The 138,547-nt window shown below is 54.8% G+C and overlaps 6 protein-coding genes across 24 annotated transcripts in view; 3 read left to right on the forward strand and 3 right to left on the reverse strand.

Moving 5' to 3' along the window:
- Positions 1-12,021: 12,021 nt before the first annotated feature.
- DYSF (dysferlin) lies at positions 12,022-82,342 on the reverse strand. Of its 6 annotated transcripts, XM_085059353.1 has the most exons (58): positions 78,793-78,901; positions 77,277-77,332; positions 76,686-76,777; positions 75,509-75,614; positions 74,983-75,097; positions 74,706-74,899; positions 73,769-73,897; positions 73,595-73,657; positions 73,439-73,489; positions 73,331-73,361; positions 72,792-72,907; positions 72,020-72,146; positions 71,328-71,431; positions 70,326-70,394; positions 70,205-70,248; positions 70,022-70,104; positions 68,211-68,252; positions 67,308-67,423; positions 66,904-67,017; positions 65,512-65,689; positions 63,876-64,000; positions 62,795-62,901; positions 61,243-61,435; positions 60,376-60,531; positions 59,101-59,232; positions 58,630-58,796; positions 58,255-58,369; positions 58,046-58,151; positions 57,207-57,349; positions 55,603-55,776; positions 54,857-54,962; positions 54,541-54,618; positions 51,959-52,140; positions 51,061-51,201; positions 50,287-50,316; positions 49,514-49,540; positions 48,608-48,649; positions 46,426-46,527; positions 45,693-45,854; positions 45,040-45,205; positions 44,445-44,518; positions 40,621-40,683; positions 37,727-37,759; positions 36,601-36,699; positions 35,924-36,052; positions 35,075-35,230; positions 33,728-33,819; positions 31,461-31,631; positions 30,816-30,958; positions 27,966-28,105; positions 27,006-27,094; positions 26,690-26,785; positions 24,516-24,657; positions 19,271-19,370; positions 18,831-19,009; positions 17,830-17,939; positions 16,993-17,140; positions 12,022-15,193 (listed from the first exon to the last, which is right to left on the reverse strand). In XM_085059353.1, the coding sequence occupies exons 1-58, from the start codon at positions 78,884-78,886 to the stop codon at positions 15,155-15,157; spliced, it is 6,381 nt and encodes a 2,126-aa protein (XP_084915479.1). In that variant the 5' UTR covers positions 78,887-78,901; the 3' UTR covers positions 12,022-15,154. The 6 variants fall into 6 exon arrangements, with proteins under 6 accessions (XP_084915479.1, XP_084915477.1, XP_084915474.1 ...); XM_085059351.1 differs by lacking the exons at positions 37,727-37,759; positions 78,793-78,901 and adding an exon at positions 82,217-82,342; XM_085059348.1 differs by lacking the exon at positions 37,727-37,759.
- A 2,577-nt stretch (positions 82,343-84,919) lies between these two features.
- LOC146438565 (transcription factor COE4-like) lies at positions 84,920-106,426 on the reverse strand. 10 transcript variants are annotated; one of them, XR_014851847.1, is made up of 18 exons: positions 106,147-106,426; positions 105,301-105,416; positions 100,229-100,385; positions 98,974-99,037; positions 98,097-98,152; positions 97,913-97,986; positions 97,051-97,119; positions 92,820-92,901; positions 90,810-90,927; positions 90,182-90,315; positions 89,976-90,102; positions 89,143-89,231; positions 88,844-88,909; positions 88,334-88,475; positions 87,749-87,928; positions 86,967-87,158; positions 85,931-86,295; positions 84,920-85,691 (listed from the first exon to the last, which is right to left on the reverse strand). XR_014851847.1 is itself a non-coding variant. In XM_085059356.1 (17 exons), exons 1-17 carry the CDS (start codon positions 106,399-106,401, stop codon positions 86,225-86,227), a joined length of 1,989 nt encoding a protein of 662 aa, XP_084915482.1. In that variant the 5' UTR covers positions 106,402-106,426; the 3' UTR covers positions 84,920-86,224. The 10 variants fall into 10 exon arrangements, 3 of the variants coding, with proteins under 3 accessions (XP_084915482.1, XP_084915480.1, XP_084915483.1); XR_014851846.1 differs by having other exon boundaries at positions 84,920-85,748; positions 85,894-86,295; XR_014851845.1 differs by having other exon boundaries at positions 84,920-85,785; positions 85,894-86,295.
- Positions 106,427-110,562: 4,136 nt separating this feature from the next.
- On the forward strand, positions 110,563-112,995 carry LOC146438566 (C-type lectin domain family 4 member F-like). Of its 2 annotated transcripts, XM_085059358.1 has the most exons (6): positions 110,563-110,975; positions 111,179-111,262; positions 111,539-111,580; positions 111,804-111,955; positions 112,554-112,666; positions 112,740-112,995. In XM_085059358.1, exons 1-6 carry the CDS (start codon positions 110,822-110,824, stop codon positions 112,927-112,929), a joined length of 735 nt encoding a protein of 244 aa, XP_084915484.1. In that variant the 5' UTR covers positions 110,563-110,821; the 3' UTR covers positions 112,930-112,995. The 2 variants fall into 2 exon arrangements, with proteins under 2 accessions (XP_084915484.1, XP_084915485.1); XM_085059359.1 differs by lacking the exon at positions 111,539-111,580.
- Positions 112,996-116,311: 3,316 nt separating this feature from the next.
- Positions 116,312-119,334, forward strand: SPEF1 (sperm flagellar and cilia associated 1). 2 transcript variants are annotated; one of them, XM_085059360.1, is made up of 7 exons: positions 116,312-116,607; positions 116,702-116,813; positions 117,004-117,154; positions 117,648-117,696; positions 117,805-117,862; positions 118,289-118,388; positions 119,095-119,334. In XM_085059360.1, exons 1-7 carry the CDS (start codon positions 116,421-116,423, stop codon positions 119,200-119,202), a joined length of 765 nt encoding a protein of 254 aa, XP_084915486.1. In that variant the 5' UTR covers positions 116,312-116,420; the 3' UTR covers positions 119,203-119,334. The 2 variants fall into 2 exon arrangements, with proteins under 2 accessions (XP_084915486.1, XP_084915487.1); XM_085059361.1 differs by having other exon boundaries at positions 116,317-116,607; positions 118,292-118,388.
- Positions 119,335-121,221: 1,887 nt separating this feature from the next.
- ADISSP (adipose secreted signaling protein) lies at positions 121,222-127,866 on the forward strand. Its single transcript, XM_085059366.1, has 6 exons — positions 121,222-121,330; positions 122,223-122,303; positions 123,740-123,912; positions 125,422-125,560; positions 126,728-126,844; positions 127,341-127,866. Exons 2-6 carry the CDS (start codon positions 122,285-122,287, stop codon positions 127,439-127,441), a joined length of 549 nt encoding a protein of 182 aa, XP_084915492.1. The 5' UTR covers positions 121,222-121,330; positions 122,223-122,284; the 3' UTR covers positions 127,442-127,866.
- HSPA12B (heat shock protein family A (Hsp70) member 12B) overlaps positions 127,797-138,547 on the reverse strand; it is a 15,265-nt gene continuing 4,514 nt past the window's right edge. The window contains exons 4-15 of one of the 3 annotated variants that reach the window (XM_085059365.1): positions 136,555-136,679; positions 135,820-136,006; positions 135,433-135,537; positions 135,013-135,129; positions 133,497-133,668; positions 132,095-132,181; positions 131,616-131,720; positions 130,671-130,929; positions 130,405-130,508; positions 128,837-129,525; positions 128,150-128,528; positions 127,797-128,107 (exon numbers count right to left, since the gene is read on the reverse strand). In XM_085059365.1, the coding sequence (XP_084915491.1) occupies positions 128,882-129,525; positions 130,405-130,508; positions 130,671-130,929; positions 131,616-131,720; positions 132,095-132,181; positions 133,497-133,668; positions 135,013-135,129; positions 135,433-135,537; positions 135,820-136,006; positions 136,555-136,679 (1,905 nt within the window). In that variant the 3' untranslated portion in view covers positions 127,797-128,107; positions 128,150-128,528; positions 128,837-128,881. Of the gene's footprint in view, positions 128,108-128,149; positions 129,526-130,404; positions 130,509-130,670; positions 130,930-131,615; positions 131,721-132,094; positions 132,182-133,496; positions 133,669-135,012; positions 135,130-135,432; positions 135,538-135,819; positions 136,007-136,554; positions 136,680-138,547 lie in introns of all 3 variants that reach the window. The other 2 variants (XM_085059364.1, XM_085059362.1) reach the window with 2 other exon arrangements.

The raw sequence follows: 138,547 nt of genomic DNA on the forward strand, positions 1-138,547 counted from the left end.
CCGAAAGGATTCCCATATCCATCGGAATCAGCTATATGGGATCGGAGTTCCCAATCCCAAAATTCCCATTGGCCGGGAAGGCTCCTGCTCCTCCAGCCTCAGGATTGATGTGGAAAATTTGGCACAATTTATGGATTTTGTGGGTAAGATCAAAAATCCATCCCCAGAATCCCATGGTTCCCTTGGCAGAGCCTCTTGTATCCCAAAAAATGTCTCCAAATTAATAATTCAGATGGGGAAATCCACCTGGATCCTCTGGACCTGAGGTGGATCGTTCCCTGGTGTATTTTGGGATTCCAAGTTAGGAAAAAATGGATTCAGGGACACAAAATTGGTTGGATTTGTTGCTCTGGGAAAGCTTTTCCAGCCTCAATGGAGTTTGATCCATGGGGAGAAACAGGAATTGGATCATTGAGGAGACAAATTCCGATGGAATCGGGGATGGTTGGAGGGAAGAGGATCCAGGCAGTGGAAAAGCAGGAAAAACAGGAAAAGCTCCATGGATTTGGAGCCATAAATATGGAATCACCATCCCAAGGATTTGAGGTGGGACATCCCTTTGGAGGTTCCATCTCCATAATTTATCCACCGGAATTTCCCAGCTCCCTGCTTGGAATTTTTTCCCTTTTCCACCCAAGGCAGTGCTTTCCCAGTGGAGTTCATCCCAAGAGGTTCTGCCATTCCTGAAAATTCCAATCCAAAAAAAAAGGGGGATTTTACATGACCAAGGCAGATCTCCCAGCAGTTTTCCCATGGAATTCCAGTGGGAGGAAAATTCCTTAAGGAATTCCTTAAGGTTCTACCATTCCTTGGTGCTTCCTGCTCTCTTAATCCAAAACTAATCCAGGAGGGAGAAATTCCCCTTTCATTCCTGCTGGAATTCCTGATGTTTGAGGATACTCCAAGCTGCTGTGATTCCCAAATTTGGGAAAAACTCATTTCTCCCAGCATTCCCTGCTGAGAAGGAGCAAATCCAGGGAGAGCAGCTGGATTTGAGGAGGAATCATGGGATCATTGAGGCTGGAAAAGGCCTGGAAAAGGAAGGGAAAACATGGGATACAGGGAATGGCTGGGAAGGGAATGGGAAATGGACATGGAAATGAGGAATTGGTGATTTTGGGAACATTGGGGATTTTGGGATTTTGGGATTTTTGGGTGATTTTGGGATGAGCCAAGGGTGGGAGAGCAGATCTTGGGATGTCTTGGGATGAAGGGAATTGGATAAATCCCAGGAAAAATATTCTCTGGATGGATCCACAATTGTATAAACTTTTGGGAAGGCTCAGAATATTGGGAATACAGAGCAGAGATTCCAGAGGGAATGGGAATGAGAATGGGCAGGGATCCCCCATCCTCCCTTCCCAAGGAAATTCTTTAGAAAACACTTGAAAAAAATCCCATGGAATGATCCCGAATATTTGAGCCTGTGGGAAAATGGACTTGATCCCACTTTTTTTCCAGGTGCCAAAGGAGAAGAGGAATCTTCTTTCTTTTTTTAGATTCCTTCTTCCCTTTAATTCCATGGAAAGAGAAAAGGGAAAATATTGGGATGTCTCCGCAATGGGACCTGGAAAGGGAATCCCTGGAAAAGCTCTGAGGGATCAAAGGACTCTGCATTCCCAAAATCCTCCAGTCCCTTGCTGTTCCCGGATATTGGACCTTCATCCATGATCTGACATTCCAGCCTCAGAAGGAAATGGGAATTTCTGCTCGGATCCCTCTTAGCTCCAGTTCTCCCATCCAGAATAAATTTTCCAGGGTTTTCCAGGATTCCCCGGAGGGGATGTTTTCACCCCTCAGCCTCGGAGCTTTTTTCCAGCCTGGCAAAAAAAAAATTGGAATGTTCTTGGAGTGGGAATTTTCAAGGGAATATAGAGAGGAGATCCTTGAAGGGGCTGAGGGATTTTCCAGGTGGGATTTTGGGATATATCTCGTTTTTTCGGGAGGCTCAGGTGACAGGGACAGGGAAAGGGCTCTGCCGGTTCCAGGGGGATCTGTCACATCCTGAAAAAACCTGGAATGGGAGATTAAGGATGAGTCTGCAGCTCTGCCTCATCCGCAATGGAAGGGCTCCCTCTGCTGCCGCCAGGGATTCAGGAATTCTCGCTTTTCCCGTTTTTCCTCCTTCCTCCCCCCGCCCCCCCACCCCTTTCTCAGGAAAATCACCTTTGCTGCTGTTCGTTCAGAGGGAAGGACAAAGCTCATCCCGACATTTTTCCAGAGGTGGGAAAAGCCCAATTCCACTTTCCCCCGTGGCTGGAATATCCTGCGTTTCCATGGACACCCCAAGAGAGGCCAAAATCCTGGGAAAAACTCTCTGGGAGAGCAGGGTGGTGATTCCCACCTCAAAGATTGCTGTGGAATTCCATGCTTGGAATCCATCCAGGGAATTTCATTTGTGTCCAGCAGGATGGGACTCCAAGTTGGGAATGTCCCAGTGCCTGGGGACCAAGTCTAGTATCCCAATTTTTTTCATCCCAGCTGGACATGAAGTCTTTCCCTCTGTGTAAAATGAAGGAAAAGCTCGGGAGAGGATATTTGGGATGGGGAAGACCCAGAGCCACTTCCATGGAATCTTCTCCAAGGGAAACCTGGGGGTTGAGGAGATTTCCACCCTCAGAACGAGGAGTTATCCAAGGTTTTTGCAGGATTCAGGAATGAGAGAAGTGTCTAGCAAAAGGTCATCCACTAAAAGTGTCCCTGGAGAAGATTCCAGAGAAAACTTGGAGCCCCTGGCAGGGCCTAAAGGGGCTCCAGGAGAGCTGCAGAGGGACTGGGGACAAGGCATGGAGGGACAGGAGACAGGGAATGGCTTCCCAGTGGGAAAGGGGAGCTTGGGCTGGGATGTTGGGAATGAGGGATTGCTGGCTGGGAGGGTGGGGAGGGGCTGGGCTGGAATTGCCAGAGCAGCTGTGGTGCCCCTGGATCCCTGCAGTGTCCAAGGGCAGCTTGGATCCACCTGGGACAGTGGGAATTGTCCCTGAACATGGAATGGGATGGGATTTAAGATCCCTTCCAGCCCAAACCATTCCATGAGGGATATGCAAAATTCTCCTCAGGCAGTGCACCCTGGGAATCCTGGAATTCCTACACCAAGCTGGAGCTGGGAGCACAGCCTGTCTATCCCAGTCCATCCTGAGCCAGGATGGACAGGGAAAATCTCACCATGGGACAATCCTGAGGATCCTCCTGCCCCAAAAAGCTGGATCCATCCCTGGGAAGCTTTGGAGCAAGAAACACTCCAAGCGGTTTCCAACGAGCTGCCCTCATTCCTTCAGCTAAAAATAAATCCATGGAGCACAAAAAGGCTCTCAGGGACTCGCAGGTGCTCAGAGACTGTTGAAATTTTCTGGGAATTGCTTCTTTTCCATGAAAACGAAATAAAAATCCATCCAGGGCATGGAAGAGCCCTTGAAAAACTCACACGGAGCAGAGACATCCTGCCCGGAGCTTTGATGGGAAGGCATTGATTGGAGGTTTCTTCCCGTTTTCCCTCTTGATCCGTAGAAATAGCAGCTCCTTTGACGTGTTCATCAATGCCTCGGGAAGCGGGAATGAGCGCAATTAGCTCGGGAATTGTTTGGGAATAAAGGTCAGCTCGTTAGTGTGCGGAATTAATTCCCAAGTGGCTTCTTCTCCAGGTGAGTCAGGGGAAGGAGGGATTATAGCCTCTCCGGTGTCTCCGGCACGAATCAGATCCGGAATTGTCCTCTCAGAGCAGCTGCACCAGGCAACACCAAGGGCAGCTGGGGGTGCAAAAATATCTGCATTTTCATGGAAACATGGGAAGTTTTGGGTTGGGATGGATCTAAAGTTCAGCCAGTGCCATGGCAGGGACAATTCCCATTATCCCAGGTGGATCCAGCCTGCCCTTGGACACTGCAGGGATCCAGAGGCACCACAGCTGCTCTGGCAATTCCAGCCCAGCCCCTCCCCACCCTCCCAGCCAGCAATCCCTCATTCCCAACATCCCAGCCCAAGCTCCCCTTTCCCACTGGGAAGCCATTCCCTGTCTCCTGTCCCTCCATGCCTTGTCCCCAGTCCCTCTGCAGCTCTCCTGGAGCCCCTTTAGGCCCTGCCAGGGGCTCTGAGCTCTCCCTGGCTCCTTCCCTTCTCCAGGGAAACATTCCCAACTCTCCCAATCTCCATTGGATTGGAATGGACCTTAAATCCCATCCATTCTCATCCCATTCCATTTTCCTGTACACCTCCCACTATCCCAGGTTGCTCCAAGCCCTTTCCAACCTGGCCTTGGACACTTCCAAGGATGACACATCCACAACTTCTCTGGGAATGGCCAACCACAAACCCTGCAAAAGCATTTTTTCCCCAAAATCCCTTTTTCCCCCTCATTCCAAACCCGAACCTTATCCACCAACAAAGCAGGGATCCAAAATATTCCAGCATCGCCATCCATCCCACATGGCCACGGGATATGAGACAAACAGAAGCCAGACTCAGAATAAATGGGAAAAACAAGGGGGGAATGCGGATTTTAGGGCAACAAATGTTATTTGTTTACCTTCCCCGCCAATAAAATTCCCAACATGGAAATAATGAAGGGAGCCGGGAAATTCAATCACTCGGAATCACCGAACTCGTAAAAAATTATGAGCCCAGAAACAGAAGGATTGGAGGGAGGGGAAGCAAAAAAAAAGGTGGAAAAAGCCAGAGGAGTTTTTGTCTTGAGCCGGTTTTTTATTTGGGAATTAATGGGGGTCGCGTCAGGGCATGGAAATCCCATAAACCGGAGCAGAGACGGGAAAACTCTTCCTGAGGAGGCCGAGATGAAGCAGAGCTGGATTGGGGTTAAAAAAAAAAAAAAGCAGGAAAAAGTTGTTGGGAAAGCTGGGGATTCAGCTGAAAAAAAAAAATGGAATTCCAGAGGGAAGCAGGGAGAGAAAGAGGGCCTGGATTTTTAAATCCCAAATCCAGCAGGAACAGACAACGCCCGACCGCGGCTAAAAATAACTTTTTGTTCCACACGGATTTTGTCCCGCTGATTCCGAGTTTTCCTAAGCGTTGCAAGACTCCTATCTGTCTCTCCAAGAGATTTTGGGATGAAATCTGGATTTTCCAGAAGAATTCCCACACTCTGAAGGGCAGGAATGAGGATTGGGTGCTATTAGGACTTCCCTTCTCAGGTCCTAAAATGGGATGTGGATCCATAACTCCTGGAGGGAAAGCTGGAATGGTGGGAGAGGTGGAAAATCCTTTTGTTTCCAGCATTTCCGTTTAATTTTTGTCCAGGATTTTGGATTTTGGGGGTTTTTCGGTTGGGATTTTTTCATGCAGGAACACGGAGACCCCAAATCCATCCCAAGTTCCATCAGCACTCCCAAAAAACCAATCCCAGAGCTCAGCTTTCCCCAAGCTCCTGTTCCCAAAATATTGCTCCGGATGCTCTGGATCTGATGAGTTCCAGGTGATTCTTCCCAACCCCATCCAGGTGAATCCCCTCTCCCGGGGCTGGAGGAAATCCCATGGAATTCATTCCAGAGTGGATCTGACCTGTGGATGTGGGAAAACTCTGGGAAACCGCCTGGGGTTTGGTGTTGTTTTGGGAGAAACATCCCAAAATTCCTTCCCAAAATTCCTTCCTGACATCCCACCCAACCCTGCCCTCTGGCTGCGGGAAGCCTTTCCTGATTGTCCTGTCGTTCCCTGGTTGCAATCCCATAAATCAGCTCTTTTCCCATAAAGTGCACATTCCGCCTGAATCCGAACATAAAGATCCTTTCCTGCCTCAGGATCATATCCCTCCTTTCCAAAAATCTGCTTTTGGGATAAAAAACCTTGCCGGGTTTTTATACCAAGGGAGCACCCTGGAATTCCAGGGGATTTTCATGGATAAATCCGGCATTGTTAAACAAATCCCATCACGGATTCTTCCATCAGCAAGCCCTGCAACACCATTTTTCCAAGGAAAAAATCCTGGATTTCATCTCACTCCCAGGATGGAACCTCACTTCAGGTGAGTCCCAACTAAAGCCAGGAATGGGAGCTGTGGGAATTTTGGGAATGACAGAGCTCAGGGTCATCTCCTGCAGGGATTTCTCCCTTTCCCCACTCCGAGGAGCACAGAATTCCCTCCTTTCCCTCCAGCCAGGCCTCTGGAAGAGCTGCGCCTCTCCTTTTCCAGCACGTCTATTTTTAAGGAATAAAAGCCCAGCTGGAAAACCGGGAGAGAAGGAGCCAAGCCGACTTCGGGCTCCAATTTAGGCAGGGGGAAAAAAACTCTTGGAAATTGGTTCCAGACCCGGAGCGAGCGACCGGGATGAGGGAACAGCTGCCACCAGCCCGGCTCCGAGTGCATCCAGATGTGCCACCCAACCCCCCCTTCCCTCACACTTCCCACCCTCCCTGTGTTCCCGGAGCCAGAAAAAACCTGGGATTAGCCGTGCTGACAGGATGGATGGGTTGCCGCCGCTTCCCAGCCTCTGGAGAAGGGATATTTTTGGGTGTCGGGAATGTCCTGACGGCTCGGGGTTGTGATGTCACCGTCAGCTGATGGCTCCGGGTTTCCAGGAGTTTGGGAGGGATGGAAAAGGCTTGGAGCAATCTGGGATAGCAGGAGGTGTCCTTGACTATGGAATGGGATGGGATTTAGGGTCCCGTCTGACCCAAAGCATTCCGGGATTTTAGGGTTCTTTGATTTTCCCAAATTTCCCTGCGGACGGTGCTGAAGGATCCCTGGGAAGCCTGGGAAGTGGATCCCATCTTCCCTCTGGGAGCACCTGCAGCTGCTTCCAGGTCTGGAATTCTGCACCTGGGAGAGCTTGGACTTGGAATCCTGGAATTGGAAGGGATCTAGAAGATGATCCTGTTCCACCCCATCCATGGGCAGGGTGGAAAAATTCCCACTGTCCCAGGTGGATCCAGGCTGCCCTTGGACACTGCAGGGATCCAGGGGCACCACAGCTGCTCTGGCAATTCCAGCCCAGCCCCTCCCCACCCTCCCAGCCAGCAATCCCTCATTCCCAACATCCCAGCCCAAGCTCCCCTTTCCCACTGGGAAGCCATTCCCTGTCTCCTGTTGCTCCCTGTAAATGGCATGGTGGGGCAGGGAGACAAAGGTGCTCCACAGGGGCCTGGATTTAACACATTCCCGATGTCCAGGTGGGAGAACAATTCCCTGGAGCAGGAGCCATAAAAGGTTACGAGCTCTGCCTTCCCACCTGCCCGGGAGAGCTCCTTTGATGTTAATCCATGGATTTCCCATAAAGCATTATTGGAAAAGCGGCTGCCGGCTTTTGCTCCGGCGCCGTGGGGTGCGGAGAAGCAGAGCTGTCCCAGTTCCTGGCTGCTGGGGGAATCCTTGGAGCTGGAAAATGCTGGATTTGGTCCACTGGAGAAGCACCTGATCCGAGGGATTGGTTTGGGAATGTGTTGGGAGCTGCACGGAGCTGGTGAAGGAGGTGGCACCAAATCCCATCCAACCCGGCCTTGGACACTTCCAGGGATGGGAAATCCACAACTTCTTTGGGAATTCCATTCCAGTGCCTCACCCCCGCAACCAAGAACTCCTTCCTAAATGTTGGAGTTTGCACCATTTTGGTTCGTTCCATCCCAATTTTTCCCAGTTTTGAGGTCTCACCAATGGCACCATTGGAAGAGGAATCTCCATCCCTATTCCCAACCATGCTCCAGGCAATCCATTCCAGAAAAATTAAAAACCACATTTCCCTGTACAAATTATGGATATTTCAATCCCCGAATTCCGGATTCTCCATTACCTCTGGGTGATGAAGGAGCAAATATTTCCAAAAGGGCTTTTCCATGCTCCAGGTGTCAGAACAGGGAATTTTTGATATTCCTATGGTTTTTTTCCCATCCCAAATCCCATCATCCATTTTTTTTCCTCGCTTTTATTCCATTTTCATCATCCATCGCTTAGCTCCTGTGTATAAAAATAAACAGCTGGAATCAAGGCCCATTCCCAAAAAGTGGCATTTAACGGAGTCCAGAGCCTCAGCTGCTCTCCGGCACTTTAATGGGAAGCAGAACTCTTGGAATTAGCCGACCTGGAACGTCTCATCCACCCACTGGCACACCAGGAGTGGAATTCCTGCTCCAGACCCTCTCCAGCCTCTGCTTCTCCTTGGCATGGGGAGGACTTAGACACAAGGGTTTGGGATTTCTCCAAGGAGCCTCAAGGTTGTCCAAGGGAAATTTTCCCAACGATAAGGAGAGGATGGAAAATTATCCTCACCGGAAGAGCTCTGAACCATTGGGATTTGGTTATTCCGGAGCTTGTGAGCCTCTGGATCCCGGGAAGTGTCCAAGGCCAGGCTGACCTGGGCTTGGAGCAACCTGGGATAGTGGAAGTTGTCCCACCCCATGGAATGGGATTAGTCCAGAGGTCCCTTCCTTGGACCATTCCATGATTCCATGATTCCGTGATTCCATGATCCCATGATTCCATGATTCCATGATTCCATGATTCCATGATCTTGTGCCTTGGGAAGACGAAGGATCATGGAAGAGGTTCCAACCTCGAGGGAAGGTCCAGGCCCAACCCAACCTCAGCTGCTGCTCCCACTGGAATAAAATCCTGGATTCATCCACAGCCTTTGCCTCTCTGTTTTTATCCCAACATTTCCTTCTGGTTTTCCTCCTTGGCTGGGATTTATTCCCGGCTGTTTTCCGGTTCCCGATGGGTTGAACAAGCCTGGGAATTCCAATCTCATCCCACGTGGAGTCTCCCTTCTCCCAGATATCCCATCTCTCTTCCCTTTTTTCCAGCTCCTTGTCTAAATCCCTCCCATCCAGTTTTGTGGGAATGGTGAAATTCCCCAGAATTTTGTATTTGGGACAAATCCCTGTTTTTTTGCTAATTCCCCCAATCACCTGGAGGTGGCAGAGGTGGGAAAGAGGGAATGATCCTCCCCATGTTCATTTTTAGGAGCCAATTGAGAAATGATTAATGAATAATAAATTGATTTATAAATAATTAATTGTAACTTAATTATTATTAATGAATTAATAAAGGTCTCCAGCACCTCTGGGTATTCCAGAGCTCTCTCTGCCAGGGAGATAATCCCAGATGTCTCCATCACCCACAAAATTTGGGATTTCTGGTATTCCTTCAAAAAACAGTGTTGGAGTTGAAGGAAAATTCCTTCTGGGAATAGGGGTATTTTTGGGGGATTTTTTTTCCTATGCAAAGGAAATAATGGAATTTCAAATCCCCGATTATTCAGACAACTGGAAAACAGAAATAAAATCCAACCTGCCTTTGTGTTATTGTTCTATTTTCTTTCCCTCGGATTGCATAATTCCTAAAAAAATAAAAACCAGGAATGTTTGGAGGCGCCTGACTGATTGCTCCCAGCCCCCTGGGTGAAAAGAGGGATGATCTCTTCCCAACATTCCAGCACGGAGCAGAGAGACCTCCAAACCTCTCTGATGACCTCCCTGTCCCTCTCTGGAGTCACCAGAAATCTCCAAGGCCATTCCCACCCCTTGGAATGATTCATCCCAATTGTTCCCTGCTGTCCATAGAGGGAGACAATGAATCTAGGCTTTGTTTTCCAGCCATGGATTTGCCAGCGGATGATTCTTCCCACTGTTTTCCTTGGCAAAGTGTGACTGGAAATGGCTGGTTCATCCTGGGATTTATTTTTCCCACTTTTCCATATCCACCAAATCCTGTTTGCCTTTATTTGCTTCGGGCAGAACAACCTTTGGAATCTGCTCCAAAGGGTGGGAAAAACAGGGATAGAGAAGATTCTCCCTCCTCCAGCCGTCCCTGGAATTCCATCCGGTTTAACTGCCCTGGCTCCATGACTTTCATAAACATGGGATTAGGCGTTTTCCGGGGAAAACCTCCAGGAGATCCCAACACTGATCAGGTGGATTTCATTCCCAAGAGTTCTGGGAAGAAGAGCAAAGAGGGGGGGAAAGGCCGGATTTGGGAGAGCTGAAACTTTCCCAATTCATGAGGTTGTAATTCCCATCTCTTCCCGGGATGGTGGACTTGGATGAGGTTTGGATACAAATCACAAGTGGAAAAGGAGGAGAGAATGGAGGGAAAAGGGGGAAAAGAACAAAAAAAGGAGGGAAAAGGGAAAAAAAAACAAACCAAAAAAAAAAAAAAGAAGGGAAAAGCAAAGGGAAGGGAAAGGAAACACAATGGGCTCTAAGGTCCATCCCATCCCAAACCATTCCATGATTTCCACGACTCAACCCAATATCCCAAACATCCACCAAACCTTCCCCAAAGGTAAGAATTCCATGGCCTGAGCTGGCTTGAAGGATCACAGATCCCATGGAGCAGGATGAGCTTTAAGGCCCCTTCCTTCAACCATTCCATGATTCCATGATTGGGGGACAGCCTGAGGCTTGGGAAAATGAAGGATCATGGACAAGGTTCCAACCTTGAGGGAAGATCCAGGCTGGATTCGGCCTCAGCTGCTGCTCCAGCTGGAATAAAACCCTGGATGCATCCACAGCCTTTTCCTCTCTTTTTTTCCTAAGAAAGGGATAAAAATACTCGGCCCATTTCTTTGGGAAGGCTGGGATGGGAATGGGAAAAGCAGACGGGACAAATAAAGCTCATTTTCTTCTGGAAGCAGATTTGGGATGGAGACAAACCCGGAGCAGTTTCACAGTCCATTTCTTGGGAATGTCCTCCCAAATCCCCACAAATCATCCCTCAATCCCAGGGTTTGGCTTTTCTGGGATGAATCCTGACTGCAGCAGCACAGCTGAGGCTGGTGGCTGTCCCACGGCATGAGGTTATCCTTGGAAAAAGCCTACAGGAATTCCAGGTTATCCACCCACCTTTAAAATCACCACCACCTTCTCCATGGCTGCCTTTTCCAAAAGCGACATTCCAGCACCAGGAATCGCCATCCTGGGAAAGCTCGAAGGGATCAGGCCTTAAGTCAAGGCTGAAACAAGTCACGGCACTGAAATCCAGGGAAATCTCCACCTTGCCATCGGAAAATTGATGGATTTGGGAGCCAGCAGGCCGCGATGGTCTCCTTCAGGGAGCATCCCGTTGGATCAGCACTTCCAGGCTCCGTGTTCCAGGGAATGAGTGGAATTAGTCCCTCAGGGGTTAAACCAACAAATCAAACTGCCAACGGCTCCTAAAAAACCTTTTCATGGAAACACCTTGACCTCGATCCCACCTCTCATCCGCCTCTCCCTGAGCTGCCTCCCTCCTTTCCAACGGCTCCGGCACAATCCGCGTTTGTGGGTGGAAAACTCTCCCTTCGGAGAGAATAAAACCAGGCACCGACTCAGGAATTGTTATTTCTGGGGGGGAAAACCAATCCAGATCATTCCCAGGATTTTTTTGGGACATGCCGGGGAGGCTACTGGAGATTTCGGGAGTTCAGCCCCAGTGTGGGATGGAAGTTTTCCAGCTCCTCTGGCTCATGGGGCTGAGCCCAGGGAATGGGAACACAACGGGGCTGTTGTGTCCAGATGGTCCTGAAGGAGCTGCCACATTCCACAATTCCAGGCTGGAATTACCCCTGGCATCAGGCTGAGGAAATGTGGGATCAGGGAAGTGCTTGAGCAGCAGAACGTTTGGGAATTGACTTCTGCACCCACTCATGCATGGGCAGAGATTCATGGAATCATGGAATGGGGTGGGATGGAAAGGGCTTTAGGATCATTGCATTCCCACCCCATCCATGGATAGGGACAATTCCCATTATCCCAGGTGGATCCAAGCTGCCCTGGGACACTGCAGGGATCCAGGGGCACCACAGCTGCTCTGGCAATTCCAGCCCAGCCCCTCCCCACCCTCCCAGCCAGCAATCCCTCATTCCCAACATCCCAGCCCAAGCTCCCCTTTCCCACTGGGAAGCCATTCCCTGTCTCCTGTCCCTCCATGCCTTGTCCCCAGTCCCTTTGCAGCTCTCCTGGAGCTCCTTTAGGCACTGCCAGGGGCTCTGAGCTCTCCCTGGCTCCTTCCCTTCTCCAGGGAACATTCCCAATTTTCCCACTCCCACTCCTGAGAGGGGCAGCAATTCCATCCCCACAATCAAACACACCGGGAATGGGAAGGTTTCAGAGCATTTCATTGGGAATCACAGTGCTTTTGGCATCATCACGGATAAGGCAGGCACAGGTGAGCCAGAACGAATCCCAGCTAATTCCCTGGATAACCAGAAGCCAAAGGGAATTCTTCATACAGGTCCTGCCTGGATTTGGAGGAGACACAACCAGGCCCAGAGCTGGATGTGGCTGTTCAGGGAAAAGAAATGGGATGGAGATGTTTTTTCCGGATGCTCCGACCTGAATTTACCCACGGAATCCCATGGAATCCTCCCAGCATGGAAACTCCAGGTCCATGGAAGGTTTTGATGTTTGCCCTATGGATATCCCCATTTTTATGGAATTGGATGCCCTGGATCCTTCTCTTCCATCACCCGGGTTTGCCAGGGGAATGCTGGGAATGAAACTGGATTTCCCACTGGAAGCGTCTCTGGGAGAGAATTCCAGACTGAGAATCCCAGGACATTCCAGCCTGTCCCATTCCAGGCAGGGACACTTTCCATTATCCCAGGTGGCTCCAATCCTTTTCCAACCTGGCCCTGGACACTTCCAAAGGTCACCCATGGATGGATTTTGGTTCCTTGTCTCTCCTGGGATAGCCAGCAATGTTCCTGATGGGATGGGGGATGAACATCCCACCTTTGGCATTCCCACATGGATCACTCATCCATCTGGGGCTCTCGGCTCTGAGATTTTGGTTCAGGATAATGGGGAATTCCACTGAGATAGGGAATCCCAGAGTCCCTGCAAATCCAATGGATAACAGACCTGATTTCCCACTGTGAATTCCAGGAGAGCACTCAGGGAATGCCCAGATCTGCCTGGCACAGCTGGATCCTGGCTGGAAAGGCGCAGGAACCAACATTCCCAAAAAATCCAAACTCCCAAACCCACCAAGGGCCAAAGAGAAGCAACTTTTGTCCTCGACTCCTCGGCTCCTCCAGGATAATAAGACCTCTGGAAAACTGGAGCGAGTCCTGGTAGTTTGATAGTGGCTATAAACCAGGATGGGGGTGGGAATGAGGTTGGGAGGATTTCAGGGAAAAACTGCAGGAAAACGAAGCGTTTAATGGTGGAAAATGAAACCTCCACCCTGGGATGTGCAAATCCGGAGTTGATTTCTCCACTCCAACTTTTGGGAAAAGGGCCATGGATCAGCCAAAGCTCAGCAGCAGGGATGAGGCTCTAATTCCCTATAAATCCGCGTGTTTCCATGTGGAAAACATGGAAAAGGAGCTGCCCTGTGCAATCCGGGAGCTGTTACAACACTGAGTATCCTGGGATTTAATCCCCCATGGATTACACCCCAGTTTGGCTGTTTTTTCCTATTTTTTAAGCACGGGCTTAAAATCCTGGCCGGAGCAGGTCAGGAGGTGCCATGGGAACAGTTTGTCCCAGGAAACTGATCCCTCGGGATCACTTTTCCTGGCTCCTTGCTCGTTTGGAGCAGCCACAGCTCCAAGGAAAATGTGAAATCAAGGATAAGTGTCTTCCTGCTGCAGGGCAGGTGGGAAGATCCCGAACTGGCAAAGGTGCAGCCGGATCTCAACAGGATTTTGGCAGTGGAAAAACGGGAGACTCCTTGCAGGATGGGAATTTGAGGCTGTGTGGATCAACATCCTTCCAGAGCTAAAAACCACTGGGATTCATGGAATTATGGAACAATCCAGGGTGGGAAAGACCTCTGAGCTCAAGTCCAACCACCACCCCAGCCCTGCCAAGGCCACAATTCCCCAAATGCCACATCCCATGAGATTATCCTGCTCCAGGGACAGGAGCAGGGAACAGCAAACAGCGGGAATGTCCCAGAGTTGCCATCAGATCCATGGGAGGCTGCGAGTGATCCGCAGGTTGTGGCTCATGGATTTGTTTGGAAAACAAATCCCATCCTGGGACAGGTTTTTCGCTCCACTAGTGCCCAGCAGTGGTTAGTCCAGTTTGGGCTGTTTTCCTTAAGAATCTTTGGGAATACAGGGAAAAACAGTGGATTCCAAAGGAATATTAGGGGGGGCTCAGCCTGGAGAAAAGGGGGATCAGGAGGGACCTTCCGGCTCTCCACAATTCCCTGAAAATTTGGAGCCAGGTGGGAATCAGCATCTGGGAACAGGGAAAAACAGGAAAAGAGGGAACAGCCTCAGGTAGCCCCAGGGGAATACAGGTTGGACAGCAGCAGGAATTTCTTCATGGAAAGGGTGGTCAGGCCTTGGAAGCGCCCAGGGAGGTTTGCAGAATTCCCCGGAGGTGTCCACGGAATTCCTGGATGTGGCACTCAGGGACAAGGTGGAGATCAGGCACAGCTTGGACTCGATGATCCCAAAGGGCTTTTCCAACCTCAGTGATCCTGGAATTCTGCAAACACCGCTATTAACACACCAAGAATTCCCAAAAATGTGGCTGGGGAGTTGCTGACAGCGGAAGAGGAGGAAATCAAAGCCCACCTCCTCCTGGGATTTCTGTCCCAGTTGGAATGGGAGACCTGTGGGATTGTGGAGCAGCTCCAAGGAGAAACCAGCTCCAAAATTCCACCAGCTCCAAAATTCCACCAGCGGGAATGGAAAAGCCTCAAAATCCAAGAGGAGTTGGGATTTTGCTGAGTACTGACTCCAAATCCCAGGTTTTGTGCTGCAGACTTTCCCATTCCGCTGGTTTGGGCTTTGGGAATGCGATGGGTCATCCCAGGGATTCCACTTTTCCAACACATTTTCCATAGGTTTACAATATATAAATGGGATTAATACAGGGAAAAGGAAACTGAGGCTGGATCAGAGAGCAAAAGGTGCTCAGAATCCGTGGGATTTTGACTGCTCAGGCCAGCAAATCCCAAATCCTTCCCTGAGGATCCCCTGCACATTCCCAGCTCATGGATGGAAAGATCCTTTCCCCTCTTTCCCCTTGGCTTTGTGCTGGAATTCGGGATTTACCAACCAGAGCAGCGGGAAAACGCAAATAAAACAGAAAAGGATGGAAAACCGGGAATATTTCAGTGGAGGCTTTGGTTATGCCATGCTTCCCAGGCGGAATTCCGCAGCAGGGAAGTTGAGTCTTTGGCAGCAGCTGGCGGCTGGGATGAGATTGTTCCTTCTCCACTTCCAGAGGCACAGCTCCTTCCCAAAATTCCCAGGCAGGCACAGGAGCAGCTTCAGTTGAAAGGTTTCACCAGCTTCATAGCAGCGTAGTTCTGGAAGGAGGGAAAAATAAGGGAATTGTTGGAAAAACATGGGAATCGTTGGGAAAATATGGGAATCATTGGAAAAATAAGGGAATCACTGGAAAAACGAGAGAATCATTGGAAAAAATAAGGGAATCACTGGAAAAATAAGGGAATCCTTGGAAAAACACGGGAATCATTTGAAAAATGTGGAAATCATTGGGAAAACAAAGGAATCCTTGGAAAAGTAAAGGAATCATTGGAAAAACAAGGGAATCATTGGAAAAATAAGGGAATCCTTGGAAAAACACAGGAATCATTTGAAAAATGTGGAAATCATTGGGCAAACAAAGGAATCATTGGAAAAACAAGGGAATCATTGGAAAAACAAGGGAATCATTGGAAAAACAAGGGAATCATTAGAAAAACAAGGGAACCATTGGAAAAATAAGGGAATCATTGGAAGCTGACACATTTTTAGGGACACAGGTGACTCCAGGGATGACCAAGTTCCTAATCCAACCTGCAGGGACAAGGAATTAAAAACCACATTCCCACAAAAAAGGGCAGGAGAAACCCCAAGATTTGTGGAAAAAACACGGATTTTCCCTTTTCCCAATAAAAGCTGCTGGTCACAGGATGGTCTCTAAGGTCCCATCCCAGAATTCAACAAGCACCGGGAATCACTCCTGGATTTTAGTTGCTCTTCCCAACAGTTTTTAAGAGAAATTCCCAATTCTTCAAACCCTTGGATGAAATTTGGCCCCTCCCCCCAGCATTATCCCGGTGTCCTACCAGTGGGAAGCATTCCCAGTTTTCCCTGAGTTGCTGGAGCATCCTCCTCTCCTCTGGATCCCATTGCTCTTTCCCCTCCGCCGCTTCCAACAAATCTGCTGGATTCACCACCCAACCCCTGGCTTTGTGTCCTTCTTCCCATGATCCCACAAAATCAGGGACATCCTCTTCAGCCAGACCCTTTGGAAAGGGGTTCTGGAGCATTCCCAAAACTGTGCCAGGATTTTTCTGGGATGCAGAGCTTTCCAGATGTCCAGCACCAGTCTGGCTTCTCCAGCCCTGCCCCATCCTCATTTATTCCGAGGACAAGTCCAGCCGGCTGCTCCATGGAATTTCTCCAAAGGCAATCAAGGCAGGCAAAGCTAGTCTGGATTCTTTTCCCTCTGCATCCCAGAAAACCTCAGGATTTGTTCCAGTGCCAGCACTTTGCGTTGCTGAGGACACCCCAAGAATGACCTTCCCATGATTTTTTGGGATCTCCACCATTCCTGATACCATGGAATGGTTTGGGGTTGGAAAAGAGCACCATCATTAAGTTCATCATTATCCATGTCCTCAAATGCCACATCCAGATGTATTTGGAATAATTTCATGGATGAGGACTCCATTGCTGCCCTGGCCAGCTGTGCCAAGGGTGGACATCCTTTTCCATGAGGAGTTTTCCTTAATATCCAACCTAAACCTCACTTGGAAAACTCGACGCTGTTCCCTCTGGTCCTGTTGTTCCCTGGGAGCAGATCCCAAATCCCACCTGGCTCCGAACTTTCAGGAAGTTGTGGAGATCCCAAAGCTTCCTCCAATCCCCCTCTCTTCCAGGATGAGCTCCCTCCTGGTGCTCCAGCCCCTTCCCAATTCCATTCCCATCCCTGGACACTCTTCATCCCCATCCATGCCTTTCTCCCCAGGGTCCCAAATCCCTATTTAACCCATCGTGATCCACATCATTATTCCTCAGATTGGGATTCTCAATTGCCCTGGAACCACCACCCCCAGAGACACCTCAACCCTCAGCCAATCCCTGTCCTCTTCCATACCGGGAAGGCGTAGACGAAGATTCCCAGGAAGAGCAGCAGGATGAAGAGGAGGAGGAGCAGGATCAGCATCCATTTGTGGCGACGCCACAGGATGAACTTCAGGGTCTTGTAGGGGGATGTGAACCACAGGAAGGAGGTCTCGGGACGCCTGGAGCCAAGGAATGTCAAGGTCACCAAGGAATTTCACTCTTCTGGATCCCCAATCCCATCCACCTTGGTGGGCCAGACCACCTTTCTAATCCCACTGGATTGGTGGTCCAGACCAGCTTCCCATTCCCACTGGATTGGTTGTTCAGACCAGCTTCCCCAATCCCACTGGATTGGTTGTTCAGACCAGCCTCCCAAATCCCACTGGATTGGTTGCTCAGACCAGCCTCCCAATCCCACTGGATTGGTTGTTCAGACCAGCCTCCCAAATCCCACTGGATTGGTGGTGCAGATCATCTTCCCAATCCCACTGCATTGTCTCAGCTCCTCCCTCCCTCTAGGTATGTCCCACCAATGTCCTCCTTGGTGATCCAATCCCACCAGATTGGTGATCCAGACCAGTTTCCCAAATCCCAGTGGATTGGTAGTCCAGACTAACCTCCCAAATCCCACTGGATCTGTGGTCCAGACCACCCTCCAAATCCCACTAGATTCACAGTCCAGACCAGTTTCCCAATCCCACTGGAATGCTGGTCCAGACCACTCTTCCAGTCCCCACCAGTTCAGAGTGGATCCCAACTGGTGCAAACCCAGTTCAGCCCCATTCCCTCCAACTGGGAACCCAGAATTCCCATTTCTCCTCAAGAACTCCATGCCCTGGCGGTTGTTTTCCATCCAGGATGTTCTTACTTGGGATCCTCCAGCCTTGGGTTCATGTTTGGCTCATCCCGTCCTATCCCGGCCGGACGCTCCTCGTGCTCCTGTTCCGCCACGATTTCCAAAGTCATCTCCAGTTTGCCCTGGGGGGGTTAAACAAAAGCTGATTTATTATCCAAAAAAATTAAAAAAAAAAAAATTTACAAAAGGGAAGAGGTGAGGAATGAGCGTGAGATGGAAAACAGGAAAGAAAATATCCTTTGAGCACAACACAAACACACGAGGATCCCAGGATTCCAGAAATCCTTCACCTCACACCAGAACTACTCCAGGAGATCCCAAATGTCACTGACACCCAAATTTGGGCAACCACAGAATCCCAGGATCATTGAGGTTGGAAAACCCTCTGAGATCAAGTCCAGCCTGTGACCAATCATTGGTGAGCGCCGCATCCAGTCTTTCCTTATTCCCTGATTTCCCTGGAATCCACTCAGGATTTTTTGGTTCAATGACTCAATTCCCTGCCTGGATTCCCTCACCTGGATGGAACAGCCACCAAAAACTGGAATAGAAGCCTATTCACCTTTAAATCTATCACTGGGACAGCTGGAATTTTTTCCTGGTGCATGGGATGCGAGATCATTGGGAATAGCTGTGATATGGAACCAAATTTGGTGGCACATTCCGAAAACCATGGTGAAAAATCCCACAAAACCAATCATTCCTCTGTGCAGTGCCGGAAAACTTCCAGCCAACCTCAGATGGTCCAGCTGGATCCACAAAATCTGCGGTTGGAAATGGAATTTCTTGCCCTGTCCGTGGTATCCTGGCTTTCAAAGATTTCAGGGAATCATGGAACATTTTGTGTTGGAAGGAAGCTTAAAGATCATCCATTTCCAACTCCCACCCATGGGCAGGGACACCTTCAACTACCCCAGGGTGCTCCAATCCTCATCCAGCCTGGCCTTGGACACTTCCAGGGATGGGAATTTGGAGTGAAAGATCCAAGGAAAAACATGGAAAAGCCACTTTACCGCCAGGATCTTCTTCTGGTCCTGCTCGGCCACACAGGGCCACCAGCCCTTGACAGTTTTCTGCTCGAAGAGGGACACAGAGCGGCCCGAGGACAGGGAATCATCCAGAAGGTCCAAGGAACACTTCTCTGCTGTCTTGGCTGGCTTGGGCATCCTGTTGAGATCCATCTGGATGGATCCTGCAAGGAACAACATTCCGGATGAGGCATCTCAGCTGGACAGCCCTTAAAATATGGGATATTCCTGTGATCTCATGGAGCTTGGGCCACCTGGACCATCCCATTCCAAACTCCCAAATTCCACTATCCCAGGCTGCTCCAAGCTCTGTCCAACCATGCCTTGGACACTTCCATAGATTGGACATCTGCAGCTTATCCGGACAACCTGTGCTGGTAATTTTTTCCTTTTTTTGGGATGGATCCCAAAAATTCCCAACTCACCCAAATAGTCATCAAAGGAGAACTTGTCGTTGTCCCAGATCTGGAAGATCAGCTGGGGTGGAATCTTGTTTTCCGTCTTGTCCAAGCTCCAGAAGTGTTCCTAAAATCACGTGGGAAAGAAATGACAAGAAAATGAAAATTTCATTGGGAGAATTGGGCTCCTCCCATCTCCTGGAAACCCTGGAATTCCTGGAGTGTCCTGCTCTGGATCTGCAGGATCACTGTCTCTGGAAAACTCCTGGACAAGGATAACCAGCCGAAAATCCAAGAAGATTCTGGAAGGTGTTGGAAACTATTTATGTCTTAATTTCATTATTTAAATTAATTTTATTTTATTTATTTAATTTATTTTAGGAAAAGGCTCCACGAGCTCCCAGCCAGGATCCAAAAGAACGACAGAAATTCCCACAATTCCAACAAGGACAACTCTCCAAGGCAAAGAGAGCAACAAGTGTTGAGTGCCAGTGCTTCCAAACTTCCGCTTCCTCTTAATTCATGGAAAAATATCGGGTTGACCCTTAAATCAGAACTTCTGGCAGAGAATTCCCACAGATCCCTTCCCTCCCAGATCCACCACAGCTCTGATCTGCTCCCAGGTCTGTCACCAGCAGTGGGACAACCTGAGGCCACCAGCCCCACCTTCAGGTCACCTGTGGCTCCTGAATTTATTCCCTGAACATGGATATGGAAAGGAAAATTCCAGGAAATCTGCTGGTATCACCCTGGTTGCTCCAAGTCCCAGTGTCCAACCTGACCTTGGACACTTCCAGGGATCCAGGGGCAGCCAGAGCTGCTCTGGGAATTCCAGGCCAGGAAATTCCTGCTGACACCCAGAAGAAATGGCAGGAAAAAGGAGAAGGACAAAATCCCACACAAAGCCGAGGGATTGTTGGGATTGTTATTCCTGGCTCCAGCAAAGAGGAGGAAAATCCCAGCAAGATTCCTGACACCCCTCTGAGGGTGTCCTGGTGGCAATTCCTCCTGGAAGTGTCAGAAATGACAGGATTTAATTAAAACCAGGAAACTCCGGCGCTATTCATCCATTGCTCCATAAATTCACCGCGAGGCTCGGATTCGTTATTTCATCCAATATTAATAAAAAAAGGGGGGAAAAATGTGTCACACTCCACAAGAACATAAATATTCCAGCCGGGAGTCTGTGGGCACTCCAATCCCATTGGATTCTCTTTAAGAGATCCCCCTGGATAGTTGTGTTCCAATTCCGCTCCGTTCCCTGCCCGGCTTTGGGAAAACGCGCCAGGAATTTTGCATTGGAGCGTTTTATGGATGCATTTGAGATATTGGATAATCCAGAAATCCGAACCGAAGTCTGTGGAAGGTTCCCTCTCTCCCCTCCGCTGGTTGCAGCGGATTGGGATGGATGTTTATCCAGGGGGATGTTTATCCAGTGGGATTTTTCCAGCTTTTCCAGTTGTTTTTAATTAAAACTGCTAAAAAAGGGGAAGAGTTGATGGCGATTCTTCCCTTTGCCAGATACTGGGGAAAGAAGGGATTCACAGGGATCCAGGAGCCATGGATCCATGGATAATAACACCAGGATGACTTCAGAAGGGACTGGAAAGTTTCCAAGGTGGTGGAAAATCCATCTCCATGGAGAAAAAAACACCAGGATCTCCTTCTGATTGTCCCTTCCCAGAGCAATCCAAAGGATTGCTTGGCTTGGAAAAGGGAGAAATATATGGAATTCCAGACTGGTTTGGGCTGGAAGGGCCACCTCATTTCCCAGCTGGAATCTCCCCTGGAAGGGAAAATTCCGTGAGCTCTGTGCCCTGCAGGTGCCTCCTTTTCCCAGGGAATCCCCAGCTCTGAGGCTGATCCCTCCACTCTGACATTCCATGGATGTGTCCATGCTCCAAGAAAATCCCAATCTCCTGCCTGGGTTGATGCAACTTCCCAGAAATTCATTGGAATTTCTCTTTGTGCCATCTGGAGCCAAACTTGAGGAAAACCTTGCACTTGGGATCATCTCCCACCCATCCTGATTGGATAAGTGTCCCTCGGGATAATGGCCTGAAGCTGAAGGAAAGGTTGGATGGGATATTGGGGAGGAATTTCTGGCTGGGATGGAATTCCCACAGAAGCCGTGGCTGCCCCTGGATCCCTGGGAATGTCCAAGGCCAGGTTGGACACTGGGGTTTGGATCCACCTGGGATAGTGGGAATTGTCTCTGAGTGGAGCTGGATGGGCTTTAAAGCCACTCCCATCCCAAACCATTCCATGATTCCATGGAACTGCTGGTAAACCCAGCAGACTCCAGGATTCCACTTTCCCTCCTTCCCACCACAATATCCAAGGAAAAAGGGAACAAAAGCTCAGCTCTGTTGGAATCTCCCTGCACCCTCCACATCCCAACCCCTCAGAACATCCCAGCATTCCAGGGATAACTCAGGTGGGGCTCGGCCCTTTCCAGGTGGGGATCCAGACCACATTCCACACTCCATCTCTCCATCTTTCCCCTTTTTTTAGTGGAAAAACACCATAAAATATAATTTGTCTGGAGACAAAACCTCCCTGCTCCGAGCCCTGTCGAGCTGGGGACACCCAGAGCTCCACTGGAAAAGCAGGAAAAGGGAAAGGTGGGATTTGGAAAGGGGGAATTCGATGCCAAGTGAAGTTTATGGGTTCTTTTCAAGGCAGCATGAAATTTGCTTCCATGATTAAATCGAGCTCTGAACATTCCCTATAAAAACAACCCAGAGCACAGAATTTATATCCCAGCCTTGACCAAGCCATGGGGAAAAAGGACGGGAAGATAAATTCCTTCTTTAGAAAGAGAAGAAAACATTTGTAGCATTAATCCAGCAAGGGAAATCATGGAAAAGCATCCAGAAATGGGTGAAAGGTTCAGAGAACCAGGAATAAGAGTGGCACCTGGTTTTCCCTGGGTTTCCCCGGGTTCCAGGCTCCCAACACCTCCAGGCATTCACATCAGACCGGAATATCATGGACACCCTCTTATCCAGGAGCATCGTTGGTTTTTTTAGGAGAATATTACCAGTCTGGCTTGGGATGATCCACTGAGACCTGCAGAGCTGCCTCCAGCTCTGGAATTTCCAGCACAGGAAGGATGTGGAGCTGTTGGAGAGAGCCAGAGATCCCTGCCCTGACATGGAATTCCCAGAGCAGCTGTGGTGTCCCTGGATCCCTGGAGTGTCCAAGGCCAGGTTGGACATTGGGAATTGGATCCATCTGGGATGGCGGGAATTGTCCCTGGATGGAACCAGATGATCTTTCAGGTCTCTTCCCACCCAAACCATTCCATAATTCTGTGACTCTCAATCCACCTGGGAGCTCCAGCACGGAGCAAACAAAGGACAATCATTGGAAAACTCTCTCCCCGCAGGCCTGGTTGGGCACAGGTGGTTTTGAGCAGCTCCCAATTCCCCACAGCCACTCCCAACTTCTGATTGAAATTCCACCTTCCCGCGCCTGCTTTTCCAGCCGGGATTTTTACGGCCGCGGGAACGAAGCCGGAGTTCAAACAGCACATGGCGAGATCAAAAAATTCCCGGAGCCGGAATGCGGCCCCCAAATCCAACGCCGGCCTTTTCCTTCATTATTGGGGCCTTTACGGAGAGCTTTTACAAGGTGTTTATTTTCGGATCCAGCATTGGCAGCCATGTGGCGGGAAGAGATTCCAGATTGGAACAGCGGGATGGATTTGCTCAAAGGGGTTTATAGGGAGGGGGGTCTCGGATTTTTCCGAGAGGGATAATTGGATGTAGTACACCCTGTACTTGGGATTTGCTGGATATGGAGCGTGAAATGGGATTGAATCCCGGCTGGGATTCTGTCAGTCATCGGAAGTGCCTGGGGATGGCTCTGGAAATTTGGGACTGTCTGGGATGGGGGATTCACTTGGATTCTTCCTGGTCAAGGAGCTGGTTCCATGGGAAATAAGGTGGATTGGGGTTCCTGGCAGGTTTTGGGGATCTCGATGGGTTTTGGTCATCCCTGGGGATTTTGGGGACAGTCCCACTGCAAGCAGGAATCTTTGGGCACCTCATATTCCATGAATTCTGAGGCTGAGCTAAGGCAGGAAGCAGGGATTGTGGGATCATGGAATCACTGAGGTTGGAAAAGACCTCCAGGATGACCAAATCCAGCCCATGACTGATCCCACTTCACCACTGAGTGCCACATCCAGGAATTCCTTGGACACCTCCCAGGATGGGGACTCCAAACCTCCCTGAGCAATTCTCCAACTTTGCCATTGAGAAATTCCTTCTGATATCCAAAATCAAGGGATGAAGGCTTGGGATTAGGCGGATGAAGGACTTAGAGCCTCCAAGGAGGTGTCACAAGAAGCTGGGATTTTCCCTGCTGTCCACAGACCAAAAAGACCCAAAAATCATGGAATCATGGAATCGTTTAGGTTGGAAGAGACCTTGAAGATGATCCAGTTCCACACCCTGCCATGGACAGGGAATCTTCCATTGCATTATTCCTCTTAATCCTTTTAAACCTCTTCATCTCCAGATGACGGAAATTTAAATTAATGGATCTCCCTCCTCTATTGTCCAATGTCCAATTTTCCCAAATTTCCATCATTTCCATTGCCTCATTTTCTCCAGCGTTATTCCACACACCCACCCCAACCCCACTGCTGTTTCCTTCCCTCCCTGCAAATCCCACATCCCGCTGCACAAACTGATCCAAGGAACACCAGGAGCAAGTGGAGGAATGACGGGATCAAAATCCCATCCCAAAAATCCCATCCACTTCAACTCCAATCCAATCCTCCCCCTGAATCCAAAGCTTTTCTTCCTGGCACATCCCAACCCTTGTGTCCTTCAGGAATTTGGAGGCAGCTCCTTCCTTTCCCCGTTTTTAGCCATTCTGGGAAGTTTTTGCATGGCACGAGGCCCACTATTCCATGTGGGAAATCAGAGGTTCCCACCAAACCATCCCCATGGAATTGCCACCCCCAGCTTTGGAATAACCTTGTGGTCCAAGAGCACTTGGACATTTGTTCCAATATTTTTCCTGCTCCCGCCTGGAGGAATCTTTCCCAGAGGGATCAGTTTCTCCAAAACACCATTTCTAATTCTGACACCATTTTTCTTCCAAATGTGGATTTTTGAATGAAATACCCAAAATTTAACAGTCAAAAAACACCACAGAAAGGCCAAGCCTCGCAGGACTCTGTTTCTGAAGGTCTAAAATTTCCATTTCACCCCAGAATTCCCATGAGGACACAGAAACTCCATCCAGGATCACTCACCTTCTTGGCCACGTGACACATCTGCTCCGCCGGGAGATAATCAAAGGGAAAGACGAATCTCCAGTTGAAATTCCCTTCCCCTCCCATGGATCTGTAGTGAACATCTGTCTTCTGCTTGTTCTCCTCGTGCCCCACCAGCCACCTGCCAGGGACAAAGAGAGAGCATGGAAAAGCAGGATCACGGCAAGGATTTGGGATCACGGCAAGGATTTGGGATCATGGCAGGGATTTGGGATCTTGGTCAATGTTGCAATGGCTACAAGCAGGAAATGGAATGTTCCTGGTCCCTGTGGGTGTAGGGATAACCTGGAGATGGGAGAGGGAATGCGGCAGTGCCAGTGTTGGGAGGTGAATGGTTTGGGTGGGAAGGGATCCTAAAATCCCTTATATCCCATCCATTCCCACCTAGGGACAATTCCCACTATCCCAGGTGGATCCAGCCTGCCCTTGGACACTGCAGGGATCCAGGGACACCACAGCTGCTCTGGCAATTCCAGCCCAGCCCCTCCCCACCCTCCCAGCCAGCAATCCCTCATTCCCAACATCCCAGACCAAGCTCCCCTTTCCCACTGGGAAGCCATTCCCTGTCTCCTGCCCCTCCATGCCTTGTCCCCAGTCCCTCTGCAGCTCTCCTGGAGCCCCTTTAGGCCCTGCCAGGGGCTCTGAGCTCTCCCTGGCTCCTTCCCTTCTCCAGGGAACATTCCCAGCTCTCCCTGCCTGGCTCCATCATTGCCTTGGGAATCCCATTCCACTGCTTGAAAAACTTTTCCAGGAGGAATTTTTCCCTAATGTCCAATCTAGGATAGGTTCCAGCCCCTGCTCAGGAGGCAGCAGTGGATGGAAGGAACAGTGTCCCCTGGATTCCCGATCCATAGGGCAGATCCCATGGGATCATTTCATCTCTTCCCAATAGGATTTTTCAAGATGTCTTTCCTTTGGGTAGAAAGATCTGGAAGCTGAGCAAGCTTTGAACTCATTTCAAGCCCTGCAAGAAGATTTGCTTGGATGCTGAAAATCGGGATAGGGATCTCAGCAACCCCTGGATGCTCCCACTTTTCCAGCAGCACGACTTTTTAGGGGCCCCAAAAGGCATGGAACAGCTTAACCAGAGCCGATAGCAACGCGCTTGATGGGAATACCAGGAAAGCATCACAGCATTCTGGATTTACAGGGGGAAAATTGGGATTGTAAAACAGAGATTTACAGTCTGTTCCCAAATCCCACCTCTTCCTGCCCATAAATCCCAAGAAGGCACAAAATAAGGAACTCCCTCTGCTGGGATTGCAGCGTTTGATACAAGGGAAATCCTAAATGGAGCTGGGCAGGGAAGGGAATGTGCCAGAGGAGTTGTTTCCAGGAATAAAGGGAATTCCAAAGAAAGCAGCCATGCAAATAATCCAATCTATGAGCATGGAAAAAGTCTCGGAGAGGAGACGGGAATGAGCAGACAACGAGCTCCTCTTTCCATGGCCAGGCTGCTCCCACCGCTTATCTCCCTATGGGAATATCCAAGTGATCCAAGGAAAAATTTTGCCGTGAGAGCATCCTGGAGATCCAAAGAAAAAGGTTGTGAGCTCAGCAGAGACATGTCTTCCAAAAAGCTGGATCCATGGCTTGAGAGGTGTGGATCCATAGCTGGAGAGGTGTGGATCCATAGTTGGAGAGGTGTGGATCCATGGCTGAAAATGTGTGGATCCATGGCTGGAAAAGTGTGGATCCATGGCTGGAAAAGTGTGGATCCATGGCTGGAAATGTGTGGATCCACGGCTGGAGAAGTGTGGATCCATAGCTGGAAAGGTGTGGATCCATGGCTGGAGAGGTGTGGATCCACAGCTGGAGAAGTGTGGATCCACAGCTGGAGAAGTGTGGATCCGTGGCTGGAAAGGTGTGGATCCATGGCTAGAGAGGGGTGGATCCATAGTTGGAAAGGTGTGGATCCATAGTTGGAGAGATGTGGACTCATGGCGGGAGAAGTGTGGATCCATTGCTAGAGAGGTGTGGATCCAGTTGGAAAGCCACGGATCCATAACTGGAGAGCCATGATGATCCCTCCATCCCATCTGGATCCACATCTATCCCACAAATGCTGATCCAAGGACCACCTTAGTTCCTTCCCTGCTCCTCCTGCACCTCCAGGCTCTGGAATCCGGGATGCTCCGGAGTGGGACACTCACCCTTTGACGTAGATGTCGCTCATCTTCTCCCCGGTGATGCTGAGGTCATCCAGGATCACATCCTTGGTGTTCCAGATGATGCAGCGCAGGTAGAACCTGGAAAATCCCAGGAATAAGACCATGAGAATGTGGAAAACTCATCCCACCTGGAAACCCGGTTGTCCCCTGAAGGATTTCCCTGCAGGAGCTCCATTTCCCTGGAGATGATCCCACACCTGTCCCTCAGCCAGGTGGGTGAATCCTTCCCCACCTGGCACTTCCAAGCATTCCCAAGCCCCTTCCCAAAAAAAAAGTCAAAGGAAAAATTAGAAGTTACCTCTTGGCTTTGCGTGGAGTGACATTGAAAGGAGGGCCAGGATGTCCCAGGGATTTGGGAAACAGATCCACCCACATCTGGAGCTTTCCCTGCATGGAAAAACAGAGCCCTGAAGCCTCAGGAGATTCCAGACTGGGACACCTGAACCTCCCCAGGGAGAACTGGGATCCTCAGGTGGGAGGGAAGATTCCTCAATGGAAAACTGGCATTAAAGGTTGTATTAAAATTATTTTAGGGATAGTTGGGAATGTGTTGATGGATGTAAATCCTATGAGGAGTAGCCAGGGGACCTGAGAATGGTCTGGAGCACCAGGAAAAGCTGAGGGAGATGGAAAAGGGCTCAACCTGGAAAAACAGGGATCAGGGATCTGGATCTCCACAAGTCCCTGGAGCCAGGTGGGAATCAGGATCTGCACCCAGGGAACAACAGGAAAAGAGGGAACAGCCTCAGGCTGTGCCAGGGGAGGCTCAGGTTGGACATCAGCAGGAATTTCCTCATGGAAAGGGTGGTCAGGCCTTGGAATTGCCCAGGGAGATTTGGAATTCCCATCCTGGGAGGTGTCCAAGGAATTCCTGGATGTGGCACTCAATGCCAAGGTGGGAGTCGATCCCATCTTGGACTTGATGATCCTGGAGGATTTTCCAACCTCAGGGATTCTGGGAGAAGAATTCTGCACCAGGATTTTTAGACCAAAAATGCAAAATTAAATTAAATTAAATTTTAAAATGGCAGAAAATTCCAATGGGAATGACCACAGGAGGCTGGAATGGTGGCCCAAACATCCTGACCAAGACATCCATGGATGGAGAGACTCCAGTCCATTGGAGCCAATCCTCTGCTCCATCCCACACATCCCTGGGAACATCCCATATCCCAGGGCAGCCATTCCCAGCAGGACTCTCCACCTGGATCAGGAGATGATGCTCCCAAGCTCATCCCAGGCACATTCCAGGACCCACCTGCTCGATGTCCGGCTGCAGTGGGCTGTACAGCCTCCGGGTCTCCACGTGCTCCGGAACCAATCCCTGCTTCCGGAGGGCGGCCAGGGCGAGCCGCTCCTCCACCGGCCCCAGGTGCGGGTTCGGGGGTTTTCCATCCTCTGGAAAGGATGGAAAAGAACAGGGTTAATCCCACAGGGATGGATTTTGGCCACTCCTGAGCCATCCAGCTGGAAAGAGCTGGAGCAGCATTCCCAAATCCATCACCTTCCAGGCACAGGTATCCCATTCTCAGTGGGAAAACCCATGGGGAACCTCATGCAACGAACCCCCAAATCCCAGCCAGGGAAACACGACAAGGATCCTGCTGAAGCCCATGGAAAGGAGAATCCAACAATTGATTCCACTCTTGTATCCAGGTCTCTCAAAGTCCCAGAAATCAGAATTCACATCAATCCTCTGCCAATGCTCCCACTCCCAGGAGTTTATCCCATTGTTTAAAGCCATCCAGGATCTCCAGCTGGACAGACAGGAATGAGCTCCTGTTAGGATCCCATTCCTTCTCTGCTGGATTTGGGGTGAAAGATGGGAATTGGAGGACCAGGAAGGACATGGAGACACCACCGGCACAGCCTGGGAGTTGCTCCAAGCTCCTACTCTGCTCCAAGTCCCACCAGGATATCTGTGGTCCTCCATCTATGGAAGACCTGGAATTATCTGCTCCTCCTCTTCCTCACCTGTTCCACACCAGACCCTGATCCTGCCACAAATGGGCCAAGATTCCCCAATAATGGACATTTCTGCCAGACATTCCAGTCAGGATCCATCCATCCATCCATCCCAGCACAGCCGATGGCCAATTCCTACCTCCCCATCCCATTCCAAGTCTCTGACAACTGCTGGACACAATTCCCTATCCATGGATATCAGGGAAGTGATGTGAAATCCCCACCTCTGGAGGTGTCCAAGAAAAAACTGGACATGACACTTGGACAAGGTTGGACTCAATCCTGGAGATTTCTCCAACCTGAATTACGGAATTCCAGGATCTTCAAGGTCTTTTCCAACCTGAAAGATTCTCTAACTCTTCGAATCCAACCCAAACAATCCCAAACTCCCAAGCTGGGGTTGGTGGACTTCACCTCCCTCCAGCCGTGCAGCTTCCAGGACCTTTGAGACGCAAGGTGTTCCATAAATATTCCAACCCCACCAAATCCAGGTGAGATATCCCAGCTCCTTTCTTGGCAAGGCCTTGAAGTGCTTAACTCCAGCCTGCTGGGCTAATTCCCAATGATTTCCCAATCCCTTGAATTCTCGGTGTGTGTGAACAAGTGCGGCTTCACGAATCGGGAAAAGAACAAGCCCCTCCCGGAGAAATCTGGGAGTTATGGAATAACGGGCCAGGGGCAGAGGCTTGTAAAATCCCAGCTCCCGCATTTAATGGCTCCAGTTTATTCCCAGTCCGGCTCCGGAGCTCCCAGCTGGATTCCAGACCTGCTCCCGGTCAAGTCTCGGGATTTGTTCCGCTCTTTGAACTGGCTGCCATTAAAGCAGGCGAAGGTGACATCCCATAAAACGTGTCACAGGGGGGACACATTTTCACACCTCCCCAGCTCTCCCTGGAAAACTTTTCCATAAGGAGAGGCTGCAAAGTGATGGAGCTTCCCTTCTCCTCCGGGGAAAACCTGAATTCCTGAAGGGATTTGTGCTTTGTTTCCTGGAGAGGGGAGAGGGATCAGCCCTGGGTTGCGCCTGGTTTTGTGTTTCCGGTGACATCCTTGATGTGGTGGCCTCAATAAATCTGATCAAAATTTAGGTGGGATATTGGGAATTCTTCCCTTTGAGGGTGGGGAGGGCCAAGAATAGAATTCCCGTGGCTGCCCCATCCCTGGAATTGTCCAGGGCCAGGTTGAATCCACCCAGGATCCACCCATGGGCACCTCCATTGCCCATGGAGAAAGTGGAACTGGATCATCTTTAAGGTCCTTCCAGCCAAAACCATTCCATGATCCCAAACTTCATGCCCTGGGCCAGGCCTGGTAGGATTTCACTTCCTCCTGGGACAAAAACATCCCTTGCTGTGCCTTAAAGCAGAGTTTTCCCAAAAATGCAATTCCTGCCCAGGAATGTTGGGTCAGACAGAGGTGCCCAGGATACAAAAGCGTCACCGTTGGTGTGACTTCTGCTCAAACAAAAAACTCCTCCCCAAAATTCCAGGAATTTCTCCTCTTTGGTCAAAGATGGGTTTGTCCCCCAGTTGCCCCAAATCCTGGAGGAATTCCCAGGCACCGTGTGTGGGATATTGTCTCCCTCTAGTGACCATTCCCAAAATGAGATTCCAGCGGCAGAGCTGCTCTTCCAGCCCTGGAACATCTTCTTGGAGCTACTCACTTTGAATCCAGGGGTGTTGGGCTTGGTCAAACTCAAGGTCAACATTCCTGGATTGAAAGTCTCCAATCCCAGGATTTGGGACATGGCCAAGCTTGGGAATGGATCAGAGCCAACATGGACAGTGAGGAGGAGGATGAGGACAATCCCATCATCCAGCCCTGGTCTCCATAACGCTCCTCATGATGTCTCCATGCACTTGGAAGTTTCTGCTTGGAGCTTCCCAATGGAATTCCCAACAATGGAGGTCACACCCAGGGAAGTTTGGTTTGGTTTGGTCCAAGTCAAGGTTGATGGATTGAGGGTCTGGACCAAATCCCAGGATCTGGGGCTTGGGAATGGTTGAGACCCAATGGGGACAGTGAGGAGAAGGATGGGAGCAATGCCATCACCCAGTCCTGGTGATGTCTCCATGACATCCAGCTCCATCCCTGCACTGGATAAGGGAAATTCTGCTATCCCGAAGCATCCCTGTCACCTTACCCAGCTCAGAGAGCAGATATTCCTGATCCCGGAAGATGATCCGGTCGGATTTGTAGGTGGGAGGTTTGTAGTTGTGCTGCAGGGAGAAGAGCTGGAGCAGCTGGGAAGGGCGGAGTTGGTCTCGCCACTGGTTGGGGCCAGAGCTGGAACCAAACACAATCATGGAATCAATCATGGAATCATGGAATCATGGGATCTTGGAATGGGTTGGGTTGGAAGGACCTTAAAGATCATCCCATTCCATCCTCTGCAATGGGACATCTCCCACTATCCCAGGCTGCTCCAAGCCCCAGTGCCCAACCTGGCCTTGGACAATTCCAGGGATCCAGGGGCACCACAAGTTCTCTAGGAAATCCATTCCAAGCCTTCCCCACCCTCCCAGCCAGGAATTCCTAGTTCCCAATATCCCAACTAAATCTCGTCTTCCAGGGATGGACCAGCCACAGCTTCTCTGGGGTTGTCCTCAGCACAAGGTTCCACACCAGGATCTCCCTGATGACATTTATGGAATTTGGAAAAGATTCAGGACGTTGGGAAGTGCAGCTCCAGCCACATCCCCCGGGACAACCCTGCCCTGATCCCATGGCCACCTCAGCATCCCAGTCCTGAATTCCATGGACATTCCAAGCCCACGGAGGCACCCACAGGCAGTAGGTCTGGGGGAGGCCGCAGCGCGCTCCATGCTTGGACAGGAAGCGGTTCTCCAGGTCAATGACGGTCTCGCCAATCTTCTCATCCCTGGACAGGAGGTCGTAGTCATAAAGGGCGACCTTGAGGTCCTTCTCCAGGGGAAGGGTGCAGCTCAGCTCGAACATCCTGGGAATGGAGTGGGAAAATGCGTGGGAAAAGGGGATCGCACTGCTGGGATTCTGTGGGAATGGATTCGCGCCCCATCCCGACTGACCAGTGACGGGATAGAGCAGGGAGACCTGGAGACTCGGTGGCACCTGGATACAGCAGTGCCAGGGCAGTGGTGGGGTGGTTTAGGTTATTGAGGATCCATGGAATCATGGAATAATTTGGGTCGGGAGACACCAAAATGACCTTAAAGACCTTCTCATTCCACACCTCCCACCACCCCAGGCTGCTCCAAGCCCCAATGTCCAGACTGCCCTCAGACACTGCAGGGATCCAGGAGCACCACAGCTGCTCTGGCAATTCCAGCCCAGCCCCTCCCCACCCTCCCAGCCAGCAATCCCTCATTCCCAACATCCCAGCCCAAGCTCCCCTTTCCCACTGGGAAGCCATTCCCTGTCTCCTGTCCCTCCATGCCTTGTCCCCAGTCCCTCTGCAGCTCTCCTGGAGCCCCTTTAGGCCCTGCCAGGGGCTCTGAGCTCTCCCTGGCTCCTTCCCTTCTCCCGGGAAACATTCCCAGCTCTCCCAACCTGCCTCCAGCCCTGTGATCCATGTGTGGATATGTAACCAAGCCTGCCCGGGGTTCATTTTTCCCTGGATAAACTATTCCCAAACACTGATCCTGTTTAATTCCTCTTAAAAATACCCAACACTGTGATATCCCCGGAAAAAGAGCAACAGGTGGGAGCCAGGAATCCTCGTTACTATGGAATTTGAAAGGCAGAGAAGTGACAGCTTTGGGGAAAACTCCTCTTGGAGGAAATATCCAAAACAGGAGTCAAGCCTGGGATCATGGAATTCCAGACCAGTTTGGGTTGGAAGAACTCTAACTCCCATCCAATTCCAACCCATTCCATGGGCAGGAACAACTCCCACCAGCCCCAGATCCATCCCTCTGATACAGATGGATCCAGACCCAGCCAATCTCATGGATTTTGGAGGCATGGAAGAGACTGGGAGAGCCAGAAAATCCAAGGAATTGTCCACCTGTGTGGGAAGGCTGGGGAAAAGTGGGATAACCATTCCCAGCAGCCACCCCGGAGCAGATTTTAAGGAGAGGAAGGGAGTAATTAAGGCACTAATTAAGAGTGTGGGAGGAGCTGGGAGCAGTGCAAATTAATTGGCTGAAGCTGGAGGGCAGCCAGCCGGGAAAAACTCAGGAAATGGGAATTTAACAGCAGCCAGGAGCTGGGGTTAAAGCCAGGATGGGAAAGTTGGTCAAAGAATTATGGAATCATGGAACAGCCAGAGCTGTTCCAGGGGAGGGTTAGATAGGATTTTCGGAAAGGATTCCTCATCCAGTGAGAGGTTGGACACTGAACAGGGAATGGTCACATTCCCAAGGCTGCCAGAGCTCCAGGAGCATTTGGAAAACATTTCCAGGCGCATGGTGGGATTATTGGAATTGCCCTGGGGAGAGCTGGATCGATGATCCCAATGGGTCTCTCCCAACCCAGGATATTCCCTGATTCTCTGATCTCCTGGGAGATCAAAGCCCCACAGAGTTGAGCTTTCCTCAGTTTCCCTGCTCCTTTTCCAGCCCTGCCAAACACCTTTTCCAGGAATAAACCCATTATCCTTGGACTTTTATCCCGTTTGTGAGGGAAACAACTCTATTATCCATGGATAATCCTTTTCCAGAACATTTTCCAGTTTCCCATTCCAGTGCCTCCAAAGAGGTCTCCATTCCTCCTATTTTTCCTTCAGACATTGGATCAAAGCTCCTGGATGAGGAGGAGAAATTCCCAAACTCTTTCCCAGCAATGGGATGGTCCAGGTTCCTCCGCTATGGAATTCCGGGTCCAACCAACCCGAGCCAATCCAGTTTCCAGGGAAATCCTTGGGATTGATGAATCATGGAATTATGGAATGGTTTGGGTTGGAGGAACCTTAAAATCCATCCCATTCCCAATCCCTTCCCTGGGCAGATTCCACTATCCCAGGTTGCTCCAAGCTGGAATTGGGTGTTGGAATGGGAAACTCCTGCAGGCCCAGCACAATCCCCTCAGCAGGACATCCAAAAAATTCCATGGATCCTGACCAGAATCCACACTTACTTCCCAAAGACAGGCTCCAGAGTGCAGGGAAGGTAGTTTTCCTGGTCATTTATGGATTTCTTTCCCACAGAAATCTTCACGTAAGGATCGCACTGGAGGCGGGCATGGGAAGAAACACAAAAATCCCATGGGATGGATTGGATTGGGAAGAATCCTAAAGCTCATCCAATCCCACCCTTTTCCCTAGCCCAGGTTGTTCCAAATCCCATCCCTCTCCAGAATAAAATTATCCTGAGAATTCCAAATAAATTTGAAAAGCAGGGAATTTAATTCAAGACAGATTTTTTGCCGGGACAAGAGAAAAATCAAGGATAAGATCTAATTCCACCTCAAAGATTGCACGTGGATCTACACGGATCCAATATCCCAGTCACATCCAAAAATTCCCTGGAAAAAAACACCCAGGCCAAATTTCCTCATCACTTTCCCCTGATTTTCCTTTTCCTGCTGATTTGTTTTTTAAGGAATGGATGGCAAACAGCACTCAGGGAATGGAATGAGCACCCCGGTCTTCCTTGGGCTGGGATGAACCTCTAGAAAATTCCCATCCCAGGGAAAAACTGCGATGAAATTTGGGTTGGTTTGGGGTTTTAAATTGAAAAAAATCACTCTTTCCCCTTTATTTTTAATAGTCGGGATTCATTTATGGGAGATTTCTAAGGAATTGAACACTTGCATTCCAAATCCATGGACAAAATTGGGAAGAACCAAAAGTGGCTGGAATTCTTTGTCTATTTGAATTTCTTTGTCTATTTTTCCACATATATGAAATATATATGGAATATATATATAAAAATATACTAATTTTCCATATGTATTTAATCTTTTCCCATCTATTTTTCCTATATATGTCTCCATCTATTTCCCACAGTATTTCTTAACTTTCCCCTTGTTTTCCAGTGGAAAAAAAGATACTTACAAAGGATTTTTCCCTTCCCAAAAATCTGGGGAGGTCTGAACCTACACAATTCCTGTTTTCCTGGAATTTTGCTTCCAGACTGACAGTTTTCCAAAAATGGATTCATGGGAAAAATGGAATTTTGTTTTCTTCAGCACCAAAATACCAAAAAAACCCCCAAAATAAAACCAAATGCAAAACTCATTGAAGTCCTGAAAATTCCCCATGGATAGAGGAAGATTTGGCTCCTGGAATTCCCAGATGTTCCCATGGAGGCAGAAAAGAGGGACAAATTCCTAAATGTTAAGGCAAATTCGCAAATTTCGACCAATTTTGACTAAATTTTGACCAAATTTTGACCAAATTTTGACCAAATGTTGACCACTGAGGGTTGAGCCATTTCAGAAATCCATTCCAGGAGCCATCCTGGATCGTTCCCACCGGGATACCTTCCCATTGGAGTCCTTGGGCTGGAGGCCGAAGGCACGGATGATGTAAACCCTGACGAGACATTCCTGGAGTCCGCGGGCTGGGAGCTGCTGGAACTGCCGGGGAGGCAGCGGAACCCGCGGATCGTCAGGAAGAGGGTAAATCTTGAAGGAACCCTGGGAAGGACACGGGAATTCAGGGAATGACACGGGGAGGTGGGACCTGAGTGAGCAAGCTTGGAATGGGTGGAATGAATCATGGAATTTTGGAGTGGTTTGGATGGAAGGGAATGTAAAGCTCATCCCATTCCAGACAGGGACACCTGCCACTGTCCCAGATGGATCCAGCCTGCCCTTGGGCACTGCAGGGATCCAGGGGCACCACAGCTGCTCTGGCAATTCCAGCCCAGCCCCTCCCCACCCTCCCAGCCAGCAATCCCTCATTCCCAACATCCCAGCCCAAGCTCCCCTTTCCCACTGGGAAGCCATTCCCTGTCTCCTGTCCCTCCATGCCTTGTCCCCAGTCCCTCTGCAGCTCTCCTGGAGCTCCTTTAGGCCCTGCCAGGGGCTCTGAGCTCTCCCTGCCTCCTTCCCTTCTCCAGGGAACATTCCCAGCTCTCCCAGCCTGGATCCAGAATCCTGGAATGGGTTGGGTTTGGAGGAACATTAAATCCCATCCCATTCCCATCCCCATCCATGTTCAGGGACGTCTCCCACTATCCCAGGTTGCTCCAAGCCCCATCCAAGAAACCTCAGACACTTCCATGGGTGACGATTCCACAACTCCCACAATTCCTGGAGTCATGGGATGATTTGAGCCGGAAAGGACCTTGAGGATCCTCCCATTCCCACCCCATGGACACAACCCACCTTGAATTCCCCCACGACCGAGGGGTCCTCGCTGGAATCCTGGGATCGGCCCCGGAACAGCTGGAAGGTGTGGCAGAAATCGGAGAGGTGCTCGAATTCCTCCAGGTTTTCCAGCTCTGTGTCATAGACCTGTGGAGGAAAAGATGGAGCAGGGAAAAAATTCCACCCAATGTCCTCAATCCCATGGGAAAATACAATCCATGGGGAGAAATGCCCAGGGATTTTTCTCCCTTATTTTCCTCTGGGACAGTGAGAAGAGGAGAACTGGGGAATCCCACAAAAAATTCCAGCCCATCCCAATGACCCAGACAAAGCCAAGGTCTCCTGGAAGGTTTTTCATGGATAGAGATTTTCGGAATATTTTCCTTAAATATTTTCCTTACAATCAAGGAAAATCTTCCCTATTTTGCATTCCTCGGGCTTAAATCTCCCTCTGCCATGAGCAATCCCAGATTTTCCTCATTCCCAAACCCTTCCCAAGGTGGCAAACTCCCCACTACTTCCCAAGGGGAAAATTTCTGGAAGTTCCCCCAAAAAGATTTTCCAAAGGAAATGGAATTTTCCAAACTGGGAAAAAAGTTTCCTTTTTCTTTTTTGCCTGGATGAGAAAAAAAAGGGTAAAATCCCAAGGAAAACATGGAGTGGAATTCCAAGGAATTCCAGTGGAGGCCACTCACCTTCAAGGTGTCAAATCCCTTTTCCAAGTAATTCCCGCATTTTTCCCTCTCTCCTGTGGAAGCGTAAAATTTGCTCCACCAATCGATGAATTCCTCCTCCTGCAGCCAGAGATCCCAAAGTTACTCCTTTTCCACAAGAAAATCCCGGGAAAATGGCAGCAGCAGCTCCCAGATTTGGGAAGTGAACCCTGCATCAACTCCATCCCAGATTTCCGGGGTTTTTGGGATGCTCCCAGCCCAAATCCAGCTGTTGCACTGGATATTCCCAAGAGGATGATTCCCTATGGGAAGATCAGGTAGAACTCCAAGAATAATATTCCAAGAAGAATTTGAAGCATTTTTAGGGAATTTTTGCCCATGTGCAGTTTGGTTTTCCCAGGATTTCCATGAAGGATCACACAGGGAATGAAACAATTTAACTTGGGTGTTACCAGCCTGAAATTCTCCGATTTTAGGCTTTCTCTGGAAATTTTTGGAATTTGGCAGACAGGGATTGACTTCCTGGTTGTATCCCAGCACCACCTGACCTCCCCATCCCAAAAAAACCTGTGGATAAATGAATAAATCTATAAAATTCCCATCTTTCCCAATGGCGCTCAGGTCTCTGGAAGGACACAACCCTTGGACAAAAAGGAAAAAATGGGAAAATCCCACAAAACCTCATCACCCATTGCCTCACTCCCGGTGCATACCATTCCAGCTCCAAGGATGCCATTCCAAGAGGAAAACCGGATACGCCAGCTCAACAATTCCATGGATTTTACAGGAATTCCATTTTTGAGATCGCTTTGCCGGCAATCCGATGAAGAATTCCTGCAAAATCCTGGTGTTTCCTTTTAGGAGGCCACAGAATTCCAGATCAGTGACCTCACGGAGGATTCCAAATGGAGTTTTATTGGATTTATATTTGAAGTAGGATTTAATGGATAGACATTGGATTTAACAGGAATATTCCAGAAATTCACTCCGAGGCTTCTGACACCTCCTTTTTTTTTTTTTTTTTTGGAAAATCCATATTTTTCTCCCTTCACTTCCCATTTTATAGTTCAAAGCTCCATTCAGACATTGTGACATTCCACAGGTATTGGGATATAAGGAAAACGCTTGGATTCATCCCATGACTTACCCACGGAATCCTCTGCAGCCCCAAGGGAAAGAGTTGGATTAGAGATTTTGGTGGATTTTGACATTTTTTCCAATTAAAAAAGCAGGAAAACATAAAAAGGAGGGAAGGGGAGCAGCTGGAATGTTAATAGCGATGGATATGAATCCGTTTGGGAATGGGAAAGGCAGGGAAAGCGATGGATCGGCAAAGGATGGATTGAGGGATTTCACTTATCCAGGGATGGATGAAACTCCTTGCAGGTATCCCAAAATCCCCTCCAGGGGTTTATCCTGGACATGGGACAGAGGATCTTTGGGATTGGGGTCTTCCTCTCCAGCTTTTTCATGGATCTGGGGTGCACAGCCCCCAGATGAGTGTCACTTCTGGATAAATTTAACTCCAAGTGACCAGATCCACATATTTTCTGGGAAAAGAAGCTTCTCCAGACTTGGAAAGCTGCTGCCATGATTATCCAGAGGGTTCCTCTCTCCCTATCCCTGTTCCTTCCCTCTTCCTTCTCACTTCCAGAGCCTCACCACCCTTCAATTCCAACCTTTTTCCCAAGAGGGAGCTGTCCTTTGGATATCCTGGGAATAACGGGATCACTTCACCTGATCCCATCATCCCAGGAGCTGCAGCAGCTCCAGGCACAAAGCACGGCTGGAGGGAGGAGAATTTTCCCTTTCTGGAAAAAATTTCTAGCTGGGAGTGTGGGAAGGGGCTGGGATGGAATTTCAGAGAAGCTGTGGTATCCCTGGATCCCTGCAGTGTCCAAGGGCAGGCTGGACATTGGGGTTTGGATCCACCTGGGACAGGAGGAATTGTCCCAGCCCATGGAATGGGATGAACTTCCAGCTCCCATCCCACCCAAACCATTCCACGATCCTACAAACCCCAGGCTGTGGAAACCCAGCCCTGGAGATTTCCCTGGGAATTTTATCCACCCCTCCCCCGTGGCAGTGCCATGGCTGGCTCCCAACCGGGAATATAAAAACCATCAGGAACATTCCGGGGCTGGGTTGGGAACCATTCCCAGGAGGAGACATCCGACCCCCGGAGCTTTTCCAGGGAACAGTAACCGGAGAAGCCGTGAAATGTGGGCTCGGATTGGGAAGAAGTAAACCCAGCAAACAACCAATTATCCCAAATAGTTTACAGACTTGGATCAGCTGGAATTGGCTCCGTGAATCGGGATGGGGGATTTGCGTGTCTGAAACAACCTCATCCCATTCCATGGGCAGGGACAATTCCCACCATCCCAGGTGGATCCAACCTGGCCTTGGACACTTCCAGGGATCCAGGGACACCACAGCTTCTCCAGGAATTCCATCCCAACCTCTCCCCACCCTCCCAGCCAGCAATTCCATCCCAACGTCCATCCATCCCTGCCCTTTGGCACTTCCAACCCTTCCCCCTTGTCATTCCCGCCCCAGACAGAGGCAGATCCCAGTGAAATCCAGGACCTCCCTCACACTCCCCACACTGGGCTGGATTTTTTTGGCTGGAAAATCCTTTTTCCTAAGATTTCCCCGGCTGCAGCCCCTGGGCCTCATTCTCCATCTCCAGCTTTCGTGCGAAGCTCCGGAGCTATAAAGGAGAAGGAGACGGGAAGGGAGATGGGAACTCAGCTTTCCAAACCGGGATGGTCTTCCCAAAGAAATATTCCCAGCTTTCTGCAACCTGGGCTTTGTCACATTGATTCCCGTTCCTAGAAATCCTGGAAAAGGCCAGGATAATGGGATGGTTTATTCCTGACTCAGATTCGCTTGCTTCCATTTTAAATTAATGGTTTGCAGCTTTTCCATCCTTGGCTTTTTTGTTGGTTTTTTTTTTCCCCCTGGATTTTATTTGTCCTTAACCAAAAACATATCCATGTAGATGAAAGATGGGCATGGACAGTGGGATGAGGGCATTATTTAGGGAATTTTTGCTTCCACATTTGGGATTCCTGCACTGCCACCCATGTGTGGACAATGTCTGGATCCCTGGCAGTGTCCAAGGCCAGGTTGGAAGGATCTTGGGACAACTTGGGATAGTGGGAGGTGTCCCTGCCATGGATGGGGTGGAATGGGATGGGATTTAAGGTCATCCCCACCCAAACCATTCCAAAATTCCATCAGGAATCTAATCGGGATGAATTTGGGATACAGGGAACTGCTCCTCTTGAGAACACAAAGCAGCTCCACTGCTCTCCCTGTAAAACCCAGGAATATCCCAACATCTGGTTTTCTCATGGAAAAAAAGGGAGCAGGAGAAGGGAAGGAATCCTTAAATCCCATCCTATCCGTGGGCAGGGACAATTCCCACCATCCCAGGTGGATCCAAGCTGCCCTTGGGCACTGCAGGGATCCAGGGGCACCACAGCTGCTCTGGCAATTCCAGCCCAGCCCCTCCCCACCCTCCCAGCCAGCAATCCCTCATTCCCAACATCCCAGCCCAAGCTCCCCTTTCCCACTGGGAAGCCATTCCCTGTCTCCTGTCCCTCCATGCCTTGTCCCCAGTCCCTCTGCAGCTCTCCTGGAGCCCCTTTAGGCCCTGCCAGGGGCTCTGAACTCTCCCTGGCTCCTTCCCTTCTCCAGGGAACATTCCCAGCTCTCCCAGCCTTTCCACCCAGCATTCCCAGTTCATCCCTCCTATCATCCCAGTGCCTCCTCTGGATCGTTCCCACATTCCCACATCCTTCCTGAGCTGGGATCCCAGAGCTGGAGACAGAATTCCTCCCCAAACCACCCTCATTCCCTTTGGAACGAGCGGAAAACCCAAGGACACTCAGGCATCCAGCTGGAATTGCCATTTTCCTAAGCAGCCAGCGAGATCTTTCCCGGAAGGAAACTCCTGCTCACATTTCAATCCGCGCATTCCCGTGGATTGGGGTCATTAATGAAGCCGTTAATTAGGAAGGAAGCGATACCTACATGGGGCAGGGCCCGGGAATCCGGGATGTTAATTAGCGCTGAGCTCGTCAAAGCCTCGGCAAGCTACAAATTAAAAGGAGCCGTTATCCAAGGAATTCCAGGAAATTCAGGGATGAACACACATCAGCGAAAGCAACCGTTTGGGAGAAATTCAAGGGATTCATCCGAACAGATATTCCCAACCCTGGGGTTTCCCGGGATGAGGCAACTTTGGGATGAGAGCAGGGCTGGAGTTTTTAGGGATGTTCAGAAAAATGGGCATAGATGGAGTGAGGTAGAGGAAAAATGGGATATTACAGCAGAAAAAATATGGAAAAGCTGTTAGTAATTCCCTGTGGAGGAGAGGCTTTTCCCTGGATACCGAGGGCTGCAAACACAGGGAATTATCAGGATCCAAGTAGGAATCTGGGCCAGAGGGGGTTTGGAATGGGATTGGGAATTCTCAGGATCAAGGCCCAGATCCAAGCCCAGCACATCCTCGGCAAACCAAATCCTGGGATCCCAAAAACCTGGGATCACTTCCTGCCTGGAAGTGATCCTGGATTCCAAGGTTCAATCCCTTGGAGGTGGGAAAGGGGCAGGAATGAGAGTTTCTTCCCAGAAAACAGCCGAGTTTGAGCACCGAGCCAATCCCAACAGCATTCCCAATTATCCAGCTCGGGTTGGTTCCCAAAACGCTGCTCCAATCCTACAAATCCAGACCAGCATCCTTGGGCCAAACCCCAAAATTTCCAGCTGCTCCATAGGGAAAAAATTCCCTCAGGATCGTTTTCCACCGGGATTCCCACACAGCTCCCAGAAGCTGCTGGGAATGGCTCCTTTCCAGCCAATTTATCCATTGGATAAAATCCAAAGGATCAAAATCCTGCTCATCCCATGGATCTGTGGATGTCCTTCCCGAGCTGCTTCCCATGGAAATGAACCCTCAGAAAACACGGGAAGCAGAGCAGGCAGAACAAGGCCTGATCCAGCAGCTTCTTCCACACATTCCTCCTTTCCAAAACCCCTTCTCCCAAAAAACCGAACTAGACGGGATTAGCCGGGAAAAACAGCTTTTCCATGATTTTTTGGACGTGATTCCTGTGCACTTAACCTGGTTTTAAACTCCAGCTGAACTCCTGATCCCGCTCGGATCAGATGGATAACACACTCCCAAAGCTCGGAGCGGAGGGATTTCACCTCTGGTTGTTTTCCCGATTTTCCATGGGAAGCAACAAAGGGATCCTTTGTTCCAGCCATCCATGGGAGGAGGGAGCAAAGCCAGGCTTGGCAAGGAGGGAGAAAAACTCTGGAGCCACACAAGGAAAAGCATCCATGAAAAATCCTGGCTCCTGCTGCTGAGGGCGCTGCTGGAATATTCCTGCTGCGTTGGGATCCATCCCTTTTCCCAGGAAGGAGGAGTGGGATGGTCCCTGAGGATTGGGATTGCTCCTCGACCTCCCAAATCTGGCCCTGGATGGACGGAATGATCCCGACGGTGCATCCACGCCTCCATCCCTGTCCACCTCCAGGAGAGGAGCAGCTTTTCCAGGGCCAAAATTCCGAGGTGGGAATTTGGGGTTGGCTTTCCAGGAAGGAGCTCCCTCCTTTCCCGAAATGATGGGAAAAACAAGGAAAGGAACAAAGGGAGAAAGACAAATACAGGATCAAACTGAAGAGCTCCACTCATGGCAGGAATTGCATTGTATGGGAAATGTTTTTTCCGGGAAAAAAATGCCCAAAATCTTCCACTTTGGAATGATTTTGCCACATCCCTCTCCCACTCTTCCTGCTGTTTAAACTCTTCCCTAAATTTGATCCAAGCTCGGAGATAATTCCAACAAACTTTAGGCTGCCCCAGGGAAAAAAAGCTCCAGGATTCCATCTGATTCCTTCCTCCAGGATCTTGGGAATGGGATCTCCCCAATTCTCGGGAACAGCCCCCAGAGCTCCAGGGAGGTGTGTCCAATCCCGAGGTTTTGTTCCCAAAGAAACAAGTGGGAGATTTGCCACCAATGTGGTTTTCCAGGAATAAGTCATGGGAATCTGAGAGAAATTTCCAGGGAATAGCAGGCACAGCCAACCCTGACTCTGGGCATCCCAGGGTGCTTATTCCATCCTGACCACTCGGAAAAATGGGACAAACTGGGAATGCCACCAGTGGGAATGACCAGCACAACATCGTCCAGGCACTGCCAGCACTGGATCATGTGAGATCCCGATTCTGGATCATGGGAAACCTTGGATCATGGAAGATCCCAGTTCCACATCCCAATTTGGCATCCCACAGTGGGTTCAGCCCCCTCTCAGGCCCCAGGAGATTCCCACATTATTCCCTCCGTTTTCTCCCAGGTTTCTCCATCCTGGACTAGAAAAAGGGGGATTTATTGCAGAAATTCCTGTGCCAAAATTCCACGTTTTCCACGGGCATGCTCCAGTTACTTCCCTGATCCAAGACAAAGCCCAATTGTAAATTTTAGGGATAAATCCTTAAATGGGAAGCGAACAGGAGAGAATGAGGCTGCTTTCCCAATTTCCCAACATTCCAACCAGGAGCATTTTTGGGAACTGCTTTTTCCTTTCCACACTTTTCCCTAGAGCCAAATTTCCCAATTCCCCTGTCCCATTCCTGACAGAGACTGAAGGATTTCAGGACAAGGTCCCAAGGGAGCTGTGAACAGAATCATGGGATCATGGAATGGTTTGGGTGGGAAGGACCTTAAATCCCATCCCATTCCACCCTTTCCATGGACCTGCTATCCCAGGTTTCTCCAAGCCTATTCCAACCTGGCCTTGGACACTTCCAGGGATGAGGATTTGGAGTGGGAATGAGCAGAGCCAGCCAAAGCTGCATTCCCACATCCACAGATTTTGCTGGGAATTGGCCAAATTCCTGACTCCCAGCTCGATGTGGGACCCAGCTTTAGGATACACCACAAATATCCCATGGCACTGGGAAATCCTTGGGAATAGAATCCCCCAGGTACCAGCAAGGACATGGAAAAGAGCAGGATCCATGCCCAAGCTGGACATCTTGGATTTACCAGCTCCTCCATCCCTGGAAGTGCTCAAGTCCCAGAAAACTGAGGCAGGAAACACCTGAGAGGCAGATCCCTTCCGGAAAACTCCGGCTTTTCCAGCCCTGCGACACCAGGCACAGGGAGAAAGGAAATTCCAGCTTGTGATATCCCACCAAGGAATAGGAGACTGGGAAAAGCTTCACCAAACATTCCTGATGGCATTCCCAGCTGCTCCAGAGGCACCGGGATCACCTCCGGATCTGTGCATCCCACACACAGCTCTGCCCCAAAGATTCCTTCTGCTGCAGAAGGAATCCAAGGACTGTGGATATGGGAAGTTCCTGGAAAAACGGAAGCTCCAGGGGTGTCAGATCCCAATCCATTCCCAAGGGAAAGCTGAGATCCCTCAGCACAGAGCTGGAACTTCACCAATTCCCTTCCTCCTTCCATGCTCCCACCACCATGGATTCGGGATTTGGGATTCTGCAATCCCAGTCCAGCAAAATTCCCACAAAGCAGGAGCCAAACTAGGAAAAGAAGACCTGGGGTGAGGACGATGGAGCCTCAGGGAATTTTTGTTTCCTTGGGAAGAGCCTGGCATGGATTTCTCTCCGTCAGGAAAGCAAATCCCAGCAAAGGGAAGGAGAAGGAGTTTGGGGTTGCGCAGGTGAGGAGAGGGAGGGAAAACACATGGAAGTTGGGAAAGGATGGATCCAACCGGATCAAGCCTCACATCAGCACTGCTGGGTCACTCCACCCTCACCAGATCTGGCAAAGCATGGAAAAAAATCTGGGATTTTCCCAGCATGGTGGCATTTTCCATACCTGGGTGGGAATCAGGGGCTCCTTGTCGTCGATGTCGATGAGGACGTCGTCCCTGGGCGTGAGGCTGACGTCATCTGCAACCGGAGTGGGAGTCACCAGGATCCCAGGATTTGGGAATCCCAGAGCCTCCAGGAGTGATCCCAGCCCCTCCCAGACTCCATCTCCATGATCCCAGGCTCTTCCCACCACCCAAAGTTCATATCCATGATCCCAACCTCATCCAGACTTTTCACAGCACCCAGAGTTAATATCCATTATCCCGATCCAATCCAGGATTCCACGGAGTCGGGAGAGGGACTTGGGAAAAGGACATGGAGTGCCAGGATAAGGGGGAACAGATTAAACTGAAGGAGGAGATTGGGGTGGGATGTTGGGATTGAGGGATTGCTGGCTGGGAGGGTGGGGAGGGGCTGGGCTGGAATTGCCAGAGCAGCTGTGGTGCCCCTGGATCCCTGCAGTGTCCAAGGGCAGCTTGGATCCACCTGGGATAGTGGGAATTATCCCTGGATGGACCTGGGATGATCTCTAAAATCCCTTCCCACCCATCCCATTCCACAACTCCACAAAGGACACAAATCCCGACATTCCCACCCACCCGGCTGCTCCTGGGGCGCCGCCGTGTCCTGCTGGGAAGGATCCCAATAGAATTCCTCCAGGGATCGGATGGTGCACTGTCCCACCACGGGCCGGCGGCCGAAGGGGCGATTGTCGATGACCTTCAGGATGATGGGGGGGCTGTAGAGGCTCTCCTTGGGAAGGCGCTGCGGGAAGAGGGAAGGGAACATGGAATGAGGCCATGGAATGAGGCTGGAAAGGGAGGGTGGATGTTCCTCACCACACCAAAAATACCAAGTGTTAAGTTCAACACAAGACCCATATTTATGGGATTTGGAGGTCCTTCACCCCAAGATCCAATTTTATGGATCCTTCACAAGGACATGTCTTTATGGGATTTTGAGGTCCCTCACCACAAGATCATTTTTATGAGATCTTGACATCCTTCACCATAAAATCCATCTTTATGGGACTTCGAGGTCTTTCACCATAAGATCAATTTTCATGGAATTTTGAGGTCCTTCACCACAAGGCCCAACTTGATGGGACTTTGGGATCCTCCACCAGGAGATCCAATTTTACAGGATGTGAAGTCCTTCACAAAATCTATTTTTATGGGATTTTGAGGTCCTTCACCCCGAGATGCATTTTAATGGGACCTTCTCCCCCAAGCCAGCCCCACCAGGACCTCACCACTTCCATGAAGAGCACACAGACGTCGAAGTTGGGATTCTTCCTGACGTTCTTGATGACTCCAGACTGGACACGCTGCCCGCCACACTCCACCAGCAGGCTGGGCGAGCTCACGCTGGCCAGCTGGAAGCTCTTGAGGTTCCTCAGCCCCCAGGCCAGGATCTGCGGGATGAGGGAATACCAAATCCTGAGGCAAAGCTCTGCTCCCAGGTGTCCATGGAGCTCCTCAGCAGCAGAGGAGAACCTGGAGGTTCAGCCATGTAGGATGTGTAGGAGTGGGAATCATGGAATGACTGAGGTTGGAAAAGACCTCCAAGTGGAGGAGAACCTGGAGGTTCAACCGTGCAACCAGTGGTGGGAATTATGGAATCACTGAGGTTGGAAAAGGCATCCAAGGTCATTGAGTCCAATCTGTGCCTATCCACACCTCAGCACCAGGAACTCCTTGGACACCTCCAAGAATGGACACTCCAAACCTGCCTGGGCACTTCCAAGGCCTGACCAGCCTTTCCATGAGGAAATTCCTGCTGATGTCCAACCTGAACTTCATCCTTATTCCACCCCTTCTTCCCAGGGAGCAAATCCCAACCCCTCCAGCTCCACCTTCCCATCAGGGAATTGTGTGGATCCAGAAGATCCCCCCAGAACCTCCTTTCCTCCAGAATCCATCTCAGATCCCATTCCCGGCCCTCATTCCCCGATCCTGTGGGATCTCGCGGGATCACAGACTCACCTCGATGGCCGTGCGCTGCAGGACGGGTTTGATTCCCTGCGGAACCATGTAGACGTTGGGCTCCCGCTGGGGCGGCGGATAGGGAAGGTCGGAATCCTCAGACTGCGGGAGCGGAGAGGAAAAGGGAATGTCAGGAAGCACCGGGATGGGATGGAATAATGGGATGAGATAATGGGACATCAATCCCTCCCCACGCTGGATTCACCCAGAACCTCCATCTCCACCAAACTCATTCATCTCTTCTGGGAAGATGAGGAATGGCAGGATGGAGGTTCTGGAAAAGTGGTTTTATCCCTTGAATCCATCCTGGAGAAGATCCAATGGGCAGGGAATGCCAGGGATGAGGTGGAAGCAGGGAGGGATGAGGATGGGAGCAGGAAAAAGCAATTCCCAGCTGGGTGGAGGGAGGAGAATCCATGAAAATCCTCCTGGGAGCCGGGATGGGCTGAACAAGGGGGAATCCAGGTGGAATGGAACTCTGAACATCATGGAATCCATCCCAGACTTGGATCCAGGATGAGTGGAAGACAACATGGATGAGGCAAAAAAACCATGGCTGGAAAAATTCCCAGTTTAAATGATCCAAAGATAAATCCCAGAGTTTGGGATTTAGCCCCGAAAAGCCATTCCCAAGAAAAAATGAAGGAGAAGAATGGATCCAGCCTGGTCCTCTCAGATGCTGAGAGAGATCCCTGAGTTTTTCCCAAGGGGATTCAAGGGATCTGCCCTTGTACCTGGGAATTCCATCCGGGTGATCCCAACTCTTGGAATTCTTGATGAATTCCCAGTTTGCCTTCCCAGAGGAGGAAAGCAGGACCAGGAATTCCTCGTGTTCTTCTCCTGCATCTCCCAGTTCTGAACCCCAAGAAAGGCCAGAATGGAAGCAAAACCTCTGGAAACTATCCCTGCAGTTGGGAGCAATTTAGGAGCTTGGAATTTTCTCCCGGCTGGAATTTTATTGGATTAAAGGAAGCGGGGATGCGTTTCAGTCACAGGATTGGGTCAGGGATTGGCTCTCCAAAGGGGATTCCCGCGGAAAATCATGGAATCAGGGAATGGTTGGGGTAGGAAAGGACCTTAAGGATCGTCCAGTTCCAACCCCTTTTCCCATAAAATTCTAAGCTTTGACTTTCCTTGGGAATTTCTGGTGGTTCCTGAGCCTCGTGGCTCATTAGCCAAAGGTTTTTGGTAATTCCATTTGGGAATTTTCCCACACAGAGAAGCCACTCCCTCATCCCACGCTCCACGTGCTCCCAGTGTTGGTTAGTGCCGGCAGGGAATGGGAATTTTATCCAGGATAACCCGAAGGAGGAGAAGGGAGAGCTGCAGAGTATCCCACATTCCCTGCATTACCTCTGGAATGCTAATTCCCAAAAAAAATCATTTCAGGCCACTCAGGCCCAAAATCATGGAATGGTTTGGGTTGGAAGGGACGTTAGTGATCAATCCTTCGGCAAATCCAATGGGAATGCCTCAGGGAAGAGCTCCTGCCCCTTTCCATCCTCTCCGGGATCAACTTGGATTTTAACCCCGCATCATTCCAGGATTTTTTTTAGGTCCTTCCTCAGTCCCTGCTGCTCTCCCGGTGGTTTTCCAGGTGTTCTCCCAGATTCCAGCTGAATGCTGGAGGACGGGATGTTCCACTGGATGGATGGAAATTAGCAGGAAATGCTGGGGATGAGGCGGGAGCAGGGAGGGATCCGGATGGGAATGGGAACAAGCAATTCCCAGCTGGCTGGAGGAAGGAGAATCCATGAAAATCCTGCTGGGAGCCGGGATGGGTCAAGGATAAATCAGAGGGAATCCAGGTGCTCTGGAGATCATGGAATCCAAGCTGGATTTTGATCCAAGATGAGCAAAATTCAACACAAGTGAGCCCAAAAAAAAAAGCTGGAAAAGATTCCCAGTTTAAAGGGAAACTGGGATGTGTTCCAAAGATAAATCCCAGAGTTTGGCAGGGATTTAACCATTCCCAAGGAAAAATGGAGGAAAAGGATAGGGCCAGCCTGGTCCTTTGGGTTCATCCATGAGGAACTGGAGATTCCCAGATGGGAATCCTTGGGATGCAGCCTCGGGAATTTTGTCAGGATGGAGGCCCTGCAATCCTGCTCTCCCTAAGAGGCTCTGCTGGGATTTTGCTTGGATTCTGGGAAACGGGAGGGAAGGGAGGAGAGTGAGATACCCATTGGAGGAGCCCCTCGGAGAACATGGCGGGGATGCAGAGCTGTGGAATTCCAGGAATTCCGGCAGTGGGAATAAATGGAGGGAAAAAGAGGAGAGATGATTACGGACACATAGAATGCCAGGATGAGTTCCCAAGGAAAGGTGGCTTGGGTGGGAAAAAAATCTTGGAAAAATTGTGTTTATCCCATCCAATCCTACTTTTCCCAGGAATGTGGCTCAGGTCTTTCCTAGGGCATCTCCCGGACTTTGGGATTCACAGCTCTGAGGGTCACCACAACATTCCAAGAGATCTTGGAGATCTTTCCCTGCCTGGAGTTTTCCAAGATCCCAACTCCGCCTCTTGCTTCAGCCTGGGATCAGCTCCATGGGATGCACAAGGATAAAGTCTTGGACAGTTTGGGATCTCGGGCGTGGAATCAGAATCTTGGGAATGGTGGAATCATGGAATATTTTACAGTGGAAGGGATCAGAAATCCCATCCCATTCCACCCTCATCCATGGGCAGGGAACTTTCCACTATCCCAGGTTGCTCCCAGCCCCATCCAAACTATCCCTGGATTTTCCCAGGGATGGGACATGGGAATTTCCTTCAAAACATTCCAGCACATCCTCAATTCATGGCAAATTCTCCAGGGAAAGTTTGGAACTGGGATTTCCCAAGGCTGGCCCAGAATTCTGGCTCTCATGTGCCTGGGTCGGAAGGATGGGACACCTCATTCCAGAGGATCAATGGATCCCAACATTCCCGGCCATGGGAAAAGCCCATCCTGCAGGGGTCACTCTTATTCCTAAAATTCCTAAAATAAATGCTTCCAGCTTGATCCATCTGGGAAAAAGTGGATTTCCCAAGGAAGCAAATCTTAACAATTCCAAGATGAAAAACAAGGAATTCCCAAAGACTCACCTCATCCAGGCTGGAGGAGAGCTCGGTCTGGGAAAGAGGAAGAGAGGAGAGAATTAGAGGAATTCCCATTCATAAGCCCATTCCAAGGTTTATAACTCAATGGAATCATGGAATAGTTTGGGTGGGAAGGAATTTTGAAATCCCTTAAATCCCATCCATTCCATAGGCAGGGACAATTCCCATTGTCCCACGTGGATCCAAGCTGCCCTTGGACACTGCAGGGATCCAGGGGCACCACAGCTGCTCTGGCAATTCCAGCCCAGCCCCTCCCCACCCTCCCAGCCAGCAATCCCTCATTCCCAACATCCCAGCCCAAGCTCCCCTTTCCCACTGGGAAGCCATTCCCTGTCTCCTGTCCCTCCATGCCTTGTCCCCAGTCCCTCTGCAGCTCTCCTGGAGCCCCTTTAGGCCCTGCCAGGGGCTCTGAGCTCTCCCTGGCTCCTTCCCTTCTCCAGGGAACATTCCCAGCTCTCCCAGCCTGCCTCCGGTCCCAGGAGTATCTCCATGAGATCCTCAGGATCCTGGGATGGGATAAATTTGCCCTGTCAGGAAGGATTTGTTCCACTTCTCCTGGTTTTCTTTATCACCCGAGGAAAACCAGAATCTCTACACGGGAATTCCGTCATCCTAAATGAATTCCCTAGGATGGGATGGAGGGATTGCTGCAGGGCTGGAAATGGAATCAAATTCCCTGGGAAAGCTGGGAATGGTGCTGGGCCATTCCCAGCAGCTCTGCAGGGACAGCAGAGTCACAAGGAGGAGTCTGGAATTACCTCGAATCCAGGGATGTGATGGACAGCCGGCTGCAAGGAAAGAACACAATTCCCATGAAAATTCCCCGTGTTAATCCCACTTTATCTGCCAGGGAAACCTCATCCATGTGCTGCCCCTTCCATTCCTAGCTCCAAAAATCCTGGACTCTCATCCAGCCAGGAGGCACCAAATCCACCAAATCCCATTCCAAGGCCTTTCCAAGGCCTTTCCCACCCTGTTCTGTGGGAATGAGGAGAAAGAAGCCACATGGGGATCGTTTGGTGCCTTGTCCTGGGATTTCCAGGGAATAGGGAATTATGGGATTCCCATTCCCAGTTAAACCTCAGGGCTGGGAGGGAAGAACGGGATGGAGGGATTGAGTTTCCCATTTTCCATCCATTTCCCCTGGCACATTCAGGATGCAGCCGTTGGAAAAGCCAGAGTGGCTTCAGCTCTCCTAAACCCCCTCCCGAAATAATTCCAAGTGAAGCGCAGTATTCCTTATGGATTTTCATAATTCCCAGCTCCCTCGGTATCCCTGAGACTCATCCTGGGAAAGAAGGAACCATCCAGCCCATCCCACCGGGAATTCCACAGGTTTCCACCAAGCCAACCCCAAACCACTGGGAATTGGAATTATCAGTTTATGGAATTATCCCTCAAAAAGGGACAAATCCCTCCAGCTCTTCCCACAAAAAAATAAATGGACGGACAAAACCCAACGCTGAGTAAAGGCTGAATCTTAGGGGGAAACCAGAATTCCAGAGCATTCCGGGCTCGGGGATGGATCTCACCTTTTCCCTCTGGATCAGCTCGAAGGCAGCCAGGAGCTCCCCAGCATTCCGGCCGGATTTGACGACAGGATACCAGGAGAGCCGAGGCGAGCGCTCCAGGCTGGGCCGGCAGATGCAGCGTCCCATGAATTCATCCGCCCCCTGGAATGGGAATCACGGGAATCGGGATCGCCATTCCCATCATTTTTCCTGGGAAATCCCATCCCCCAATGCACCCAATCCTCAGCCAAAAATCGGGAGTGAGGGATGAGCTGTTATGGGATCAGGGCAGGAAAATGAATGGATTCATTTTCCAGCTCCTTCCCAGAATTCCTAAAGACTGGGAATGTGCATTTTTAGGAGTTTTGGCTTAGGAGGTGGAATTCCTATCCCAAGTATTCCAGAGAAGGAACTCGGAACCTTCAGCAACTCCTAAAAATCCCGTTCACAACACCACAATGGGATCTTTTCCTGCTTCCTGCTGGGAAGAAGCAGGAGAGAGGGCAAAAAATTCCTGAGATATTCCTGAGGTCTATTCCAAGTGCTGAATTCCCTCCAGCATTCAACACAGGCTCCAGCCTGGTTTTTCCAGGAAAAAACCTCAAAATTCCAACCAACCTCCCAAAATTCCACCATTCCAAGCCCTTTGGACACAGCAAACAGCAGCGGGCATTTCCCTAATTCCACGACTGCTTCCAACCTTATCCCAAGGTTTTTCCGTGAGGAAAAACCATTAATTTTCCCACTTTAACTGCCATCAGCAAAGCTTTGGTGACTCAAGCAAGACCTCAAGGACACCACAGGATTTTCCCTGGAATTTCACCCTCCGGAGCATCCACCTCAAGGCCTGAACCACCCAGCGATGCCACATTCCAGAGGGTGGGAATGCCTCATTCCCACCAGGAAATCCCCCACTCACGTAGGTGTCGTGGTCATAGATTTCCACCAGGATGTTGGGAGGGCACTCGGCCACGTCCTGGGAATTCCCGAAAATCTCGATCTCGTAGAATATCAGGGTCTGATCCCAGGTGGGATTCAGGGTGTTCTTCGCCACCACCGTCTTCTGGCTCTGGTGCAGGAAGGACACGATGGCGTAGGGATCTGCGGGAATGAGATCCAAGGAATGGGATTCAAGGATCCATCCGAGCTCCAGCTCTTTCTGGAGCCACCAGTGAGGATTCCAAGCTCCATCCATGGATTTTGGGAGTTCTCAGCTCCCTCTGTCTCATCCTGGGGTCCCTCTAGTCTTGCTTGAGGGGGAAGGAGCCATCCGAATACCTGGAATTCAGCATTCCAACCCCAAATCACCTGGCTTTTCAGGTGGTTTTCCAGCTGGGAAGGCTCAGTCTGAGAGCTGGGATTGTTTAAGGATCCGGGGAAATCTTGGAGCAACTTCCAGGGCCTAAAGGGGCTCCAGGAGAGCTGCAGAGGGACTGGGGACAAGGCATGGAGGGACAGGAGACAGGGAATGGCTTCCCAGTGGGAAAGGGGAGCTTGGGCTGGGATGTTGGGAATGAGGGATTGCTGGCTGGGAGGGTGGGGAGCGTCCCTTAAACCTCTGGATTCAGATCCCAGAATTATCCCATACACCCCTGGATTCAGATCCTAGGATCATCCCATAACCCTGGAAGCAGGGCTGGCTGATCATGGCAGCATTCCCCCTTTTTCCCACCTTTTCCCCCTTTTCCCCTCTTTTCCAGGGAATTGGGGGGCTGGAGGTGTATTCCCCCCTCTATCCCATGCCTAACTCCGACATTCCCAACAATCCACTCTGGGAAGAACCTTTCTCACTTAGACCCTTTTTTCCAGCCAAGTCCATTACAATAAACAAAAAAACCCTGGATTTGGAGTCGATTTTTCCCTTTTTTTTTTTTTTTGCCATTTTTCCCTCCCTTCTCCTCCTTTTTTTTTTTCATGGAAGCCTCTCTAAAGCCCCTTTGTTGGGAGCAGGGAATGTTTATTTTTCCAACTGCCGAGCCCCTTTAATGAACTCCTTTATTCCCGGCAGCGGGAATCACAATCCCGCATTGTGGAACGTTGTTGCTCGTGTTGTCCTTGGCCGGGATTTTTCCAAAGGAAAAGGATTCTGGACTCCCCTCCCGGGCCATGAGCTCACCTCAGTCCCACCTCCTCATCCCGACAAGGAGCCTTTTGTGGGAATTCGAGGTGGGAGCAGACACGGGGGGATTGTTTGGATGCTCCAGGGTGTTTATTCCCAAAAATCCCGCCATTCCAACCTCCAGGAGAAGCAGGATTCCCTCGGGATCACGGTCCGGCTGCCTGGCAGCTACTTCCCCAATTTTGGGATTGTCCCTTTGTCCCATCCGGGATCCATAATTCCTGGGATGCGCTGTTCCAAGGTGGGGCTTAAATCCCAGAGTTTGGATGGAAATCCCACCCAAATCCCTCTGCAAATTCCCATGGGAAGCAGGCAGGGAAAGCCCTGGAGGGATGTTGGATCTCTCTCCCGCCTGTGGGTGCTCCAGGGACATTTTTCCTGGGATTTGGGACATTCTGCACTGTCCCAGCTCCAGCTCGGATCCAGAGGTGGTGACATCCCCTTTTCCCGCTTTTCCAGCTCCATGGCATTAATGGGATCACCTGGCTGGGATGGCCCAGACCCCAGGGATGAGGATGTGGGGTTTTCCAGCTTCTGGGATAATTCCCAGCATGTCATCCCTCTCCATCCCCCCTCAGCCACAATCCAAAGGGATGCTCCTCCTGCATCTGAGCTCCTCCAGCACCACAATCCCACAGACAAAAAGGATTTCTCCTATTCCGACTTCTATCCCAAAAAAACTCCAGCATGGGATGTCCCAGGTGTCATCCTGAGAATTTCAGAAATCCTTGGAGTTCTGCTGGGAATGGGTGGAGCAGCAGGACATGGAAAACTCCTCCTCAAAGCCCAGGACACCCCGTTCTCCACCTCAATCCCTTTTTTCCAAGGAAATCTCCTTCCCAAATCCCAAATCCCAGGGATTGCTGCTCTCCTGCTCTGCTGTGAGAAGTGCGGAATACTGAGGAATTATGGAATTATGGGATCCCAGACTGGTTTGAGTTGGAAGGGACCTTAGGGATAATCCAAATCCAGCCCCATAGCCTGGGAACCTTCCACTGGATCAAATCTCATGCTGAATTTCCTGAGGATGCTGGAGAAGAAGGCGCCTGGTGGCTCCAAGATTCTGATTAAATCAAATCACCCTCTGGAACTTTTCCTGAGTACATCCCATGGAAACTTCTCTGTGTGCTCCATCATGTCCAGCCTGGAGAAGGGAAGGCTCCAGAAATTCCTTGGGGAGCTTGGGCTGGGATCTTGGGATGGAATTCCTGGCTGGGAGGGTGGGGAGGGGCTGGGCTGGAATTGCCAGAGCAGCTGTGGTGTCCCTGGATCCCTGCAGTGTCCAAGGCCAGGCTGGATCCACCTGGGATCACGGGAGGTGTCCCTTCCCATGGGATGATCCCAACATTCCCAGAATTCCCCCAGAGAGGATCCAGACTCACCGGAGAAGCTGTCCTTGTCCATGGCTATGAGATCCCGCGCCTGGTACAGGTAACAGCGGAGGTGGTAGCGATTCCCATCTGCCGGAGGAATGGGAATCATGGAAAAGAGGAGCCCTGCGATGGTTTTCCATCATTTCCAGTCTCCCATCTGAGGAAAACCCAGGTTAATCCCCCCAGGATTTCCCAAGAATGGATCCCAGAGTGTGTGGATATTCCCACTTGCCACCCTTCCCCTCCACTCTTTTTCCACCTTCCTTTTCCCTCTTTCTCCAGGAAAAGGATGGGAAATGCTTTCCCACTCCCCTTGGATCCTTACAGTCAAAAATGCAGGAGATCGTGGGTCGGTTGACTCCGAAACTGAGGGTGGATGCGGATTTTCCATCGGATTTTCCATCATCGCTCTTGTCGTCCGTCACTCCCCCCTGCAAGGAAAAGGAGGGAACGTCGGGAATGTAGGGATCATCTCCAGAGCTGAGATTCCCACTGGGATGGAATCCTCCAGGGTGTCCAAGAGGAATCTGGGCTTCCAGCGATCCACGGAATGAGAAAATTCAGGTTGGAAAAACCCTTGGGGATTCCCAAGTCCTCCTAATTGCCCCATTGGAATATTTGTGGGGAAAGGAGCAATTCCTGAGGCTGAGAATTCCCATCTGTGGATCCCAGGGGGAACAGGGAATAGGAACAATCCCACCGGGAGTTCTGGGACCCCCCAGATGGGAGCACCTCATGGTAAACACCGCAGAGCCACTTTGATCCCAAAGGGATCAACGCTGGATCAGAGGGAAAGACAGAGTAGGGACAGAGGGGGGAAAAAAGCCAAAAAGGGGAGGGGAAAAAAATCCATAAAAACACAGAATGGGAGCTTTGTGCTGCTTTGGCTCTCATTGAATCATTGGAAAAGCAGTGGATTGGGAAATCCAGAGCGTGGAGAAAGTTGGGATAGCAGAGAACAAACAGGGCAGATAACAGGAAGCTGATAACGGGAAGCTGATAATGGGAAGCTGGTAACGGGAAGCTGATAATTCCCACGGAAATTTGGGAATGCGGGAAGCTGTTCCCTACCAGAGCCCCTTCCAAGGCAAAGACGGCGGCAGGGCCGGTGCGTTCCAGAGGCTCCATCCGGCGTCTCCAGCGGCGCCGGCGGAAGGAGTCGGAGCGGCGCTGCTGGAGGTGGAAGCGCCAGCCGAAGAGGGAAGCATATTCCCAGCCATCCCCATCCAGCTCCTCCTGCTTGTGCTGCCGGACAGGGATTATAGGGATCAGGATCGCCAGGATCCACCCAAAAGATGGATTGTGGCTTTTTGGGATGTTGTCGGTTACGGTTGTCCCACCCTGGGCCTTCCCTGTGGCTTCCCCAGGCTGGGATCATGGAATAGGGTCATGGAATTGTTGGGAGAACCAAAGGAATGTTTAGGTTGGGAAAGGCCCTGGAGATCATCACAGAATCCTGGAATGGTTCAGGATGGAAGGGACCTTAAAGCCCAACCGGTTCTATGTTCAGGGAAAATTCCTACTATCCCAGGTGGATCCAAGCTGCCCTTGGACACTGCAGGGATCCAGGGGCACCACAGCTGCTCTGGCAATTCCAGCCCAGCCCCTCCCCACCCTCCCAGACAGCAATCCCTCATTCCCAACATCCCAGCCCAAGCTCCCCTTTCCCACTGGGAAGCCATTCCCTGTCTCCTCTCCCTCCATGCCTTGTCCCCAGTCCCTCTGCAGCTCTCCTGGAGCCCCTTTAGGCCCTGCCAGGGGCTCTGAGCTCTCCCTGGCTCCTTCCCTTCTCCAGGGAAACATTCCCAGCTCTCCCCAGAGCAGAGACTCTCCAGAATCTTGGAATGGTTTGGAGGGACTTCAAATCCCATCCCATTCCCACCCCATCCAAGTTCAGGGAAACCTCCCACTATCCCAGATTTCTGCAAGCCCCAATGTCCAGCCTGGCCTCAGACACTTCCCAGGATGGAGCTGGATTCTCCCAGCCCAGCCATTAACATTTCCAGCTCCACCAGTGGGAATTCAGCCTTTCCCCAATCCCTGGGATGAATCCCACTGGGAATAGGATCACTGAGCCAGGGTTGAGCAAGGATGGGACTGAATCCCAGCCAGGCCTGTGGAGCACCAGCAGCTCCAGTTCCCATCCCGCTTTTCCCTTTTCCCTCATCCCGATCCCTCCCGTGGCTCTGCCACCTCTGGAATTCCTCCGTGGATTCTCCACCCCAAGCATGGGAAGGATTTTCCTCCCCGCCTCCCTGTGATATCCACATCCCTTTGGAAACAGGGTGACAGGGCTCCTGTGGCCACAATTATCCCAAAAAATTGCCGGGAAGGGAGATAAGTGTCCCCGGGAAGTGGCTGGAGGAGGGAATGACGGCGGTGGCATTCCCAGTCCAATGGCACCATCTAGAGGGAAGCGGGACAGGGACAGGCTGGGGACATCGACCCACCCCCTTCTCCCGAACTCTGGCAAATTCCTGGATATTCCCATCCCAACCAATCCCTCCAGAACAGTCTCCACCCCAGGAATGTGGAGTTTCCCACTGGAAAACACTGAACATCGGGATGAGAACCCCCAATTCCCAAGGAAAAGCAGATCCTGCCGAAGCCAGGCACCCGCAGGAGGGACAGGGCCACATCCCAATCCACTGTCACCCTTTTCCGGCTCATCCCACCTTTCTCACGGATTCCATGTGCTCCGGGAGGCGCCGGCGGAGCCTCACCCAGCGCCGGCGCCGGTGGGTGTGGAACATCTTCTCCGCCGGCACCCAGGCCTTGGGCTTGCGCTCCGGCGGGATTGGGATCCCGTATTCCCAGCCTTGGGAAGAACAGAACACCTGGCTGGAGCCTCCCGCCTTGGATCCCACCAGGAACCTCCAACAGCGAAGGTGTGGTCGAATCCAACAAAATTTTCTGGTGGGATTTCCCGATTTAATTTAATTTTAATTCCAATCCCTCTGGAATTCCCGGCGATGGATCGCTGGTGTCCCCTGGCTCCAAATCCCACCTCGAGGACTCTTCCCTCCCTCTGGCCATCCCAACCCTTGGGACCATCCCGGTGCTCTCCAGCCCGGTGTTTTCCACTTCTTTTCCACCAGGATCTTCCCAGATTATCCCTTTGGGAATTCCCATTCCACAGCTCCAGGCTGTGGGAAGATCCTGCTTCCAAGGCAAGAGGTTCCCCCAGGATTTGACCCCTTCTCCTGATCCAGCTCCCACAGCCATGGGAAGGTTCTCATCCATGGACCATGGAAAGAAACCAGGATCCCAAAATTCCCAAATCCAGGATCCCAAAATTCCCTCCCTGGTACCAACAGCAAAGCTGTGGCTGAATCCAACAAAATTTCCAGGCTGGATTTCCTTACTTAAGGCACAACCCATCCCTCTGGAATGCCCAGTGATGAATCCATGGAAAGAAACCAGGATCCCAAAATTCCCAAAGCCAGGATCCCAAAATTCCCAAATCCCAGATCCCAAAATTCTCAAATCCTAGATCTGAAAATTGCCTCCTTACCTTTCTCATCCACAGCCCTGTTGAGATCCGTATCCCATTCCACATCTTCCCACTTCCAGCCCGGAGGACATTCGATCTCATCCTTGGGCAGAACCTTCTCCCCATTCTGTGGGACACAGGGAATTTTCACCCAAACGGATCCTGAAATTTCCTCTGGAATTCCAGCCCGGGCTAGTGCCCGGCTCCCAGAATTCCCACTTTTCCCTCACCACATCAGTGTAGGAATCAGTCATGTGGATCCACTGCCCTCCAGGGAGCCGGACTTGGTTCTCAAACACCTCCTCCACGAAGCTCAGGTGTCCTGCGTCCACGTCGTGCAGCAACCTGCATCCCGGGAATTCCCAAAATCAGGGATTCCCCATCCCTCCTTCCCAAATTTCTCCCACCCCTCCAAGCGAAGTTTCCCCTTCGGGAAAAACCCAAACCGGGATGAAAATCCCACCCTAGAATTCCTCAGTTTTGGAGCATCCCAAGATTTGGATGGGGGGGAATGATATCCATAGGCACAGACGAGCAACCCCGCTGGCATCCCAGATTTTCCCACTGGAATTTGTTGGGATTCCCAGTGGAAAAGCTCCACTCACGTCTTTTCCGGGCAGATGAACCAATCCCCGGCCCAGGTCCATCCCGTGGAAGGCCGGAAGCTATCCTTGGGCAGCTTGATCCGGCCAGTGACGTCGGAATATTTGGGATAGGTCAGGCCGGTGGTGCCCCAGTTCCCCACCAGCGCCAGCTTGGTCTGGTTCTCGTACTGGGAGAGCCAAGAAAAAGAGGGATTCGGGGTTGGAATAACAGAATTACATGAATAAGCCCACAGAATCCTGTGAATAATCCCTGCAGAGGGATGGAGAAATCCAACCCATTCCACTGCATCCTGATTTTCCCACCATGAACGACAACACGGCTTGGCGGCTCATTCCCAACTTTCCCCTTGGCATTCCAGGCTGAGCTGGTGGAACACCTCCTTCTCCCCGCAGTTTTTAGGGAATTGTGAGGTTTCAGGCCCATCCCACCCCCTTTTCCCACCAGGATGAGGATCCCTTGGGAATGCTCACGGTTTCGGCGAAGACGGAGAGTTTTCCCTCGGCAAATTGGTTGAATTCCTTCTCGTCCACGGACAATCCGAACCAGAGGCGCACCCGGATCTGCGCCGGGATCCGCGGCCCCATCGCCTCCTCCTGCGGGTACTGCCAAGGACACAGTCCCGGGATGGGATTAATGGGAATTCTTGGGAATTCTGGGGATGGGAGGCCGGAAGGGAGGGAATGATGGACCCCTGGGTGGGGCTGGTGGGATGCAGAGCAGAGGTGGGAGTTTGGACAACATCAGGTGTGGGTGGAACGCTTTGGGATAGTGGGATTGAGGTGGGAAAAGACCTTTGGGATCATCCGATCCCAGCATCAACCATTCCCAGTTGACCTTGAGGAGCTCCAGAATTCCAGTGGTCATGGATGGGATGAGGGATGGGATCAGGGATAGGATCAGGGACAGGATCAGGGACAAATTCCAGGGTCAGGACAGCAAACCCAACCCACACATTCAGGAAAAACAGGAAAAATTTCCCAGAATTCTTCCTCAGTGCCCTTTTTCCTCTCTCCCTATAAGCTTTCTCCCACTCCAAGCACTGCCGGTTTTCCATCCCAAAATCGTGGATAAGGAAAAATCCCAGCTGAGAGATTTGAGTTTGGTTTTGGTGATAGCTGGGTTGGGGAATTGGGATTTTATTCCTATTGTTTTATTTCCCTTTTTTTTTTTTTTTGAGCTGGTACTGTTCTGCTTCTCTGCTCCCAGTATTTTCCGGACATGAAATATCCTTGGAGATGGGAGAAGCTCAGGAAGTGCCTGGGAGAGGAGGCAGCAGCTGAAATTTCCTGGAGCGGCAGAGGGTTGTGAATTTGGAAAAATTCAAAAATAAAATGGATTTTCCAAAAAAAAAGCAAAAACTGGGATGGATCTTTCCTGGAACTGCAGGATAGAGGAAGATATCCTGAGAATCTCCTGCAGGAACACAACCAGGATCTTTTCCTGCAGGAATCAACTTCAACCAGAGAAGCTATGGTTTTCCCTGGATCCTTGGAAGTGTCCAAGGCCAGGTTGGATGGACTTGGATCCACCTGGGATAGTGGGAAGTCTCCCTGCCCACAGAACAGGGTGGAATTGTTGGGATTTAAGGTGTCTCCCAACCCAAACCGTTCCACGATTCCATGAAACTGGGGCTGAACATTGGGATTTGAGGCTTCCCCACTGGATTTTCTCCCTCTTTGCTTATTTTTTTAGGGAAAAACGGTTTGGAAAATCGAGATTCCACCTGGATATGCTTCTGGAAGTACCTTGAGGAAGATGGTCTGGAGCTTCCCGCAGTTCCTGCCGCAGCAGTTGGAGATGTTCCGGGAATACAGGACCTGGTGGGCCGGGACTCGAGCAAAAGCCACGCGTTTGTCCCCCTGGAGCATCCAGATGACGATGTCTGGGAGGCTGTTCTGGGGCTGGAAAACACAAATCCACAGGGATCCATGTGAGCCTGGAATCATGGGATTGTGGAATCATGGAATGGTTTGGGTTGGAGGGATCTTAAAGCCCATCCATTTCCATCCAGGGACAATTTCCACTATCCCAGATGGATCCAGCCTGCCCTTGGACACTGCAGGGATCCAGGGGCACCACAGCTGCTCTGGCAATTCCAGCCCAGCCCCTCCCCACCCTCCCAGCCAGCAATCCCTCATTCCCAACATCCCAGCCCAAGCTCCCCTTTCCCAGTGGGAAGCCATTCCCTGTCTCCTGTCCCTCCATGCCTTGTCCCCAGTCCCTCTGCAGCTCTCCTGGAGCCCCTTTAGGCCCTGCCAGGGGCTCTGAGCTCTCCCTGGCTCCTTCCCTTCTCCAGGGGAACATTCCCAGCTCTCCCAGCCTGCCTCCATGACAGAGGAGCTCCAGAATTCCATCTTTTCCTGCTGTGGGATCAACCCAGAGAATATGGACCTTCCCACCCACCAACATTCCAAGTCCTTCTCCCAGAGCTTCTCCCAATCCGTGAACTGAACTCAACTCATCCATGAACAACCATTGGAGCCAAAATGGAGCCAAACCTGGCACTGTGGGAGAATCCATGGATTTGGGAGCCAGAATGGATTTGGGAGCCGGAATGGAACATCGCCCCTGCCTCCCACCAAAACCACCATGGGAAAACCGGGAAATGTCACCTCCTCTGCCATGGCCTGGAGCCGACCCAGCCAATCCTCCACCTGCTCCAGGATCTGGGAAAGGTCGGAATTCTCGTGCTTGAGCCTCAGGGCTGTCTGCAGGATCTGCTCCAGGTGGGCACTCCGGAAACGGAACAGGTTCTGGTCCAGGTGGGTGCTGGATGCTTTCCCCAGGACGTCGGGAAGCTTCAGGCTGCAGGGATGGGCGGAAATCAGGGGTTGGGATGGATTGGGATGGATCCTGAAGGTGTTAATGGTCGTTAATTGTTTCTAATCTAATGACCATTAATGAGCATTCAACGATCATTAATGGTCATTAATGGTCATTAATCCATCCCATTAATCCAACCCCAAACAGCTCGTCCAGCTTCTTGTGGGACTTTCCATTTTTTAAAATGGTTTATCCCATATTTTCAGCAGATCTCCAAAAAATCGAGGAGATATCCCAAAGATATTTGGGAACGGGAAGGGCAAAATAGGTTCAAACCACTCTGGGAATTCCTCCTGGAATCAGGGTGGGAATGAGCCACACCCACAGTTAAGTATCCATTGATCCAAACTCCCGGATAAACTAGCCGGGAGGATCCTCACTGGTGCCAAACTGGGAGGTTTTCCTGTAAAATTCAAGGATTTATGGATCCGCTGCTATAAATGAACTTCCTGCTCGCGGCTCCTGACCCGCAAATCAGGATTTCCTCCGGAAAAAATAGATGGAGAGAAAGATAAATTTGTTTTTAGGCAGCGGAGAGGGTTGTTAAGGAGATTTTTAGGGATGCAACATCCCTGCTTCTAAAATTGGTGGAACCACTGGAATTTAAGGGAATTTCTGGAGGATAAATTATAAAACTACAGAAAAAAAGGAGGGAATGGTTTGATGGCATCTTTTTCCTGGAGCTATGGAATGTCTGCAGTGGATGAAGGAAGAGGAATTTTGCGGCTGGGAATTTAAATGGGAACAAATGTGAAGAGAAAATATGGAGGAGTTGTTGAAAAAGAGGGAAAAGGGGGGGAAGGGAGAAAAAATGGGAAAAGGGGAATGAAGGGAATGAAGGGAATAAAGGGAATGAAGGGAAATGGGGGAAAGGGAAAAGAAGAAAAGGAGAAAAATGGGGGAAAGGGGAAAAGAGAAAAGGGGGAGAAGGGAAAAAAGGGCAGAAGGAGGAAAAAGGAGGAAGGAGAGAGAAAAAGGAGAAAAAGGAGATAAAAGGAAAAATGGAAAAGAAGTGGAAAAAATGGGAAAAACAGAAAAATGGGGGAAGAGGGAAAGGGAGAAAAATGTAAAAAGGGGGAAAAGAGGAGGAAAAAGGGGAAAATAAGATAAAAAAGAGGGGCGAATAAAGGGGAAAATGGAAAACTGAGGAAATGGGGAAATAAAGAGGAAAAAAGGGGGGGAAAGGGAGAAAAGAGGGAGAAAGGGGGGAAAAGGGGGAAAAAAAGAGGGGAAAGAGGTGGGGGAAAGGGGAGAGAAAAGGGACACAAGCAGTGGTCTTTTCCAACCCAAAATGAAGAAGAAACATCAGGAAAGGTTTTCCATCCTGAATTCCGGAGGTACCTGCAGTCGGCGATGACATCATCGAGCAGTTGGGATCCCAGAGCCTCCAGCTCGCTCGGAGAGCGATTGGATTTCAGGGCCACCTGGACCTTCTCCAGGTTTGCTTCCTGTGGGAAAAGTGCGGATCAGGGGCTGCAGAATCCCCTGGAATTCCATCCCAGCCCATTTCCACAATATTCCCGGTGAGCGGCTAGGGCAGCTCCTCGGGATTGGAGACCACAGCCTGGGTTGAGCTGCACCCCAATGTTTGGAGCTCCAGGAGAATCAACAGGGAAATCCAACAAGAAATCCCAGAAATCGCTCTGGAACTGAAGGAAAGACCCTGGACCCCTGGGAGTGTCCAAGGTGAGGTTGGACATTGGGGCTTGGAGAAATCTGGGATAATGGGAGGTGTCCCTGAACATGGAATGGGATAGGATTTAAGGTTCCTCCAAACTAAAAGCATCCAGAATTCTGGAGCCCCTCTGCTCTGGGAGAGCTGGGAATGTTCCCTGGAGAAGGGAAGGAGCCAGGGAGAGCTCAGAGCCCCTGGCAGGGCCTAAAGGGGCTCCAGGAGAGCTGCAGAGGGACTGGGGACAAGGCATGGAGGGACAGGAGACAGGGAATGGCTTCCCAGTGGGAAAGGGGAGCTTGGGCTGGGATGTTGGGAATGAGGGATTGCTGGCTGGGAGGGTGGGGAGGGGCTGGGCTGGAATTGCCAGAGCAGCTGTGGTGCCCCTGGATCCCTGCAGTGCCCAAGGGCAGCCTGGATCCACCTGGGATGGTGGGAATTGTCCCTGGATGGAACTGGTTGGGCTTTAAGGTCCCCTCCAACCCAAACCACCCCATGATTCCATGAATCTCCAGGTTCAGCAGGTGGGTCACAGGACAGCCCCATGTCCCCACCCTGCTGTCACCCCATGGAAGTGCCAGGATCCCATTCCCCCCATCCCTCCACGGTCCCAGCAGGACACCTGGAACACCAACAACTTTCCCTCCACGGAACAGGCGCCGTCAAACCCAAAACCTGGGTCACCCTCTGTGTCATCAGGGATGTCACTGTCCCCTCCCGGTGTCCCCAGGGGTGTCCCCAGCCCCTCACCAGCCGCTCAGCCCCGTGCAGCAGGAGGTTCTGGGCGTCCGTGCGGTGGCTGATGTCCTCCCAGTAGGACGAGAGCACCACCACTGGCTTCACGTTCCCCCAGGGCAGGTAATAGTAGTGACAACCTGGGGACAGCGCGAGAATGTCGGGATAATGGGATAACAATGGGATAACAACGGGATAACAACAGGATAATGGGATAACAGGATCCACCCCTCGGGAGCAGGGATAGAGAGAAAAAGGGGTGGGGAGGGGGGGAATAAGAGAAAAAAAGGAAAATAAGGGGAAAAATAAGGGGGAAATAAGAGAAAAAAGAAGGGAAAATAAGAGAAAAAAAGAGGAGGGAAAGGGGGGAAATAAGAGAAGAAATAAGAGATAAAAGAAGAGAAAAATATGAGGAAAAAAATGAGGAAAAAATAAGAGAAAAAATAAGAGAAAAAATAAGAGAAAAAAGAGGGGGAAAAGGGGAAAATAAGAGAAAAAAGGGGGAGAAGGGGCAAAGAAGGCAAAAAATAGGGGGGGAAAGGGAAAATAAGAGAAAACAGAGGGGAAAATAAGAGGAAAAAAGAGGAGGAAAAAAGGGAAAATAAGAGAAAAAAGAGGTAAAAATAAGAGAAAAAAGACGGGGGAAAAAGGAGGGACAAGGGGGAAGAAAGGGAAGAAAAAGGGGAAAATAGGGGAGAATTGGGTTTGGAATCCATCTCGGAAGGGGTTTGGGAGAAAGACAGGAATGGTGTTCTCTAAATCGGTGACAGTCCACTGAGATCCAACGGGATGTGGATCCAGCTCCATGGCTCCAGCAGCAAGGCCGGAAACCAGCTCCACATTCCTGGTGGGATGAGGCCAGGAGGCAGGGAAAGGCCAGGGAAAGGTGTTCCTAAAAACCACTGCATGGAGCTGAGAGAAGTCCTGACTTCCCTGCTCCTTTCCAGACATAAATTCCCACCATGGCTGAGGTGGGAAAACCCTTGGGAGTCATCTGGTCCAAGCAGGGACACCTCTAGTGGGATCCCCTGGACACAACCTCTGGATTCTCATCCCTGGGAGTCTCCAAGGCCAGGTTGGACATTGGGATTGGAGAAACCTGGGATAGGGGAAGGCGTCCCTGGACATGGAATAGGTGGGAATGGATGGGATTTAAGGTTCCTGCAAACCCAAACCATTCCAGGATTCTGGAGAGTCTCTGCTCTGGGAGAGCTGGGAATGTTCCCTGGAGAAGGGAAGGAGCCAGGGAGAGCTCAGAGCCCCTGGCAGGGCCTAAAGGGGCTCCAGGAGAGCTGCAGAGGGACTGGGGACAAGGCATGGAGGGACAGGAGACAGGGAATGGCTTCCCAGTGGGAAAGGGGAGCTTGGGCTGGGATGTTGGGAATGAGGGATTGCTGGCTGGGAGGGTGGGGAGGGGCTGGGCTGGAATTGCCAGAGCAGCTGTGGTGCCCCTGGATCCCTGCAGTGTCCAAGGACAGGCTGGACACTGGGGCTTGGAGCAGCCTGGGACAGCAGGAGGTGTCCCACCCCATGGATGGGATGGAACGGGATGGCCTTAAGGTCCATTCCCACCCAACCCATTCCATAATTCCAGGATTCTCTCCCACCAGCCACACTGAGATCACCCCCAGGGATGTTTTTCCACACTCACCATCGAACACAGCCCGGCTGTACTGGGTGCTGGAGGCCAGGGGCAGGCAGGTGGAGTCAAATTTGTTCCCGTAATTCCCGATGCTGACCTCGAACTGGATGGCTCCATCCACGCCCTGGAGCATCGTGGCCGAGTAGAAGGCGGCAAAGAGGGAATATTTCCGTCGGCGCAGGTATTTCTGGAAAAGGGATGGGAATGTGGGCATGGAGGAGACACCATCAATGATCTCTGGGAAGGAGCTGGAGGGTAAATCCTGGGGAGAGTCTGAGGGAGCTGGGAAGGGCCTGGAGAACCAGAAAAAGCCGAGGGAGATGGGAAGGGAGCTCAGCCTGGAGAAAACAGGGATCGGGGGGAATCTTCTGGATCTCCACAACCCCCTGAAAGTTGGAGCCAGGTGGGAATCAGGATCTGCTCCAAGGGAATGACAGGAAAAGAGGGAACAGCCTCAGGCTGTGCCAGGGTAAACTCAGGTTGGACATCAGCAGGAATTTCCTCATGGAAAAGGTGGAAAGGCCTTGGAAGTGCCCAGGGAGATTTGGAGTCCCATTCCTAGAGGTGTCCAAGGAATTCCTGGATGTGGTGGGGATCAATCCCAGCTTGGACTCAATGATCCCAGAGGGCTTTTCCAACCTCCATGATTCCAGGATTCCATGATTCTATGACCCATCACTGCCCAGGCACACAGAGCTCAGTGATCGCTCCAAGATGGGAATTTTCTTGCAGGGTGAATAACAAATGTTGCAGCACAGGAATTTTGGGGGGGATATTTAGGAAAACCTGATGGAAGAGGAGGCTGCAACTTCTCACGGAAAATGAGCCCAAGGAGGAAATCTGAGAGAGCCAGAATGAAGGGAAATCTCCCACAATTCCATTGGAGAGCTCAGAGCCCCTGGCAGGGCCTAAAGGGGCTCCAGGAGAGCTGCAGAGGGACTGGGGACAAGGCATGGAGGGACAGGAGACAGGGAATGGCTTCCCAGTGGGAAAGGGGAGCTTGGGCTGGGATGTTGGGAATGAGGGATTGCTGGCTGGGAGGGTGGGGAGGGGCTGGGCTGGAATTGCCAGAGCAGCTGTGGTGCCCCTGGATCCCTGCAGTGTCCAAGGGCAGCTTGGATATTGGGAATTGGAGCAGCCTGGGATGGTGGGAATTGTCCCTGGATGGAACAGGATGAGCTTTCAGGTCCATTTCCACCCAAACCATTCCATGATTCCACAATCATGGATTCCATGCTCACCACAACCAGCTCAGACAGATCAACCTGGATACTCAGGATGGAAATCCAGCAGGATTTCCCTCCAGGAACCCACGGACCAAGGGACATTCCCCACCCATGGCCTCCTCCCTGTCCGGCATCCCACATGCCAATCCCAGAGATTTCCCAGAGATTCCCATACCTCCACCCTCAGGATGTCATCCGCAGGAATCTCCTCCACCTTCTGCTCCAAGTGCTCCACCAGTTTTGTCTCCAGCTCCACCAGGATCCGACCCCGATACGCCACCCCCTCGCCCTTGGGACAGACCAGGAATTCCAGGATCAGGATCCCGGAATTCCCTTCCTGATGCTTTAGCTTCCCAGAGGCTTCATGGCAGAGCAGCAAGATCAGGCAGAGAATTCCAGCAGGCGCTTCCCAGATGGAATTTTGGGAGCAGAGCAGCAGCAGGAGGATTTAGCGGGAATAGCCGGGAAACGCAGCGTAGGTTCCTGATGGCAAAGCCAGATTGGGTTAGGAGCAGATTTTTTGGGAAAAGAGGAGCCGGAGGGTTATTTTGGGATGCGCCGGGAAGCAGCCGATGTCACCTTTCCCGAATTGAGCGTCTCGTAGGGATCGGGAAAGCCGCTGAATTCCCGGGGGCTTCCGTAGAGGTTGATGTAGCAGGGGCCAAAGGTCGGCAGGAATCCCAGCCCGTCATCCACTGGGAACGGCAGGGAAAAGAGGGATTAGAGATTCCTGGAGGCACCTTGGGAATGCGTCCTGCTGGCTGTAGGATCACTGGGATCACACAGCCGGAAGTCACCAAAATCCTGGAATTTTTACCCATTTACAACCTCACCTTGGAGCGGGAGAAAGACAAGGAGGGTGTGGTGCTGTATCCCGGGAATTCCCAATCCCGAGAAAAGTTCTCATGGAAAGGGGAAAGGGAAGAGAGGAGTTGGACAAGAGTAAGAGTGACAGGAGAGAGGAAAGAGCCTCAGGGGAGGTTTAGGTTGGATTTTTGGGAAAATTCTTTCCTGGAAAACATATGGGGAGGTTTAGGTTGGATTTCTGGGAAAATTCCTTCCTGGAAAATTCTAGGGGAGGTTTAGGTTGGATTTTGGGGAAAATTCCTTCCCGGAAAAGGCTAGGGGAGGTTTAGGTTGGATTTCCGGGAAAATTCCTTCCTGGAAAAGTCCATCCCCATCCCTGGAAGGATCAAACCTCCCTACGGATGTGGCACTTGGGGACATGGATCAGCTGTGACCTCGGCAGCCAACGGATCAGAGGGATTTTCCAATCCCATGATTCCAGAAGGAGAACCACTCATTTTTATGCAATTTTGAGCAGGAATCCCACCCTGAGCATCCCGGGAATCCCCAAAGGGCCATTCCCTTTTCCCAAGGTGCCCAACTCATCCCGGCGGATCCTCCCCCAGTCCAGAGGGTGGAACCAGTAAATCCAGTCCCAGGAGGCGCTGGAAAACTGGGATGTTACTGGGAACGTACGGTCCGAGGGTTTCAGAGGCTTCGCAGGAGCAGGAAATTCATCTGAGGCACAAAGAGAGGGAGAGAAGTCGGGAAAGGTTGGGACAAGAGCGTGGAAAAGGGATATGGGATATGGGAATGAGGGTGGAGATTCCCACAGGATTTAGTGCGAAGGGACAGAGAGTGAAGGGGAGAGGTTGCTTGTGGAATCATTGATTCAAGGAATCATGGAATCATGGAATCATGGAGCCATGGAATCATGGATGCAAGGATTCAAGGAATCATGGAACGGTTTGTGTGGGAAAGGACCTTAAAACTCCTCCAGGTGCATCCAATCCTCCCACTATCCCAGGTTGCTCCAAGCCCCATCCAGCCTGGCCTTGGACAATTCCAGAGGCTGTAGGATTGGGGTGGAGCAGGATTGGAGCATTGCAGTTTCTTTCCCTGGAATTTCCTTGGGATCAAGCAGATCCCAGTGGTGGAATGGGATCGTCCCATTCCCATCCTCTCTCTCTCTCTCCAGCCCATTCCAGGATTCGGGTTGGGATTGGGAAGAGGGCAGAGCCAGCGGTTGGGACATTGGTGGGGACACATGGCTGGAGCCCCTGGATCATGTCCTGATCCATGGAATCATGGAATGGCATGGAATGGCATGGAATGGCTTGGAAGGACCTCATCCCATTCCATGGGCAGGGACATCTTTCCCTATCCCAGATTGCTCCCAGCCTTTCCCAAGGTGGCCATACAATGTCCCTAGGGCTCATGGGGGTCACAAAGCTAAGCATGGAATTCCCGTCGGGATCGCAGATTCCACGGAAGCGCCAGCAGCAGGAGAAGCTCGTGCAGGTGGAAGCTCCTGGCAGCTCCAAAGCCGTGGTGTCCCCAAATTCCCGCCTTCCTCCCAGCACCGGTGACAGTGAGACCCAGCTGAGCCCTGCCACCACCCAGGGGTACTTCCCCCTGGAATGCTGGGATTTGGGTGGGAATTCCCACCCTGGGACAACCCCTCAGTGTCACCTCCATGGGGCCACGGGTGGGGCGTGGCATCTGCCAGCACAATGTGGCACCAAACCTCAGCAACCCCATGGACCTGCAGCCTCAAACCCCCATTCCCAAGAATCCACCAAATCCCAATTCCAGAGGGGCTGGATCCATCCTGAACCTGGGCACAGCTCTGAGCAACCCCCAGGACTGTCCCCAAGAAAGGACAGTGCCATTCCCAAAGCCACCACCAACCTCCAGCACCCCATGGACCTGCAGCCTCAAGCCCCCATCCCCGAGAATACACCAAATCCCAAATCCCGAGGGGCTGGATCCATCCCAAACCTGAGCACAGCTCAGGGACACCCTCAGGACTGTCCCCAAGCATGGATGGTGACAATAACATTCCTAAAGCTACCACCAACATCCAGCCACCCTTTAGACCTGCAGCCTCAAGCCCCCATTCCCAAGAATCCACCAAATCCCAAATCCCGAGTGGTTGGATCCATCCCAAACCCTAGCACAGCTTGGAGTGACCCCCACAACTGTCCCTAAGCTGTGACAACGACTGTGTCATTCCCAAAGCCACCATCAACCTCCAGCCACCCCATTGACCTGCAGCCTCCTCCCCCCATCCCCGAGAATCCACCGAATCCCAAATCCAGAGGGGTTGGATCCATCCCAAAAATGTGCGCAGCTTGGAATGACCCCCAGGACTGTCCCCAGCAGGGACAGTGACAGCTGTGACAGTGCCATTCCCAAAGCCACCACCCACCTCCAGCCATGCCATGCGGCTCCTCGGTGGCCATGCATCCATGCATCCCAAATCCCAGCCTGCTTCCCGCCCTTACCCTCCAGCTCCCCGCCGGGGGCCGAGATCTTGGACATTCCCAGGAAAGCTGTGCCAATGATGTCGTTGTGCGTCAGGCGGTCCCTGCAAGGTGACATTGTCACTTTGGGGAATCCCGGGAGGTCCCCGCGCCCATCCCGCCACTCCGGGAATGTGGGAATGTGGGAATGCCCTTCCCGCTCACCAGTCGGTCACACGGATCCTCATCCGCTCGCACATGGAAGGGAACTGGGAAAAGGGACATGGGAAGAGGGTGAGTGGCTCTGGGGACAGCAGGAGGGGACCTTGGGGACAGCGGGGCTCACCATGGCTGGCAGTGTCAGGCACTGGTTCCACTGCGGGTTGGCGTTTTTCTCCATGATCCGGGAGTAGAGCTGGGAAAAGGGATGGGAATGGGGAATGTTGGTGTTGTTCCGAGAATGTCGCTGTTTTCCCAATTGATCAAGTTGGGAAGCGTCAGGTTCCCCAAAATCCAGCCTCAGATTCCCCAAAATCTGGCCACAGGTTCCCCAAAATCCAGTTTCAGGTTTCCTAAAATCCAGCCTCAGGTTCCCTAAAATCTGGACTCAAATTCCCTAAAATTCAGCTTTGGTTTCCCCAAAATTCAGACTCAGATTCCCTAAAATCTGACCTCAGACTCCCCAAAATCCATCCTTCATTCCATGGGCTCCCCAAAACCCCCCCAAGTGCAGGAGGCAGAGGACGTTTTGGATTTCCCAGGGATTTTACCTTGAGACCAGCAGGACCAAATTCCTCCCATTTCAGGACCCAGTTTCCCTATTCCAAGACTAAACTCCCCCATTCCAAGACCAAATCTCCCCATTCCAGGACTAAATTCCTCCATGTCAACACCAAATTCTCCCATTCCAGAACCAAATTCCCTCAAGCCAAGACCAAATCTCCACATTCCAAGACCAAATTCCTCCACACCAAGACCAAATCTCCCCATTCCAGGACCAAATTCCTCCATTCCAAGACCAAATTTTCCCATTCCAGGATTAAATTCCCTCATGCCAAGACCCAGTTTACCTATACCAAGACTAAACTCCCCCATTCCAGGACCAAATTCCTCCACACCAAGACCAAATTTCCCCATTCCAGGACCAAATTCCCTCATGCCAAGACTAGATTTCCCCATTCCAAGACCAAATTCCTCCATGTCAAGACCCAGTTTCCCCATTCCAAGATCAAATCCCTCCATTCCAAGTCCAGCACCAGAACCAGGAGAGGTCATCCCGCCGCCATTCCCAATCCCAGGTTCCTCCCACCACCATTCCCAGTATCCCGGCAGATTCCGCCATTCCCACCGTTTTCCCGGCAAAGCTGACTTCCACGAAGGGATCCACCAGGTTCTTCCTGTTGCTCTCAAAGCCAAAGATCTGCCGGACGTTGTCCATGACAGCGTCATCCACTGGGAAGAGAGGGAGATGCCAAAATTCATGGAATTGGGAAGCATCCAGATGATCCCGGCTGTCCCACCAGCGGGAGGAGCATTCCTATGGAGGAGATGCTTCTCCAGGCGGCAAAAATGGGTGGAAAAACCAGTTTGGATGTGGGAAGAGACTCCTTTCCCAGAAGCCAAAATCCTATGATTGAGATATGGATCGTTCCCTTTTCCGGGCCCTAATTCCCAAAATCCAGAGTCAGGCTCCCAAAAATCCAGACTCAGATTCCCCAGAATTTGGACTCAGATTCCCAAAAATCCAGCCTTGGATTCCCTGAAATCTGGACTCAGATTCTCTAAAATCTAGCTTCAGATTCCCAAAAATCTGGACTCAGATTCCCAAAATCCAGCCTCAGATTCCTTAAAATCTGGGCATGGATTCCCTAAAATCCAGCCCGAGGTTCCCAAAAATCCAGACTCAGATTCCTAAAAATCTGGCTCCAGATTCCCAAAAATCCAGCCTCAGGTTCCCGAAAATCCAGCCTAAGGTTCCTAAATTCTCTAAATTCCTGCCCAGAATGTTGCGATTCCAAGGGATCCAAAGGGAAAACCTACTCTGGGGCAAATCCTCGGCTTTGAAGATCCGGAGGTGGAACAGAGCTCCCCTGAGGGTGACACCCGTGGGACGGAGCAGATTGGCCTCGACGTCCTCCTTGTCCTCAGACACCTCCAGCTTCTCCGTCTGCGGGAAAACGGGAAAAGTCAGACGGGAAAAGGGAATGAGCAGGAAAATCACTAAATAGAGAGGTTAGGGGGATTTCCTGTCACTGGAAGTGTCCAAGGTGAGGTTGGACTTTGGGATTGGAGCAACATCAGATAGTGGGAGATGTCCCTGAACATGGATGGGGTGGGAATGGGATGGGATTTAAGGTTCTTCCAAACCCAAACCATTCCAGGATTCTGGAGAGTCTCTGCTCTGGGAGAGCTGGGAATGTTTCCCTGGAGAAGGGAAGGAGCCAGGGAGAGCTCAGAGCCCCTGGCAGGGCCTAAAGGGGCTCCAGGAGAGCTGCAGAGGGACTGGGGACAAGGCATGGAGGGACAGGAGACAGGGAATGGCTTCCCAGTGGGAAAGGGGAGCTTGGGCTGGGATGTTGGGAATGAGGGATTGCTGGCTGGGAGGGTGGGGAGGGGCTGGGCTGGAATTGCCAGAGCAGCTGTGGTGCCCCTGGATCCCTGCAGTGTCCAAGGGCAGGCTGGATCCACCTGGGGTAGTGGGAATTGTCCCTGGATACAACTGGATTCCCTGGGAATAGCCATTGGGGTTGGTGGCCAATGGCTGGAATGTCCCAGGGCAGGAATGTCCCCCCGTTCCCAGCAGGATACTCACGGGAGCTTCGTCTCCAGGCCCCAACATGAAGGCGCTGACCTTCAGGTAGCCCTTGGCTCCCGCGGATAAATCCTCCGGATCCGAGAGGAGCAGCCACTTCCTGAGGAAAGCGTGTTCTGCGGGGGAAACATGGAATTCCAGGATGTGCAGGGAGGTCAGGGGTGCTCCTGTCTGGATACTTCAAACAATCACAGAATGGGATATGGGAATATTGCAGTTCTTTTCCCAGGAAGGGACTGGGGAGGAGGAATGGATCTTTGGGATGGAATTCCCAGAGAAACTGTGTCTGCTCCATCCTTGGAAGTGTCCAAGGCCAGGTTGGAATGACTTGGATCCACCTGGGATAGTGGGATGTCTCCCTGCCCATGGAATGGGTTGGGATTTAAAGTCCCTTCCCACCCAAACCATTCCAGGATTTTATGACCATGGATATGGAATTTGTCTATGGAAGAGCTTGGATGTGTGGATGGTTTTCCCAAAAAAAAGTGTTTTCCCAAAAAAAGGGGTTTTCCAAAAAAAAGGGTTTTCCCAAGGCTCACTTGGCTCGGAGTAAACGGCCTCCACGTCCATCTGCGGGATACAAGGAAAAGGAGATTCCAGAGTTCATCCAGAGCGGGAAATTGTGGGATAAAGGGATGGCACCTTACCCGGAATTCGCCGATCACCGAATCCGTGCGGAACGACCGAGAATCCACGACCTGAAAATGAGGAAAAATGGGCAATCCAGCACAAATCCTGATCCTGGGGAATGATAGGGATGTTTCCCTGGGAAGGGGAGAATTCCAGGACTTCCCGGCACTCACCGAGAGGAAAATGGGAGCATCAAACAGCTCCGACGGGGACTCAAAGACGTTGAAGAAAAAAGTCTGGAAAACCGGGATGAGGGTGAGGAACTCTCCCAGTTTTTCCCCTGGACCACATTCCCACTTCCCAGCCTCTCAGGGAATTGGATCCCTCTCCCGGGAATTCCTGCTCACCTCATCCCAGAAGGGGTTGTTCCCTTTCCGGATCCGCGTCCGCTTGGTTTGTCCGGACACTGTCACCTTCACCACCGGCCGGATCCTCATCCCGGGGAGCTGCCGGCCCTCGATGATCCGCACCCGGATCTGGGATGGGGGACAGGGAATTCTGGGATCATCCCGTGGGATGGAGGACAGGGATCACCGGGATCTGGGATGGGATGGGAATGGGGTGGGATGGGGGATAGGGAACACTGGGATCATCCCATGGGATGGAGGACAGGGAAAAACTGGGATTTGGGATGAGATGGAGGACAGGGAATCACAAGGATCATCCCATGGGATGGAGGACAGGGAATCACTCAGATCTGGGATGGGATGGAGAACAGGGAATCACTAGGATCATCCCATGGGATGGAGGACAGGGAATCATTCGGATCTGGGATAGGATGGAGGAAAGGGAATACGAGGATTGTCCCCTGGGATGGAGGACAGGGAATCACTGGGATTTGAGATGAGATGGAGAACAGGGAATCACCGGGATCATCCCACAGGATGGAGGACAGGGATTACCAGGATAACCCCATGAGATGGAGGACGGGGAATTACTGGGATCATCCTATGGGATGGAGAACAGGGAATACTGGGATCATCCCATGGGATGAAGGATAAGGAATCACTGGGATCATCCCATGGGATGGAAGACAGGGAAGCACTGGGATTTGGGATGGGATGGAGGACAGGGAATACCAGGATCATCCCCTGGGATGGAGAACAGGGAATCCCAGGATAACCCCATGGGATGGAGGGCAGGGAATACCAGGATAACCCCATGGGATGGAGGGCAGGGAATACCAGGATAACTCCATGGGATGACACTTCCAGAGCCAATCCCACCCTAAGCCCAGCCCGCGGGGTTTTTCAGGAACAGCTCATCCCAAGATCCCCATCCCACCTGGAAATCCTGCGGTTTGTTGGATAACGGTTTTTTGGGAGAGCTCCTCCTCCTCCTCTTCATCCCACGGATTCGATTCCCAGGCGGATTCCTGGGAATTGCTGGTGGCTCTGAGCCCGGAGGCCCTGATGACGCCGAGGGCTCCGTGTCCCCTGTGGCCTCCGGATCCTCCGTGTCCTCCTCTCCGGCCGTCTCTGCCCGGCGGGAAAAGGGAATTCTGGGATTGGGAATGGGGTTGGGATCCCAAAAATCGGGACAGGGAAGGGAGGTTGGGTACCGGTGACTGATTCCAGCTCGGCCGGAGCCGGGGTTGGATCCGGAGGGTTCGGAGTTGGGAAAATTGGGATGGCACCCGGAGGGGGAATGTAGGAGATCTGCAGGAACAGGGAAGCCTGGAAAAGAGGGAATGGGAGTTAGAGAGGCTAATGGGAGAACGGGGATCAGACTGGGAGGGACAGGACTCAGACCAGTCCCAGACTGGTAGCCCAGCTGGTCCCAAACTGGGAGCCCCAAACTAGTCCCAAACTGGGAGTCCCACTGATCCCAGACTGGGAGCCCAACTTGTCCCAAACTGGGAGACCCCTGGTCATTCCATGGCTTGGAATTCCATGGCTTGGACTGGTCACAAACTGGGAGCCCAAATGGTCCCAACTGGGAGGTGAACTGCTCCCAAACTGGGAGCTCAACTGGTTCCAAACTGGGAGCACAACTGGTTCCAAACTGGGAGCCCTAACTGGTCTCAAACTGGTCCCAACTGGTCCTGACTGGTCCCAAACTGGTCCCAAACTGGTCCTGGCACTCACCCCAGTGGTCTCCTTGCGCGAGTCCAGTAGGGGGAGGTTGAACGAAGCCGCCAGGCTGGGAGTGGCCAGGACATCCCGGAGCGGAACTCGGGATTCTCCCAAAAACCTGCAGGACAGGGAGCGGGATCAGCTTGGGAAAGGGAAATCTGGGAGCATCTGAACCTTTCCAGAGCCAGGGATTCTGGAGAGGCCATGGAGATGGGGAGCTGGGAGAGCTGGGAATGTTTCCCTGGATGAAGGGAAGGAGCCAGGGAGAGCTCAGAGCCCCTGGCAGGGCCTAAAGGGGCTCCAGGAGAGCTGCAGAGGGACTGGGGACAAGGCATGGAGGGACAGGAGACAGGGAATGGCTTCCCAGTGGGAAAGGGGAGCTTGGGCTGGGATGTTGGGAATGAGGGATTGCTGGCTGGGAGGGTGGGGAGGGGCTGGGCTGGAATTGCCAGAGCAGCTGTGGTGCCCCTGGATCCCTGCAGTGTCCAAGGACAGCTTGGACGGGATTTGGATCCCCCTGGGAAAGCAGGAATTGTCTCTGCCGATGGAATCTCTGTGCTCCAGGATCCAAGACCCTCCTCCCGTTTTCCCGTCGCTATTTATGGACGCGCAGGACCTGGAATGGCCCCAAATTCCAGCTCCTTTGGCTCTCATCCCAACAGCAATTCCAGTCGCCGCTCCAGCCCTGGATCCCTCCCTCCCGGCCGGAGCAGGGAGCTCATTCCCAACCTCCGAAAATAAATCCCTCCCTCAATATTTTCCCCCCCTTTCCCAGCAGCTCCCTGCAGGGACGTGGGAATGACCCGGAATTCCAGGAATCCCTTCATTCCTCATCCCCCGATCCATGGGGAACCCCTGGAATGTGGGGCACCGGGATCGGCGGGAGGAAGGAAACCGGAGGCTCCGGGAACGCCACCCTTCCCGGCTGTGCCGGCGCCTCGGGAAAGGATTTTGGCAGCAATTCCCAAATCCAGGCCGAGCGGCTCGGGATACAAGGACCCCCTGTGTTTTCCCGACCCTCGGACGCTGGAATTTCCCCCTGGAATTTTCCCCCAGATTTCGGCCCAAAAATGTCTCTCCGGCCTCCCACTGACCGCCTCCATTTCCAAGGGGGAATTCGCAAAATCTGGGAGGAGCTGGATGCATCCCGGGAATGGGATTTCCACAATTCCCGAATTTTTTGCCCCACCTGTTTCTTCCCATGGTTTCATGGTCCTTGACCACCACGGTGAGCTCGGCATCGGGATCCAGAGGGATTCCCTTCAGATCCCACTCAAATCCCTGGAAAAAAAAAAGAAAAAAACTGGGATCAGAGCCTGGATGAGCTCTTGGAAGCAGAAATCCTAAACCACCTTGGAATGATAGCATTCCCAAAGGCAAAATTCCCAGCAAATTCATGGGAAAAAAATGCCTTGGGAAAAAGCTTTTCCTTGGCCATGGAATACCAGGAAGGAAAAAATCCCAGGAACTTCTCCAACCCCAAATCCATGCCTGTTTTCCCACCAAATCCCCTTTTTTTTTTTTTTTTTTTTTTTTTTTTTTAAATTTTGACCCACGGAGGGAGAAAAGCTGCTGGAAAAATTCCAATTCCATAGAAATTTCTCGTAACCTTCGTGCTAAATCTGGATAAAACCTTGATGGAAGGGAAGAGGCTGGAGGTGGCTCCGTGCCCGGAATTCCGGAGCAGGAACGGAAAAACCATCCCAAACCTTGGGATCACCTGGGCTTGGGGCCTCTTTTTCTGGGAACAGGGATACATCCAGGGATTGGGAACTCTCACCTCATTCCAGATGGGATTCACGTTGTTCTTGATGACCTTCGTGCGCTTCTTCACTCCTGGTGGGAGAAATTTTGGGATCAGGAGATTCCCAGGGATCAGGAGATTCCCAGGGATCGGGAGATTCCCAGGGATTCGGAGATTCCCAGGGCTTGGGAGCTTCCCATGGATCAGGATATTTCCATGGATCAGGAGATTCTCAGGGATCAGGATCCCAGAGTGAAGCTCCAATCCCAGGTGAGGCTGAACTTCCAGGGATTCCCAGGACTGGGATTGGATTCCATTCCCAGATCCCAGCTGAGGCTGAGATTTCAAGGATTTTTCCCAGATTTCCCAGGACTAGGATCGGATCCCATTCCCTGCTCCCAGCTGGAGCTGAACTTCCAGAAATTCCCACAGTTCCCAGGATCAGGATTGGATCCCATTCCCTGATCCCAGGCGGGGTTTGGGATGCAAAGCTGGATACCAACCCAGGATCCAAGGAAAATCCGGGAAAATCCCACAGAATTGCCCTCCCTGCCGTGCCTCAGTTTCCCCAGGAGCAGAGAGAGCAAATCCAAAGATTCCAGAGACTGGGAATTCGGGCTGGGAAGAGCCACGAGGAATCCCAGCCACTCCATCCCCACAAATCCCGCAGCCATCCCGGGATCCCCGAACATTCCCGAATTTGGGAATGCTCCAGCCCTCCCCCTCCCCCCGAAGCCACGCCCCCCTCATCCCTCCTGGAATGTCGCTGATCCCAAGGGAGGAACCCCCGCGGGAAGAGGAAAAGGAAAAGGCCAAACAATGGCCGTGACTCAAATCCCGGGAGATTCCGAATATTCCCGGTTTTCCGCTCTTTTTTTCCCCCACCAATCCTTATCGATTTGGGATTGGGAAGAGAGAAATTTCCATGGGAATATGGGAAATTCATCTCCCTGTTTTTCCTCATCCAAAGGTTCAGCTCCTTCTCGTTTTCCCGGGATTCGGAGCTCTGGGATTCCTCCGGATCGGGATTTGGAGATCCCGGGATTATCCTGAGGGATCCCGGTGGGAAAGCAACCTCCATTCCCACCCCATTCCCACCCCATTACTATGGGGAAAACTGGATAAGGAACTCCTAGTCCTTTTCCTGATTTTTTGCTAAAAACGGGATTTTTTCCCCGTTTTTTCCCCTACAGGAAAATGCCCGAAAATTCCCAACCCCCCGCGGGAATTTGGGAGGTGCAAAGCCTCGCTTTTCCCAGGAAATCCCTCCCTCGGGAATGGGATAACCCCCGCTCCGCGTGGGATCATTCCCATCCATCCCCATTCGGAATTAAAGGATTCGGAGGGATGGAATTCCCGAGGAAATTCCAACGTGGGATTTAAAAAAAAAAAAAAAAAAACTGGGATGAGGGGAATAAATTATGCAAGGCAAGGGGGATTTTCCAAGGATTTACGAGCTTCTCAGATCCCGATTTTTCCCGGGAGCTGTTCCCAAACATTCCCAACCCTCCCCTGCTTCCCAAAAAAAAAAAAAAAAACGGGATTCCCTCACCTCGGAATGTCAGGCTGGCCACGGGATCGCTTTGCTTATCCCGCTTTTCCAGGCTGGGAAGGTGGGAAGCCCTTTGGAGCAGGCAGCGGAGCATGGTTGGGATCGGGATTGGGATGGGGAAACCGGGATAAGGATCCCTCATCCCATCCCATCCCATTCCCAGCCCCTTTTCCCGGTCCGGCCCTTCCCGGCGCGGGAGGAGGTGCCCGGGAAAGGGCACGGAACGCCCCCAGAGCCGGGAAAAACAGGGGAGAACAGGGGAAAAAACGGGATAATGGGAGTGGAGAGATGGGATTGGGGGGAGACGGGAGTTGGGAATGAATCCCTGGGATCCTGGGATGATGTGGGAAAAGGGAGTCGGGGAAAATCTCTGGATTCAGAGATGCTGCAAATCCCAGGAATTAAATCTTTGGGATTCAGGGACTCTGGGAGTGCCAGGGATGGGAAAATAAATCCCTGGGATTCAGGGATGCTGGAAACCCCAAAAATGCCCAAACACAGGGATTTGGGAATGGTGGGAATGCCAGGGATGGGAAATGAATCCCCAGGATCCAGGGACTCTGGGAGTGCCAGGGATGGGAAAATAAATCCCTGGGATTCAGGGATGCTGTGGGAAAAGTGAGTTGGGGAAAATCCCTGGGATTCAGGGATGGTGCAAAGTCCAGGGATGCCCCAGCACCAGGATCTGGGAATGCTGCAAATCCCAGGGATGGAGAATTAAATCTTTGGGATTCAGGGATTCTAGAAACACCAAGGATGTGCAAACACAGGGATTTGGGAATGCTGCAAATCCCAGGGATGGGAAATGAATCCCCAGAATCCAGGGAGTCTGGGAGTGCCAGGGATGGGAAAATAAATCCCTGGGATTCAGGGATGGAGTGTGGAAAGGGAATTGGGAATGAACCCCTGGATTCAGGGATGCTGCAAATCCCAGGGATTATTTAATTCCATAGGGAATTAAATCATTAGGATTCAGGAATGCTGGGAGTCCCAGGAATGGGGAAATCAATCCCTGGGATTCAGGGATGCTCCAACGCCTGAGGATGATCCAGGATCAGGATCCAGGAATTCCAGAATTCCCAGGGATGGGGAATTAAATCATTGGGATCCAGGAAGGCAGGAAACTCCAAGGATGTCCCAGCGCCGGGATTTGGGAATTCTGGGAATGCCAGGGATGGGGGAAAAAATCCTTGGGATTTGGGGTTCTGGGAGTGCCAGGCATGGGGAAATAAATAATGAGGATTCAGGAATGCTAGAAATCCCAAGGAAATCCTGAAACTGGGATTTGGGAATGTTGGGAATCCCAGAATAGGAAAATAACTCCCTGAGATCCAGGGATTCTGGGAAGTCCAGGGATGGCAAATCAAATCACTGTTATCTGGGAATGCTGCAATCCCCAGGAATTAAATCATTGGGATTCAGGAATGCTGGAAATCCCAAAGATGTCCCAGTGCAGGGATTTGGGAATGCTGGGAACACCAGGGATGGGAAATCAATCCCTGAATCCAGGGAATCAGAGGTGGGAAAGGAAATCCTTGGGATATGGGAATGCTGGAAAGATCCAGGATTGCCAAACACCGGGATTTGGGAATGCTGAGAACTCCAAGGAGGGGATAATGAATTCCTGGGATTCTGGGAATCCCAAAAAAAGGAAAACCAATCCCTGGGATTCCAGGATGCTCCAAGGTCTGAGGATGACCCAGCACTGGGATCTGGGAATGCTGGGAATTCCAGGGATGGGGAATGAAATCATTGGGATTGAAGAATTCTGGAAACCCTAAGGAAATCCTGGAGCTGAGATTTGGGAATGCTGAGAGTGCCAGAGATGGGAAATTAATCTCTGGATCCAGGGAATCAGGTGGGAAATGAAATCCTTGGGATTTGGGAATGCTGGGAACTTGAAGGAGGGGGAAATGAATTCCTGGGATTCTGAGAATCCCAAAAAAAGGAAAATTAATCCCTGGAATTCCAGGATGCTCCAAGGCCTGAGGATGACCCAGCACCGGGATCTGGGAATGCTGGGAATTCCAGGGACGGGGAATGAAATCATTGGGATTCAGGAATGCTGGAAATCCCAAGGAAATCCTGGAATTGGGATTTGGGAATGCCGGGAATACCAGGAGTGGGGAATGAATCCCCAGGATTTCAGGATCCTGCAAGGCTCCGGGATTTGGGAATTCTGCAATCCCAGGAATGATCCCTCATCCAGCAATCCCAAAAAACCGCTTTTTCCCCCCGAAGAAAACCAAACAATCTGCCTCTTAAAGTCCCTTTTGTCCCCTCCGGGATGTCCCCAAGTGTGACACCAGGAAGTGACACCCGGGAAGGGACCCGGGAAGGGATAAATCCCAGTCATTCCCAAATTTGGGATCATCCCCTCCTCCCGCGAGCGGTAAATCCCAAAATAACGGCGAGCTGGCAGCGCTGGGGGACAGAGAAAGGGACGCGCGGGGTGACACTAGGGAGGTCCCCAAGGGCCACCAGCGGGGTGGCGACAATAGGGACAGGGAGGAGCCGCGGCGATTCCAATCCATCCCAACCCTTAGGGCCAAAATTCCCCCAAATCCCTCTGAAATCCCGATTTCTTCTCCCTAAATTCTACTAAATCCCGATTTTTTTTTCCAAAATTCCGCTAAAATCCCGATTTTTTCCCCCTAAATCCCGACCTTTTTTCCCCCAAAATTCCCCTAAATCCCGAGGTTTTTTCCTCCAAAATTCCACTAAAATACCGATTTTTTTTTCCCCCAAATTCCCCCTAAATCCCCATTTTTTCCCCCAAAATTCTTCTAAAATCTCTTCCCCCACCCCAAAATTCCTCTAAATCCCGATATTTTTTCCCCAAAGTTCCTCTAAAATCCCGATTTTTTCTCCCAAAATTCCCTTAATTCCCGAAACTTTTTCCCCAAAAAATTCCCCTAAAATCCCGATTTTCCGCCCGAAATTCCCCGAAAATCCCAATATTTTTCCCTCGAAATTACCCTAAATCCCTATTTTTCCCCAAAATTCCCCTAAATCCCGATTTTTCTCCCCCAGAATTCCCCTAATTCCTGATTTTTTCCCCGCTGGACCTTCCCACCTCGGAATACAGGGAGGGGACACCAATGGGGTGGCGGCGACAAACGGGGACAACCCCATTAGGGCGGCGCCGAAACGCCCCAAAACCCCCAAAAATCCCCCTAAATTCCCCCAAATCCCATTTTTTCCCTCCAAAATTCCCCTAAATCCCTATTTTTCCCCCCTCCGGACCTTCCCACCCCGGAACGGGGAGGGGACACCAATAGGGTGACAGTGACAGAGGTGACAGCGAAGACCCGCGGCACTCCCATCCCCATCCCATCCCTTTCGAGCCTCCCCGAGTCACCCCAAAAACCCCCAAAAATCCCCCAAAATTCCCCCAAATCCCGGTTTTTTCTTGTTCCCCCACCTTGGAACGTGGCGGAGCAGTAGGTGTCGCTGATGTCGCTGTCACCCGTGAGGACATTCTCGGCCCGCAGCACGAACAGCCGCAGCATCGTCCCCTCCCCCACCCCGATCCCAAAAAAAAAAAAATCTGGGATTTTCCCACCTCCCCCCTTTCCCATCCCCCAGGCCACGCCCCTCTTAAAGGGACCGCGACATCCACTGGGGGAGGGGCGGGGAGGAGGCCACGCCCCCTTTGGGGGACATTTGGGGTCTTTTGGGGACGTCGTGAAAGGTCTTGGGGTTTTCACTTCGCTTTAGGGACATCGGGGAGGTTTGGGGTCTGTGCTCCTTCATTGTCACTAGGATGGGATTTGGGGTCCCAGCTGTCCCTAATTGTCCCCAGAAAGCGAATTTTGGGGTCCCCAAAACCCTTGTGGGGACATCGGGAAGAATTTTGGGGTTCCCACTCCCCCATTGTCCCCAAGGAGGGGATTTTGGGGTCTCCACAGCCCAATTTGTCCCCAGGATGGGATTTTGGGATCCCCAATTCCCCATTGTCCCCAGACAGTGCATTTTGGGGTCCCCAAACCCCTTTTGTGTCCTCAGGGACAAATTTTAGGGTCCCAAACCCCTTTGGGACATCGGGAAGAATTTTGGGGTCCCCACTCCATTATTATCCCCATAAGGAAAATTTCGGGGTCCCCAACCCCTTTTGGGGACACCGGGAAGGATTTTGGGATCCCCACTGGGGACATTTTGGGGTCCCCACGCCCTTTTATGGGATTTCGGGTTCCTCCCTCGCGTTCCCAGCTGTTCCCATGGGATTCGCTCCTCCCCGCGGCTATTTTTGGGAATTCTCTCAATTCCCAGAAAGCGGATCCGGGACGCTCCTCCCCCTCCCCGGGATGGGATTTGGGATTTGGGATTTCCCCTTTTCCCTGTTTCCCCTTTTCCCTATTTTCCCTATTTCCCTATTTCCCGATCCCATTCCCGTTTTTCCCTCGTTTGGGTTGATCCCCCGAATTCCCTCTCTGGGTTGATCCATTCCTGGTTTTCCCGACCCCAAATCCCGGGATCGGCCTCAACCCTAAATTTGGGATTGGGGTCTGGAGGATTTGGGGGAAATTTGGGGGAAATTAGGGATTGGGGTCTGGGGAATTTGGGGGAAATTTGGGGGAAATTTGGGGGAAATTTGGGGGAAATTTGGAATTGGGGTCTGGAGGATTTGAGGGAAGTTTGGGGGAAAATTGGGATTGAGGTCTGGAGGATTTGGGGGAAATTTGGGATGGGGAGAAGCCAAATCCCGTGGGAATGACAAGGACCAGGAATTCCATGGGGACCTCAGAGACCCCAAAACCCCAAAATCCCCCAGAACCCCAAACTTTGACCCCAAAATCCCACAGAATGTCCCAAAAGCCCCTCAGACCCCCAAAATTGTCCCTGAAGTCACACAGAGCCCTGAATTGTCCCCAAGAAACCCCAAATTGTCCCCAAAAGCCGCCAAACTCACCATGTCTTTCCAGAGACCCCAAAATTGTCCCCAAGGTTCCCCAGAGCCCTGAATTGTCCCCAAGAAACCCCAAATTGTTGCCAAAGGTCCCCCAAACTCACCGTGTTCTTCAAGGGACCTCAAAACCCCAAAATTGTCCCCAAAGTCCCCAAGAGACCCCAAAACATCCCCCAAGAGACCCCCAGTGTCCCCAAGAGCCGCAGGTGTGTCCCCAACCCTTGGGGACATGTGCCACCTGGGTGTCCCCAACCCCTGGCGGTGTCCCCACCCCCGTGCCACATCCGTGTCCCCACCGCGTGTCCCCAGCACGCCTGGAAGTGTCCCCATGATGAGTGCCACACGTGTCCCCAACACCTACGTGTGTCCCCACCATGTGACTGTCCCCATGACATGTGTCATGTGTCCCCACCGCCCGTGCCATGAGTGTCCCCATGGCATGTGCCACATATGTCCCCACCATGTGTCCCCATGACGTGCGCCACGTGTCCCCAAACCCTGTGCCATGTGTGTCCCCAACACCTATGACTGTCCCCATGGCATGTATCACATGTGTGTCCCCAACACCTGTGCTTGTCCCCAGTGCCTGAGTGTCCCCCGGCATGTGCCATATCTGTGTCCCCAACACCTGAGTGTCCCCACGGCATGTGCCACCACGTGTGCCACCTGTGCCATGTGCATGTCCCCACTGCATGTCCCCAGCACCTGTGCATGTGCCACTTGCGTGTCCCCCATTGTGTGTCACATCTGTGTCCCCAACACCTGTGTGTGTCCCCAACACCTGTGACTGCCCCCAATAACTGTGACTGTCCCCACAGTATGTCCCACGTGTGTCCCCAACACCCATGACTGTCCCCACCGCCTGTGCCACACGCGCTCCCAGTGCCACCATCCCCGGCCGCTCCTGGTGTCACCCCCGTCCCCACGGGTGTCCCGCGGTGTCCCCTCCCCGTGTGGCGGCTCGCTGTCCCCTCCCCGTGTCGCCATCCCCGTGACATCGCCAGCTGTGTCACCCCCCTCCCCCGCGCGCTGGCATCGCCACCTCCTCATTAACCTTTCTTGATTAACGCAATTAATTCCAGCTCCTCCTGCGCCGCGCCGGGCGGGGGGAGGGGACAGGAGGTGACACCGCAGCTGGAGGGGACCGGGGGTGGCGACACAGCGGGGTGACAGCGGTGTCGCCATCCCGTGGGTGTCACAAATCCCGGGAGTCGCGGCTTTTCCACGAGGTCTTTAATTCCCACGGGAGAGCCCCGCGCCACCTCCGCCAGGGGGGGACATTGTCCCCAAGGGTCACCCGCCAGCCCGGGAGGGGACACGCGGTGACACCGAGAGGGGACAGACACGGAGATGGGGACAGGAGCCACTCCCGAGCGGGACAAATGGGGAATGTTGGGAATTGTTCCCGTTTTATGTACAAAATTCCTGGCTGGGGAGGGACAGGGACACCCGGTGACATCTGGTGACACCCGGGGACATCGGGGACCCCCAGGGACATCCCCCCGAGGTGGCCTGGGGTCAAAATAATTCCGATCATTGATATTGATAACGATATTGGTAATGAACAGCAGGGGACAGGGAGCGCGGTGTCCCCAAGCCCCGGGTGGCACTGAAATCTGGGATTTGGGAATGGTTGGGATTGCAGGTGGGAAGCTCTGGAGGTGGAATTTGGGGAGAGCCGGGAAGGGTGGGCGGAGTTGGAGCATCCGTCCTGTCCTGGAGTGTCCATCCCAGCCGGAATAGCTGTCCTCTCCTGGAATGTCCATCTGTCCATCCATCCATCCATCCATCCATCCATCCTAAAATCCATCCTAAAATCCATCCATCCATCTATCATCTATCCATCCATCCTTCCTGCCCAGGATCATCCACCTTTTCCTGGATCATCCCTCTAATCCTCAATATCCATCTCGTTTTGGATCACACATCCCAACTTGGATCATCCATCCTTTTCCAGAACATCAATCTCACCTTGGATCATCCATCCCACCTGGATCACCCATCCTTTGCCAGAACATCCATCCCATCCTGGACCATCTATCCCATCCTGGATCATCCATCCCACCTTGGATCATCCATCCCACCTGGATCATCCATCCTTCTCCAGAACATCCATCCCATCCTGGAGTATCCATCCTTCTCCAGAACATCCCACCTTGAACATCCATCCTTTTCCAAAGCATCCATCCCACCTGGATCATCCATCCTTTTCCAGAACATCAATCCCACCTGGATCACCCATCCCAGCACCTCCTTCCCGTGTCCCTCACTGTCCCCATTCCTAGCTGTCTCCGCCTCTTCCCGGAAATTTTGGCTCATTCCAGGATTTCCCCTCATCCCCCCTCAGCCGGGCCGGGGTCACCCAGGGTGGGGACATCGCGGGGCCAGGTCCCCTCATCCCGCTCCGTGTGGCGCCATCCCGGCTCCGAGGAGAGGCGGGGTTGGGCGCAGGTGACAGGGATGTCCCCAATCCGTGTCCCTGCTCCTGTCCCGGGATCCGGATTGTCCCCAGACACGCCGTCCTTAGGAATAGGCCAATCCCTGGAGCGGCCGCGCCGGAGCGTGGAATTTGTCCGAGTCCTCGAAAGCTGGGTCTGGGCAGGGCAGGGACAGCATCAGCCAGGGGACAATGGGGACACTGGGGACAATGGGGTCACCAGGGAGAGGGATGAGGGCGGCATGTGGGACAGCCCTGGGTATGGACGTGACAAGGGCATGGACATTGGGCAACGAGTGTGGTGACACTGGGGACGTGCCATGGGGCAGGGGGTGGCACTGGGGACAGTGGTGATCTTGATGGCCTTGTGGGCCACTGGGGACATGAGGAGTCAGAGGGACAAGGGTGACATGGGACAGCTCTTGCCATGCCCACATCCCGGACATTTGGTGACACCCTCCATGGGGCATGAACCACCTGGGGCTGGGCACTGGGGACTATGGTGACCTTGGTGACCTCAGTGACCTTGGGGGCCCTGGGGACACTTTGGGTTAGAGCCAAGAGTGGCCAATGAACAGGACATCAGCCAGGGACAGGGATCACAGTGACATTGGGGTCCCTCTGTGGGGCAGGGGCCACCTGGGGCTGGGCACTGGGGACTCTGGTGACCCAAGTGACCCTGGTGACCCAGTGATCCTGGTGACCCTGATGACCCCAATGACCCCCATGACCCTGGTGACTCTGGTGACCCTAGTGACCTCAGTGACCCGAGTGATGCCAGTGGCCCTGGTGACCCTGCTGACCCTGGTGGCCTTGGTGACAGCTGACCTTGCAGGGCGCTGGCGCAGGCGGGTGGCGGCGAGCCCTGCGGCCGCAGCACAGGGGCAAAGGCGCTCTTCTGCTTCACGGCCGAGATCATTGTCACCGGAGAGAACGAGAAGCCACCGGGAGGGGTGGCAGCGCTCGGGCCTGAGGCCACCGGCACTGACGAGGCACCCAGAGGGGGACTGGCGGGCAGGACTGTGGGGACAGTGAGGGGACGGCTTGGTGGGGACAGGGACAGTGTGGGGACAATGCAGGGACAACGTGGGTAGGGATGGGGACACCGCGAGGACAGGGATAGGGATGGGGATGAGGATGGGGACAGGAAGGGGACAGGGACACATGGGGCTCCCCATGCAGGGAGCTGGCACAGGAGGGACAGGGAAGGGGACAAGGACAGGGCCAGGGCTGTCCCACCCCAGCTGGCCATGTCCCCACTCCCCATTGCCCTCAGTGATGGCACTGGGGACACCCCAGTGTTGTCACATGACTTTGGGGACCTCCAGGGACCCCACAATGGCTTTGGGAACCCTCCGGGGCTGGCACATGGCACTGGGGAACCCCTGAGACCCCACAATGACTTAGGTGACACCCCAGGGGTGGCACATGACTCCAGGGACCTCTCCAGGGACCAACCATGACCTTGGGGACCACCCAGAATTGACACATGGCTTTGGGGACACCCCAGGGACCCCACGATGACTTTAGGGACCCCTTGAGACCCTCCCATGACTTTGGTGACCCCCACAGCCCCATGTCCCCACCGTGTCCCCCGGGGTGTCACTCACTGGCGTAGGGGGAGGTGGCGGTGGAGCCACTCAGGAAGCTCGGCGGTGACCCGGGGACACCCAGCCCGGCCATGGTGGCACCGCCGAAGCCACCGGTTGTCCCCGCGAAGCCCTGCTGGGGGGCAGAGCCCGGGGGGACAAAGCCCCTCGCCGGGGGCGTCCCGGGGCTGCGCGAGAACCCTGCGGGGACAGCGACAGGTGACATCGCCAGGGAGGGGACAGAGAGCCTCCCGCCACCCAAAGGCCACCGCGCACCTTATGGGGAGCCCTGACGGGACAAGTGGCATCGCCCGGGGAGGGGACAGAGACTCTCTCCCCCCCCCGAGCCTTGGTAGGAGCCCTGCGGGGACAGGGACAGGTGACATCGCCGGGGTGGGGACATGGCCATCCCGAGGCCACCGCACACCTTATGTGGAGTCCTGAGGGGACAGGGACAGGTGACACCGCCCAGGGAGGTGACGCAACCCCCCGGGGCCACCGCGCACCTTGGTCAGAGCCCTGAGGGGACAGGGACAGGTGACATCGCCACAGTTGGGGACAAAAACCCTCCCGCCACCGCGAGGCCACTCCGAGGCCACCGCGCACCTTGCTCGGAGCCCTGCGGAGAGTCGCCCATGGCGAGGCCGAGCTGTCCCCCGCCGAAGGAGGGGACAGTGACATGCGCAGGGGCCCTGGGGACACTGTAGAGCGCCTCGGCCACGTCAGCCGCACGCTTCAGCAGCACGTCCTGGGGACACGGCGACAGCGGCGTCACCAAACGGCGGTGGCACTGCTCGGTGGCACCTCTGGGGGGCGCCCTGCAGTGCCACCGAGCAGGGTCGCCCCACGGAGCCACCCCTTGGTGACACCCCTTGGTGGCACCCCACAGCGTCACCCCTAAATGTCACCGCTTGGTGTCACCCCTAAATTACACCCCTCAGTGTCAGCCCTAAATGTCACCGCTCAGTGCACCCCATGGTGTCACCCCCACAGAGTCACCCTTTGGCATGACCCCACAGTGTCACCTCTCAGTGTCACCCTCTGGTGTCACCCCACAGTGTCATCTCACAGCGTCACACCTTGATGCCACCCCCTGGTGTCACCCTGGTCACACACCTGGTTGCTGTGGGGGACACCATAGAGCGCCTCCACCAGGTCAGCCGCGCGCTTCAGCAGCACCTCCTGGGGACAGCGAGGGGACACGGAGGGGACAGGGGGAGCTGCACCTCCATCCTGCCCCCCATGGCCCCCCAATGTCCCACCCCCGTGTCCCCAACCCCCCCATCCCTCCTCGCCCCGAGCTCTGCCACACCTGGGGGACACATAAACTGTCGCCACCTCCCTGTCCTCTGCCCCTGGGGCGCTGCCGGGGCATCCCCGTGTCCCCTGGTGTCCCTCCTGTCCCCTGTCCCCACCTTGGGCAGGCGCTCGGGGTCCCCGGGGTGTCGCGGGATCACCTTCTGCAGCCGCTGGAAGCCATAATCGATGGTGGGCTCGTTCAGGGCTGGCGACAGGGGACAGGGGACACGCCCCGGCCGTGTCACTGCCACCGGGGCTCTGGGCCCTTCCCGGGGGCTGTGTCCCTGTCACAGGGGGCTGTGTCCCCTTCTCGGGGGTCTGTGTCCCGATCCCAAATGTCCCCATCCCATTCCCAGAACTTTCCATTCCATTGCCAAGTGTCCCCATCCCATTCCTGGGTGTCCCCACCCCAATCCCAGGTGTCCCCACCCCAATCCCGAGTATCCCCATCCCATTCCTAGGTGTCCCCACCCTAATCCTGATGTCCCCATCCCATTCTCGTGCGTCCCCCACCCCATTCCCAGGTGTCCCCATCCCATTCCTGGGTGCCCTCATCCCAATCTTGACTGTCCCTACCCCAATCCCAACCATCCCCACCCCAATCCCGATATCCCAATCCCAATGTCCCCACCCCAATCCCTGGTGTCCCCATCCCATTCCTGGGTGTCCTCATCCCAATCCCAAACATCCCTAGTCCAATCCCAGGCGTCTCCACCCCAACCCCGCTGTCCCCAAGCTAACCCCACTGTCCCCACCTTGACCCCGCTGTCCCCACCCCAATCCCACTGTCCCCATCCCATTCTTGCATGTCCCCAATCCCAATCCCAGGTGTCTCCATCCTATTCCCAACCATCCCAACTGTGATCCCGACTGTCCCCAAGCCAACCCCACTGTCCCCACCATGCTGTCCCCAAGCCAACCCCGCTATCCCCACTGCGCTGTCCCTCACCGGTGTAGACGAAGCGCCCCGGCGCGCCCTTGCAGAAGTGCTTGGCCTTGTAGGACAATGTCACCTCCACGACCCCCGGGATGTGACGCGGGGGCGTCTGCACGCGGATGGCGTGGGGCGTGATGAGCTGCGGAGGGGACACGGCCTCAGCCCGGCCCGGCGTGTCCCCAGGCTGTCCCCGAGCTGTCCCCAGGCCACCCCCGTACCTCACTCCACACCAGAACGGTGCCGAAGAGCACCTGGAGGCCATCGAAGAAGTTGTCCCCGATGACGATGACGGTGGCACCACCCGTGGTCCAGCCCTCGCTGGGGCTGATGGCCTTGATGCAGGGGGTGGCTGCTGGAGGGGACAGGGACAGCGTGGGGGACACCGAGGGGTGGGGAAGAGGGGACAGGCATGGGGACAGGGGGACACTGAGATATGGGGACCACTGGGACCATGGGGACCCCATGGGGACCACAGGGACCACAGGCACATGGATGGGGACAGACACGGGTGGCCACAGGGACATGGAGACATAGACACAGACTGGGACACCAGCAGTCATGGAGACATGGGGACAGGCATGAGGACAGGCTTGGGGACAGGCTTGGGGACATGGGGACACGGGGACTTGGTGACATGGACATGGATTGGGACAGCCATGGGGACATGGAAAGGGATGGGGACATACAATCCCAGGTGACCACAGTGACACCGACAGGGACAAACAAAGCCACCCAGGGTAGATTTGGGGTTTTTCTTAGGGCATCAGCAAAGGGATTTGGGATTTCCAAAGGGGTCACCACACCCCCTTTTGGGGACAACAGAGTGTCCCCAAGGTGTCCCCTGACCTTCGGAGGGGTCGAGGCGCCGGGCGCGGCGGCCGTGCTTGGAGTTGTTGTGGACAAACATGTTGTCGGACACTGCCAGGACATGGCCGTCCACGTGGACTGTGGTGGACACCACCACCTGCAGGGGACAAGGGACGCTGTGGTCACCATGGGGTGTCCCCTGAGCTGGCATGGCTGTGTGACACCATGGGGATGCTATGGGTGATGTCCCCATGGTGTCCCTTCCACTGTCATGGCGGTGGCACAGCCGTGGCGCTGGGTGTGGTGTCCCCACAGTGTCCCCTCCCCCACACCCCACACAACCCCCCCCCACACACACACCCCCCCCCCACACCCACCCAACCTCCCCTGTCACAGCCCTGTCACATCATGGGGATGCTCTGTGTGATGTCCCTGTGGTGTCCCCACAGTGTCACCACAGTGTCCCCTCCCCTGCCACAGCCATATCACGCCATGGGGATGCTCTGTGCGGTGTCCCCATGGTGTCCCCACAGTGTCCTCTCCCCTGCAACAGCCATATCAGACCATGGGGACACTTTGTGTGGTGTCACCACAGTGTCCCCTCCCCTGTCAGAGCAGTGCCACCTTGCAGGCACGTGCTGTGTGCTGTCCCCACGGTGTCCCCATGGCGTCACCACGGTGTCCCCTTCCCTGCCACAGCCCTGTCACACTATGGGGACGCTCTGTGTGGTGTCCCCTCCCCTGTCAGAGCAGTGCCACCTCGCGGGGACACTCTATATGATGTCCATGTGGTGTCCCCATGGAGTCCCTGTAGTGTCCCCACAGTGTCCCCTCCCCTCCTGGGGTTCCCCAGCCCCCCCAGGTGACCCCCACATTCCCGAAGTCCCCCCAGGCCACCCCAGGGGACACCCAGGACACCCCAGAACCCCTTAGCCCCTTAGGGAACCTTCCCAGACCCCAAGAGAACCCCAAAACCCAGTAGGACAACTGCCAGCCCCTCAAGGAGACCCCAGAAGTCCCCAAACCCCTTTAGGAACACCCTCAGCCCCCCAAGAGAACCCCAAATTCCCTTTAGAGCAACCCTAAGCCCCCCAAGGAAACCCCAACCCCCTTTAGGGTCACTCCAAACCCCCCCAAATCCCCTAAAATGGAACCCCAAACCCCCTTTAGGATCACCCCTACCCCCCCTAGGGGACCCTAAATTCCCTTTAGGGTCACCCCAAACCCCCAAGGAACCCCAAACCCCCTTTAGGGTCACCCCAAGCCCCCCCTGGAATCCCCAAACCCCATTTAGGGCCACCCTAAAACCCTCAAGGCAACCCCAAACCCCTTAGGGCCATCCCCAGCCAACCCCAAAACCCCTTTAGAGTCACCCCAAACACCCCAAATTCCGCAAAAAGAGAACCTCAAACCCCCTTTAGGGCCACCCCAAACCCCCCAAAGGAGACCCTAAACCTCTTTAGGGACACCCCCAGCCCCCCAAGTCGTCCCCAGGGACCTCCCCAATTATCCCAAGGGACCCCAACCCCCTTTAGGGTCACCCCAAACCCCCGAAGGGACACCCCAAACCCCCTTTAGGGTCACCCCAGCCCCCAAATCCCCCAAAGCCACCCCCGCCCCCATCCCCGTCCCCCCCCCGCCCCCCTCCCGCCGCTCTCCCGCCGCCGCCGCGATGCAAATGGGGCTCGTTAATCACCGAAATGTCACAATTAACATCTCGTTACCGAGCCCTGATGAACCTCGGGGGGAGCCAAACCCCAGCTGCGACCGGGGCGGGGGAGGAGGGGCGGAGATTTTGGGGTTTTGCAGGGGGTTTTTCGGGGCGGATTTGGGGGTTTTTCCGGGAGGATTTGGGTTTTTTTTTTTGTAGGGCGGCGGGGAAGGGGTTTAGGATTTTTCAAAGGGGTCGAGGGGAATCGGGGATTCGATTCCCCCCGAACGGGGGGAATCGAATCCCCGATTCCCCTCGACCCCTTTGGGAAATCTTTTGGGGTCGCCGCACCCCCTTTTGGGATCCCCCACACCCCTTTTAATGTCCCCAAATGTCACCTGGAAGCGCCGCATGTCCCGCGGGTTCCCCGCGTTTTTCAGGCAGTTCTGGTTGCACTTGAGGAAAAACTTGAGGAAAAACCTGTTGGGGGAAAAAAGGGGGAAATTGGGTTCCTCTCGTGTCGTGTCGTTGTCACCGTCGTGTCGTTGTCGCCGTCCTGTGGTGTTGTTAGGTGCTGTCCCCATCCCGGTGTCCCCATCCTGTCCTTCTTCCGGTGTCCCCACCCCATTGTCCCCATCCTAATATCCCGTTTTGTCCCCATCCCACTGTCCCCATCCTGTCCCTATCCCATTGTCCCCATCCCAATGTCCCCATCCTGTCCCCATCCCAATGTCCCATCCTGTCCCCATCCCAATGTCCCATCCAGTCCCTCTTCCAGTGTCCCCACCCCGTCCCCATCCCAGTGTCCCCACCCCGTCCCCATCCCAGTGTCCCCTTCTTGTCTCCATCCCAATGTCCCCACCCCGATCCCAGTGTCCCCATCCTGTCCCCATCCCATTGTCTCCATCCTAATATCCCATTTTGTCCCCATTTCACTGTTCCATCCTGTGCCCATCCCACTGTCCCCATGCTCATCCCAGTGACCCCATCCTGTTTCAATCCATTGTCCCACTCTTGTCCCCATCCCATCCTGTTCCCATCCCAGCGTCCCCATCTTGTCCCTATCCCATTGTCCCCATCCTAATATCCTATTTTGTCCCCGTTCAGCTGTCCCATTTTGTCCCCATCCCACCCTGTCCTCCATCCCTCTGTCCCTGTCCCCATCCCAGTGTCCCCATCTTGTCCCTATCCCACTGTCCCCATCCCAGCATCCCATTTTTCCCCATTCTGCTGTCCCATCTTGTCCCCATCCCAGTGTCCCCATCCTGTCCCTATCCTGCTGTCCCCTTCCTGTCCCCATCCCACCCTGTCCCCATCCCACTGTCCCCCATCCCTCTGTCCCTGTCTCTATCCCAGTGTCCCCATCTTGTCCCCACCCCATACTTGTCCCCATGCCCACCCCCGTGCCCCCATCCCGTTCCTGTCCCCTGTCCCCATTTCAGTGTCCCAATCCTGTCCCCAATCCCACTGTCCTGCTCCATCCCCATCCCAGTGTCCCCATCCTTCTGTCCCTTTCTGCCCCTCCCTGTCCCCATCCCACTGTCCCACCCCATTGTCCCATTCTGTCCCCACCCCTCTGTCCCTCCCTGTCCCAATCCCAATCCCACTGGGATGTCCCATCCCAATCCCACTGTCCCCAATCTGTCCCCACCCCATCCCTATTCCACTATCCCAGTCCCACTGTCCCCATCCCAGTGTCCCCTCCTGTCCCCATCCCAGTAGGGTCACCCCTGGGTCAGGACGGGGGGACATGGATGGGGATCCCAGGGAATGGGGATCCCATAAAAAAGGGATCCAGAGAATGGGAATCCCAGGGAATGGGGATCCTACAAAACCAGGGATCCCACAAAACCAGGGATCCCATAAAAAGGAGGTCCAGGGAATGGGAATCACAGGGAATAGCAATCCCACAAAAAGCGGATCCCACAAAATAGAGGTTCAGGGAATGGGGATCCAGGGGAATGGGAATCCCACAAAAAAAGGGATGCCACAGAAAAGGAATCCCACGGAAAAGGGGATCCCACAAAAAAGGGATCCCACAAAAACAGGGTCCAGGGCAGAGGATCCCAGGGAACAAGGATCCCAGAAAAAAAGGGATCCCACAGAAAAGGGATCCCACAGAGAGGGGCTCTCCATGGAAATCAGATCCCACAAAAAGGAGTCCCAGGAAACGAGGACCCCATAAAAAAGGAGGTCCCAGGGAACAGCGATCCCACAGAAAAAGGGGATCCCAAAAACAAGGGGATATCACAAAAAAGGGTCTCTTTTATAGGATTCCATGTAAAAGGGAATCCCACAAAAAGGGGGATCCAGGGTAAAGGGATCTCTCACTGGGGTCCCACCCTATGGGACAGCGCAGAAAAATGGGTTATTCCCATTTTCCCATTGCCCCCATTCCCATAATCCCATTCCCGCCCCCGGGGAGTAATCAGGCCGAGGAAGGAGCTGGAAAACACCCGGGAAAATCCCGGAAAACGCTGGAAAACGCCTGGAAAACGCCCGGAAAACAAGGTAAAACGCCCAGAAAAAACCCGGAAAACGCCCAGAAAACGCTGGAAAACGCTGGAAAACACCCAGAAAACGCTGGAAAACGCTGGAAAACACCTGAAAACGCCCGGAAAACACTTGAAAACGCCCAGAAAACGCCTGGAAAACACCCAGAAAACACCCGGAAAACACTGGAAAACGCCTGGAAAACGCCCAGAAAACACCCGGAAAACGCCCTAAAAACGCCTGGAAAACACCCAAGAGCCACCCGGAAAACGCTGGAAAACGCCCGGAAAAATCCCGGAAAACGCCTGAAAAACGCCTGGAAAACGCTTCCCCATCCCGGGACGGTGACAGGGACAGCGCGACCCCAAAAAAAACAAACCCCAAAAAAGCCCTAAATCCAGGCCCGGAATGGCGCGGGGGGGGGAGTGAGGCTGAACCCCCGCGAGTTAAAAATACGGGGCCGGCGCATTAATTAGCATGGCTAATTACCATTGAATATGCAAATGCCCGGCGCCGCTGCCGAGCGCCTTCTGCTCGCGGCGCATAAATTTGAATGCGCAATTTGCATAATCGGGGCTAATTAATGAGAAGCGTCAATTTTCGCTGCCGGGTAATTTGATTAACGCCGCGAGAGGGGCACTTAGCGAGCTCTCCAACCAGCGGGGCTGGCCCGGGGGGGGACACGGGGGACAGGGGGGGACACGGGGGGGACACGGGGGAGGAGGGGACGCGGCTGGCCCTGCGTGACCCCCCGAAGTTTGGGGAGTGGGGATGGGAGACCCCGAAAGGTGTGGGAGTGGGGGGGACAGGCTGGGGACACGCCTGGAACTGGGTGGCACCCCAAAAGTCCTGGGGGACACCCCGGAAGTCCTGGGGCAGGTTGGGGACACTCCTGGAACTGGGGGACACCCCAAAAGGCCCTTGGAAAAGGGACAGGGGGTTGGGGACACCCCAAAAGTTCTGGGAATCAGGGGATGGGTTGGGGACATTCCTGGAACTGGGTGACACCCCAAAAGCCCTGAGTGACACCTCCAAAGCTCTGGGAATGGGGACAGGGGACTCGGGACATCCTGGAACTGGGTGACACCCCAAAAGCTCTGAGTGACACCCCAAAAGTCTTGGGAAAGTGGACAGGGAGACTGGGGACACCCCAAAAGTCCTGCGGCAGGTTGGGGACACTCCTGGAACTGGGTGACACCCCAAAAGCTCTGGGAATGGGGACAGGGGACTGGGGACACGCCTGGCCCTTGGTGACACCCTAAAAAGCCCTGGGAATGGGGACAGGGGGTTGGGGACACCCCAAAAGTTCTGGGAGTGGGGAGTGGGGACTGGGGACACCCCAAAAGTCTTGGGGCAGGTTGGGGACACGCCTGGAACTGGGGGACACCCCGAATGCCCTGGGGGACACCCTAAAAGCTCTGGGGATGGGGACACGGGATTGGGGACATGCCTGGCCCTTGGTGACACCCTAAAAATCCTGGGAATGGGGGTGACAGGCTGGGGACACGCCTGGCCCCGGGGGACACCCTAAAAGTTTTGGGAGTGGGGACAGGGGGTTGGGGACACCCCAAAAGCTCTGGGAATGGGGGGGACAGGTTGGGGACACGCCGGGAACTGGGTGACACCCCAAAAGTCCTGGGAACGGAGAGGAGACTCAGGGACATTTGGGGACATTAGGGACACTACCAGCAGCCACCGGGGTGTCACCTCCCTGGGGGAAATCGCTCCTGGGGGGTCACAGGGACACCAAAAGTGCCACCGCGGGGGTAGCCCCAGGACAGGGGACACGGGGACAGTGACAAGGGGACCACGCTCAGGGAGGTGACAGCGGGACAGGCAGAAGGACCCCGGTGGGGACAGGGACACCATGGCCACGGGGACACGGCAGCCCCGGGATGTCCCCAGTGTGCCACCTCCATTACCGACGTGACCGACGGGGACATTGTCACGGCTGTCACCCCCCCGGGTGCTGTCCCCAACTCATCAGCATCAAGTCCCCAACCTTGGCGACACCTCCCCGCGGCTGCCACCCCCTGCGGGTCACTGTGAAGTGTCGGGTGTGTCCCCAATGTCCCTGATGTCCCCAGTGTCCCCAGTGTCCCCAGTGTCCCCCACTGTCCCCAGTGTCCCCAGCACCTGTCGATGATCACAGGGTCCGACGGGGTCTCGTTGCGATTCCCGCAGCTCTTCTTGTCACAGCAGCGGCTGCGCAGGGGACAGCAGGGGACAGGAGGGGACAGCAGGGGACAGCAGGGGACACCAGGGGACATCAGGGGACAGCCAGGGCTGTGTGAGCCCCAAACGCGGGGGTGACCCGCCAGGTCCCCCTGTGCCACCCTCGCCCCCTCGCCATCACTCCGGATGGGGACAGAAGGGACACCAGGACAGGGAGAGCGCGGTGGGGACACTCGGGGGTGTCCCTTTGCCACCCCTTCCTGGGGCTGGGGACAGATCTGGGGCTCCGGGGGGCTCCGTGTGAGCCCCGGGTGGCTCTGAAGGGGTTGGGGACACATCACTGTCACCCTGGGTGGCTCTGGACGGGTTGGAGACACATCCCCTGTCACCCTGGGTGGCTCTGGACAGGCTGGGGACACAACCCTGTCACCCTGGGTGGCTCTGAAGGAGTTGGGGACACATCCCCGTCACCCTGGGGGACTTCATGTCACCCCCGAGCGGCTTAGAAGGGGTTGGGGACACATCCCTGTCACCCCCAGGTGGCTCTCAATAAGTTGGGGACACATCGCTGTCACCCTGGGTGGCTGTGACCGGACTGGGGACACCCCAGGCCTCCGTGTCACCCCCAGGTGACACAGCAAGGCCACCCAAACCCCAGCGGACGTCCCCGCGGTGACTCCGCGGGTGGCCTGTCCCCTGTCGCGATGACTCGCGGGGCTAATTAGCGGCGCGTTAATTAGCGCGGGGGCGCCAAGGGACCTCGGGGACAGCGGGGAGGTGACAGCAGGGTGACAGCAGGGTGACAGCAGTGTCCCCAGCGCACCTGCACATGATCTCGTGGGTCAGCAGCACGCGGCACATCTCGGGGTTCTTGTCCTGCCCCTCGTAAATGATGGCCTGGGGGACAGCCAGGGGACAGCGGCGACACCGGGGTGGCATCGCAGTCACCTCCGGGTGTCCCCAGGGGTTTTTTGGGGGATTTTTGGGGATTTTTGGGGTGTCAGTACCTGCTTGGACATGGAGTCGATGAGGCGAACGTACAGGTCCTGCTCGGTGCGCAGCCCTGCGGGGACAGCGCGGTGTCACCTGCTGGTCACCACCCACCCTGGGGACAGCCCGAGAAACCCGAGACCAGCCCGAAAACACAAAAACGCACCGGAAAAAAAACCCCAAAACACACCAGAAAAACCCCAAAAACACACCAAAAAACCCCCAAAACACACCAGAAAAACCCCAAAAACACACCAAAAAACCCCCCAAAAAACACCCCGAAAACCACCTCGAAAACCACCCCGGAAACCCCAAAACCATCCCAAAAAACTCAAACCACCCCAAAAAAGCCCCAAAAACCACCTCAAAAAGCACCCTTCAAACCCCAAAACCACCCCAAAAAACCCCAAAAAACCCAAAAACACCCCGAAAGCCACCCCAAAAACCACCCCGAAAAACACCCCAAAAACCACCCAAAAAACCCCAAATCCCCCAAAACCACCCCAAAAACCCTAAAAGCGCCCCAAAAACCCCAAAACCACCCCAGAAATCCCTTCCCCCAAACCACAAACAGATCCCCAAAGCCCCCACAAAATCCCGGAAAAACCCCTAAGAGAAACTCCCCAAAAACCCCAACAACACCCCAAAAACACCCAAAACCACCCCTCAAAACCGCTCCAAAAAAACCACCCCGAAAACCCCAAAACCACCCTGAAACCACCCTAAAAACACCCTGAAACCATCCCAAAAACACCCCAAAAGCACCCCAAAAACCCCCAAGCTACCCGGAAAACACCCCAAAAGACCCAAAAAAACCCCCAAAAACACCCCGAAAACCACTCCAAAAACTCTCCAGAAACCCCAAAACACCCCCAAAAAACCCCAAAACGCCACCGTTGCTGTAGAGCAGCTGCAGCCGGTAGTGAATCCCATTGTTGGTTTTCTCGCCGTTCTGCTCCTGCGGGGGAGGGGACAGAGTTAGTGGGGTCACTCATGGGGTCACTTTTGGGGTCACCTGGTCACTCCAGGTGGCCTCAGCTGGGATCGCCCCGCCCCGAGCGGGTGGTTTTGGGGTTTTTTGGGGTTTTTTTCTGGGTTTTTTGGGGGGTTTTTTGGGGAGGTTTAGGGGTGATTTGGGGTTTTTTTGGGGTGTTTTCCTGGTGGTTTTGGGGTTTTCAGGGGTGGTTTTTGGGGGGTTTTGGGGTTTTTTTTTGGGATGGTTTGGGGGTGGTTTTGCGGTTTTATGGAGTTGGGGTTCCCGTTGGGGTATTTTGGGGTTTTTTTGGAAGTTTTTTGGGTTTTTTTATAGGGGCTTTTGGGACGACTTTGTGGGTTTGGGTTTGTTTGGGGGAAGGATTTTTGGGATTTTGGGGGGATTTTGGCACTTTTTGGGCAGGTTGGGGAGATTTTTGGGGTGGTTTTTGGGGTCTTTTGGGTTTTTGGGGGGCTTTTGGGGTTCTTTGGGGACTTTGGGGGGTTGGGGGGCTTTGGGTTGTTTTGGGAGTTTTTGGGGGGATGGTTTGGGGGTTTTTTTGAGGTTTGGTTGGTTTTCTTGGGGGGCCTTTTGGGGTTTTTTTGGGGTTCTTTTTTGGGGGTTTTAATGGGTTTTTTGGTTTGGGGGTTTTTTTGGGGTTTTGGGAGGGGTTTAGGGGTGCTTGGGGATGTTTGGGGGTTTTTTGGGGGTTTAGGGTTTTTAGGGGTTTCAGGGGCTTTTGGGTGATTTTTTCTGGGGCTTTTGGGGGAGGTTGGGTTTTTTTTTTCTTGTCACTTTTCAGGTCTTTTTTGGGTTTTTGGTCTTTTTTTGGGGGTTGGAGTTTTTGAGGGCTTTTGGAGGGGCGTTTTTGAAGGTGTTTTCTGGGGTTTTTTGAGGGCTTTTCGGGGATTTTTGGGGTTTCTTTTGGGGGGTTGAGGGCTTTTTTGGCATTTTTGAGGGCTTTTGCGGGGATTTCTGAGGGCTTTTGGGGGTTTTTTTGAGGTTTTTTTGGGGGGTGAGGTTTTTTTGAAGACTTTTTTTTGAGGTGTTTTTTGGGGTTTTTTTTAGGTTTTCTTGGGGGCGCTTTTTGGGGGCTTTTTAGGGGCTTTTTTTGAGGTATTTTTTGGTGGTTTTGGGTTTTTTTGGGTTTTTTTCGGGGTTTTTCGGGTCTCTCACCCTCTCCTTCTCCACGAAGTCGATGAAGCAGGTTCTCTCCACCTCCACCGGCTGCCCCTGCCGGTCGTACATGGCCAGCACGAAGTGGAAGAAGTTGGACTTGCGCAGGTTGGCCGGAGGCTGCTTCTCGAAGTGCGCGCGGGCCAGCGACACCCCGCTGCGACAGGGCGGCGACACTTCGGGGGGGTGGCCGCGACATCGGCGCCGCCGGGAGCACCGCGGCACGGGAACCCCAAAACCCCATTGCCGGGAACCCCAGAACTTCAGCACTGGGACCCCAAAACCCCATTGCCAGGAACCCCAAAACCCCATTACCGGGAACCCCAGAACTTCAGCACTGGGACCCCAAAACCCCATTGCCGGGAAGCCCAGAACTTCAGCACTGAGACCCCAAAACCCCATTGCCAGGAACACCAAAACCCCATTGCCAGGAACCCCAAAACCCCATTGCCAGGGACCCCACAACCTCAGCACTGAGATCCTCAGCACCCCATTGCCGGGAACCCCAGAACCTCAGCACTGAGACCCCAAAACCCCATTGCCAGGAACCCCAAAACCCCATTGCCGGGAACCCCAGAACTTCAGCACTGAGACCCCAAAACCCCACCCTAGAGACTCCCAGAACCCCATTGCCAGGAGCCCTAGAATCTCCTTCATGGGACACCCAGAACCCCATTGCCTGCAACCCCAGAACCTCAGCAGTGAGACCCCAAAACCCTATCCCACAGACCCCCAGAACGCCATTGCCAGGAACCCCAAAACCCCATTGCCAGGACCTCCAGAGCCTCATCCAAGGGACCCCAAAACCCCATTGCTGGGAACCCCAAAACCCCATAGCCAGGGACCCCAGAACCTCAGCACCGCAGCCCGGGGACACCGGAACCCCAATTGCCAGGAACGCCAAAACCCTATTGCCCGGTAACCCCAAAACCCCATCCCAGGGACCCCAGAACTTCAGCACTGGGACCCCCAGAACCCCATTGCCGGGAACCCAAAACCCCATCCCAGAGACCCCCATAACCCCATGGCCAGGGACCCCAGAACCTCCTCTATGGGACCCCCAGAACCTCAGCGCTGGGACCCTAAAACCCCACCCTAGAGACTCCCAGAATCCCATTGCCAAGAGCCCTAGAATCTCCTTCATGGGACACCCAGAACCCCATTGCCAGGAACCCCAGAACCTCAGCAGTGGGAACCTCAGACCCCATCGCAGAGACCCCCAGAACCCCAAAACCTCATCCCAGGTATCCCCAGAACCCCATTGAGGGGACCCCAAAACCTCCTCTGTGGGACACTCAGGACCCCATTTCCAGGGACCCCAAAACCCCATTACCAGGGACCCCCATACACTCCATTGCCGGTAACCCCAGAAACCCCATCCCAGAGATCCCCATAACCCCATAGCCAGGGACCCCAGAACCTCTTCTATGGGACCCCCAGAACCCCACTGCCAGGGACCCCAAAACCCCATCCCAGAGACCCCCAGAACCCCATTGCCTGGAACCCCAAAACCTCAGCATCAGGACCCCCAGAACCCCGGCACCACAGCCCGGGGACCCCCGGAACCCCATTGCAGGGAACCCCAAAACGCCATCCCACAAACCCCCAGAACCTCAGCACTGCGACCCCAAAACCCTATCCCACCGACCCTCAGCACCCCACTACCAGGACCCCAAAACCTCCTCCATGGGACGCCGACACCCCCAGAACCCCAGTCCTGGGGACCCCCATTCCCAGGACCCCCAGCACCCCCGTACTGGGACCCCCAGAAACCCAGCACTGGGACCCCCAAAACCTCCTCCATAGGATCCCCCAGCACCACGACCCCAAAAACCCCATTCTGGGGAACCCCAGCACCCCAATCCTGGGACCCCCAAAACCTTCCCGATGGGACACCGGCACCCCATTCTGGGGATCCCAAGAACCTCAGCACCCCAATACCGGGACCCCCAAAAGCCCATCCCCAGGACCCCCAAAATGATGTCCCCAGGACGTCCAGAATCCCAATATCCCAAAATCCCAAAATCCCAAAATCCCAAAATCCCAAAGTCCAGTCCTTGGGACGCCCAGCACCCCCTCTCTGGGACCCGCAGAACCTGCAGCGCCCTGTCCCCAGAGCCACCAGCCTGTCCCCAAAGCCCCCAGGACTCCATCACCAGAGCCACCAGCCTGTCCCCAGCGCCCCCTCCCTGCCCAGGGCAGGGGACACAGTTGGCGACACTGCCAGCACCAGCAGCATCACCTGTCCCTGGCACCGGAGACAGAGGGGACAGAAAGGGACAGCGGGGACATCCCCGAGCCCTCCCCGCCCAAGCCACCCGCGGTGCCACCTCTGGGCTCGCCAGTGTCACCGCCGGTGTCACAGCTGAGGTGACAGGGCAGTGACAGCAGAGCCACGCCAGGGACGACGGCCCCGTCACCGTGTCCCCACCCCGCTGGTGGCCCCTGTCCCTTCGGTGTCGCCAGTGTCACCCCCGCCACAGCCGGGGCCACGTGCGAAGCCCTGGGGACCTTGGCGACACTCTGGGGACACTTCTCGGCGACGCGGTGGAGGCAAAGCTCCTTAAGCTGCTCCTCGGGGGACCCAAACTGTCCCCAGGGCCACCTGCGGGGACCCAAACTGTCCCCAGGGCCACCCGCGGGGCCACACCTGAGGAGGTGACAATACCTGCGCGCGGCCACCACGGAGGTGTCACATCGCGTCCCCACACCTGCCGCGGACACCCCGGCGTGTCCCTTGTCCCCTCCCCGAGCTGGTGGCTCTTGCGGTCCAACCCCCGCGGGGACACCTCTGTCCCCTCACTGTCCCCGACAATGGGACAGCGGCGCCTTTTCCAGCCCCAAAAATCCCTCCGCGCGCCCCCAGATCGTGTCCCCGCCGCTCGGGGGGTGGCCCTGGCTGTCCCCTCTGTCCCCCGCCGTGTCCCCCCCGCGCTGCCGGCCCCGCCCGCCGCGTTAATTAATTATTAAAGGCAATCAAGCATTTCCAAGCAGCCGCGGCCCCGGCGCTTCCAGGAAAGCGGGCACGGCCCTGCGGTGGCTCCGGGGGGTTTGGGGACACCAGCCGGGTCACCCCCGGCACGCCGGGGACCCCAGACCCAGTGCCACCCCTTGGGGACACTGTGGTGGCCGCGGGGACACGCGGGAGGGGGAGGTTAAGGGGGTCCTGGATGTCACACACGGGTGGGTCACCCTCGGACCCTACACCGCGGTGCCAACCCCTTGGGGACACTGGTGGCCACGGGTACACGCGGGGGGGACAATGTGGGGTGCAGGTAACCCCCCCGAGCGGGTGTCCCAGCGGGTGGCACTGCCACCCATGGCGGCACCCCAAGCTACCCCACGGGAACACGGCCCTGCCACCAGTGCCAGCCCTGGGTGTGTCCCCCTGTCCCCCGCGGGAGTTTCTGGGGACACGGGGACGAGGGGTGGCTGTCACCCCCTGGGGTCCCTCAGGTTTTCCAGTGTCACAGAGTTTTGGGGACCCCAGGGAGCCACTACGGCCTCGGTGACCCCTTGGTGACCCCACAAACCCCGCGGAGGGGACAGCAGGACAGGACAGGGGTGGCACTGACCCCGCTGGGCACGGCAGGGAGAGAGGGACATGGGAGGGACAGGGGACACTGAGCGCCTCGGGCGGGCAGGGAGTGGGATTGGAATCCCTTGGGAATGTAGGAAATAGGATTTGGGTCCCTTGGGATGGCAGGGAATGGGATTGGAGTCACCTGGAAAGGCAGGGAATGGGATTTGAGTCCCTTGGGATGGCAGGGAATGGGATTTGAGTCCCTTGGGATGGCAGTGAATGGGATTGGAATCCTTTGGGAGAATAGGGAATGGGATTTGGGTCCCTTGGGAGAGCAGGGAATGGGATTTGGGTCCCTTGGGAATGCAGGGAATAGGATTTGAAGCCCATTGGGAGGGCAGGGAATGGGATTCAGGGAGTCCTGATCCCTCTGGGAATGCAGGAAATGGGATTCAGGGAGCCCTGAACCCCCTGGAAAAAGGCAGGGAATGGGATCTGAGTCCCTTGGGATGGGATTCAGGTCCCATTCCCGTTGGCACAAACCCCTGGAAGCAGAAATCCATGGGGATCCCGGGATTCCCAGGACAGGGGGATCCAGAGGCCCAAGGAATCCCAAGGAATGGGGGAACATCCAGGAATCCCGGAATGCCCACGGAACCCGGGATGACCACGGGATGACCACGATACCCACGGTCCCCAGGGTGCCCAGGATGCCCACAGCCCCCGGAATGCCCGTGGATCCCGGGATCCCCACGAATCGGGAATACCTGCAGCCCCTGGAATGCCCGCAGTGCCCAGGGAGCCCGCAGTGCCTGGGATGCTTGCGGAATTTGGGATGCCCGTGGAATTTGGGATGCCCGTGGGGCCTGGAATGCCCTCAACACCCAGGAAGCCCCCGGAGCCCGGGATGTCCAGATCCCCGGGATACCCTGGAATGCCCATGGAATCTGGGATGCCCATGAATCCCAGCATGTCCACAGCCCTGGAATGCCCAGAACCCACAGGATGCCCATGAAATGCCCGCAGTCCCTGCTGGGATGACCACTGCCCGTGAAACCCGGGATGCCCATGGATGCCCAGGGCCCTGGGAATGCCTGCGGAATTTGGGATGACCACAGCTGCTGGAACTCCCGTGAAACTCGGGATGCCCACTGAACCCAGGATGACCACCGCACTTGGAATGACCACAGCCCTCGGGATGCCCACGGAGCCCACGACATCCACAGCTCCGGGATGACCACAACCCTCGGGATGCCCGTGGGACCTGGCATGTCCACAACCCTCGAGATGTCCACAACCCCGGGATGTCCACAGCCCCGGGACACCCACGGAATCCAGGATATCCGGAGCCCCGGGATGCCCACGGAACCCGGGATCCCCGCGGACCTCGGGCTGCCCGCAGCCCCTGGAATTCCCGCGGAGCTCAGGATTCCCGCAGGGCTGCCCGCGGGGCTCGGGCTGCATCCACCCCTGCACCGGGGATACCCCGTGCTGTCCCCCGAGCTGTCCCCCGGCTGTCCCCGAGCTGTCCCCCGGGTTGTCCCCTTACCTCTGCGCCGCCGTGCTGGCGTCCAGGATGCCGGTGCCCTGCAGCCAGCGGCCGGCGGGGAGCCCCGCGCTCAGCGGCTCCTCCTTCATGGGGACACCCCCGCGGGGCAGCGCCTCCTGCACCGAGAACATGACCGGGGGGCTCAGCGGGACCCCCGGACAGCCCCCCGCCCCGGGCTCAGCACCGGGCAGGTGCCGGGGGACGCCGTCCCGGCCGCCGGGGAAGCGGCATCTGCGGAGGGAGGGAGGGGAGAGGGAGGGGAGAGGGAGGGGGAGGCTCCGGGGGGGGTTCGGGGGGAGGGAGGAGGGGGCGGGAGAGGGCAGAGCCCGAGAAGTTGGAGCTGGAGGAGCCCCGGAGCTGAGAGAGGGGAGGGGAAGGAGCGGGGGGGAGAGGGAGGGGTGGGGAGGAGTGGAGGGAGGGATGGGAGGAGGGAGAGAGGAGTGGAAGGATGGAGGGAGGGAGGGGAGGGGTGGAGGAAGGCTCGGAGGAGGAGGAGTGCAGGGATGGAGGGAGGGATGGAGAGGAGGGGTGGAGAGATGGATGGAGCGCGGCAGAGGGAGGGATGGAGGAGGAGTGGAGGGATGGAGGGAGGGATGGAGGGAGGCTCGGAGGAGGAGTAGAAGGATGGAGGGAGGGATGGAGAGGAGGAGTGGAGGGAGGGATGGAGGAAGGCTCGGAGGAGGAGTGGAGGGAGGGATGGAGGGAGGGATGGATCGCGGCCCCGGAGGGATGGAGGGAAGGAGGGAGGGAGGGATGGAGGCTCGGAGGGAGGGCCGGCCGAGGCGCAGGGGAGGAGTGCAGGCCGCCGGGGGGGCCCGGCCGGGGGCGGGGGCTCGGTTCCGTTACCGGGCGGGCGGCGGCGGCGGCGCGGGGCGGAGGAGGAGGCGGCGGCGGCGGCGGCAGCGGCAGCAGCAGCAGCAGCGGGCGGGCTGGGGGCGGCCCGGGGGTCCCGGCGGTGCCGTCGCCCCCCTCTCCCCTCCGCCGCCTCCGCCGCCCCCCGGCGCGGCCCCGGCGGGCTCCCGGCTCGGGCAGCAGCACCATGAGCAGCAGCAGCGCTCGGTGCCGCCGCCCCGCCGCCGCCGCCGCACCGGCCCGGGCCATCCCGGCACCGCCGCCGCCTCCCCGGGGAGGCAGGGCCGGAGCCGCCGGGGGAGGCGGGGGCCGCGGCCGGCCAGGCTGACATCATTCCGGGGAGGAGCGGTCCCTCCCCGCGCCGCGCGGGGGGCGCGGGCACCCCGAGGGGAGACCCCCGGAGGGACCCCCGGGAGAGACCCCCGGGGACGGCGGGGAGGGAGCGCGGGGGGACACGGGAGGCCGCGGGGACAGCGTGGAGAGACTCCAAATGGGGCCCGGGGGGAGCGCGGAGGGATCCCGGTGTGTCCATGGGGTGACCCCAAACGGGTCCCGGAGAGACCCCCAAAAGGCCCCGAGGACCCCGAGGGTTGATCCCAAAAAGGCCCCAGGGACACCCCGGGCTGACACCAAACCAGCCCAGGGACATGCCAGGGTGACCCCAAATAGGTCCCAAGATATCCCAGAGAGACCTCATAAGAGCCCCAGTGACACCCTGGTGTGACCCCAAACCAGCCCCTGGGACCCCAAGGGATGACCCCAAATAGGTCCCAGGATATCCCAGAGAGACCCCAAAAAGGCCCCAGGGATCCCGAGGGATGACCCCAAACCAGCCCCAAAGACATTCCCAGGATGACCCCAAATTGGCCCCAGGGACACCCCGGGGTGACCCCAAACATTTCCCAGGGGTTCCATTTGTCCATGTCCCCATCCATACCAATATCCTTCTGTCCATGCCCCTGTCCACCCCTGTGTCCATCCTGGTGTCCATCCATCCTTGGTGTCCATTCCAACATCCATCTGGGCACATTCCCATCCTTCCCAGTGTCCATCTGTCCATCCTAACATCTGTCTGGGCACATCCGCATCCATCCCAGTGTCCATCTGTCCACGATCTCGTCCATCCCACAACAGCCCCATCCTATCCCTCTATCCATCTATCCTATCCTCTATCCTATCCCCCATCCATCCTATCCCCATCCAACATCCCTCCCTATCCCCATCCACCCCAGTGTCCATCCATCCATCCATCCCAGTGTCCATCCATCCATGCCCTCATCCATCCCAGTATCCATTTGTCCATCCCAGTGTCCATCTGTCTATTCCCAGTGTCCCTCCATTCATCCATTCCAGTGTCTGTCCATGAATCCCAGTGTCCATCTGTCCATCCCTCCATCCCAGTGATCATCCATTCATCCATCCCAGCGTCCATCCATCCATTCCAGTGTCCATCTGTCCATCCCACTGTCCATCCAGTCATCCATCCCAGTGTCCATCTGAGTGTCCATCCATCCCAGCATCCATCCATCCATCCATCCATCCATGCCCTCATCCGTCCCACCATCCGTTTGTCCATCCATGCACCCATCCATTCTGGTGTCCATCTGTCCATCCATCCATCTGTTTGTCCATCCCTCCATCCCTCCCTCCGTGCTCCATCCCCATTCCCATTCCCACCGGGATCCCCCGGGATGAGCTCCTTTGGGATCCGCGCCCTAAATGTGCCCCGATGGTGACACCGCGGGGACACCCATGTGACCCCCGAACCCCAAATGGGCTGGATTTGGGGTCACCAGCGGGGACAGGGTTAATCCCATGGGATCCCCGGCTCGGGAATGGGATGGGATGAGCCGGGAATTCCCAAATTCCCGGGGACACCGCAAAGCCACCAAACCTCCGCTGTCACCTCGGGGGGCGCGGGGACATTGTGCGGGTGGCCCGGCAGGGGGCGCCCTCTGTGTGGTGACGTCATGGTCACGCCCGTGTGACGTCAGAGCCGCGATGGGAATGGGGGCAATGGGGGATCCCAAACTGGGGCCGGAAACCTCAAAATGGGCACGGAAACCCCAAAAACTGGGAGCGGTCAGCCTAAAACTGGGAAAAGACACCCAAGAAGTGGAAACAGTCACCCCAAACTGGGCAAATTTACCCCAAAACTGGGAAAATTCATCCCAAAACTGGGCAAATTCACCCCAAAACTGGGCAAACTCACCCCAAAATGGACAAATTCACCCAAACTGGGAGAAGGCACCTCCGACTCGGAGCAGACACCCCAAACTGCATCCAGTCACCCCAAAACTGGGCAAATTCACCCCAAACTGGATCCACTGACACACCAAACTCGGAGAATTCATCACAAAACTGGGAGAAACCACCCTAAAATGGGAGAAACCACCCAAAATGGGAAAAGATCAGAACTAGATCTGGTCACCCCAAACTGGGAGAATTTACCCCAAACTGGGCAGTGACACCCCAAAACTGGACAAATTCACCCCAAAACTGGACGCAGTCACTCCAGAACTGGGAAAATTCACCCCAAACTGGGAGAATTCACCCCAAAATGGCCAAATTCATCCCAAACTGGATCCAGTCACCCCAAACTGGGAAAATTCACTCCAAACTGGTAAAATTTCACTCCAAACTAGTAAAAATTCACCACAAAACTGGTAAAAATTCAACCCGAACTGGTAAAATTCACCCCGAAACGTCCCAATCCACCCCAAACTAGATCCTGTCACCCCGAAACAGGGCACAGTTACCCCAAAACTGGCCAAATCCACCCAAAACGGCCCAATGCCCCCCAGTCCGGGGTGTTTGGGGTCTGGGGTGACCCCCAGGATGTTCCCTAAATCTGGGAAATTCCATCCCCCGTTGAGTCACCCCCTTGCGCAATTCCCGTTTCCTTCCCCATTCCCCATCCCGGATATTGGGGAACGTCCGGCCTGAGTCACCCCCGATGTCACCATTGTCCCCATGGGTCCGGAGGGGGCCGAATCCATCTGGAATTCCACGTGGGAAGGCAAAAAAATTTGGGAATTCTGGCCTGGATCAGCTGTTTGGGGGTTCCGTCCATCCCAAAACGTTATGGGGTTGATTGGAAGCATCCATCCCGATGATCCTGGAATTCCCAAGGGATTCCCAAGTGAACATTCCCTTGGGAGAGCTCATTCCGGGGATTCCCAACCCTTTTAAGGACTGGGAACCCAAAGGGGGAGAAGAGGAGGAGGATGGGAGCAGTGCCCCAAAAATTCCCCCAAAAATTCTGAGGAATTTGGCTTTGCCACGTGGATTCTCCATGCATGAAAGTGCCCCAAAAATACCCCCCAAAATTCCCCCAAAAATTCCGAGGAATTTGGTTTTGCCACATGGATTTCCCATCCCTGGAAGTGCCCAAGGCCAGGTTGGGATGGGTTTGGAGTAGCCTGGGATAATGGGAAGTGTCGCTGCCCATGGAATGGGATCGATGGGATTTGGGGTCTCTTCCCACCCCAAATCTTTCCAGGATTCTTGGAGAAGCTGGAGGGATCATCCTGGGGTGGGATTGGGATGGGAGAGTTGGATGCCAATGGGATTCTGGGGGTTTTCTGGGATTTTGGGGTCTGAGGGTGGGAGAGGTGAATTGGGAGTGAGGGGGTTTGGGGTGGAACTGTGGGGACAGGGATAGGGATACAGGGATATAGGGATATAGGGATATAGGGATATAGGGATATAGGGATATAGGGATATAGGGATATAGGGATATAGGGATATAGGGATATAGGGACAAGGACAGGGATATAGGAATATGGGGATATAGGGATATAGGGACAGGGATATAGGAGTACAGGGATACAGGGATATAGGGATATAGGGACAAGGATATAGGGACAAAGACAGGGATATGGGGATTAGGGATATGGGGATATGGGGATACATTGATATAGGGATATGGGGATATGGGAATATGGGGATATAAGGATATAGGGATATGGGGACAGGGATACAGGGATATAGGGATATAGGAGTATAGGGATGGAGGGATATGGGGATACAGGGATATAGGGACAGGGATAGGGATATAGGGATATAGAGATATAGGGATATAGGGATAGAGGGACAAGGACAGGGATATAGGAATATGGGGATATAGGGATATAGGGACAGGGATATAGGAGTACAGGGATATGGGGATATGGGGATATGGGGATATGGGGATATGGGGATATGGGGATATGGGGATATGGGGATATGGGGATATGGGGATATGGGGATATGGGGACAGGGATGGTGTCAGGAACAGGGACAGAGGGACTGGGACATGTTCGGGATCAGGGACAGTGACTGGGACAAAGTCAGGAATAGGGACAGTGACAGGGGCAAGGTCAGGGACAGGGACCGGGACAAGGATGGGGACAGGGTCGGGGACAGACAGGGACAGACAGGGACAGGATACGTTCAGTGGCAGAGTCAGGATCAGCGACAAGGTTGGGGACAAGGATGGGGACAAGGATCAGTGACAAACAGGGCCAGGTCCAGCCCTCCCGATCCCCGTGTGTCCCCAGGCGGGCTGTCCCCTGGGGGTGGGGACACGCGTGACGCGGGCGGGTGGCACACCCGGGGTTCCTGTTCCTCGGTGGGCACGGGGCAGGAAGCAGGGACAGCGCTGTCCCGTGTCGCTGTCCCCAAGGCCATGGCCGACAGCCCCGACCTGTACGAGACGCTGGAGATCCGCTACCCGCCACCCCGCCCGGCGCTGTCCCCGCGGTGTCGCGGGTGTCACCGGGTGCTGGGCACTGCCGCGCTGCTGCTGCTGACCGCGGGGCTGGCGGCGCTGGCCACCCTCTGTGAGTGGGGACACCGACAGGGGACAGCGACAGCGCCGGGGGGAGGGTGGGGACCGGGGAGGGGTTGGGAGAGGGGCTGGGGAGGGGATGGGAAAGGGGTGGGAGAGGGCAGGGCTCAGGAGGGGACAGGGACCCCGGGTAGGGTCAGGAGGGGACAGGGACAGGGTGGCGGTCCCATCACGGCCGTGTCGCCCCCTCCGCAGACGTGCAGAGCAGGCAGGAGCTGCGGGCGGCGCAGGCGGAGCTGGCAGCTGCCATCGACCCCCTGCGGACTCCGGACCCCGACGGTGAGGGACACCGGGCCCTGTCCCCCTGTCCTGTCCCTGTCCCCAGCCTGTCCCTGTCCCCTGTCCTTGTCCCCAGACCCTGCCTGCAGCTCCCCTTCTGCACCCACTGTCCCCAAATCCTCTTTTCAACCCCTGTCCCCAAATCCAGCTCCTGTTCCCAACCCCTGCCCCCTGTCCCTGCCCGCACCCCCCTGTCCCCAGCCGCGGTCCCCTGTCCCCAAATCCTGTCCCCAACCCTCGTCTCCAGCCCCTGTCCCCAACTCCATGTCCCCGCAGATGACACTCCTTCAGCGGCTCAGCGGCGGCAGGACCAGCTCGGTGGGTGACAGGGGGGAAGTGACAAGGGGGAAGTGACAAGGGGGAAGTGACAAGGGCGGTGCCGGGGACAGGGCTGTCCCGGTGCCCCCCAGGGCAGTGGCTGCAGGGAGCCGGGCTCGGGGGTGTGACAGGGGTGTGACAGGGGTGTCCCCGTGTCCCCCAGGGCGGTGGCTGGAAGGAGCCAGGCTCGGGGCGGTGACAGGGGTGTCCCCTTGTCCCCCAGGGCGGTGGCTGCAGGGGCTGGAGCTGGGCTGGCGCTACCACCGGGGCAAGCTGTACCTGTTCTCGGGCCAGCGGCAGCCCTGGGCTGCGGCCGAGGCGGCGTGCGCGGTGACACACGGGCACCTGGCCTCTGTCACCAACGCCGAGGAGCAGGTGAGCCTGGCGACACCCGGGGACAGCCGGGGACAGCCACTCCTGTCCTGTCCTGCGCGCTGCCACCTGAGCAGCCTCTGCCTGTGCGCCTTTATTTGCCTGGCCTGTCCCCAGATCCTGGCCTGTCCCCAAGCCCCATCCTGTCCCCAAATCATGCTCACAGCCCCTGTCCCCAACTGCTGTCCCTTGTCCCCAACTCTTGTGCACAGCCCTGTCCCCAAACTCTGTCACCAGCTTCCGTCCCTGTCCCCAGCCTGCAGTCCCTGTCCCTAAATCATGCTCACAGCGCCTGTCCACAACCTCTGTCCTGTCCCCAAGGCCTGTCCTGTCCCTAAATCATGCTCACAGCCCCTGTCCCCAACCACTCTCCTGTCCACAACTCCTGTCCTTTGTCTTCAACTCGCCCACAGCCCTGTCCCCAAACTCTGTCACCAGCACCAGTGCCCTGTCCCCAGCCCACAATCCCTGTCCCCAACTCCTATCCCCAGGCCATTCCCAAACTCTGTCACCATCTCCCATCCCTGTCCCCAGCCTGCAGTCCCTGTCCCCTACCTGTCCCCACCTCACCTGTCCCCCGCCGTGTCCCCGCTGTCCCCAGGCCTACCTGGCCCGGGAGGCTCACGGTGGCTCCTACTGGATCGGGCTGGCAGCCACAGGCCCGGGTGGCTCCTGGCGCTGGACAGACGGGACCCCCTACTCCCCCGAGCTCAGGTGAGCGTGACACAGGGGACACCTGGGGACAGCTGGGGACACCACTGTGACCGCCACCCGCCGTTTCCCGCAGTTTCTGGGCGCCAGGCCAGCCGGACAGCACTGACCACGGGCAGTGGGGTGGCGAGCACTGCGTGCAGATCCACCCCGTGGGAACGGCGCTCTGGAATGACCACAACTGCAACTTCAGCTTCCCCTGGGTGTGCCAGAGGGACCTCTTTGTCCCCGAGGTGTCACCGCAGGGTAATGGCAGTGTCCCCTGAATGGCCACCTCCCCAGGGAGGGCAGTATGGGAGCCTCTGAAAATAATGGGGTGATCCTGCTGATCCGGTGGGATGATTGCCTTTATCCGGGGGGTTCAGATTCCCCAAAAACAGTGGGATGATCCCTTTATTCAGGGGGTTCAGCCCCCCAAAACCTGCGGGATGATTCCCTTTATCCCAGGAGCTCAGATCCCCCAAATCCAGTGGGATGAGCCCCTTTATTCAGGGGACTCAGATCCCCACAAAAACAGTGAGACGAGTCCATTTATCCAGGGGGTTCAGATCCCAAAACCTGTGGGATGATCCCCCACATCCAGTGGGATGATCCCCTCAACCCCAGGAGCTCAGATCCCCCAAATACAGTGGGAGGATCTCCTTATCCCAGGAACTTAGATCCCCCAAACCTGTGGGGTGATCCCTCCTATCCAGTGAGGTGATTCCCTTTATCCAAGGGGTTCAGATTCCCCAAAACCAGTGAGATTATTCCCTTTATCCAGGGGGTTCAGATCCCCCAAAACCCGTGGGATGATCCCCCAAATCCAGTGGGATGATCCCTCTATCCCAGGAGCTCAGATCTTCCAAAATCTGTGGGATGATCCCCCAAATCCAGGGGGCTCAGATTCCCCAAAAACAGTGGGATGATCCCTTTATTCAGGGGGTCCAGCCCCCCAAAACCTGTGGGATGATTCCCTTTATCCCAGGAGCTCAGATCTCCGAAATCCAGTGGGATGATCCCTTTATTCAGGGGGTTCAGATGCCCCAAACCTGTGGGATGATCCCCTCAGTCCCAGGAGCTCAGATCCCCAAAACCTATGGGATAATTCCCTTTATCCCAGGCGCTCAGGTCCCCAAAAACAGTGGGATGATCTCTTTATTCTGCGGCTTCAAATGCCCCAAAACCTGTGGGATGATTCCCCAAATCCAGCTGGATGATCCCCCAAAAACAGGGGGATGATCCCTCCCATCCAGGGGTTCAGATCCCTGAAAACAGTGGGGTGATTCCCTTTATCCAAGGGGTTCAGCCCCCCAAAACCTATGGGATACTCCCCTTTATCCAGGGGGTTCAGATGCCCCAAAAAATGTGGGATGATCCCACTAATCCAGTCCAATAATCCCCTTCATCCAAGGGGTTCAGATCCCCCAAAAACAGTGGGATGATCCCTTTATCCAAGGTGTTCAGATGCCCCAAATCCAGTGAGATTATTCCCTTTATCCAGGGGGCTTAGATCCCCCAAAACCTGTGGGATGATCCCACTAATCCAGTGGAATAATCCCTTTTTTCCAGGAGCTCAGATCCCAAAACCTGTGGGATGATCCCTCCTATCCAGGGGGTTCAGATCCCAAAAAACAGTGGGGTGATTCCGTTTATCCAAGGGAATCATATGCCATATCCAGACAGATTATTCCCCCAAAACCAATGGTATCATCCCACCTATTTAGGGATCTCATCCCCCCTTTCCAGGGTGTTGATCCTCCCGATCCAGTGGGATCAACCCCCTGATCCAAGGGGTCTCACACCCCCAAAAACAATGGGATCATCCCCCCAAAACCAGAGAGATCAACCCCATTATCCAATGGGATCATCCCCCAAAACCAGTGGGATCATCCCCATTATCCAATGGGATCATCCCCCAAAACCAGTGGGATCATCCCCATTATCCAATGGGATCATCCCCAAATCCAGGATCCCCACCCAACTGCCGCCACCCCACCCCTGTCCCCATTGCCATCCCCACTGCCACCCCAAACTGTCCCCAGTTAAAGTCCCCTTCCCCCCCCCGCGACATTTTGGGGTCCCCAAGTGACATTGGGGGAATTTCCCCAAATTAATCACGGCTGGGTAGAGAATAAATTACTTTAAATAGAACAAAAAGGGGAGAAAAAACTAAAAAAAAAAGTCACAAAATAATCCGAATTACACCAAAATTACCCCTAAATAAACCCAAGTGAATAAACCCCAAAGTAAACCTCAATAAATAAACAAACCCTAATAAATAAATTCCAATAAATAAATCCAAATAAATAAACCCCAAAAAATAAAAAGGGGGGAAAGGGAATAAAAAGGGGGAAATATGGGGGGGAAATGGGAATATAAAGGGGAAAATATGGGGGAACAAAAGGGGAATTGAAATGGGGGAGGAAGGGAATAAAAAGGGGAATATATGGGAGGAAAAGTGGGGAAAAAAAGGAGGAAATGGAGGAGGAAAAAGGAATTAAAAGGGGAGGAGAAAGGGAATAGAAAGGGGGAAATGTAGGGTAAAAAGGGAATTAAGAGGTGGGGAGAAAGGGGGAAAAAAGGGGAGGAAAAGGGGAATGAAAAAGCAGGAAAGGGAGGAGGAAAGGGAGTGGAAGGGAATAAAAAGGGGGAAGAAAAAAGGGGAAGGAAAAGGTGGGAAAAGAGGAGAAAAAGGAGGGAAAAGGAGGGAAAGGAGGAGAAAAAGAGGAGAAAAACAGAGGGGAAAAAGGGGGTGGAGAGGGAATAAAGAGAGGGAGAAAGAGAATAAAAAGGGGGAAATTTGGGGTAAAAAAGGGGTTTTTAAGGTGACCGGAGGGCAACGTGACCAACCCACGAGGCGGCGCCGCATCCGCCAGGGGGCGCTAACTGCCGAGCCGCTGGTTGTATTCAAATTAGGGGCAGCAGCAGCCAATGGGAGAGCGCGGGGGCGGGGAGAGCTGAGGGGAGGCGGTAGATGATTGGTGTAGAGATGAGATTGGCGGGTGCGAAAGCCAATGAGAGAGCGGGATGGGCGGGGTCAGGCAGAGGGCGGAAGTGCTCGGTGGGCGGGAAAGAGGGCGGAACCGAGTGATTGACGGGGGAGACAGCCAATAGAAGAAGGGAAAGGGTTACGGGGCGGGGCTACAAAATGGGCGGGGTTAAAGCGCGGGAAGGCGCTATGGGGAACGGGGATTAAGTGGGGAATGTGGAGGGGAGGGATTTTGGGGACGGGGGGACATGGCTGGTGGGGACATGGCTGAGGATGGGGACAGGGAAGGGGTGGCAGTCGAGACCCCCCCGAGGGGCAGGAGAGGAGCGGCTCTCCCGGCTGGGGTGGTCCTATGTCACTCCACCCCGTAATGAGCAACTCCTGGACTGGGAGTGTCACTGTCACCGCCTGGGGGTGTGGCTCTGTTCCCATCCCATCCCGGTGTCCATATCCTACCCCAAAGTACCGATCCCTTTCCAGCTTCCATATCCTACCCCAATGTCCATATCCCATCCCAGTGTTTATAGCCTGTCCTCGTTGCCATGGCAATGGGAAGCTCACTGAAGCCCCGCCCCGTTACCATAGCAGCAGAGACGCTCCCTGAAGCCCCGCCCTTGTTACCATGGCAACAGAGACGCTCCCTGAGGCCCCGCCCCCGTTGCCATGGCAGCACAGACGCTCCCGTGAAGCCCCGCCCTCGTTACCATGGCAACAGAGACGCTCCCTGAAGCCCCGCCCCCGTTGCCATGGCAGCACAGACGCTCCTGAAGCCCCGCCCCCGTTGCCATGGCACCGCGACGCTCTGGCCTGGCCCTCATGGCGGCAGCAGGGCCGGAGACGAGGCTGGACATGCGGCCGGACACGGAGCCGGACACGGGACCGGAGGCGTCACTGGTGTCCCTGTACCGCTGGCTGGACACGGTGCCACTGTCGCGGCCGCGCAGGAACATCGCCCGCGACTTCAGCGACGGCGGTTGGCTTTGGGGCCGGGGGGACCCGGCGGGGTGACACCGGGGCGCGGTGTCCCCGGCGGTGCCACCCCCAGCGCGTCCCCGCTGTCCCCGCAGTGCTGGTGGCCGAGGTGGTGAAGTTCTTCTTTCCCTCCCTGGTGGAGCTGCACAGCTTCGTGCCCACCAGCTCCACGGCGCAGAAGGTCGCCAACTGGGGACACCTGAACAGGTAGGGGCGGGTGCCACCCCCGAGGGGTGTCCCCACAGTGTCCCCACCTGGCCTAGCTGGGACACCCCGACAGCTCCGCGTGCCCACAGAGGGACATGCTGCGGGTGGGGGTTGTGTCCCCACAGTGTCCCCGCGTGTCCCCCCGTGTCCCCCCGTGTCTCCCAGGTGTTCCATCGATCCCAACTTTTAGGAAAGTGCTGAGCAAGCTGAATTTCCGCGTCCCGGAGGGGATGATCCAGCAGCTGGCGCAGAGCCGGCCGGGAACGGCCGAGCAGCTCCTGCAGCTCCTGCGGGAGAAAATCCAGGAGAGGCAGAGGCAGAGGAAGGGAGGGGCCGGGCAGGTGAGGAACACCTGGAATGAGGAATTCCAGCGGCGTCCCGGGATTTCACCGCTGGGAGTGTCCCGGGAGAGGTTGGATATTGGGATTGGAGAAACCTGGGATAGTGGGAGATGTCCCTGGGTGGGAGTGGATGGGATTTGAGGTCACTCCCAACCTAAATATTCCAAGGGATGGAGCATCTCTGCTCTGGGAGAGCTGGGAATGTTGTTGGGAATGTTTCCCTGGAGAAGGGAAGGAGCCAGGGAGAGCTCAGAGCCCCTGGCAGGGCCTAAAGGGGCTCCAGGAGAGCTGCAGAGGGACTGGGGACAAGGCTTGGAGGGACAGGAGACAGGGAATGGCTTCCCAGTGGGAAAGGGGAGCTTGGGCTGGGATGTTGGGAATGAGGGATTGCTGGCTGGGAGGGTGGGGAGGGGCTGGGCTGGAATTGCCAGAGCAGCTGTGGTGCCCCTGGATCCCTGGGATATTCCCGGGATTTTCCTGCCCCTGCCTGCAGCCCCCAGCAGCACCAGCAGCCCTGGAGGAAGACGAATATCTGGACACAGGTAGGGATGGAGGAACAAATCCCCAAATCCCCCACGGTGACCTTTGGGGTCCCTGGGATGGGACGGAGCTGTCCGGGCAGCTGACCCCATTCCTGTGGGGTTTTCCAGGCTATCCCAAGGTCCGGAGCGATTTGGGAAGAGGCTGCAGCCAGGAGTGCACGGCCAGGTGAGGGCTGGTCAGGGGACAGGACCCTCTCGGGGACAGTGGGGCTTTGTGGGGTCACTGTGGGGGTCTGGGGGTCCCTGTGTCACCCGGAGGGTCCCAGTAGGGGTTTGGGGGTCACTGTGGTGGCCTGGGTGTCCTTGTGGGGTCTGGGAGTCCCCATATGGTTCTGGGGGTCACTCTGGTGGTCAGAAGGTCCCCATGGGTGTCCCAGTGTCACCCTGAGGGTCACAATAGGGGTCTTGAGGGTCCCTGCGGGGCTCTTGGGGTCTCTGAGGGTGTCAGGGTGTCCCCATGTGTCCCCAGGGTCCCTGCAGAGATCAGGACATTCCCACGGGATCGGGGGGGTCAGGATTTGGGGATTTGGGACCCCCCGGCCCGCGCAGCTCCGGGGTGACAGGAGTGCTCCCCGCCTGTCCCCTGTGCCAGAAGCGGGGTGACAATCCAGCCCGGCGACAGCGCTGGGGACACGCGACAGCAGCTGGCGGAGCGCGAGCAGGCGCTGCTGCTGGCGAGGGAAACGATCCAGGTGAGGCGATCCCAAATCCCGCCGGGAAGGACTCTGGATGGGCGGGGACAGCCCGGGGGGACACTCGCGACACTGTCCTGTCCCTCGCCCTTCTTCCCGGCTTTTCCCTGTCCCTTCTTCCCGACTATTCCCGGCTTTTCCCGGATTTTCCTCACTTTTCCCTGCTTTTCCCGCTCCCTCCTTCCCGGCGTTTCCTTGTCCCTTCTTCCCGGTTTTTCCTGGCTTTTTCCCGGCTTTTCCCAGTCCCCTCTTCCCGGATTTTCCCTGTCCCTTCTTCCCGGATTTTCCCGGCTTTTCCCTGGCTTTTCCCGGTCCCCTCTTCCCGGCTTTTCCCTGTCCGTCCTTCCCGGTTTTTCCCGGATTTTCCCTATTCCCCCTTTCCCGGATTTTCCCTGTTCCCCCTTCCCCGGCTTTCCCCGATCCCTAAAATTTCCCCAGAAATCCTTGGTTTTTTCCGCCGGCGATGTAAATTTCGGGAATTCCCTGGGCTATCCGGGGTGGGAAAACCGGTACACCTGAGATTCCCATTTTCCGGGAAGGGGATTTTACTCAGAAACCCCAAACCCATCATTCCTCCTCAGTTTTCCCCTCGGGAAAAAAACCCCAAAATTCCCTCTTCCCACATTCCCCGCGCCGGGAAAACCCCGGGAATGGGTTTGGGGTTGGGATGAGTGACTCCCGCCGCCCCAAATCCATGGAATCGCAGATCCTGCAGGCCAAGGTGGGGCGGCTGGAGCAACTGCTGCTCCTCAAAAACCTCCGCATCGACGACCTGAGCCGCCAGCTACAGCTGCTCCAGGGCCAGCGGCGGTGACAGGCGACGGCGACACGGCTGTGGTGGCATCGCGGTGGCGTCCCAGGGACAGTCCGGGGACAGACCAGTGGCTCCCAGTTCGCCCAGCTCGCGGCGAGTCTCTGGCGCTGGGGATTAAAGTGTTGGATCTTGGCTGGGGTGAGAGCGGCAGTGAGGGGACAGCGGGGACAGTGAGGGGACAGTGAGGGGACACTGTGGGGACACTGCGGGGATACTGTGGGGACAGCGGGAGCACTGTGGGGACAGCGTGTAGGGGACATTGTGGGGACAGCGGAGACACAGTGGGGATACTGCAGGGACACTGTGGGGACACTGTGGGGACAGCGGGGACAGTGTGGGGACAATGCGGGGACAATGCGGGGACACTTCGGGGACAATGTGGGGACAGCGGAGAGGGGACAACGAGGACACTGTGGGCACACTATGGGGACAGCAGAGTGGGGATGGCAGTGTGGGGACACTTTGGGGACACTGTGGGGACACTGTGGGGACGGCAGGGACAGCGGGGAGGGGACACTGTGGGGACAGCAGCGTTGGGATGGCAATGTGGGGACACCGTGGGGGACACTGTAGAGGCATTGGCATGAGGACATCAGGGAAGGAACAACAGGGCAGGAACACCGTGGGGACATCATTGCGGGGACAGCAGTGTAGGGACACGGTGGGGACATCAGAGTGGGGACATCGGTGTGGGGATGGCACTGTGGGGACAGCATGGGGACATCAGAGCGGGGACAGCAGGGTGGGGACACCATGGGGATACTGTGGGAACGGCTTAGGGACACCGTGGAGACACTGTGGGGACATCGTGGGAAGGCCTTGGGGACACCCTGGGGACGCGGGGACAGCTCCGCCCGGTGGCCGCCGGGATTTAATCCCTTCCCAAATCCCGTTGGTTTTGCAATCCTGGAGCAAATCCGCGTCTGGCGCTGGGAGGTGACAGCGACACCCCCCAGGTGACATCCCCAGCCACGGTGACACAGCCGGCGGTGGCTCCAGGTGCTCCCTGTGCCAGAGTGGCTTTTTAAGGAAAACCTGGAATTTCCAGCCGGTATGGGAATGGGGGGACAAGCCAGGCCCCGTGTCCCCTCCCCTGGGGACAAGCCGGGTGTGATGTCACCGTGCTGGGGACAAGGACACAGCCCGGGCTCTGGGGATCCCTGAGAACGTGGATCCCGGGTTTTTTGGGAACGCAGATCGCGGGTTTTTAAGCGTTCCAGCAGCTGGAGCAGCCGCCCGGGGGTGACATTGTCCCCTATGTCCCTCAGTGTCCCCTCTGTCGCTCAGTGTCCCCTCTGTCCCTCACGTGTCCCCTGTGTCCCTCACGTGTCCCCTGACCCGCTGTCCCCCCGGCATTCCCAGGGGACAATCCCTGCTCATCCATTGCCGCTCCCAGCTCCCGGTGGGACGTGGCCATTCCCTGTCGCCTGTCCCCGCGGGAAGGGACACTGAGGTCGGGATGGGGACACGAAGGACAGGGGCTGGGTGTTCCCACGCTTGGTGGTCGCCGGGGAATGGGATGGGATTGATGGGATTGATGGGATTTATGGGATGTAGGGGATTTATGGGATGGGAAGAGATGGTAAAAAATTGGGATGCTTTGGGATGAAATGGATGGGATGAGATGGAATGGGATAGGTTGGGAAGGGAAGGAATTGGGATGATTTGGGATGAGGAGAAATGGGGTGCAGAGGGAATGGGAAGGAAAGGAAAGGAAAGGAAAGGAAAGGAAAGGAAAGGAAAGGAAAGGAAAGGAAAGGAAAGGAAAGGAAAGGAAAGGAAAGGAAAGGAAAGGAAAGGGGATTCTCGGGCTCTCCCCGCGCTATCGCGGCGCTGTCGCGACTCAGCCCCTCCCCCGTTCCCATGGCAACGCCCCCAGCTCCCCCGCTGCCCACAAGGCGGCGCCCCGCTGCGAGCGCGCCATCCTCCCATTGGCTGCCGCACGCTTAGCCCCGCCCCCTAGCAACAGCACCGCCCCTAGCAACGCCCGGGAAGCTCAGCGGGGCGTGACCTTGTTTCTTGATTGACGTCAGCACTGTCCCATGGAAGCGCGAGGCGGGGACGCGCCAGCCAATTGGAGCGAGGGGGCGTGTCCCGGCAGCGGGAAGCGGGCAGCGGGAGCGGCGCGGTGAGCAGGGCATGGCGACAGCGGGGGACAGCGGGGGGCGTTAGGGCATATTGGGGGACATCGGGGGACATTAGGGACACCCAGGGGGGCGCGGAGGGACCGGGAGACCCTCAGGAGGGGCTGCGGGGGATGGAGGAAGCAAAACAGGGCTGGGAGCGCTCGGGAAGGGGGGGACAAACCCCACCGCGCTGTCCCCTCCCGGTGTCCCCTCCCGCTGTCACCCCAATCCTGAGGTTTGGCGACACCTCCGCCCCAGCGCCGTGTGGCTTGGGACACCCCAAATCCCGGGATTTTCCCTCCAAGGGGAGAGGCTCCCCCCTTGCAGCTCGGTTTTCTGTTTTTCCCGTTTTTCCCCAATTCCGGTGTTTTTTTCCCCAAATTTCCCGGTGGTTCCTTGCCGGTGCCGTTCGGAATTCTCAATTCCCGATTCCCGCCGGCATTCCCGGTCTAATCCTTTCCCGGGACGATCCCAGGGAGGAGATTCCACCCTGCGATCCCATGCAGGGCATTTCTGGGATGTCACATTTTTTGGGATGTCACATTTTTTGGGATGTCACATCCCGAATTCCCGGCTCGGGTTGGCATCTCCACACCCCATTATCCCCGGAAGAAAAAAAAAAAAAACAAAAAACATTTGGGATAACTCCAAATTCGGGATCCTTCCAGCCTGGAAAAAAAATTCCCAAAACCTGGGAGTTGTTTTGGGGGGGGAAAGGGGAAACTGAGGCACGCGATGGAGGATGGAATTCCCTCTTTTCCCGGAGCTTTGGGATTAGGGAATGCTCATTCCAGGGCCAGCATCGCGGCCACCTCGGGGCCACCACGGTGTCCCCTCAGCGGGACGGAATGGGAATGGGTTGACACCTTCCCGTTCCCAATCCCATTCCCGCAGAATTCCCGGACGATGCCCCCCGGCCGCTGATTTGGGGACAGCGACAACGCCGGAGGGGACAGATGGCGACGGCCGGCAAGGGTGAGTGTCCCTCCCTGTCCCCTGTCTGTCCCCAGCCAGGGATTTGTGGGATTCCCGGAGTTTTTGGGATCCCGGTTGTCCCTGGCTTTGTCTTTGGGATTTTTCTTCCTTTATCCAGAGATTTGGGGGATTTTCCCGGAGATTTTGGGGTCCCTCTGCCCCCATCCAGGGATTTCAGGGACCCCAAAAGGGGCTTTGGGGTCGACAAACCCCGAGGAATCTTTTTGGGATCCCTTTGTGCTCCGGGAATTTCCGCGGGAATGGGGCTTGGGGACATCGGTGAGGCCACCGCGATGTCACCGCGATGGGACACCCAAATCCCGGGACAGCTCGTTCCCGGCGGGATTTTCCCGGGAGAAATTCCCACCTCCTCCCGCTCCGACCCCGCTCTTCCCAGAGGATCCGCGCCAGGCCGGGGGGTCACCAAATGTCCCCAAGTGCCACCAGGGTGACAAAGGCTCCTTTGGGATTCCCGGGCTGGGATCACGATATGGGATCGCGATATGGGATCCGCGCAGATCCTTTGGGATCGCCGCGGTGCCACCCAGGAGAGTCCCCGCGTGTGTCCCCACGCTGTCACCGTGTCCCTCGCTGTCCCCCCCGGGGCCGAACAATGGCGGGACCTCAACCTGCGGCTCATTAACCCGCGGCTCGTTAATGAATTCCCGGCTCATTAAATCCCGGGATTCCCGGCCGCTCCCGGCACAAAGAGCCTTTTCTCCGGGCGACGAGGGAGGCGACAATCTGGTGGCGATGGTGACAATCTGCTGCCAGCTGGGAGCGGGGCTGGGCGGGAGGAGGAGGAGGAGGAGGAGGAGGAGGAGGAGGAGGAAGGGGAGGATTTTCCATGGAAGCGGCGCACGTGGAAAATCCCACGGGATTTGGGCCTGTGCGGGGACAGCGCTGTCCCCAAGCTGGTGGCCGCACTGGCGCTGGGAGGTGTGCTGCCCTGCTGGCCTTGTCACCTTGCCGTGTCACCTTGCCGTGTCACCCTGCCGTGTCACCTGCGTGTGGCAGCGCCCGGCCCGAGGAGGGAGCGGAGTCTGCCGAGCCTGGGGACACTTGGGGACGCTTGGGGACACTCGGTGTCCCTCTGGACATGGGCTGGTGGCACTTCCGTGCTCACCTGTCCCCTGCCACCCATCGCCTGTGTCCCTAGCCTGTCACTTGTCCTAAGGACATCACAGGAGGGAGAGGATGCTGCCGAGCCTGGGGACACTTGGGGACACTTGGGGATCCTCTGGGCACGGGCTGGTGGCACTTCATCCCCTCCCTCTGTTCACCTGTCCTCTGCCACCCCTCCCCGTGTCCCAGGTGACACCGCGAGGGGGCGACAGACATGCACCTCCTTGTGCCACCACTCTCCCCGCCGTGTCCCCAAGGTAAGGCCACCCCCCTTGGGGACACGGCTGTCACCACGGCTTTGTCACCCGCAGGCGGCAAGGCGAAGGGGACAGGAGTGCGCTTCGCCCCCGAGGGGACTCGGGGCCAGCCCCGGGAGGGGACACAGGGCCACCCCCAGGAGGGGACACACGTGCACTTCCAGGAGCAGCTGCACGACTCAGCCGTGATGGTGACACAGGACAAGGACGGCCACTTCCTGGTCAAGGTGGGGACAACAGGGGACAACCTGGGGGGCTCCCAAATCCCGAAAATTCCCAGATTTCCAGCCCAAAATTCCCGCTCCTTTCCCTGAAGCCACCAACTCTGGATTGTCCCGTTTTCCCCCCAATCCGGTGCAGCGTTTGGGTGACACCGAGGTGGCTCTGGGGACATGGGGGACACGCCACACTGTCCCCTCCAGCCCGTTTTGGGGACGCCGTGTCCCGCCACGGTCATCCCGGCCGCATTCCCGTTCTCCCAGCCCCGTTCCCGTGGGTGCCACCGCGGGGGCGGTGACAGCGGAGGGGACACCTGCGGTGCCACACGTTGGTGGCACCTGCAGCTGCCACCAGCGCTGAGTCAGAGCCTCGTGGCGAGCGCGGGAGGCCGGAATTCCATCCCAAATCCGGCGTGCCGGGGGCGGCTGGCGATGTTTTCCCACCGGAGCTCCGCACGTGATCCACGGGGGATGAGGGGAGGGTGGCAGTGCCACCCACGGGGACTTGGGGACATCGGGATGAGCCTGGCAAAAGGAGATTTTTGGGGTTTTTTTTCACCATGCTGAGTGGTTTTTTTCCGGGGTTTTAATGGGATTAATGCTGGGATTTTGGTGGGGGGAAGAGCTTGGAGCTCATCCTGGTGCTTTGGGCACTTCCAGGGATCTTCCCGGCTTTTCTGGGAACTCCATCCCAATCCCTCCCCACCCTCCCAACCAGGAATTCCTAATTCCCAAAATCCCAGCCCGATCCCCCCTTTCCCAGTGGGAAGCCATTCCCACCATCCTTTATCCCAAATCCCCTTTAGTTTCTGGAAAAATCCCCCTGGATCCTATTCCAGCTGCTCAGGATGATCGGGGGGAGGATTTGGGAATTCCTGGCTCCGGATTCTCCCTCAGGGATCATCCCCAGCTCCCTCCCTTCCCAAAATGGATTTTTCCACTGCTCCAAAGGGTTCTGGTTTTCATCACAGCCCGGGATGAATTCCATGGGAAGAGGAGCTCCTGCCTTTTCCGGGAATGGCTGGGAAGCCTTTCCCTGCTCCCGTGACTCCCGCAGGGTGTTATTCCCAGAATTTTTTCCTAAATTCCTCAATTTTCCTGCAATTTTCCCCAAAATTCCTCATTTTTCCTGCATTTTTCAGGCAAAAGGTTTGTTACCTTTTCTTAATTAATTTCCCGAATTATCACTGTCATTTCCTAAATTATTTCCCAATTTTTTAAATTATTTAACTATTTAATATTTAATATTATTTTAATAATTAATATTATTTTATTGTTTTATATTTTCCTAAATTATTTCCCGAATTATTATTCCCTAAATGTTTTGGGGCACGAATTCCTCCCAGGATTTAGGATATTATTTGGGATATTTAGGATATTTGGGATACAATTCCTGCCCTCCATGCGCTGTCCCCACCTTCCTGGGGGTCCCTGTCCCCAAGGAGGGTGACAGTGGCACCCGAGCCATGTTGTCACCTCACCACGGTGTCACCCCCTTCCCGCATCCCATTTTTCCAGGTGGGATTCCTGAAGATCCTCCACAAGTACGAGATCACCTTCCTGCTGCCCCCCGTGCCGCGGCTGGGCAAGGATGTCTGTCCCCTCCCTGTCCCCAACCCCAACCTGCGCGTCACCAGCGTCACCTCCCTGCCGGAAGGTACCGCGTCCCCTCCTTGTCCCCGGTGTCCCCATCCCAAATCCCGCTCTTTTCCGAAGGGTGGGAGGGGGCAGAGCCAGGTGTCACCTCAGTGTGCTGGGGTGGGGACAATTGCTTGCTCTCAGGGACACTGATGTCCCCAAATTTCGTTGTTTTGTTGTTGTTGTTGTTGGGATTTTCCCTTCCTGGGGGTGAGGGAAATCCAGACCCCAAGGAGGGACAGCGACAGGGGACAGGGGACGGGGACGGGGACAGGGAGAGGGTCAGGGACAGGGACAGGGTTTGTGGGAATCAGTATTGGGATTGGGATTGGGGTCACAACCAGGATCAAAACCAGGGTGGAACTGGGATTGGGGCTGGGATTGGAATCGGAGCCGAGATCAGGATTGGGATCGGGACTGGGATTAGGATCAGAGCTGGGGCCGGGATTGGGACCAGGATTGGAGCCAGGATTGGGATCAGAGCTGGGATCAGGGCCAGGATTGGGACAGGGATCAAAGCTGGGATCGGTGCTGACATCAGAGCCGGGATTGGGATTGGGATCAGGGAGCTCCATGTTCCCATTCCCAGGACAGGGAATGTTCAGGGAATGCTCAGGCAGATTCCCAATTCCATATTCCATTCCCAGGACAGGGAATGCTCCAGGAATGTTCGGGGAATGCTCCCAGCTCCATATCCCATTCATTCCCAGGACAGGGAATGCTCAGGGAGCTCCATATCCCATTCCCAGCACAGGCAATGCTCAGGGGATGTTCTGGGAATACTCCCAGCTTCATATCCCATTCCAAGGGCAGGGAATTCTCCCGGAATGCTCAGGGAATATTCCAGGAATTCTCCTAGCTCCCTGTCCCACTCATTTCCAGGTACGGGAATGCTCAGGGAGCTCCATATCCCATTCCCAGGACAGGCAACGCTCCGGGAATGCTCCCAGCCCTATATCCCATTCCCAGGGCGGGGAACGCTCCAGCAGATTCCCATCTCCATATCCCATTCCCAAGGCAGGGAATGCTCCGGGAATGCTCCCAGCTCCATATCCCATTCCCAGGACAGGGAATTCTCCTGGAATGCTCCGGGAATGCTCTAGGAGTGCTCCCATCTCCATATCCCATTCCCAAGGCAGGGAATGCTCCGGGAATTCTCCCAGCTCCCTGTCCCGCTCGTTCCCAGGGCACAGCGTGCACTGCGAGTACACGGCGCACAAGGAGGGCGTGCTGAGGGAGGAGCTGCTCCTGGCCGGACACGGCCCTGGCCACGTCAAGGTCACCGTCCAGGCCCGGGTCATGGGTGAGTGTCCGAAGGGTCCTGAGGTCACTCGCTGTCCCCCCCAGCCCAGCCACTGTCCCCCGGTTGTGCCAGTTTGGCTCCTGGGCGCTGCTGAGGAATCGCCCAAACCGAGTGGTTTTCATCCTGAAAATTGCCCAGGTTGAAGAGAGCCCTGCGAAGGGGGGAAGGAGGGGGTGGAGGTGACCGCAATGTCCCCAGGGTCCCTGTGCCTGCCCCTGCCTGGGTCCACCAAATCCCTGGAATCCCCAATCTTTGGGATCTTTCCCCAGTCCCCCCCATGTCCCCAGCACCATATCCCAGCCACCCCCAGCACCCCAGGGTTGTCACCTGCCACCACCCCCAGCCTGTGACCACAGCGGTGACACAGGGACAGGACACGATGTCCCCACACCCCAGGGCCAGCATCACTCATGGGGACCCCATGGGAGGGACAACAAACCCCTGAAAACCCCAAAACCCCCAAAAATCCCCAAGCCGTGTCCCCTGCTGTCCCCAGACCGCCACCACGGGACGCCGATGCTCCTGGACGGTGTGCGCTGCGTGGGAGCCGAGCTGGAATACGACTCGGAGCAGAGCGACTGGCACGGCTTCGACTGACCCCAAACCCCACCCCGGGGGTCCCCAAAGTCCCCAAAGTGCAGGACAGTCCCCAAAGCGGGCGGGGGGACCTCGCTTGTCGCTGCTGCCGCCGCTTCGCCCTCACCCCGCAGCCCCGGGGGGTTTTTGGGGGAATTGTGCCTCTTGGGGTGGGATTTGTCCTCCTCACTGGGTTTTTGGGGGAATTTTGCCTGTGGAATGTGGGGCTGGAGCGGGGAGTCCTCCCCCGTGGCCATGTCCTTGTGTTGCTGCCAGCGCCTCTTTTTTTGGGGTTTTTTTCCCTTTTTTCCTCATTTTTTCCCTGTTTTTTTCCCACTTTTCTGTTTTTTTTTTCCTCGCGGTACAAGGACCAGGAGCAGTTTCAGGAGGTTTTATGTGCCTATATATATATATATATATATATATAAATATAAAGATATCTTACATGCCTGGGGGGGGTTAAAGTACAAAATCCCACTGGGAAGGAATAAAATTCCAACCAGGAAGGGGTTGGAGCTCAGGTCACCTCCATGAAGCCACCCAGGGGCACAGGGGACAATCTCAAATAGTCCTGGATGGGCTGTGGGGGGAATTTGGGGGTTAAATTCCAGTTAAAGGGTGGAGGAAGGGTCTGGGGTCCCCATGGTGAGGGGGGGTCTCAGTTGGGGATGGAATTGATGGTGGCATCTCCAGGAAGGTCTCAGTCAGACAGGAAGTCCATGGTGGCACCTCTAGGAGGGTCTCAGTTGGACAGGAAGTCCATGGTGGCATCTACTGGTGGTTCCCACAATGGTGGTCCCAATGTCAGTTGGACCAGAAGTCAGTGGTGGCATCTCCTGGGTCCCTCAGTTGGACAGGAAGTTGATGGTGACATCTCCAAGGGTTCACCGTAGGGCAGGAAGTCGATGGTGGCAGATCCCAGCGGTGTCCCCACAATGACAAGGACTCTCAGCTGGACAGGAAATTGATGGGGGCAGCTCCTGGGGGTGTCCCCATGATGATGAGGGGTTTCAGCTGGAGATGAACTCAATGGTGGCATCTCCAGGAAGGTCTCAGTTGGTCAGGAAGTCGGTGGTGGGTCCTGGGGATGTCCCCACAATGACAGGAAGTCAGTTGGACAGGAAGTCAATGGTGGCAATTCCTGGGAGTCCCCACAGTGACAAGGACTCTCAGTCAGAGATGAACTCAACGGTGGCATCTCCAGGAGAGTCTCAGTTTGAGATGAATTTGATGGTGGCATCTCCAGAAGGGTCTCAGTTGGACCAGAAGTCAATGGTGGCATCTCCCAAGAATGTCCCCACAATGCCAGGGTCTCTGAGTTGGACAGGAAGTCAATGGTGGCAATTCCTGGGGGTGTCCCCCCAATGCCAGTGTCTCTCAGTTGGAGATGAACTCAATGGTAGCATCTCCAGGAAGGTCTCAGTTGGAGATGAACTCAACGGTGGCATCTCCAGGAGGGTCTCAGTTGGACAGGAAGTCGATGGTGGCCCTCACACTCCGCATGGTGCGCGTGTCCAGCGCGGTCACCTTGATCTCGGTGTCCCCGAACTGCATGCTGGCGCGTATCTCCCGCCGTCCCCGCGCCGCATCCCCCACGTCCCCCGTGTCCCCCAGCTCCAGGCTGATGGTGCCACACTTCCTGACGCCAGGATCAGTGATGTACACCACGTCGTCAGTGTCACAGCAGTAGATGTTGATGATGGTCCGGCGCTGACCAGGCCTGGCCGGACAGTAGCTCCGCTGGACCACCTCACCCAACGCCACCGACTGGTCAACAGCCACGAACTTCTCGAAGATGTCGGTGCACCAATTCTTGCCCTCCTTGACCAGCAGCTTCTCCCGCGGGTGTTTGCCCTCCACAAACTTGTTGAGGACGCCGACACCGTAGGTCAGCGGCGAGCGGCGCACTCGGACCACGCCGGGGTCCAGGCCGAAGAGCACGGCCCCTTTGAGGATGGTCAGCCCCACGTCCTGCGGGACGATGACGCGGCAGCAGTGGCCGAAGGCGGCCTGCACCGCCCGCTGCAGCATGGCCGACTCGGCAAAGCCGCCCACCAGGAAGAGGAACTTGATGCTGTGGACTTCGGGTTTCTTCAGGAGGGCGTCTGGAGGGGGATTGAAAGCGTGGGTTTGGGGTTGGGGTGGGGGAGATGGGGTGCTAGGGATGAGGGGAGTCCAGGAATGGGGGCGGTTATAGGAATGGAGGGGGGTCTGAGGGACAGGTGGTGGTCCCAGGGACAAGGGGGGTTCCAGGGATAAAAGGTTCCCAGGGACAGGGAGTGTTCCAGGGACAGGGAAAGTCCCAGGGACAAGGGGTTTTCAGGGATGGGGGTAGGTCCAGGGACAAGGGGGTCCCAGGGATAAAATGTTCCCCGAGACAGTGAAGGTTCTAGGGACAGGGAGGCTGCTAGGGACAGGGAAGGTCCCAGGGACAAGGGGGTCCCAGGGACAAGAGGGGCTCCCAAGGTTCCAGGGACGGAGGGTTCACAGGCACAGGCAGGCTCCCAGGGAACGGGGGTCTCCCAGGGTGTGGGACTGTGCCAGGAATGAGGGGATCTCTCAGGGATTCAGATGGTTCCAGGTAGGGGGGGCTCATGGGGACAGGGGTGATCCCGGGGACAAAGGGCGTTCCAGCGATAAAAGATTCCCAGGGACAAGGTGGCTTTCAGGGATGGAGGGGTGTTCCAGGGACAGTTGGGGTTCAGGGACAGGGAAGGTCCCAGGGTGGCCCCAGGGATAGGGAGGTTCCCAGGGATGGGGGGCGATCCTGGGGACGAAGGTGGGACAGGGATGGGGTGATCCCAGGGACAGGAGGTGGGACAGGGATAGGGACGATCCCAGGGGCAGGGGTCTCCCAGGGATGGGACAATCCCAGAGACAGGGAGTGTGACAGGGATGGGACAATCCCAGGGACGGGGGTCTCCCAGGGATGGGACAATCCCAGGGACAGGGGTCTCCCAGGGATAGGTCCCCCCGGGCCGCACCGATGTGCTGGATGATGTGGCCGATGGTGGGCTGGAACAGCTCGTTCATGGCCTCGGGCGACATCCGCAGCATCCCTTGCGACGACCACTTCACCAGGTTGACACTGGGGACACGCAGGGGACCCGGCGGTGACCAGGGACTCCCACCTGCTCCTTCCCCATCCCTCCCACCCCACAGCCCCCATCCCGCCCTCTCGCTGCCTCCGTGTCCCCGCGATGTCCCCAAACGCGTCCCCGTGATGTCCCCAAACGCGTCCCCGCCTCACTTGCTCTTGCGGAGCGCCGTCTCCACGTTGTGCCCGCGGTGCTTGCGGTAGAAGTCGATGAAGGAGAAGGGCAGGGAGATGTTGAGGGGGCTGGAGCGGCTCGGGGCAGCCGCGCGTTTCCGCGCCTCGAAGGCGATGGTCAGGTCCACCCAGGCCGCCGGCCGCTTGGCCTTGAAGGTGGCGATGAAGTCGTCGCCAAAGATGTGGCACAGCAGCTTCTCGAAGGCCAGGTCCACCCCCACGGCGCCGTAGGGACCCCCTGAGGGATGAGGGGTGGGGTCAGGAGGTGGCCCCGTGGTGGCCCTGGCGCTGTGGGAGCTATGGCTCCCATCACCATGTCCCCATGGCACCGCCAACCTTATGTCCCGATGTCTCCTATGTCCCCCATCCTGATGTCCTCATGTCCCCCATCACCATGTCCCCCATGGCACCCCCAGCCCCACGTCCCCACATCCCGATGTCCCCCACATTCCCATGACCACAAATCCCCACTTCCCTTTGTCCCTTCCAGACCCTCTGTCCCCCTTGTCCCCTCCACCCCAGCCCCCTTGTCCCTCTGTCCCACTCATCCAGCACCCGCCACCCTTCCTCCCTGTCCCACCTTGTCCCCAAAAATACACCCCGGTCCCACTTTGTGCCCCCAAATCCATCCTCCCTTCCCTTTGTCCCTTCCAGCTCCTTGTCCCTCTGTCGCACTCACCCCTAATCCACCCTCCGTCCCACCTTGTCCCCAAAACTCCACGCTGTCCCACCTTGTCCCCCCAGTCCATCCCCCCAGTCCCTTTGTCCCCACTCTGTCCCTCCCTGTCCCCCCGCACTTCCCCCCGCCGCCACTAGGTGGAGCCAAAACCCCACTCAAGGCCCTTTTTGGGGCGGATCCAGCCGGTTTGGGATTTTGGGGATCCTGGAGTGGGGAAAAAGGATAAATCGGGATGCGGAACCCACCCGAGGCTTTGTAGAGCTCCTTCAGGGTCCCCTGCGGCTTCTCGATCTGGTGAACAGTCAGATCCACCGTCCCCCCGCCACAGTCGGCCACGATGTACCTGTCACCTGCAGGGGGACAGCGACAGGGTGGCGGTCCTGGGTTACACCCCGCGACACCTGCCCGAGGGCTGGGAGCAGCCGCAGGGTTGAGCTTCCCTCGGGAAAATGAAGTTTAAACCAAAATATGGGGGATTTGGGGTGTTTTACCCCCCAAAAACCAGCTGGGATTTGGGGGGTGAAGGGGTGGGATGGTGGCAGGGAGACTTCATCCCCTCTTATGGGGTCAAGGGACAAACCCCACCCGTGTCACCCTTGGGGCTCTGCCGTGAGGGTACATCCAGCCCCCGTTCCCTCATCCAGTGGGGGATCCTGGGATCCGGGAATTCCTCAGGATCCGGGAAACCCCAGTGGGTTCCCCACCCGTGTCCCCCTTCTCCTACCTGCCTGCATCTCCGACCAGAGCTCCCCCACTCCCGACTCCACCAGGAATGTCCGGCTGTGTCGGGATCGCCGGAGCTGTTCCCGGGCTGGGGACAGAGCCAGGGGTCAGCAGTGGGGTCAGCATTCCCACATTTCCATGGGATTTCCCCCATTTCCTTGGGATCCACCCCATTCCCTGGGATCCACCCCATTCCCTGGGGTCCACCCCATTTCCTTGGGATCCACCCCATTTCCTTGGGATCCACCCCATTCCCGCTGTGGGGGCTGTACTGGGAGCACTGGTGGATGGATGGGCTGACCCAGCTTTCCCGCTGGGATCCCAAAGCATCCCATGGGATCGCCCTGTGCCCACCCACGGTGTCCTGGTGATGTCACCTCTGCCCCAGACCCCACAGCCCGGGTGGGGTTTCCTCTGCTCCCCCCGTCCCGAGGACATCAAAGCCACCCGGAAGGGCTGGGATGAATCGGAGAAGGTGGGGTTATCCCGGGATATTTTTGGCACATGCATAATTCCTCGTCATTATCCCAGCTCGGGCAACCCCATAAATCCCATGGGACCCCAAATCTCCAGCTGGGATCACCACCAGCATATCGCAATTCCAGGGCTTGGTCCCAAACTGGGGCTGTCCCAGTGAAGGATCCCATCCATGGGGGCACAGTCCCTGGAGGTGGCCCAGGGACGCGGGCTGGTGGCCAAGGTGGCAGGGGGGACACACGGCTTGGAGGCTTCTGGGAAAGCGGGAAAAATGCCCCGGATTTGGGGAGAGGGGATGGGGTCTCTGGGGATGGGGGGATCTCTGGGGATGGGAGGGTTTCTGGGAATGGGGGATCTCTGGGAATGGGATCTCTGGGAGCAGAAGGTGTCTGGGAATGGGCGTCTCTGGGAATGGGGTCTCCAGGATTGGGGGTTTCTGGGAATGGGAGGGTCTCTGGGAATGGAAGGGTCTCTGGGAATGGGGCCTCTGGGAATGGGGTCTCTAGGAAATGGGGGAGTCTCCGGGAATTATGGGGTCTCCGGGAATGGGGTCTCAGGGAAATGGGGGGGCCTCTGGCAATGGGGGTCTCCAGGAATAGGGTCTCTGGGAATGGGGGTCTCTGGGAATGGGGAATCTCTGGGAATGGGGTCTCTGGGAAATGGTGGGGTCTCTAGCAATGGGATCTCTGGGAAATGAGGGGTCTCCGGGAAATGGGGGGGTCTCCAGGAACAGGGTTTCCAGGAATGGGGGTCTCTGGGAATGGGAATGTCTGCGAATGGGGGTCTCTGCCAATGGGGTCTCTGGGAATCTCTGGGGATTTCCCAAGCTACAACAGCTACCAGACCCTCCAGACCTGGACCATGGGGCTGGACCCCATTCCCTGCTCCTGCAGCCCCCATCCCGACCCCGTTCCCGCGGCGCTCACCCTGCCGGAAGCTGGAGTCGATGGGGCGGGCAGGATCGGCGCCGTTGGCAGGGCCGCGGCAGCTCAGCTCGATCAGCTGGTGCAGCCGCAGCTTGCGGCAGTAGATGGAGGCAGCCTCGGGCTCCAGCGCGATCAGCAGCTGCTCCGGGCTCTCCGGGGACACCAGCCCGGCCTGCAGGGACACGTAGTGACAGGCGGGGAGGGGACAGGGGACATGGGGGTTGCCAGGGTGTGTCCTCGGTGCACACACGGAGGTGGAGTTGGGGAATGCTGGAATATCTGACACATGCCAAATGTGGAAATGTTCACCCAAACTTGCAGATGATGATCCAAACAATGAGCTGAGCACTCAACCTACCACCAAACCACCCAACCAACCACCCAACCATTCAACCATCAAACCACTCAACCATTGAACCACCCAACCAACCAATGACCCAACCAACAAACCACCCAACTGCCCACCCAACCATCGAACCACCCAACCAACCACCAAACCACTCAACCAACCACCCAACTGTTCAACTATCAAAGCACTCAACCATCAAACCACCCAACCAAGCAACCACCCAACCAACCACCCAACCACCCAATGACCCAACCAATCAAACCACTGAACCAACCACCCAAGCAACCATTCATCCACCCAACAGCCCAACCATTCAACCATCAAACCACCCACCCAACCAACTGCTCACCCAACCAACAACCCAACCACTCAACCAATGATCTGAACACCAACTCACCCAACCAACGATCTGAGCACCAACTCACCCAACCAACCATGACTGAACCACCCAACCAACCACCCAACCAACCGCCCAACCAATGACCCAACTGTTCAACCAACCAACCATTCAGCCACTTAGCCAATGACTCCAGCACCCAACCAACCAACCACTCAGCCAACTAACAGCTCAACCAATGACCTGACCACCAAACCAATCACACAACCGATGACCCAACCACTCAAACAACCACCCAACCATTGAGTGTTCAACCAACCAAACCACTCAACCATTGAACCACCGAACCTACCAACCACTCAACCAACAACCTGACTGCATAACTAATGATTTAACCAAACAACTGCTCAACCAACCACTGAGCACCAAACCAACCACCCAACCACTGACCTGTTCAACCAACCACCCAGCCATCCACTCAACCAACCACCCATCTGGAAAATTATCCAACCACCTGAAAACTTTTGATTGGTTAGAAGTGACCTTAAATCCCATCTCATTCCACCACCTACCATAGGCAGGGGCACCTCCCACTATCCCAGGTTGCTCCAAGCCCCATCCAACCTGGCCTTGGACACTTCCAAGGATCCAGTGGCAGCCACAACTTCTCTGGAAATTCCATCTCAGCTCCTCCCCACTCTCACAGCCAGGAATTCCTTCCCAATATCCCATCTACCCCTGGGAATTCAGTTTCAGGGAGGAAGGGGATCCCCCCAGAGACCACAATCACTGTGAAGGTCACCACATGTCACCCCCCAGTGTCCCCTCACCTTGTAGGCCGCTTCCCGCATGAACTGCTTGGCCGGCTGCTTCCAGATGGCCGGAACGGTAAGGACCCAGCGGATGGCATCGTTTTCGGGCAGGGATGGGCACTGATCCTTCAGCTCCTGCCAGGGGACAGGCAGCAGGTGACACCCTGGCTAGAGCGTGGGGGCTCCCGGTGAATCATGGGATGGGCTGGGTTGGGAAGGACCTTAAATCCCACCAGTCCCACCCAGAGACACCTTCTACCATCCCAGGTTGCTCTAAGCCCCATCCAACCTGGCCTTGGGCACTTCCAGGGATGGAGCAGCCACAGCTGCTCTGGGAATTCCATTCCAGGACCTCCCCACCCTCAGAGGGAAGGCGTGGAGAAGACACACAGGATTCCATTTGGGAAGGAGGAGGGGGAAGGACAGGGGTGGCCCCACCTGTACTGCGTGCTGCTTGAAGAAGCGCAGTGCGTGGGCAAACACCTCCAGCGCCGGCATCTTCTTCCCATTGACGGCTTCCAGCTCGGTTTTCATGGTCAGATCCTGCCGAGAACACCCAATGGATCACACGAGGGGCTGGGAGGTGGCCAGATCCATCACCAAACCTCGGGAATTTGCTCATCCCTCTGTGCCCGAGCTGGAGATCAGGTGCCTGAAACACCTTTGTGCAGCCACATCCACCCACCCCGGAGCAGCTCAGGTGGGAGAATCCCAAATTCCCCCCTGAAATGTGCTAAAATGTGTCTTTTTCCAACATCTCAACACCATCCTGGTCAGGATCCCCCCAGGAACATCAGGAATGCCGAGATGGGAGCAGAGACTCACGCTGGTGCTGTGGATCTTCATCTTAAACTTCTCGAAGTAGAACCACTCGCGGGCCTCCTCGGGGTCCAGGTCGTGGTAGTAATCCCGGGCTGTGTAGCCAAAACTGTGGAATGTCCCCTCTGGAGTCAGCAGGAGGCTGGTTGGGGTCTTCTGGTTGGCGACACCCGGGTCTCCCCCTTCCCATTTCCTGCAAAGACCAGGAGCAGGTGAACTTCCAGAAACTTCCACTATCCCAGGCTGCTCCAAGCCCCAATGGCCAGCCTGCCCTTGGACACTGCAGGGATCCAGGGGCACCACAGCTGCTCTGGCAATTCCAGCCCAGCCCCTCCCCACCCTCCCAGCCAGCAATCCCTCATTCCCAACATCCCAGCCCAAGCTCCCCTTTCCCACTGGGAAGCCATTCCCTGTCTCCTGTCCCTCCATGCCTTGTCCCCAGTCCCTCTGCAGCTCTCCTGGAGCCCCTTTAGGCCCTGCCAGGGGCTCTGAGCTCTCCCTGGCTCCTTCCCTTCTCCAGGGAAACATTCCCAGCTCTCCCAGATCTGAGGGACTCCAGAATCCATGGAGTATCCTCATTCCCCACCTTCCACCCAGCGCGGCCAGGATCAATTCCCCAAATCCCCATTCCCACCTCGGCTCCATCCCTACCTCCCACCAATCCAAATTCCACCTATTCCAGGGCCATTAAAATCCTTTCCCAGCCCCGGGAGCTGCTCTGGGTTTCTGGCAGCTCCTCACCTCATCATGTGGATGGCCTCGGGGTCGCTGGTGAAGCTGAAGGCGTAACCACTGGAGGTGGTGCCAAAATCAATGGCCACCACCACGGAGAAGGACGGGGCTGGCTGGGAACGCGCCTCACTCCGCTGGAAGGCAAAGAATGGGATCAACCACTCAGCTGGGGCTGGCTGATTCCAGAAAAGGGATGAAAACCCCAGGAAGGGTTTGTTTTCCTAGGATTTTCAGGATATTTTCAGGATTTTCACCCTATTTGGTGATTTCTCTTCTTACGCAGCTCTATATCGTTGGGGAAAGAGTTCCCTCACTTGAACCCTGAAACTGGAGCTGAGATTCCCAAAATCCTTCCCAGTGTCTGGTCTCAGTCCAAGGGACATTGTCCCAGGTGTCCCCATGGATCATTAAGCCAAAAACCATCCCTGCATCCCATCTCGCTCCAAGGGACCTTGTCCCAAGTGTCCCCAAGGGTGACCCCACCAAAAATCCCCCAGCCCCAGGCGCTCTGGGGTGTTCCCACTGCTGCTCCCACACTTTCCTGTCCTGCTCCATGTCCCTGTCCCTCCCCTGCAGCACTGTCCCCATGCCGAAAGTGCAACAAGGCCCTGTCCCCGTGTCACCACGGGAAGCCGAAAGTCTCGTTAACTTTTAATGTCCCCAGATTTGATAAACATGGACATGAAGCTGAGCCACTGCAACATGAACCGGCTGGGAAAAACTCCGGGATCAGCAGGGAAGAGGCGGCTGGCACAGGAATGTGCAGGGATGAGGAACACCAGGGAGGATCCGGCTATGGAATTCAGCCTCCTACACCCAGCAGCTCCGGGTCAGGGCAGAGGTTTTGTGGGGTTAAACTTCTCCTGGTGGGTCGTTCCAGAGCTGGAAAATCCCTCCATCCCGAAAATCCCATGGAGAAAGGTCCTGGGGATAGACTTACCCGTCCTGTGGGACTGAGGGGAAAGGAGGATGGACTGGGAGGGGACAGTGGGGGAACAGCAACCATGGAAGGATCAGAGGGGGAAAGAACAGGGGGACAAACCCTGCAGCCCCCAGGGACCCCACAATGGCCTTATTGGGGACCCCAAAACTACCTTACTGGGACCCCAGAGTAGTCTTACTGGGAATGCTGTAATGGCCTTACTGGGACCCTGCAGTGGTTTTATTGGGGACCTCATACTGGCCTTGCTGGAACCCCAAAACTGCCTTACTGGGGCCTTCACAAAGGTTTTACTGGGGACCCCACAACTGCCTTACTGAGACCCCAAAACTGCCTCTCTGAGAACCCCAAAAAGGCTTTAATGGGAACCCCAAAACTGCCTCACTGGGACCTCACAGTGGTCTTACTAAAGATCCCAAAACTGCCTTACTGGGAACCTCACAACAGCCTTACTGGGACCCTACAATTGTCTTGCTGGGAACCCCAAAACTGCTTTACTGGGAACCTCACAACAGCCTAACTGGGACCCCACAAAGGTTTTGCTGTGAACCCCACACTGGCCTTACTGGGGACCCCACAAGGGTCTCACTGTGAAACCCACAAATGCCTTACTGAGGACTCCATAATGGCCTCACTGGGATGACACACTGGCCTTAATGGGACCCCAAAACCATCTTACTGGGACCCCCATAGCCTTACTGGGAGCCCCACTGTGGCCATACTGGGACCCCCACAGAAGCCTTACTATGGAACCCACAACTGCCTTATTGGAGACCCCATAATGGCTTTACTGGGGATGCCTCAACTGCCTTACTGGGACCTCCATGGCCTTACTGGGAACTCCACTATGGCCATACTGGGACTTCATAACGACCTTACTGAGGACCCCATAATGGCCTTACTGGGACCCTACTGTGATCTTACTGGGGACTTCACACTGGCCTTACTGGGTATCCCACAAAAGCCTTACTGTGAAACCCACAACTGCCTTATTGGAGACCCCATAATGGCCTTACTGGGGACTTCACACTGGCCTCACTGGGACCCCAAAACCACCCTACT

The sequence above is a fragment of the Lichenostomus cassidix genome, chromosome 4 (genome assembly GCF_008360975.1).
Source record: "Lichenostomus cassidix isolate B80296 chromosome 4, HeHo_3.0, whole genome shotgun sequence".
NCBI lineage: Eukaryota > Metazoa > Chordata > Aves > Passeriformes > Meliphagidae > Lichenostomus > Lichenostomus cassidix.

Excerpts from the sequence above, each read along its gene's own strand:
- DYSF (XM_085059353.1), bottom strand. The coding sequence starts at position 78,886 with ATGCTCCGCTGCCTGCTCCAAAGGGCTTCCCACCTTCCCAGCCTGGAA. Across the intron at positions 77,333-78,792 it reads GGCCAGCCTGACATTCCGAG|GAGTGAAGAAGCGCACGAAG; the intron begins GTGAGGGAATCC and ends TTCTCCCACCAG. Across the intron at positions 15,194-16,992 it reads TCTTCGTCTACGCCTTCCCG|AACTACGCTGCTATGAAGCT; the intron begins GTATGGAAGAGG and ends CCCTCCTTCCAG.
- ADISSP (XM_085059366.1), top strand. Across the intron at positions 123,913-125,421 it reads ACGGCCACTTCCTGGTCAAG|GTGGGATTCCTGAAGATCCT; the intron begins GTGGGGACAACA and ends CCATTTTTCCAG. Across the intron at positions 125,561-126,727 it reads CGTCACCTCCCTGCCGGAAG|GGCACAGCGTGCACTGCGAG; the intron begins GTACCGCGTCCC and ends GCTCGTTCCCAG.
- LOC146438566 (XM_085059358.1), top strand. The coding sequence starts at position 110,822 with ATGGCCGACAGCCCCGACCTGTACGAGACGCTGGAGATCCGCTACCCG. Across the intron at positions 111,263-111,538 it reads GCGGACTCCGGACCCCGACG|ATGACACTCCTTCAGCGGCT; the intron begins GTGAGGGACACC and ends ATGTCCCCGCAG. Across the intron at positions 111,581-111,803 it reads GCGGCGGCAGGACCAGCTCG|GGCGGTGGCTGCAGGGGCTG; the intron begins GTGGGTGACAGG and ends CTTGTCCCCCAG.
- LOC146438565 (XM_085059354.1), bottom strand. The coding sequence starts at position 106,401 with ATGGCCCGGGCCGGTGCGGCGGCGGCGGCGGGGCGGCGGCACCGAGCG. Across the intron at positions 98,153-98,973 it reads GCAGCTGCTCTACAGCAACG|GGCTGCGCACCGAGCAGGAC; the intron begins GTGGCGTTTTGG and ends CTGTCCCCGCAG. Across the intron at positions 89,232-89,975 it reads GGGGCGCTTCGTCTACACCG|CCCTGAACGAGCCCACCATC; the intron begins GTGAGGGACAGC and ends CCCTGTCGCCAG.
- SPEF1 (XM_085059360.1), top strand. The coding sequence starts at position 116,421 with ATGGCACCGCGACGCTCTGGCCTGGCCCTCATGGCGGCAGCAGGGCCG. Across the intron at positions 116,814-117,003 it reads AACTGGGGACACCTGAACAG|GAAAGTGCTGAGCAAGCTGA; the intron begins GTAGGGGCGGGT and ends CCCAACTTTTAG. Across the intron at positions 117,155-117,647 it reads GGAAGGGAGGGGCCGGGCAG|CCCCCAGCAGCACCAGCAGC; the intron begins GTGAGGAACACC and ends CCCTGCCTGCAG.